Below are 144,179 nucleotides of genomic sequence, written 5' to 3' on the forward strand. Positions count from 1 at the left end.
TCTACATGGCTGTGCCCTTCATAAAATATAGGGCAATGATTCTCTATGCCGTCATGGTATCCTACATCCCTTACAAAGAATAATAATTAAATCATTTGAAAATTAAATAAATAAGAAAAAAAGAACACTGCAGAGTCGCATGGGTCTTGCACCAAACACAGGAACATGCAAAATTACCGTCCAGTCTTGTGAAATAAAAAATCTCATCCATATTGGTACCTTTGAATGTACTCTCATTGGCCCCGTGTTAGTCCAAAAGCTACATGACCAGTCAGTGATCTCTTATCCATAAAAAAAAAGATATTTGTGAAAAGACACTGGAAACCTAGCAGCTTAGAGATAATTTTCCCAGTCACAAACCAAACCCTTGATCAAAATGATCCTCACCACCTAAGGGTATCGGATTTGGAACCATTGTTTCCAATTAGGGGTGTCAAAATTGAGACCGAACTAGGTGAATAGGTCTGAACTGAATCGAAATGGCTTGGACGGAACCGTACAAATGGCCTAGTGTAGACATGTTCCGGATTGGGATATTACAACCCCTAAACCGAAACTGAACGACACCAGAAATTGAAAGATAACAAAGCTGAAACTGACTCAAAACTCAGACCGAAACTGAAACCAAACCAAACTAACCCGATAAGAAACCGATAACAACCCGAAACCCATTAAAAAAGTAGATTTTTTCATATGTTGTATAAACATTTATGTTAAATCGAACCCAAACTTGCCCGAAACCAAAACCCACCTCAACAACAAACCGATACAGGAACCCGAAACCGAACTTTCCTTATAGATTTGGTTTTAGATTCAACATTCCCACACCAAAACCAATTCAACCCAAACCAAAACTGACCTAAACCGACCGACCGATTGACACCCCTAAATTCCAATGCATACCTTGATCTTGTGTTTCATTTGAGGGAGCATGTGCTTATATTGGTTATCTCACATGCCAAATCAAATAAAACCCACAAAGTGATTCTAATTAAGCTCTTAGGTCACTAAATAATCTTAAATTATCCACCAATGGACTGAAATCTAACATGCTACAATGTTGTATTCACCTCGTAATCTTCAACATGGACCTTCAACAAGTGAGAACCAAAGAAGAGACAAAGATATATTTATTACTTTTATAAGTTATTCTTTTACCAAGGGAAATAATTAATTTGTAAGGTTCCTAGACAAGGCATGCCCTTGTTTCATTAATATTATTGTTAATGTTATAAACACGAGGTTTTTGAATTATTCCACAAGTTTATGCAATAAACAAACTCTTCTTTTTGTTTTAATTATTAATTACTTCATGACTAAGGGGGACTCACTAAATCTGGGAGATGTTTCACTCATGCATGAGCAAGTGACTCTGCAATTCAATAGATCTGTCAAACTTGGAAACAAGATTGCAAAATAACAGTCTACTCACAATGCCACAAAAAATATTATTTATACTCTAACTCTTTTATTTTAGAGTTTATTGAGTCACATATTCCAATAAATGTGCATAGCGCACTTGGTAGCTTGTGGTGCGTAAACACCCATTGCTTCAAGCCTCCTGGTACACATTTTCCCTGCCCCTTACCATTATAATGTAAATCATATCTCATGGGTACACTTTAAATATCTTAACAACATAACCAAGACATCTCAGTGTTCCTATCCAAGATTTCTGGTGAATTGTCTAACTTCCCTACGGCAAGGGAATGTCAAGTCTAGTACAATTCATCAAGTGTGGGACCAAACCAATTATTTTAGAATAAGTATTTTGAGAGTTTGGTTCTCCCTCATACTTTTGTAAATGACTTCCAATAATCAAAGGTGTATTTAGTGATTTATCATAAAAAAAAAATAGCTAGATTTTTAAGTAGGCTTTCCACATAATGGATTTGAGACAGAGTAATTTCATTTTGTCTCCTAATGACCTTGGTTCCCAATATTACAGTAGCTTCTCTTATGTCTTTAGTATCAAACTTAGACATGAGAAAAACCTTACTTGATTTAAGCATGTCATCAACATACAATACTACAAACACACTTCTGTTATCATGAAATTTACTTACAAACACCAATCATGATAGTTTACATAAAAACCATTTAAAATTAAAATATTATCAAAATTTTCATGTCAATGTTTTGGTGCTTATTTCAAGTCATATAAAGAATACACAAGCCTACGAACTTTATGATTTTTACCTTGAACAACACATCCTTCTGGTTGTTTGATATAGATTTCCTCCTCTAAGTCTCTATTTAGAAAAATTGTCTTTACATCCATTTGATGTATAACCAGCTTGTATATTGATGCAATAGTAATCAGTAGCCTAATAGTTTCAATTCTAGCAACAGGAGAAAACATATCAATATAATCTATATCCTTTTTCTGCCTGAATCCTTTGACAACTAATCTAGCCTAGAATTTGTCAAGTGATCCATTATGTTTTAGTTTCTTTCTAAAAATCCATTTTGTATCAAAAATCTTAATCCTTAAAAAAAATTAACTAACTCTTATACATGATTATAAATGATGGAGCTTAATTCACTCTTTATTGCTTCTTTCTAGAAAACTATTTTGGAGAAGTAATGACATGGGGTATATCACTAGATCATTGTCAATTAAAAATGTGAACATACCATCACCCATATTATGTTCTTTTCTTTCCTCGTACTCCTCCCTAGCTAGTTCAATTTCACCACTTGATTTTCCATGATTTGAACAATTATTATCATCATTCACTTTTTCAAGTTAGAAAGATTTATTTGGCACAGATATTTGAATTATTAGGTAAATCTTTTCTCATAGGAAATAAATATTCAAAGAAAATATAATTTCTAGATTCAATTATAATATTAACATAAAAAAAAATATCATCTAAAGATTTAATTACCAAAAACTATATGTTGCATTATGATGTGCATGACCAATGAAAACACAATCACAAGTCTTTGGTTCAAGTGTCCTTTTCTTTGGTATTGGAATCCCACTTTAGCTTTTAACAAGAAAAAAAAAATAATCCCACTTTAGCCACAACCCCACACCTTTAATTATTTAAGGTTAGATTTTCGACCATATTGAAGTCTAAAAGGTATAGAATTAGTATTCTAATGAGGTATTCTGTTTAGGACCAAGCATGCAGACAAAATTGCTTTCCCCCCACAAGTTCAAGGGTAATTATGAACTTATGAACATAGAGTTCATTGTATCCTATAAAGAGAGATTCTTCCTTTTGACAATTCCATTCGATTGAGGTTGATACGGGGGAGTAGTTTCATGTATTATCACATTTTCTTCACTGAATTGATATATATGTATATAGTCTATCCCTCTATCATTTCTAAGTCTTTTGATTTTCTTTCCTAATTGATTTTCAATCTAAGTTTTATAAGATATAAATGCATTACTTGCTTTATCCTTAGTCCATGCACTTCCATGGTCCTCCATGGAGGGAAAGGAGTAGACACATACATCCACCACATACATCCACCACTAAGGTACTGTACAATTAGCTCAGCTCTGCTATCCAAAATAAAAAGGTCTCAGGGCTAGAGAGGAAAGGAAGAAGGCAATCCCTCTGTGACCACATCAAATGAATGTCAGTGGCACACACGAAAGAAGGATTTTGAATTGAAGTATGGTGACTGTGCAAATGTTCTCAACCAAACAATAGTGAACGAGCTCTTTTTGGCTCTATGGATGGCTGCTACTCTATTGTATCGCATGGTGGGTGATCCATCCTCCTTGAGTTGATTCCGGTGAGCCCTTAAAAAAAAAGGCATTCGAAGTGTAGTTTGGTCTCGAGTCAGGTTAGGGTAGAGTGTTATACCTTAGTGTATTTGGAAAAGTTGTCAATAAAGTAACAAAGTACCTCGTACCTGCTCTTAATTCATGTGACTTAAAGTCACATACGTCATTAAGGACCAATACCAAGAGTTCATTTTTCTGTTGTATGGATATTTGAAGCTTCTTAGTGAATTTAACCTCTATACAAGTAAGATATTTAACTGAAAAATGTTTTATGTTTCCTTCAATCAAGCCATGCATATAAAGGATTTTAATGTAGGGAGCACTGCAATGTCCTTATATACCATGCCATATATCTTAAGACTACACTAAATAAGAAGAACTAACAGAATTTTCATTAATAGTAGAATCAACATTCAATACAAAGAGATCGTTGGAAATATAACTTTTTCTGACAAAAACATTGTTTTATAGTTACAATCGCCTTGACAATCTAAAACTAGTCTTATACAAAAGAGCCCCGGAGATTAGATTCTTCCTAATGTCAAGAATTGTAGACACTGAATTTTGGCACCTCGGGAATTGTGTTGACGTGTAAAGTGCTAGAGAAGAACATCTTGTATTGATCTATAGTGTGCTTAAATGTTACAATGATTCGGCTTGAAATAAGAAGCCAAATTATCTACAAAAAGAGAAGCCTAAGCAGTTGGTGAAATCCTTGGTCTGTGTGGCTTTAATAGGAAATTCTTTGAGCTTGTGTGGCTTGAGTATTCAACTCATGGTTGAGTGTGTAAGGACTTGATTCTTGTTTAGAAAAAGAATTGGATAGTGAAGAAATTATTGGTATGTAATCAATGTAGTGGACGTAGGAGAAGTTGGTTTGAACCACTTTAAATCTTGTGTACATTGGTGTGGATTGTTTCTCTTCCTCTCTTGCATCTCGACAAGCAAACTGGTAACATCCTTCATGGCTCTACCTTTACTTGTTTCATATTTCTTTATTATCTGTGCTATTGTGTGATGTTCTTAGGATTAGTTTTGATTGTATATTTAATTAGATATATTTTGTTTTATTTGATCACAATTTAATTCACCCCCTCTTGGGTTGCATTCGTCATTCATTCTTACACTAAGCATGCAAACAATCGAATGCATTCAAGGAAAAGGAATACTGCCTGATCACATAGGCCCTGCATTAGCACAGAGGCCAAAGAAGGAGCGCACATAGGCCTCCCACAAAAAAGGTGTGGCAGTCCTTTTACACTCCTTGTATGTTGGTGCAAGTGAACACGACCAGACAACGTTCTTTTTCCCATATATATTCATAAGCATACAAATTATCAAATGTTTATTCCTACACTATATAAACACTCAAAATATCCATTCTTCACCAAAACAAAAATATCCATTCGTAAAACATACACTTCAATTAGTTTAAATATATATATTTAATTATAAACATACAAATAAATTCAAATTTTTACACTTCCAAATCACTAACATCAAGTCTCAAATCTCAAATCATTCTAAGAATCTCGATGAAATCAATCAAATTCGATCCAAGTCAACTATGGTTTTGATTTCATGTAATAGATCGATTTTTTTGTTCAATTCTTCTCAATTCATGGCTGAATCCAGCTGCAGAATCTTCTCGATTCGATTGGAATCAAAGATGACCCGATTCAAGTGTCAATTCTGATTATTCGAACCATGGCACAATTTTGGGTCAGCATCCGGGCAAAGCAAAGATCACCCCACATACAGAGGATGCAACCCACTTTTAATGTCCTAAAACCCGGCCATCCCTGGCTTAACGCACGTGTGGACATTCTAGGGCACGGCAGTGTGTGCACGTGCTGGCAGCAATGCGATTGCAAAGCCCCTTTTTTTCTCGACGAAATAAACGACAAAAGAATGCCACGAGGAAACAAACAAAGAACGAGAGAGAGATATCATGAGTTCATGACATATGGCTTTGGCCTTTGGGTTTCCGGTTTCAAATCACAATTCAAAATCCAAAGTATCGCGAGATATACTTTGGAATACGAGATTTTGGATTCTTTATTGTTAAGCTGACAATCAATGAATGAAGTCATTGAAGTCAGTTTCAATGACTGACTGACTCTATTTAGAAGTACGAAAGAGGGAGAGAGAGAAAGAGAGAGAGAACCTCTATACCACCACCATAGTCCCTACCTCCTACTCCCTACTCCCTACCAACAGCCGATTCTCTCCAGTCCATGGTTTTTCACTTTTTCTCTTCCGGTATCGGTCAACCCCGAAATGGATAAATGGGATTGGATATGGATCAGCATAGTATCAGTCAATCAGATGGTTTTGCATCAGATATTTTTTTTTTTGACATTTTTATCTTTACAATTAGCTCATACCATTGCACTGATATAGGTACAACCGATCCTAACCGATACCGAAAATCATGCTTCAATCACTTGAAATTTGAAAGCATGGTTTGTGATCTCAGTATCAGTGGGATCGGATCGGCCGATATGGATCCGGATCACCCAAACTCTGATAAATAACACTTTTGTCCCATGTTCCCCCATGTTCATACAGTTGGATCAGATTGATTTTAATCGATACCGATCGGATCCGACCAAAATCGACTGATCTGATCCGATACCTCAAACTATGCTTGAAAATTAATAAATGGCGGTGAATTGGAGAAGATGAAAAATTGAGAAGATGAGTTTGTGAAAGATTGAATCCACAAGAGATGATGTTGAAGTGTTATATTTGAAATTATATGAATATCCTTATGAAATTTGTTTTATGGAAAACAGTTTTATGTTGAGGATTGTACCACCCACGCCCTAACACCGAGGGGGCAAAATGACCACCCCGCCTTCCATGATGCTAATGTGTGTGTACTCTCATTGGCCCCAGCATATGCATAGAGGCCACGCTCCCCCCACAGAGAATACGAAACTTTTTTTTTAATTTAAATTTTTGTTTAACTATTTGCAATATATCGTGAATTGATAAGAGTACTTTTGTATTATAAAATGGGGAGAGGGTTCTCTAAGCAAGTGGTATAGGGGAAGCACACCAATGGGTTGCTACAAAACAGCATCAATCATTGGAGGGTAGTGAGATCGTTTCATATGACGAGGAAAGAGATAGACACAAAGGTGCTTGTGTATCTACCCCAACCTTTTCCTATGAAGTATTAAGGAAAAAGAATGTTGCCAGTCTGTGTAGCATACGCTAGCGCCTCCTTGTTTCTATCTCTCTCTTTCATCATATGAAATGACATATCTACCCCCTATTGTGGGAGGAGAGAGACACAGGAGAAACTAGCATACGTTATGCAACTAGACAATGTTTTTTGTTCTTTCTCCTATTATTATGGGAGAATGTTCTCCATTCCGGGGCACAGGCTGCGCCAGACACATGGGGATGGGCACTATGACCACCCTACCCCCTGAGTGGCAGGCCCATGTGTCTAGGCACAACTTGCACTGCAGCATAGAGAACATGAGCCCTAATATTATTTATAAAATTATGGAAAAAAGAACACTATTTGATCGCATGGCTCCTGCACCTGGACACAGAAGCGTATGAAAGTACCATGCTACCCTCATAGAAAGGCAGAAATCCTACTCAAGGCGATGCTAGTGTGTGTGCCACCATTGGCCAGCACATGTGTGCAGACTCTAGAAGCGTAGGCAGAATATCTTTCCTTAAAAGTTAAAACTATTATTTAATCGTATTTTTAAAATCGGATCTAAACTGATAAGATAATATCTGGTCTAAAATTGAAATATTTGTATCGACATTTCATTAACTTTCAAACAAATTCAAATAATTTTCAAAAATCCGAATATAGATTTCTTCAAAAGGTTATGAACATAAAACAAATTGAATATGGATTTTCAATTATAGATTAAAACCCCTAGCTCTTCTCATGCTTTTGTTTCACTAATACTTTTAAGCGAATATCATTTGAGTATAGATTGTTCCTGATGCCCCCAACACCAACTTGGCATAACTCCGTTCTTCTTGGGTTCATAAATACCCTTTTAGGATTTAATATTTTTCAAAATATCCTTCAGGATTCCAAGTCTGTGCCTATGATTGGGGGTAGCAGAAACATGATTGCAACCCGCAAGTTTTGGCCAATAAGATGTGCGGTTCACATAGATTCAGATTCTCTCCAGCACCACACCGCGTATCCCAGCTTGCAGCCTCTGTTGTTGAGTATGCGCTAGGCACTCACGCCGGAGAGGATCTGGTTCTTATTCACATTAATACTTTCTCTGTTATTCAATACCATGTGGATCCCATGTGAATGAGACAATTGTCACCATTCTATATACATTTTCGTGGTGTGGCATGCAGATTCCTCTCCACACTGACATCGTGGGAACCTTTAGCCTTTGTCTCTTCTTTTATCAGTTTTTTCTTTGTTTTGTTTCTACTTTCAAATGTGACTGGAGAGGAACATCTCTCCTGTTCCACCAGTGGTTTGTGCATCCGTCTCTAGAAGCACATTAATACATACAAGAGGCGCATAGTCATTTCTCAATTTTTTTTTGCCTTTTGCAGCATTGCTGAGCAACCCTCGTACAGTGGTAACCCTGAAAAGATCCAACTTTTCTTGTGTCCTTAAGGGAGGCTTCCTTTGCATTTGAGCTCCAAATAACCCAAAGAACCGGAGAAGCTACTCTGTTTTTTTTTTCTTCTTTGTTTTGGGGTCTCTTTGTGGTTTGTTTTGGTTACAGAAAACACATGAATTTGGGTTTATTGCTCTGTCAATGAGTTGGGTTTCTGTTGATGCTATTGGGGGGAATGGGTTGTATGGTCTCATGTCTTGCAGCGAAATTTGCATTCTTTCCACCGAGGCCTTCAACTTATCAGTTGAAAAGGCGAGAAGAGGATGGGAAGGTGGTGGTGGTCTCTTCTTCTGCTTCTTCTTCTTTGTCAATCCCTCAAGATGATGGTTCACTTGACGTTTGGTTACTTGACACCAAACGTGGTAACAAGATCGTAGCTTTCTACCTCAGGAACCCTTATGCGAGGCTTACTCTGCTTTACTCTCATGGCAATGCTGCTGATCTTGGGCAACTCTATGATCTCTTTGTGCAGCTCAAGGTCAATCTCAGGGTTAATCTCATGGGGTCAGTATGACTCTTCACTACCCTTTTCTTCTTTTAGTTAACTGTGATGGAATCTCTAGTGTATCAAGATTTTCTTGCTGGATTTCTTTTGTTCTTGTTCTTGTTTTGTTCTTGGTGTTCTAGCCGCCTAGGTTTGTGTTTCAACTTTTCATGGGTTTAATCATTTTGTTTTAAGATTTAATTGTTGTTTATCTGGAAAATCATGTTTTGGTCAAATAAATTGGGTTTTTTTTAGGTCATTTCATTGAGTGTGAGTGAATAGGATTTTTGTTTTATTTATTCCAATAGAAAAAGGTAGAAAAAAAAATGAAGAAAACAGTTCACCTGGATCTCTCTTTTTTGTCTGATGGGTAAGTTTGCTTTGTTAAATAAAGTGAAGAAAGGCAGTCTTTCTCCTTTCTGTCATCTCAGAAGCGTCTGTGTGTATTTAGGTGTTGGAAATGTACATGTATCTTTTCCCTGTACTTTTCACTACTTGGGGGGTTTTGTGTACACTTTTTCTCTTTCTTTTCTTTCTCGCCTAATTTTGGTTGGCATGTTTCATAGTTCAATGTTTTGTACTCTCTTCTTTTCTTGGATTCCTCTTTTCTTTGTGTCTTTTAAAAAAATTGTAGGCGTGACCACTTTTCAATGCTTTGCTGTTTGTTTGGTGATCCATTTGTCTTGTTTGTGTTTTGTGGTTTTAACTCGGAAGCAATCTTCCCCCTTGGTAGTTTAGGTCAGATCTGAGCCTCCATTTCTGGGGTCAAGAACCTGGATTTATCTGTTTTTCCTTCACAAAACTCACCCCAAATTAAGGGTTTTAAACGCCCGGTTCGGTCGGGCTTTGGTCGGTTATTTGCATCAATTCAGGTCGACATCAAACTGATAAGGATTGTCTTGAAAAACTGCTACCAATAGTTATGGTTCCCATTAGTTTTGGTTCTTTATTGTTTTCTTTGAATGGTCTCATATCAATCTCTTATTGATTTATTATCGGTTTGGTCTCGGTAATTCGTATGTTAAAATAAAAAAAGTATAAAATATTGATTTTTTTGGGTTTTTTTTTTCTTGTTTCAATTCATGCTGTTGATTTTGGTTTTTATCGGTTTATCAAAATCAAAACCAAAGCCGAATTGATAAAGGAGTTCGGTCTGATCGATTTTGGTTTGGGCTCCATTTTGACACCCCTACCTCAAACACTTGCTTGGAATACTACAACTACTACTACTACTACTACTACCTCTTTCTTCCAAGAGAAGGGGGAGGGGGACGGAAATTTTCAGGGCCAAGATGTCTTAATTTGGGAAGTGGATTTCTTTTAGTGTAAGTTTGGATTTTTTATTCATGTTTATGTCTTCCAAATCTCCGCTTCAAATGCCAGTTTTTCTAGCACCAAGAAAAAAAAATTACACCATTGTTTCACCAAGCCTGTAACTATCTATTGACATGTATAAGATGAAAGGATTCTGTATATATAACAAAAGATCATCATTAAACTGACATAATGATCATTACTATTTATGCCCCCATTTTGTACTAATTGACCCGCCGCCGGTGGGCGAAACTATCATAGTTATAGGCTTGGTGTAACCAGCCATTGTTACACCAGCAAACCCACTCCACCAACCCATCCCCCCATCCCCCCCAAAAAAAAAAAAAAAAGAAAAAGAAAAGAGAATGCTACCTGGTTGCGTTGCGGTGTACGGCCTCTGCGCCCAGACACACGGCTGTGGGAAATGACCGCTGCACCCCCAGGATTTTCCACCTTTCTGGGTGCAGTGGTCATTTCACGCGGCCCTGTGACTGGGCGCAGAGGCACATGACCAGGTACCGTTCTTTCTCCAAAAAAAAAAAAGTCTTTTTTTGCCTCCTGTCAGTCATGTTCGGCTAGCTTCATTTTCTTTTTAGGGTTTCTCCTCTGGATGTTTCTGCCTGATTTATACGCTGTAGGCCCTTTATGATGCGATAGTATTATGGGACAGGATATGTGGTGATTTTGACAATTAGAAAGTGTGCTGTCTAGATTGACCACCTGTTAGGTTTTAAATTAAAAAAATGCTCCCATGCATGTTCATGCAACCCATGTATTGACATGCACCACCCTAGTCCTCCTGTAGACCTTGATTTTGAAAGCTTTATTTTTGTCACTTGGCCAACTCCAATTGGGCCAGAACTTGATAGATGGACAACTGACCTTGGGGTCTACCTGGCCATAAAATTTGGGCTCCATCTGATATGCCATGTGGCAGATTTTTTGAGCCAATCAGATGTGGTCTAGCCATTATTGTAATATCCATTAAATTTAAACTTCTCCACAGCTGGTTATCTGTTTGCTTCTGTTTCTCAAGTTGGATTTCACTGCATTTTGTTTTGATCTTCTCTATTATGTTTTACTGCAGATATGACTATTCGGGTTATGGAGCTTCAACTGGTAAGGTAGGCTGTTATTAAACTCTTGTGTTGCCAGCGGAAAAATAAAGAAAATTGCTAGATAATAATCAAGCTCTGTTTACGCACCAATTATTTCCCTCTGCTTTTCAAAGTAACAGAGAAAATGAAATCTGAGGTACTAGCTTTCATGTGAGGTAATCGTACTGGTACAAATGCTGAGGGATGGGCCCCGAATAAAATCACTTGGATGTCTTCCTGTTACTGAATATTTCAAAATGAAGTCTTGGACCATTTGATTATTTTGATATCTCTATTAGGAGATTTCCTATTTATACTTATGAAAACAGTGTATTTAAGGTCCTTTCAATGCGCGGAGTCTTGACCTGAATTGCAGTTACTTCATCATTGATTATTGCTATGGCTGTAAATTCCTCGAGTTTTCAGATATTGGAACAAGTTACACGTCTACTGATTTAGTATTTTGTTTATGTAATGCAGCCTAGTGAAATTGACACTTACGCAGACATTGAAGCAGTGTATGAGTGTCTTGAGAATGAGTATGGAATTAGCCAGGAAGACTTGATTTTATATGGGCAATCAGTTGGAAGTGGGCCTACATTGCACTTGGCAGCTCAGTTGCCAAGGCTGAGAGGTGTTGTTCTTCATAGTGCCATACTTTCTGGACTTCGTGTTCTCTGTCATGTGAAGTTCACACTCTGCTTTGACATTTATAAGGTGAGTAGCTTATCTCTGCCAGTGCAATTTACAGTTTAGAATTTTCAATAATGATAATAGGAATAAAATTAAGAATTGAGAACTCTAGACTACTTCTGGTGCAGGATAGTCTAGTTATTGCTATATCAAGCCAGTAGTGGGATCTGTCATTTGGTGGATCCCAAAAAATCAACATGATAGTTCCATCACAATGATCCATTCAATGGCCTGTTCCCGACATACTAAGGGATTTTACAATACCATTATGCTCCCAAGGATTGCGAACCACCTAGCTGCTTCGCCTAAGTGATCTATCTGTTTTTCAGTCTTATTCCCGCCGGTAAAGGGCGTTTTTCTCTTTTCATAGCAAAAAATCTTGACCCCAAACAACATAAACGCACTGATGGTGAGTGTATGAGCACTAACTCTTCGTTCAACGGATTTGATATATAAAATCTTGGGCAAATTTCACGGACACCCCCTATAACTATTCGAAATGGCAAGTACACCTTAAATTTAGCAAAAATATCATAAATACTCCTTACTTTATGACTTTATTTCAACTTAATTCATTTTTAACGGCCTGCACAGTTAAGTCACTGTTAACTCTTTTATAATGACAAAATTACCCTTACCACATGATGAACTTCCCATAATACCCTTAAGATTAAAACCTCAAATACAAATCAGTCTCTTCATCGTCTTGCCGTTGCCGTTGCCGTTGGTGCTGACTGCTGCCACTGTCGTTGCCGCTAACCGTTGCCGTTGCCGCTGACCGCTGCTGCTGTCGCTGCATCTTCTTCATCTTCTCTTACCCCTTTTATTTCTTCTCCACACTACTGAACCCACTGACCCACTTTCTCTTCCATTTTGTCTATTTGTTTTTCTGTTTCCTGAAATGCAAAATACCATCACCGGTCCCATTTTCTTCTCTAACACCCCATTTAAACCCTTTTATTTCTTTATCTCTCCCACTCAACCAAACCCAAGGGGAAGAAGGACATCTTGGAGTACCATACTGATATGGTAGCCCCTGAATATAGACAGTATGATTACTTTAAATACAGGGAGATGTTGCTCATGGATATTTTGTTTCCACACGATTTCGTAGGCTGAAGATCAACTTGGTTGGGTGATCTAAACTTTACTCTCAACACTTAGCTGATCTCATAGGCATTGATATATCAGATGGCTTAGATATCTTATCTAGTCTGGTTTGTTCTTGCAGTCAACGTATCCTGGTTGGACCCGTGAATTATAGTTTTTTCTATTGAGTACATTGGTTTTCTAACTTTCTGAATTCAATCATATGTTCTAAATTCTAAAAGGAAAAGTTTTGACATATTTAGCCCCATCTTCTCGCAGAGGCTGCAAAAGAGTGTCAAATAATTCTGGATACAGTTGAATCTGCTTTACCCACTGGAATGCCTGAAGGTATTCCAACATCTGAAACCCTTTTCATTTTCTCTTTGATTGACGGCAGAAGAAGCAAGAACAGGGAAGAGGGCCATGGGGCTTCATGGGGCTTCTTCTTCTTCTTCTTTTTCCTCTTGCAACCCCTTTCTTGCAACTCCACCCCACCCTGCTCTTTTAACCTTGTATGAAACGCAAGCTTTGAGTGTAAGATGAATAGTGAGACACAAAGAGAGAGAATAATGCTTGCTTGATGATGCAAAGTTGCAGAGGCTTTTTTTTGGTCGAAAGTTGCAGAGGCTTAAGAAGTGAGGCAAAGAAAAGAAAGAGAGGAGAGGGGGATTAGGGAAATACATGCAAAAGGAGAAAGAAGAAGAAGTTGGTAGCACTTCACGTCCTGCAAAAGCGTCTTATGTTCCTCCACACCTCCGTAACCGGCCACTGTATTCAATGGCTCTTCCGTCAGTAATGATCGACCAAGTTTGATGCTGCTTTAGGTGGAAATCGTTGGGGAGGTCCAAGGTCTGAAATGGGACGGCTTGGCTACGGTGGCATTAACTTTGATGCCTATGAAGATATTCCGATGGAGACCAGTGGGGATAATATGCCACCATGGAGTTCTCTGTTCTTCTTCTTTCTCCGTTATTTATTTCCTCTGTTCTCACTTTCCCTTACTTCCACCCGCTAGATTTTTGGATCCAAAACGAAGTAAGATCCGCTGCAACAACAAAATGGAAGCTGATTTGGTAGCTCAGAAGTTATTTTGTGGATGAGTTGATGCAAGTAATCGTTGCCGGAGAAGAAATCGCCGGAGTTGATTGTTAACAGCTGGAGCTGGAGTTGGAGCAGTGATGGCCGCCCACGGTGGTTGTGCTCTCCTACGGTGGCTCAACGCGCTCCAGTGGGAAGAGAAATGTGGAAGATGATAGATTTCTTAGTAATTTTTAGGAAAATTTACTAAAAGGGTAAAATCGACATTGTCACTTTGGATGGTAACTCTTACTAAGAGGGTAAAATTGTCATTTTATCTTCTGGGGTAATCTTGCTTAACGTCAGGGGGAAGGTTGATATTTTTGCAAAATTTAGGGTGTACTTGCCATTTCGAATAGTTATAGGGGGTGTCCGTGAAATTTGCCCTAAAATCTTTCATGAACATATGATAATTTTGACTATTCAACTTTCAGCTTGGGAATTTTCTGATTTCATGCAAGTGTTTTGCATGTCTTGTGCACTATTATGAAATCTTTAGATTGTCATTGGGTTCCATGTAGTTGGTTTTCTCAAATTTTCAGTTCACAGTTAGTTTTGTGTTCTTTCTGTGATCACACTGCGGTACTGATTATACTTGAAACTGCAGAATGTTAACAAAGTTCAGAAGGTAAAGTGCCCGGTGCTTGTGATTCATGTAAGTGCATCCCTAACATCTCTAGGTTCTACAAATTTTAGTGCATGATTTGTTTTTTGTATGCTCATTGGAATTTCATGTAAATAAAGATTTTTTTTCCCTTTCTTTCCATTTTTCACTTATACCATAAGATTGGCTTCCTGTATGGGAGAAGCTGATAACTGGTCTAAATGTCCAATTAATGGGCATTGGCTATGAGATTGTAGGAAAATAATCAATCTAGTCTGAAGGAAGCCACTTTATTATTAGGGGAAAGGAAGGGAGAAGGTCAAGAAAGATTGGTAAGAAGACAAAAATAATTAAGCATACGTGGAAGAAAACTCTCTGGTTTCAATTGATCCAATTTTTTATATGATTGGCACTGTACCTTCTAAAAAATGAGTGGGTTGATATAGCCACCTGTTTGCCTTCTGTTCTGATAGACTCCATTGACACAATCTAATGAAACACATTGCTCAGGGCGAGGGCGACACCAATTTTCAGAACATTTGGTCTGGCTAGTTGAACTGCTATATTTACTCAACTTAGAAACAGGGCTGATCTTGTGCAACACTTGCACATCAAATGCCACACCTGAATTCTTCTTCTTTCCCTTTTTTAAATGTTAGGCTTTCAGTAAATCTAATTCTATATTCACCTTTAGGCAGCTAACTCTGCAAAATTTTTTTAGTTATTTCTCAATTTTTCTCATCTCACTTTTGCAATGCAAATTTCTTGTCTATTGTAAATCTTTAAAGCATGCTAAATTAACATATTACAGGGTACAGAAGATGATGTAGTGAATTGGTTTCATGGAAATGGTTTGTGGGAATTGGCAAGGGAGCCGTATGATCCATTATGGATCAAGGGAGGTGGACATTGCAATTTGGAACTCTACCCCGATTATATTCGCCATCTGTGCAGATTTATCCAAGAGATGGAGAACATGACTACGGAGATCCGTCTGAAAAAGATACGGCAAAGCCTTCGTCAACAACCGATGAAGTCTAATTCTACAACTTGTAACCCATGTATTACTAACAGGTGCTGTAGAGTAAGACTCTGTTGGCCCAGATGGCCTAGATGCCTCAGATGCCCCAGATGCCCCAGATGCCCCAGATGTCTTGAATGTCCCAGACCAAGGTGCATAAGATTGTCATTCCGGCGATGTTGTGGGGCATAACATTGGCAGGGAGCATTGGATAGTTGATGTTAATGAGGGGGGCAAAACATGGATGGAGTGATTCAATTGGTGAAATAGTTGATGTGTTTGTACAGAAATTGCTGAAGTTGCTAACCCATGTAATATGCACTGTGCTGTGCAGTGCAGTGCAGTGAGTGTGCAATTAGGATATTAGCCTCTAAGTACCAATAAATGGATTGTAATGGGTTTTTTAATTTTCCAGTTCCCATTTTTTTTCCTTGCTTGGATTGAAATTTATTGTGGTTCTTTTGATGAACCCATGATCTACCTCTTTAGGAGTTATTTTGTTCCTTATATATCTCTATTTTAGGGCAATTAGTAAATTCGGATTCGGGAATTATTTAGACAGAATTATTCAGAATAATCCGTTTGGTTAATTTAAGGATTTGATCAAAAAGTTGGGGAAAAATAAAATTAGGATTTAGGAATTATTCATTTATTAAAAAAAAATTCAGTCAAAAAATCCTGATCTTATTTTTAATATGGGAAAATTTCAAGGACATTCCCTAAAAGTATCCAATATCTTAGAAACTTATCATATTTTGTCAAAATGTCACAGACACCCCAAACGTTAAGCACAGTTAGTACCCAAAGGTGAAATATCCATTTTACCTTTTAGTTATTTAAATAAAAGGACAAAATTGTCATTTCATCTTCTTCCCTAAATATTCATTTTACCCCTTAATTATTTAAATAAAAGGACAAAATTGTCATTTCATCTTCTTCCCTCTATGGCTTCGGCTCTGGCGACCATCACCTGCTCCGGCTCCGACGATTATTACCAGAGGCAAGGCAAGGAGAAAGCGAACTGAAGAAGAGCGACAAAACGAGAAGATGACCGGACTTCCATTTTCACCCATGGCTGAAAGCGAACTAAAGAAGGGCGACAAAACGAGGCAAATATATCTTCCATTTCCGAAACCCCATCACCGACCTCTCAAAACCCATCTCTGCTAAAACCGCCATTATCTCCACTAACCCCTATTTCTCCTTGCATCCCTATTCTTTTCTCCTTTTTTTATTTTTTTATTTTTTTTATCATTTTCATTCTAAAAACCCTTACCCCACCATCACCGTTTCTCCTCTCCATTTCTTTTCACCTCTAATCTAACCCACATCCTTGTCTAAACAAAACCCCAATCTGAATTCCAACCATGATCGACCACACCCCATCCTCAACTAATTTATCATTTCTGATCTCTGATCCCATCATGTCTTCGATTTCCTTTTCCATTTTCCCTTCTAATAACCATCGGATCCCTATTTCTTTTCTTTTATTTCTAATTTTCCAAACCCAACACAAAATTAGAATCCATTGGCTGCCATCATTTTTTTTCAAGCTCTTTGGAATCCATTGTCGGCTGTGGTGCAAGGAAATGTGGAGCAGAAAAAATAAAAGAAGATTAGGAAGAAGATGAGGAAACCTGGGCAGAGAAGAAAGAGATGGGGAGGAAATTGTGCGGACATAGAAGGAGGGCTGGAGGGGGTGGTAGTGGTGGTGGTGGCTGCGGCGGAAGAAATAATAGAAGGAGAAGAAGGGGAGAAAAAAGGAATTAAAAAAAAGTATTGAATAAAAATAAGGGTAAAATTGTCTTATTCTAAAAACTAACTTCTAACATCATTAAGGGTATTATAGGGATTTCACTGTGACAAGGGTAATTTCACCATTTAAAAAGAGTTAACAGACACTTAACTATAAAGACTAACGGAGTGGACTAAATTAAAATAAATTCATAAAAATAAGGGGCGTCTATGACATTTTGATCAAATATGATAAGTCTTTGAGATATTGGATACTTTTAGGAGGTGTCTGTAAAATTTTCCCTTTTAATATTAATATTGATACTAAAAGACATGTTTTTCCTCTACGGTTTGCTGATCTGTGCTGTTCCCTAGTTCCTCTCACAAGAGGGGAGTGGATCCCACCGGTGAGAGTGTTGGTCAGTTGCCCGGAACCCACCTCTTGTTAGAGGAACTAAGAAACCGCACCGGTTAGCAAACCGTAGAGGATAATGATTCCCTACCGCATGGGGCTCCTGCCGGATTTTTATCATCTACGGTTCTGACACCGTACGGTTCGCCCGGTTCTTTTAACCGATGAAAGCCACATGGTATATTGAAATCCAACGATACAATTTCAAAATAGCAAAATTCATCGGGTTCCGTGAAACACAGTAACTCTCTTCTCCCTCCTCTCTCCTCTCTCCCTACTCCGGCGACCACCAAGCTTTGCTCTCCATCTTCCGGCAAGGCCTTGGATCGTCGTCTGCAATCTCTGGCATAGGCGGCCTAGTGCGATTCCCAGGGGTTTTTGCAACCTCATGAAGGCGAACGACGGTGTACCGTTTCTGTCTTCTGCAACCTACGATCCAACCAGAGAGATCTGCGACGGCGAAGGCGAACCACGGTGTTTGTCGTTCCTCTCGCACACGAAACCACCTGCTGCAACCTCTCAGTTCCTCTAGAACGCCAAACCACGGTGGGATTTTTTTTCTCAACTCTCTCTCTGTGTAATCCAAGACTTTTCAGAGTCGTTCCTCGGGTTTTAAGATTAGATTCTGTTCAGGGAAAAAAAAAATGTTCAATGCAATTTTTTGTTGTGCACTATGTTCATGCTCAACATCTGCTTTGATCTGTTTATGAAAAAATGTTCATGTACTGTTCATGCCTCCCTATTCTGTGTATTTCTTTGTAAATGTTCCTGCTTCGACTGTTTATGGCTCCCTATTTCTGTGTGTTATTTCTTTAACCCTATATGTTTGATCTTCCTAATAAGCCCTGTCAACTAGAATTTTCTGATGTGATCGGTACTCAAAAGCTTTGTGACAAGTTTCTGTATTTTATATTTTGGATCAGTTTATATAAAAAGATTTTTGAGAAAATTACACTGTCACCCCCTGAGGTTTATAGTAAATACAGAACAACCTCCTGTATTTTTAAATTATACAACCACACCCCCTGAGGTTTGGTTAGTTGTTACAGACTACCCCACTCCGTTATATCATTCCCATTAATTGGTATGGTGTTGGTAATTCATGACTTAAAATGACTAATATACCCCTAATTGTTCAATTTTTTTCCTTTTTCTAATTTTACCCTTGAAATAGAGTTAATGGAACCCATCACCATCCCCCCTTCTTCTTCTTCTTTTTCTCTGCAACCCCACTGGCCTCACCACCTGCTGCAACCCAACCCACCCGCTCCTACCCACCACAACCTAACATCACCACCACCACCACACCCCATCCTCCCCTCCCGCTTGAATTTGCTTGAACAAAAAAGATGAAATTAAACCCTGAGTTATGCATAAGTGCTAGAGCTCAACTCTTGAAGAACAAACACATAGAGAGGTTTCACTATCCACTCTCTTTAAACACTTAGGAATCAGAATCGTCAATCTTTGAACGCTTGCACCTCCCACTTCTCTTCATCAATGCTTGAGATCTTGTGAGTTAGAGTATGATCTGGTGAAGGTTTTGGTCGGATCTGGAAAATTTTGTAAACAAAGACTCTTAGGTTTAGGAGATTGCTTAACTAACACCATTTTTTGTGTTCGATAATGTGCAGTTCGTCATTGCAACTCCATTCACATCCTTTTCATCTAGATACTTGCCAAGGCTACCAACTCTGTTGTTTAAACATAAAACCCACAATGTTAATATTGAATTAGTTAAAGCCACACCTTTTCTGGGTTTCTCTTGAAAATTAGGGTTAGGGATCAAGGGAAAAAATACCTAATTCCATGTCCTGGTCTGCAAGTAAGCTCATTAATGGTGGTATTGATTGGGCCTTGACCGATTGAGATGCAATGATCCCTTGTTCAAATGATGCCTTTGGATATTGTGACAGAATTGGATTTACTGATGTGATTGCCGTCTATGTTTGGGCTAGTTTCAGGGGCGGTGATAGTGAGCTTGCGTGCCCTAAAGTTATGGCAAAAGTGGAAAACTTTCTATTAAGTGAATGGATACACTGAACTGAACCCTCCCATTGTTTACATGATTGAACTTTTGTTCTGCAAAAATCAATAATTTTCTTTGAACCCCCACCCTCCCCCTTCCTGGCCAAGATGCCTCTGTCGGAATTTGAAGATGAAGGTTGAAGAAAAATGTTGAATAAGAAGGGTTTTTGTTTAAGAAGTAAAATGAAAGTCGATAGTTCCTCCCTTGCAGATCGTTGAAGAGGACAGTGGTTTCTGGAGAAGAAAAAGGGTTTTGCACATAAGGGTAAAAGGGTAAAGTTGGAAGCCTGACGAGGTTGTTTCAGCTGCCACCAAAGCCTGCAAAGAGTTCTTGAATGCCCGCGGTAAGACTGTTGTTGCTTTGTTGTCTGACAGAACCACCCTTCCCCAGTCTTGGTCTCCCCCCTCCTCCAGGTAGGGGCAAGATTAATGCTGATGCTTCTTACGATAAGGGGAATGGTAAGAGTGGCATTGGTTATATTCTGCGAGACCACCACGGCAGTTGTATTATTGCAGTCTCTGATCCTTTCCGCTTCACTTAAGTGGCGGTGGGAGAAGCTATTGCTATCAGGCAGGCTTTGCTTGAGGCCATCTCTGAAGGGATGCTCATAGTTTCGATGGAAAGCGATAATTTGAAGGTTATAAAAGGTCTCCTTAAGTGCGGCCAGGGTTCAATTCTCTCTGTTAAGCCCATCTTAGAAGACATTTTACATATTGTGTCATATTTTGATGATGTTTCCTTCCACCATATTTCTAGGGATGCAAATGTTGTTGTAGATTCCCTGGCCAGGAGGGCCTAGTCTGTTACGGAGCGGATTGTTTGGCCAAATTTCGATCCCTGCCTAGCTGCTCCCTTTGTGGTAGACGGTGGGAGTTCTCTCCGGCCTTTGCAATAAATTCCCTTTCAACCAAAAAAAAAATAACTCTCCTTAGAATTAGGAAGAAGTAACAAATTAACCATTCAAATATCTTTGTCAATCGGATCTTCTTCTGTACTCTCCTCCCTCAAATCCAAATCTTCCTCCTCAATTCCTCTATAAGGACAGCAAAATGAAGGATTATCCTCCACCCTCAGAACTCTGTAATTAACCTGCCATTTTTAATTAATTAGAGTTCTCGAACCTCCTTTCATTAAAGACTGCTGCTTGCTTATAGTTATAGGTGCCAATCAATAATTCCTTTGAGAAATAAAGGATGCATGAGATGGGAGAGGAGGGTTCAAGTTCAGAAAATCTTTTCACGTTGTCATTTTTATGTATGTGCTCTTCTTTCCGCTACCAAATTAGCAGAATCAAGCTGACCGGTTCAACAGGGAACCGGTCTGCTTGACCTTGCTAATTTTGTAATGGCTCTAATCTCATCCACAATTTCAACCAAGAGTTGCAGCGACGAAACCATTGCGTACAACTTTGTGACGATAAAAATCCATCCTCAAAAGGTAAGTAGGTTCATTAGTTTTGATGATGAGCTTAGTTATTATGTGTGTGTTATTATTCAATTTGGCTCTCCTCCAGCCCAGGCGGGAGCTGGAGGATCCAACCCAGCAAAACAAGCGGTGATTGGGTCATTTCACAGGCGGTCTCCCCCTATAAAATGACCAAAATTTCCCTGCCAGGACTGCGATATGACCTTCAAAAAATCTTCGTGATCCATCCAAAATTTGTGGAAGCGGAACGGGCAGTTCTTAGGCTTTGGAATGCCTTTAGATCTGATCAATAGAGGTACATGATCTGATGCAATTCGGGGCAGAACATGTTGGCCACACTCTTGAAAGAAAGAAAGCCATGTGGCACTACAAGAACTTCTTTCAAGCACCACCGCAATATTCCCCCCACCTTCTGTTATTCGACCAAGTAAAGAATCTTCCTTGAGAGGAGGCTTTAATCAAGGAGCACGAGCCAATCATTGCCTGAAAGTCTGCTGCTGAGCTCAGATTAAAATGACCTAGACCTCTCTTCTCATCTGACGTTAGAGTAGCATTAAAATTTCCTACCACACACCATGATAACGGATTGGTAGAGGGACCAACAAGGTCAAGCCAAATCTCCCACCTCATAGCTCGAAAGCAGTAGGTGTGAACAAAAGAAATCTGAACTTGCTGCCCCAACCAATCAACACTGATAGTTAACTATTGATCAGAGTAAGAAACCATTATTGTGGGATGCCGGAGATGAAGCTTCCGAATGACCCATAGGTTAGAAGTTTTATCACTTCTAGAGTTAGCGATTGCATTCGGTGCAAAGCCTCTCTTGTTGAAAAAAAAAGAGACGGAAACTTACTAACATCCACTTTCGGCTCAGCCAAACACACCAAGTCCGAAGAATGATTCTTCAAAAGAAGACTCAAGGCTATTCTACCAGCTGCCTTCCTCTCACCCCAAATATTCTAGAAGAGGAGCTTCATAACCACTTATGAGATTTAATACCTTTGTCAGCCTTTTTGAACTGACCACCCTTATTCTTCTTTTTCTCTGGACGAGTGACCTCGTCCTCCTTCTAAATGGAAATCCCTCTTGTTGTAGCATCAATTTCCTAGATTTCCTTGTAAGAACTTCTAGTCGTTGATGGGCGGGTTGACTCGGCAGCGTATGAGATCCCACCACGTGTGACTCTACCCCTGCGTCCATGGCCTGAGCAAACAACACCTTTGCCCCCTCCACGACCCCCATCCATGTTAGGGCCAAGCACATCACCAGAGACCAAACCATCCCCCTCAGAGATCCTCTCCTCCTCTTTAGCCAAGACCGAATCCGAACCAGAAATCGATCCATTAATATCTGGGCTAAGAGCATATGCGCCCCCCAGATTCACTACTAGATCAATGTTATCTAAGATTTTTGCGGATCATCTCAGAAGTTCCTTGCAAGGTGTTATCTCTCCATACCAATAGCCTTCGTCCTTGATCGTTTCAATTACATTTTTATTGCCCATGAAATGTTTCATTAGATTAAACATCGAAGGAAACAAAGAAAAAAATTTCTGGGACTTAAACTAGATATACCGAAAGCATATGATAGATTGGAATGACCATTTATTCAGGATACATTGCTTACTTTGGGCTTCTGTAACCGGTGGGTCGAGCATATTATGGAATGTAGTTCATTTGTTTCGTTTACTATGCTCATTAATGATGCGGACAGGGGTTCTTTCACCCCAACTCGGGCATCTATCAAGGTGATCCTTTGTCTCCCTTCATTTTCATCTTATGTTCCCAGGTACTGACCTCTATTTTAGGTGAAGTGGAGAGAGGTAACCGTTTTAAAGGCATCAGAACCAGAAACCGTGCTCCTCCTATTTCATATATACTTTTTGAGGACGACTGTCTTTTATTCTCGGAATTCAAATTGCATGAGGTGACTTTTTTTTTTTTTTAAACCCGAATATTCTCTGGGACCCAGGCCGGCCCTTGGAATTTTATTAAAACATATTAAAGAAATTTAAGTACACCGGGGGGGGGGGGGGGACTTACCCACTTTACCCCAAAACCCATCTTTACAAGAAATTCACTCACTCTCCAACCCAACCCCAAAGCAACCAGCCTATACACGCTGGACTGGAAAGCCAATGGCGTCTTCTCTAATAATCCGCCTTAACACAAGTGGAATATCCTTGTCACCCATACAGTTTGTGTCACACAAAGTATTGCAAGCTTGGTTTGTGAGCCAGTACGCCGCTCTGTTTTTCTCCCTGTACTTGAAAGTTAACACTGGGAGGAGCTCCTCCATCAATCTCAAGACTTCTTGGAACCAGTACCAAGCCTGCCAAATCCTGCACTGCTTATTAACCACACTGTGAATGGTAGAGGCCGAATCTGCATCAACATAGATCCCCCTGAGATCCAGATTGCAACAAAGACATAGCCCATCCTGAAGCGCCCTTAACTCAGCCGTAGAGTTCGTACTTTCACCATAAAATCTGGCACAAGTAGCTACCACCTTTCCTTCACCGTCTCGAATGATGCACCCTCTCCCACCCACCCCCAAGTTACTCCTGCAAGCCCCATCAACATTGAGTTTAAAAGAGTTAATGGGTGGGCTCCAAGCAACCGGCCTTGGAGGTTTACACTTGGGAGGATGATGCGAAATTCCATAGAATTGTAGGACTAGCGCCTCCTGCATGGATGGGGTCTTAGCACCAGAAAACACAATTGGAATTTCATGTATCCACCCCCTTATGACTTCCACAATCATTCTAGCTGATTGGGGTTTCTCTCCATGTTTCCTGGAATTTCGCTCTTTCCATAGTTCTCATACAACAAAGGAAGGAATCAAACCTGTAATGATAGCGCAGAGGCTTCGTCTGCTAGCATGGCCTTGCAAAAAACACACTCTGGACCTCACCTCTTGCCATGGAATAACTTCCACATGTAGCAAACGAGCATACAATTCCCAAACCTTGGCTGCTGTCCCCCCCCCCCCACACCAAGTAGTGTGACGCCGTTTCAGCCTTAGGTGAGCCACAACAAAGGCACTTCGACGCCAGCGGTATTCCAATCCTTTGAATTGAGTCATCAGTTGGTATCCCTTTGCATAAAATCTTCTAGGAGAAGAAACCAATTTTGGTGGGGATCATGCGATTCCAAATCCAACTAGCAAAGGACGTATCTGGAGCCGTGCTTCTGATGGTCTTCCAAATTGACTTCGAAGAAAGAATACCTCTTTTGTCTGGTGTCCAAATCAGAACGTCATCCTTCTCAGAAAGGCTAAACCTTCCATTCAATCTTGAGCAGCTCCTCTTGTTCCCAACTGCCATCCATATTCAGGACGTCTTTGACCCGGATTGATAGATCAATATTCAGCGCCCCATCCATCTGATCAATGAGTGCCCCCCATCCAGACCAATTATCAGTCCAAAAATGAACATTTCCTCTCCCAAGTAGCCACCTTGAGTTAGAGAGGAGGAGATCCTTAAGCGGCAGTGCCCTATGCCATGAGATGGATCCCATTGAAGGGGGAGCTGCCTGAACCATGTGAAAGTATTTTAGAAATTTAGCTTTAAAGAATGCTAACTCCATAGTGAGGACGCGCCACAACCCCTTTAGTCTAAGGGCAGTTCCAGTGTCTTCCAAGCGCCTAACTCCAAGCCCTCCCTTTGAAAAAGATCGACAAACCTTCTCCCAACTAACCGAATGATGTCAGTTGCCCCACTCCGATGCTCCCCATAAGAAATTCGCACATATACTATTAAATCTTCGAATCACTGCTTTGGGGATGTCCAATGTGGAAATGATGTGTATTGGCATAGAAGAGAGCACGTGATTAAAGAGAATCAACCTCCCCCCTGCGGACAACATTTTACCCTTCCAACCTGCTACTTTCCTACGTGTTTTAGATAAGAAATCCTCGAAGAAATTCACTCACAGTCGGCCCGCATAGAGAGGGGCACCAAGATAAGTAAGGGGCAACTTCTTTCGAGAGAACCCTATAGTTGCTTCAATCATGCGACACCGCCGATCGGGGGCCTTCTTCCCCACGACAAAACAACTTTTGTTTTTATTTACCAACTGTCCGGATGCCCCTTCATAGCGAGCAATATAACCAATAATTTGTTTTAAAGAGGTTTTCAAGCCTTGCGAGAAGATAATGGTATCGTCTACAAACAAACTGTGAGTAACACCTGGGCACCCCCTTGATAGTTTATAATATTGAGCCCTTCGTTCGCTGAATAAAGATCGCAAGCCCCTACTCAACACTTCCTCCGTCAGTATGAACAGAGCTGGAGAAAGAGGATTGCCTTGTCGCACCCCCTAGTGGATTTAAAAAAACCAGACGGTCTTCCATTAAGCACTACAGAGAACCAACAATTCTCCACCACTTTTTTAATTAGGCTAATCCACTCTTCACCAAAGCCAAACCTGCTCAACACTTCAAACAAGAAACCCCACTCCAACCTATCAGATGCCTTTGTCATATCCAGCTTGAGAACCATGTTCCCACCTCTAGCAGCCTTATTGATATCATGAACAACCTCTTGAACCAGAGCAATGTTGTCATGGATGCACCTGTCCTGTACAAAAGCTCCTTATTTCTCGGAGATAATATTAGGCAACACAATAGCTAAACGAATCGAAATGATTTTAGCAATTATCTTATATGCAAAGTTGCATAGACTGATAGGGCGAAAGTTAGACATTACCTTAGGATTCTCCTTTTTCGGAATGAGCACCAAGTTAGCCGACGTGTATCCTCTCAGCAACCAAGAAGAAATCTTCAACCGCTCGTTAGACATCCTCCCCCACAATCTCCCAGCATGTCATGAAAAAGTAGCCAGTGAACCCGTCAAGGCTTGGAGCACTGTCCTTAGAAAGGCCGAAAACCGCCTTCCTAACCTCTTCCAAACTAGGCATCCTCATGAGCATCTCATTATCTGCTTCTGTGACCAGTCCTAGGATGATTGCCAAGAGGTCCTCATCATGTCTACACTCCTGGGCCGAGAAAACATCAGCAAAGAACCGGGCTACTTCAATTGCAACACCCTCGATCTTACCCATGGATCCAAACACCATTAGCATCCTTGATTTTTTTTACCCCTCCATGGCGCCTGCGAACATTAACCATGGTGTGAAAGAATTTGGTGTTTCTTTCCCCCTCTTTGAGCCACTTTTCACTTAACTTTTAACGTCAAAAAATTTCCTCTTGTAACAACACATGCTGCAGCATTTTCTTGGCTTCCATGAGTTTTCGCTTTGAATCTTTGCTAGGGAATTGCTCCGCTCCAATTTCAGCTTTGCAAACCCTATCTTCAGTATTCCTTGAATTCTGATGTATATTTCTAAACACTGTCTTGTTCCACACCCTAAGCCGTGTGCGAAGATTTTTTAGGTTCAAATACAGGATCTGGAGAGGTGTGCCCAACACAGGAATCCCCCAACATTGCCTAACACACTCCAAAAAATCAGGGTGTGACGTCCACATATGCTGAAATTTAAAGGAAGAGCCTTTTCCATTGGTCTGGGTATCAAAATGCAAGAGGATAGGGGCATGATCTGAACACTCCCTATTAAGGTGTGCAACTGAGTTGAAACCAAAGCAGTTTATCCAAGCACCATTAAAAATATACCAATCCAGCCGAGCCAAAATTTCCCCCCCTTCTTGATTGTTTGACCAAATGAATGCATTCCCCTGGAAGCCCCCATCTACTAGGCCTGCATGATCCACGATACTGTCGAATTCCTCCATCGATGTGGCACAAATTTGTCTCCCCCACACCCTTTCCACTGGGTCCAGAATCCCATTGAAGTCACCACAGACCGTTCAGGGGGTTGCCGGATCCACCTCCAACCTAACCAACTCCGCCCACAGGGCACAACGCTCACTAGCCACAAAGAGAGCATGCACAAAAGAAATCACCATTGATTTATCATTGTCAACCTACAGCTTAACGAGATAGCTTGTTCATGGCATCTAATCACCTCCACTTCTAAACTCTGCCACCAAAAAACCCAAATCCTATTACCATTGTCATCGCCATTAGAGGTTACTCTAGTCATTCCTAGCCTCCTCCCAATCCGACCGTGTAAACACTGAATTTTGTCACCCCCCGGCGATGATGACAATAGGACACGGACAGATATCGGTATCTCTCTCAAGAAGGACTCTTGTCCCTACATCTGAACCAAATCACCCTAACATTCCTAAAATAACTTATCAGACCCTTTTACTAAACGCTAAAGGAGGTACTGCTCACCCTCCCCCACCACGGTGGTCCCGTTAGCAGGTTAGCGGGCCGTGGGGGTCTAGCGGGGGGCAGGCAGCCCCCTTATGGGGGGTATAGGGGGCGGAGTCCCCCGATAGAAAATTTTTTGAATAGTCAGAAGGGAGCCAAAAACCTAAAAAATAAGGAAAAGTGGTACTGCGCCCCCATGGCGCCGTGGGGACGTGTACTTGATTTCTATGGCGCCATGAAGGGATGTGACATCAGCCTGCTGATGTCACCCACGATGCCATGGAAAAGTCCCCCACGGCGCCGTGGAGGGCTTATCAGGCCAAGGGTGAGGGTCCCCCTCCCTATAAATAGGAGGGTCCCCCACCCTCATTTCTCAAGCTTTTCTCGGGTAAGGAGACCCTCCAGGGCTTGTTTTGCCCCCTTTTCACCATCTTTTCCTCCTTCTTTCCCTCATGAGTCTGTGAGTGAGTGGAGTTCTTCGACGTGGGTAGATCCTTCGGTTACCCATCCAAACATAGAGCGATTATGCTCTTAGATAATGTTATCCCATCAGTATACGGATAACGAAAAACCCCCTTCACAGCCGTTATTCTGTCTGTATACAAATAACGAGAATCTCTTATATAGCTGTTACTCTGCCCGAAGTCTGAGTGACAAAACTCATCTCATATTGCCTCATTCTATCCGACAAGAGAGAGACAAGCAATCGTCCATCTCCACCTGAGCCGTGGGACATCACATATTTCACCCTCGGTGCGCTTTCATTTATTTCTTGCATTTCTAGACAGGTATCTGTCTCTTTCCCTCTCATTATTTTTGGCATAATGTAGACAATTAAAGCAACTCATTTAGTGTACATAATAAATGATTTTTTCTTTCTTTATCAAGATTAGTGCATCATAACTTAGCCTTACATGTTAGTATATGATATATTATCAAGGGAGAATATTTAAAAACCAGCATCTAGTAGAAAGATTTATCTGGGCGAGGTGGGTGCCTAACACCTTCCCACCCTCGTAACCTGACTACTTACCCTGAATCTCTGACCAGACCATATGGAATCACGTAGCCCTTTTCGCTAATCCCGAATGGGGCTACACCCATTGGGTCCTAGGCCCTAATCCTAGGTGGCGACTCTATTTCTTTATAAAGTATGATCCTAATCCCCATGATGATATATCGGAACAATATACCGTTATTCATCGAAGCCAATCCTTGTAGCCAAAAGGCTGAGGAACCCTTGTCCCGAGGACCACGGTACTTACAGTGGCGACTTCACTGGGGATCATGTCAAGCTTTCAACACTAGGTGCTCTCGTTAAATGTAAGAATATTCTCCCTTATGCATTGTTTGTATGATAACAAGTTTGGCTAACCCTTTTGTTTGTATTAGTTGCATCATGCATAGTGCTCGAAGTGAAATCAAACGACGAGGGTACTCCTTGTCGTACCTCTACCCCCGGGGAGGTGAGGTATGTCATACCAAGTACTCTAAGATCGGATGATAGCCGCTTTCTGTACCACTTTTGTGCACACACGCACTGCATGGGAACACTCTTATCCCCGTAGTTAGTCGTTGGACCCCATGAGTAGTCATGGGTAATTCACGGCGAAGCTACAGCCTTTGATATTTACTATACGAGTTTAGAATCACCAGCGAGGGTATTCACTAGTGTGCTGTGGGATGCTTTAGCCATTAAAAAAAGGCACTAGCATACTCTGAGATTGAGTGACCTACTCTCCAGGTATATTAAAAGAACCACGTACCTGCAATTCGCAACCACGAGCGATAGGTATATCGGTTCTGTCAAGGGTGACCTTTTTCGGTCCTATCAAGCCTACCCCTTATATGCATCATGTAGGAAAATAGACCATATATGATTAGGGTGCGACACAAACTAACCCTTGTTAGCTGTAAGAAAGACCGAGTTTAAGGTCGCTTGATGATTAATCTGGCCTCAATACGAGACGCCGCCCAAAGTAAGAAATTCCATGGTCCCGCGATAGTCTCTCGAAGAAAGATGGGAGCCCACTCCAGTATAATGGATTCCTACATGTCCCTCAAAAATGGGGCACCTCGTATAGATTCAAGATATAATCATCAGGAACCTGAAACTCGGCTTTTCTTCTTTGTTTGTTTATTTTTCTTTTTTAAGAAATGTTTGGGGCGACGATGGCATTTGAAGTATGGTCATAGAGAACTTCTACAATATCAGAAGCTCCAATGATGACTTTGATTACTTGAGCCAAATAAAATACAAAAAAAAAAATGATAAAAATAAAATACCAAAAAAATGATAAAAATAAAATACAAAAAAATGTTCAAAATAAAAAAAATATTTTACATACTCAAGTAAATTCCTTGTGACTTTAAATAATTCTCTCTGACTTATGTAAAGCACAATTCACATCAAAAGACTTCCTATTACCCGCGTGAGCCCGTTATGACAATAGGCTAACCCAAATTGGTCCGATCCAATCCTGAGGTGTTCAAAACTTCCCCTTTTCCACTCAACATCGTGAGGCAGAGTTCGATCAGGCTTTTCCCGGACAGAATCACCATGGATTAGAAGTACGGTTAGGTCGACAAATGGACCAATTATAGGCTGAGGTGGCAGAGATGAAGCGACTTATGGTGCAAGTTTTGCAAACAGTACAAGACATCTCCCAAGGAGGCATAGTACCTACTCTTAGGGAGCCGGAGTGTGCTCAACCAATGACCCCGAAGGTAACCCCGACAGTATCTAGGTTACCCGCCAGGATTGTGATGGAAGAAGAAGATGCCATGATCAACGCAACTTAGGAGTATCCCGAGACTGAAAGGGAGCATATGATGGGAGAGAAAGTTGAAAAACTTGAAATTGCTGTCAAGGACACGGTTCGCAAGGAGCCTGAAGATGACTTAGTGTTCTTCCCTGAAGGAAAGATACCCAAAGACTTTAAATGAAAATTGGATAAATTTGATGGTTCAGGTGATCCTAAAGCTCACCTCAAAATCTTTGCTATAGTGGCTAAATCTTGGGGTCTCACGAAAAATCAAATGGGGCAGGCTTTTCTCTACTCACTTGCTGGACCTGCTTTGCGATGGTTAACACAGTTGGATCAGGCACAGTCTCAGACTTGGTCAACGATGGTGAGAGCCTTTACAAAGCAGTACTCATACAACACTGAAGTGGATGTCACACGGAGAGAGTTAGAGACACTAAGGTAAGGCCCTATTGAAGGGTTCTACAATTTCATTATAAGGTTTAGAGAGAAGGCTGTAAATATGTGGAATCGCCCGACAGAAGCAGAACAGGTGGAGATGATCCTGGAGAATCTGTACGGAGAATATCACGATTGCCTTTACTACCAACACCTCAAGACTTTTGAAGAACTAATGGCCGTAGGGAAAAGTATTGAAGACAAATTGTTCAGAAAGGCATATGGCCAGTATAGCCACACAATGCAATGTCAGAGCCAAAATTCAGAGGCAAATATGGCAAACTCAAGACAACGTGAGTTCACCGATTTGGGTGTGGCTAGGTCTCTTGCATATACTGAATTGAAGAAACTAAGACTTCTGGGCACGGTTCCTCCACGACCGGTCAGGGATCCTCTACCATCTTGGTATGACCCAGATCAATACTGTGACTATCACACCTAAGAGGGGCATCCCACTGATGAATGCATTGCACTCGGGCATGCTATCCAAGACCTGCTGGAAGCAGGAAAATTCAAGCCAGGGGCAAAACAATAGTCTGTTAATCAGACCATCAATGCCCTCGAAGAAGATTTAGAAGGGTTTGATCCCACCTCCTTGATCCAAGCTTTTTCAGTTCCTTTAGAAGAGATAGTGACAGGTCAAAAGTCTCCATCAATGATGTTCGCCAAAGATGTTCATGAATCATCTCTTCCTTCAACAACTGATATGACCAAGCGGAATGGGTTTGAAGGCCATGAAGAGATCAAGGAAAAAGAGGTTTTGGCAGGATTACAATCTCGGATTGACCTTTTACCTCTCCATCTCCAAGAACAGATCATGTATCAGGTCTTACAATCAAGGAGTGAAGATTGCCTGGATTTGTTTCATGAAATTACTCTCCTCAACTGTGGGAATGACGACCTCCGAGGACTTCCTGTCCATCCAGATTATCATTTCTTTAATATCTTCGGGATAAGAGACCTCTACCAGTTGTCTACTGAAGCCCTTTGTTTTCTTTTGTACCTTTGCGAAAGGTATGTGGTAACATTTAGCTTTCATGTTCCAGAATTGTTGACATATATGAACCAAGTCGAATTGCACCCAGAATTTGTTCCTCCTCGGTCAAACACAATAAAATTTCTTCTTCGGTTTCAGACACAGACTCAATGGCTCGAGCAATTATTCAGTTGTGCAAAATGGAATGTCCTCTATACCCTCCATAACCCTTATTGGATACTGGAGTCGCGAGAAGAACCAAATGCAAATTTGATCATGCGTCGACCTCACTGCACCTTTCATTTTGGTACAACATTCAATTTGGTGGATTTCTTTAATAAAGGATACATAAAGGATGATTGGGAGAAGATAAGGAATCATTTGTGTGAGATTAACGGATTCCCTAAGGAGCAAATTCCCCTAGGATTATGGGAAAATCCTTTTGATGCTACCACCAATTTTAAAAGAGAATACTTCTTTTACATTGCCAGCCTGCAAAGTGGTAGAATTGCCGAAGAAAGTTTTCTGTATTCCTTCGATGGAACAGGGGCATACACTGATTGAGGGCATAACTATTGCCCGAAGGCGTTAAACTACGGTCATTAACTTGATGAGTATTAGTTTTGTTGGCTGACCTAGAATGGATTCAACACTCAGCTTTAGTTAGAAGGGCATTTTTCATGGTACAAACTGCATAATCCCATGACAAAGCAGTAACAGTACTTCATTCTTGTGTAGACAGGATCGCACTAATGACATCATCGGGTCTGCATCCCTTAGTTCTTTAGGTCTTTTCATTCAGTCAAATTTCCTTCTGTAAACTCATCCACCGTGTATTTTCCATTAGCCGTCAATGAATATGTTCTCTTGTCCATCTACTGGTTCTCTTTCTTTTTCTCTTTCATCCAAATAATAGTTTATGATGATTTCATGACTGTTGGTATAAAAAAAAATAAAAAAAAAACTACTACCTATTTTTCCAATGTCAAAGTCTTGACGGTCAATGATCTGGAGCTTTCCATACATCTGATTCCCTTCCAGCGAGCCGGAAGCCTGAATGAAGATTTCATCTCATAAAGCCTGTTAAGGGAGGCCCCCTTTGGCCGCTAGTCATCTCAAATAAACCCTGAGATAATAAAATCCGCTAGTCCCCCAGTTGTGCCTTAACCGTTCTCTTAAAAAAAAAAAAAAAAAAAAAAAAAAAAAAAACTCACCGGCCTTGGCCCACCCACACCTCATTATCCATGTCCTCTTGCTCATCAAAATGTCCCATTGGCTTCTAGGGTCTAACCGGAAGAGGTCTCTCGGTGAAGTAAGATGTCACAAGGGCAATACGTTTTCGAAGGATGCAAAAAAAAAAAAAAAGATAGTAGCTCTGTCTCCACAATCAAAATCGGGCCAATCTCAAAAAGAAAAAAATGAGAGTTCACAATCAAAATCGGGCCAATCTCAAAAAGAAAAAAATGAGAGTTCAAAATAAAAGAGCAAAAAAAAAGAGAAAAAGGTAAAAAAAAAAAAAAAAAATGACAGCAAAAAAAAAAAAGAAAAGAAAAAAAGGAGAGAGCAAAAAAAAAAAAAAAAAAAAGAAGAGAAGAGAGGATGCATTGGCTCAAGGCATTGCAAATAATTGGGAGCACTTAGACCATGGGGCAAAAATAGCCACTTTTCCTTCGGAGACAATATTCTCAAAATTATCAGGGTTAAAATTATCAAAGTCTTCAATTGAGACACGAGAGGGATTGTCAAACTTCTTGATTATATTATTAAAAAAGAAGAAATTTCCCAACAAGTTTAGTTATCAGAATCTTGGTAAAGTTTTTGGGGCAGAAGTGTCGAGTCATGGTTAGGCCCTAGGGGCACATTTGAGTCTTTATCATCCTTTGGAACCCAGTCCTAAGCCCCATTACAACCTAGTAAAGCCCTCCCGGGCCAAATGGTGATGAGACTCTCGTCCACAGCTTCGAGCTCACCCGGCTATGATGGAACTTAATCATCAAGCCTTTGACATTAAGGCATCTTTGTCCTGAACTACGTTCGACCTGATCCCTATTTGGGGTACATAGGCAACTTGATGAAGTAATGATCAAGTTCAGTCCTCCCACATGTACAGTTTTCCATTCATCCATGTAACTTTTCACTTTTGCTCACTTGCATCATATCCATCGTATTTCTACTTTTCCCCTTTTCCACTGGTAACCCATAACTCTTTGATGCGATCCGATGGTGTATAGAAAAAGAAGCACGTCTACCAAGATCATGAAGATTTCTAAAGAGATGATTAGGGAATTAAATGCCAGCAGTATTGTACTCACCCTCCCAACCAGTAAGACGACCAGAAGAATTAACTTGTCACTGGGGCAATCCCTATCCAAGATGAGAAGGACAAAGGAGCATAAGGAAAAATATTTTTTTGGGGCAACCCACCAGGCAAGAGCATGTGAAATTAAAGGGGCATGTTGTCCATGAGGATCGACTCCCAATCATGAAGAGTCTCAGCCTAAGACAAAATGATTGTACAAGCAAAGAATGATGATACTGTCTGGGATAAACTGCCATGACTCTCCATGAATGGAGAGAAGAATGACCTATCCATCCATCTTATTCATACACATTCTCTCAATTTACCCCTTTGATTCGCTTTGTCAAAAATTCACCCCACACCCGTTTGATGTTGGACAAGCAATGTTTGACGAGTCTACGTGTGTAACGGGACGAGAATAATATGTCTATGTGTAATTGTGCATTACTAGGGCAGAATGTGAATAACCATAAGTTTTCAAAATAAATTTCTCTCACAAATAAAATTGTTTCTCCATTTTTGTGTTCTGCAACACAAAAATGGAGAATATCTGGTAAGTATCTATGGTTGTATGTGATTACTTTTCATTTGCTTGTATTTGTGTCATAAACATTTGCATCGAATTGATTACTTGCATAGGATTATGTTTTCCTGTTTGCATGACATAGTTTGCATTAGGATTGTGATTCCCTTTGAATACTAAAAAAAAAATGATATATATAAAAATATGAAAAATTGCTTGCATAAGATTGTTTTTTTTTTTTTTTGTTGCATTTTGGATCATAATGCAACTACTTGAGTTTTAATGGTAGACTTCTTTTCCATTGTCATCATGGATCCACATGCATAGGATTGCATTTTCCTTTAAGCATTCCAGTACTCTGATTATGACAGCACTCATGTACTATCTGATTTTCGTCATCATAGTACCCATGCACTACCTGACATCTAATGGTATACATGTTGGATTGCTTTTCCATTTTTATGCATAGGATTGCATTTTCCTGACTAATGCCTTGATCATATACCATCTGAATTCTTAGTTTCATTGTACTGGTGTGTAACCCACTCATCCGATCATGGCAGAATTCATATATAGTCTGGTCTCTGATCATTTAAGTTCCATCAGACCTTCGTACGGTTTGACCAAGCATTCAATCATTCCTGCACTCACGTGCGATTGGACTATCTGATCACTGTTGAATTCATATACAGTCTGATCTCTGATCATTTGGCTCCATTGGACTCGTATACAGTTTGACCAAGTCCTTAACCACTTATGCACTCATGTGCATTTGGCTTTTTGGATCACTGTTGGTTTGATCTTTCGGTTATACCAGATTCGCGTATGGTTCCACAATCTCGTGCAATTTGATCCTTTTGACCCTTGCTATACTCGTGTATAGCTTAAATCCCCATTGATTCTTTTGATTGCAACTACACTCGTGTAAAGTTCGATTACCAGTTGAACCTCCTGATCCCCTTTGTACTCGCGTACAAGTTAATCATCGAATTTTCAGACCCTCACTATGCTCGCCTACAGTTCGATCATCCCATGAATCTTTGGATCTTTGACTGACCTATCGTCATGATCCCCCTTGTACTCGTGTACAAGTTAATCATTGAACTTTCTGATCCTCACTATACTCGCGTGTAGTTCGATCATCTCATGAATCTTCAGTCTCTATTGTACTCATGTACAGATTGATCCATCATTTGATCCTCATCGTACTCGTGTACAAGATTGATCCATTATCTGATCTTTCTTGTACTCATGTACAAATTAATCATTCAACTTTCTGATCCTCACTATACTCGCGTGTAGTTCGATCATCTCATGAATCTTCAGTCTCTATTGTACTTGTGTGCAAATTGACCCATCATTTGATCCTCATTGTACTCATGTACAAGATTGATCTATTATCTGATCCTCTTTGTACTGAGGTACAAATTAATCATTGAACTTTCTGATCCTCCCTATACTCGCGTGTAGTTCAATCAATCTATAAATCTTTCGATCTCCATTGTACTCGAGTACAGATTGACCCATCATCCTGATCCTCTTTGTACTCGTGTACAAGATTGATCCATTATCTGAATTTCCTTGTACTCGTGTACAAGTTAATCATTAACATTTTTTATCTTCACTATACTTGTGTGTAATTCGATCATCCAGTGTATCTTTGGTCTCCATTGTACTCATGTACAGATTGACTCATCATCCTGATCCTCTTTGTACTCATGTACAAGATTGATCCATTATCCGATTTTCCTTGTACTCGTGTATAAGTTAATCATTAACATTTTTTTATCTTCACTATACTCGTGTGTAGATCGATCATCCCGTGAATCTTCAGTCTCCATTGTACTCATGTACAGATTGATCCATCATTTGATCCTCATTGTACTCGTGTACAAGATTGATCCATTATATGATCCTTCTTGTACTCATGTACAAATTAATCATTGAACTTTTTGATCCTCTCTATACTCGCGTGTAGTTCGACCATCCCATGAATCTTTCAGGCTCCATTGTACTCATGTACAAATCGATCATTTTTAGTCTAAACCATGGACAATTTATCATCCAAATCATTATTTTATCTGGCCACTACCGGACTCATGTATGGTCTGATCATCGTGATCTCTTGACCACTTCTGTACTTGCACATAATTTTGTCGTCCAACCATTGTCAAAACTCGTAAATGGCTCATTCCCCAGTAAGCATTTCAGATGAGACCCATCCCTCATTGAAACCATATCTTTCCCTCGGAACGACTAGAGTGTGTCGTTCCACAGGTCAGCCAGATTGACTATAAGTACGTCATACCATTGTCTTAGATTGACTGAAGAGTGGCTTTCCACATGCCATCATCGACAGAATGATGTCTATACCATGCAAGTAGCTTCTCTGCACCACAATACTTCTTTGGCATCAGGAGGGTCATACCCTGTAGAACCAAAAAAAAAAAAAAAACCTAAAAGAAAAATATGTTCAAGAAAGGCCCTGAAAAGGGGATAAGCCCTAAATGTTGAGGAAAAGTCCTCATACATAAACTCCAATCATCTATCATGAATCATACTAACTCTTGTTCAAGATGTTAGCGCCAAGACCAATCTAGTCCTCTTGCTCTTAATCAAGATCAATCGAGTACTCTTGCTCCCAACCAAGATTAGTCGACTCCTCTTTCTCCTAACCAAGATCAATCGAGTCCTCTTGCTCCCAACCAAGATCAGTCGAGTCCTCTCACTCTCAATCAATCAATCGAGTCCTCTTGCTTTCAAGATCAATTGAATTCTCTCAAATCAAGATTGAACGGTCCAATTCTTGGAATCGATCAAGTCCTCTTAGAGTTCTCTTGCTTTCAAGATCAATCAATTGAGTCCTCTTGCTTTCAAGATCAATTGAATTCTCTCAAATCAAGATTGAACGGTCCAATTCTTGGAATCGATCAAGTCCTCTTAGAGTCCTCTTGCTTTCAAGATCAATCGATCAAGTCCTCTTGCTCCCAACCAAGCTCAGTCGAGTTCTCTTGCTCCCAATCAAGATCAATCAATCGAGTCCTCTTGCTTTCAAGGCCAATTGAATTCTCTCAAATCAAGATTGAACGGTCCAATTCTTGGAATCGATCAAGTTCTCTTAGAGTCCTCTTGCTTTCAAGATCAATTGAATTCTCTCAAATCAAGATTGAACGGTCCAATTCTTGGAATCGATCAAGTCCTTTTAGAGTCCTCTTACTTTCAAGATCAATTGATCGAGTCCTCTTGCTCCCAACCAAAATCAGTCGAATCCTCTTGCTCCCAACCAAGATCAGTCGAGTCATCTTGCTCCCAACCAAGATCAATCGAGTCCTCTTGCTCCCAACCAAGATCAGTCGAGTCCTCTTGCTCCTAACCAAGATCAATCGAGTCCTCTTGCTTCCAACCAAGATCAGTCGAGTCCTCTTGCTCTCAATCAAGATCAGTCGAGTCCTCTTGCTCTCAATTAAGACTAATCTAATCTTCTTGCTCTCAATCAGGACCAATCTAATCCTCTTGCTCTCAATCAAGATCAATCGAGTCCTCTTGCTCCCAACCAAGATCATTCGAGTCCTTTTGCTCCTAACCAAGATCAATCGAGTCCACTTGCTCCCAACCAAGACCAGTCGAGTCCTCTCACTCTCAATCAAGATCAATTGAGTCCTCTTCCTCCCAATCAAGATCAATCGAGTCCTCTTGCTTCCAACCAAGATCAATCGAGTCCTCTAAATCAAGATCAGTCGAGTCCTCTTGCTCCCAATCAAGATCAACTGGTTTATCGAAGGATTTCATCGTGATTAGCCGCCTATTTGCCAACTCTAGTTGAGTTGTACCATATTACCCTCAAATTTGGTTTTTCTCGAATTTTTCTTTTGAGGCTTATCGAAGGATTTCATCGTGATTAACCACCTGTTTTGGTAACTCTGCCGCCTTTGAGCAAAGCGTCAACAGTACATGCTCTTGGTGATAAAATTTGTTGGTCTTTTATCTTTACCCTTCGGCTATTGGCACAAGCCTCGGCCAAAGAGGGGCAAACTATAGACACTGAATTTTGTCACCCCCCGACGATGATGACAACAGGACACGGATAGACATCGGTATCTGCCTCAAGAAGGACGCTTGTCCCTACATCTGAACCAAATCACCCTAACATCTGTAAAATGACTTATCTGACCCTTTTATTAAACACTAAAGGAGGTACTACTCACCCTCCCCCACCACGGCGGTCTCGCTAGCTGGTTAGTGGGCCATGGGGGTCTAGGGGGGGCAGGTAACCCCCTGCGGGGGGTGTAGGGGGGCGGAGGCCCCCAACAGAAAATTTTCTGAAGAGTTAGAAGGGAGCCAAAAACCCAAAAAATAAGAAAAAGTGGTACTGCGCCCCCACGGCGCCGTGGGCTCCTTCCCACGGTACCGTGGGGACGTGTACTTGATTTCTATGACGCCATGAAGGAGTGTGACATTAGCCTGCTAATGTCACCCACGGCGCTGTAGAAAAGTCCCCCATGGCGCCGCAGAGGGCTTATCCGGCCAAGGGTGAGGGTCCCCCCTCCCTATAAATAGGAGGGTCCCCCTCCCTATAAATAGGAGGGTCCCCCTCCCTCATTTCTCAAGCTTTTCTCGGGTAAGGAGACCCTCCAGGGCTTGTTTTGCCCCCTTTTCACCCTCTTTTGCTTCGTCTTTCCCTCATGAGTATGTGAGTGAGTGGAGTTCTTTGACGTGGGTAGATCCTTCGGTTACCCATCCAAACATAGAGTGATTCTGCTCTTAGATAGTGTTATCCCGTTAGTGTACGAATAACGAAAAACCCCCTTCACAGCCGTTATTCTGTTTGTATACAGATAACGAGAATCTCTTATATAGTCGTTACTCTGCCCGAAGTCTGAGTGACAAAACTCATCTCATATAGCCTCATTCTGTCCGACAAGAGAGAGACAAGCCGATCGTCCGTCTCCACCTGAGCTGTGGGACATCACATATTTCACCCTTGGTGTGTTTTCATTTATTTCTTGCATTTTTAGACAGGTATCTGTCTCTTTCCCTCTCATTATTTTTGGCATAATGTAGACAATTAAAGCAACTCATTTAGTGTACATAATAAATGATTTTTTCTTTCATTGTCAAGATTAGTGCATCATAACTTAGCCTTACATGTTAGTATAGGATATACTATCAAGGGAGAATATTCAAAAACCAGCATCTACTAGAAAGACCGATTTATCCGAGCGAGGTGGGTGCCTAATACCTTCCTACCCTTGTAACCTGACTACTTACCCTGAATCTCTGACCAGACCATATGGAATCACGTAGCCCTTTCCGCTAATCCCGAATGGGGCTACACCCATTGGGTCCTAAGCCCTAATCCTAGGTGGCGACTCCATTTCTTTATAAAGCATGATCCTAATCCCCATGATGATATATCAGAACGATACACCGTTATTCATTAAAGCCAATCCTTATCGTCAAAAGGCTGAGGAACCCTCGTCCTGAGGATCACGGTACTTACAGACCGGCTTTGGAAAAATTGACTTTTGGTTCAGCAATACCAATGATATCCACCTTAGAGGATGTCATAATGGACCGCAGTCTTCTCATGGAGGGCTTATTTCCCAATCCTCTAATGTTTCAGAACAGCAAAATCATATCACAGATTGGGTGATATTCGCATCGGGTCCCATGGACCTGGTTATACACCTGCTATAGGATGTAATCAACGTTCCCCTTTTCTTGTATTTTCTTTTGTTAAGTTGTTATGTCCCTTCCCCTCCCCTCTGAGAACCCATCTCCTCGTCAACTCTAGCCAAAAGTGACTATAACCTACCATCAAAGCGCTTACTGGCTTTGCGAAACTTTTCAATGGGAATGCTTCGTTGTCTATCCAAACGGAGCCTCTCCACAACTAATTCATCTATGGTGTTTTTGATCATCCAAGGATTAACCCCACGTTCCTGCACCACTATAGCTGAGAGTAATTTCTTTGGAGAGTCATTCCAATTTTTGAATATTTCCCCCTCTTTTAAGTCTGCTAAGGCTCTTACACTATTCACCGAATTGTTATCTGAGTCCCCCAAGAGGCTTTTCTCTTCCATGTCCTCAGCAATAGGTTGTATCATCCTCCCTGATGGTCTCCAAGATTGTACCAAACCTTCTACATGAACCTCCCCCCTACGTAACCCTTCTTCAATAGGCGCACCCTGCGCTTTCTCGGTTTCCTTCGCCCCCTCTACCTAGATTGTTTCCATGATTTCTCTCTCAACCAACATGCCCCCCTCCTCAACGTCAATAATAGGAGCCGTAGCCTTCTTATGTCTCTCCTGTGGCACAACATCTTCCCCACCATCAATGATCGCTTTACCTGTATCCCCCACTGCGTCCTTCCTTGCCCGGTGGGCCTGAAGGCCTTCTCCTTCTCTTCCTTCACATGAAATAACACCATGTTTCTTCCTGCAGGCTTCAACACAGTGTCGTAGTGTGGAGCACCCTAAGCAAACCTCTAGCAGCCTTTCATAAATTACGTTCTGGAAAAAACCGGGGCCACCACCACAGCCTATCCAAATCTTCTTAGGCAATTCTGAGAGCAGGTCCACCTCCACGCAGGCCCTTGCCCAAAAGTGCGCAAACATGCCGTAGTTGCACCATCTATTTTCAAAACCTTCCACATAGCACCTATGATCTACACAAAGTAATTGCTGTGATATAGATTGATCGGTAAGTTGGGGAAGGAGACCCAGACTGGTACAATAGATGGCTCAACACCTGGCTTAAAGAAACGCATCCACTTAAAAAACTGGAATGGAAAGCCTTTAATCGATGTCTGTTCCTTGAGCCAAACTCTGGTGTAATCCACTTGGTTTGAAAATCTGAGAAGCAGATGCCTTGGGTCCAGCGTGGAAACCTGAACATCTGTAGAGAGATGGAAGCCTGAAAGAATCACCCATCTAACCTCGAACAAAGAGGGCCTCCCATATGAGCACTTCGCCACCAGTGCCAATCGGAGAGGCTCTTCAGACTTATTGATCTCCTCATCCATGAAAAAGATTGCCGGTGCTCCCAAGTGATGGGAAGTGGGCTTCACTGCGATCGGGGGTGCTCCCAATTGAGTATCCTTTGCCACTATCGAAGTAAAAGAGAGAGCAGGGGCGGATTGGCCATGAAACCTAAGAGAAAACCCTAGAGAATTGGGTGCTAACGTGCACCTGCAGAGTCCTCCAAATTCCCCAGAAGTGAAGTTTCTGAGTTATCTGCATGAGGTCACTTATTTGAAGGCATGCATGGAAGTTTATTGCAAAACCAGTGGTTAAGAGATTAATTTGAAGAATTCATGTCTCACTTTCAATCCTAATACTCTAGAAAGGTTCAAAAGGTGGTTTTCCAGTATTCTGAAGATCCTGCACAACAATAGCCCTTCCAAATACATGGGTTTGCCATCGATTTTTGGAGTTTCAAAGGCCTTTAAAGGATGTGAGTGTGAAAACCAATAAAAGAGTTCAAGGTGGGAGCACCTTTTACTCTCATAGGCTGGTAGAGAAGTTCTCATCAAATCTGTAGCGCGCTCCATGTCCACTTATGCCGCATCTCATTTTTCTCTACCCTCTTCTCACCATAATGCCATTAGGGAGACGGTTTCGAACTTCTTTTGGGCTCAACAGAATGAAGAACATAAGTTGCATTGGATCTTTTGGATCCACCTTTGTCATTCCAAAGAGAAAGGATGTTTAGGATATCAGGATCCTCTACTTCATAATAAGGCTCTTCTTGCCAAGGTGGCGTGGAGACTTTGGGAGAACCAAGATTCCTTTTGGGCTAAGATCATCAAGGCTATCTACTTTCCCTGGCATGATTTTCTAATTGCAAAGGTTGGAAACAAATTCTCTTAGGCTTGGAGGAGTGTGTTTGTGGGTAAAAGTGTCCTTACTAGTGGTCTCATTTGGCAAGTGGGTATAGGCTTGGACGTCGACATTTAGAATCACCAATGGATTCCCTCTCTCCCAGATTTCAAGATTCAGGGGCCCAAGCTTACAAATTATAGAGTTAATAGGGTCGCTGAGTTAATTGATCATGGGAATCGTGTGTGGAGGATGGAGGTTTTAGACCAACTTTTCTCTCAAGAAGAGAAGGACGCTATTACGGGGATCAAACTCAGCCTCTTTCCTAGGAAAGACCGTTTATTATGGGGAGGATCTAGAAATGATGTATTTTCTGTCAAGAGCGCCTATCATCTTCTGTCCAATCTGAGAGATCAGCAGGTATCCCTTCATGCTTCCACATCTCACAAACATGCCTGGGAAGATATCCAATCTTTTGTTTAGAAGCGTATCTGGCACTATAAAACACTCCCAAAGATCAAGTCTTTTTTATGGAAGTTATGTGCTCAAGGCTTGGCTTCGGGGGAAAATATTCTTAAATGTTGGTTGCCGATTGACCCAAGCTGCAAATGATGTGGTAAAGCAATGGAATCAAGTGATCACTTTCTATTGGAATGACCCTTCGCAAAGGCTACATGGTTCAACCACGATTTATTCTTCATTGTTCCTTCTGTTGACTCTCCCAGCGTGTCTCATCTCCTCTCCATATGGGATCAATTTAATTTCCCTTCTAAGAGGAAAGGTTCCTTTGTCTGCTGGCAACTTTGGCTTGCAAGAAATGACCTTATATTCAACCAAAAGAACTAGACTTTCGTTGAAGTGTTTTCCAAGTCTCAACATCTGTTTCAAGAATTCAGGTCAGGATTTGCCTTATCTACCCAAAGGGATGTGCCGGGTTTCTCTTTACATATGGGTTGTGGGGTCTTATATGGTTCTGGGATTTGCCTTATCTACCCAAAGGGATGTGCCGGGCTTCTCTTTACCCCCCAAATAAATAAATAAAAAAAAAAAAAAAACTCTTTTCATGGACAACCCTTGGATCTTGCTTTTTCTTTACATACAAGGTAGGTAGAAGTACTCGATTACATGTCAAGAAAGTCAGCATTTGATATGATTCATTGAGTGTAGACCTCCTAAGTCATCAAGGATTGGTGTTGTATGGTTGGATTACATTGGAATGGTTATAGATAGAAATTACTAAAGTTATATTAAATAGCTTCATGGACCACACACTATAGCATTCAACCTCTGCAACACTAAGGTCAGATACCAAGAGTGAATTCAGCAAGATGGTCTTATGTATTTTTGTTAGATGGTAAGTTTGCTTTGCTTGCTACAGGGAGTTTTAATTTGTCTTGTCATATGGAACCAGAATTAGTTAGTATCCAGATAGGTCTCCAGCATGCGTCTAGTCTAGGGGTGAAGGTGACAGAAGTGTGGTGCTCCAATCAACGGGTTGTCGAGTCTCTTCCAACTCCGACACATACTCCTTGGCCTTGGCCACTTCTCAAGGAATTTGTGTATATAAATACCATAGGGCAAGACATTACATTTAGTACTAAGGGGGAATATATATATATATATATATATATTTATTTGTTTATTTATAGAGAGCTGCGGTTTTTATTAACTATGGCTAAATATTGGTATACGACCACGGTTTTTATTAACGCAGAATGAGTGGTTAATTGACCAATCATATGCAAACACGTATATATGTATATAGGGCCACGGTCATAGAAGCCGCAGCTAGTAGTGAAATTTCAAGATTCAAAATTCCAGTCGGAGTTTTTTATTGCCGCTCTCATCCCCCGCCTCTTCTCCTTACTTTATTATTAAAGGGAAAAAGTTCTCTGTCCGGGAGTATGGCCTATGCCAGCACTCCCATGAGTCTATCTCTCTCCTCCCCATGTGAAAAGATAACTCTGTCCCCTTGTTTTAATGAGGAGAGAGATAGACACATGGGAATGCTGGCGCAGGCCACACTCCTGTACAGAAAATTGCTTCCCATTATTAAATTAGACTTTAACAAACGCATGAAAAAAAAAAAGAAGAAGCAAACAAAGGAACAAGTAGAAGAAGAAGAAAAAGAAGACACAATAAGGTAAATTTGAGTTTTTTGTGTTTTAAAGTTCCTAACCTTTGTCTCTTTCAACCTCTGTTACTTTTTTTGTTTTCCCACTTTCTAACCTTATGTCTCTTTCTCATTGTAGAGACAAGATGGGCGGTGGTGGGTGGGCATGGGTACAGGAGAAGGTGTGGGGAGGTGGTGGTTTGCAGAGGTGGTAAAAGGAAAAAGTAACAGAGTTGGTGGATCAAATGAGGGTACCAGTGGTTCTTGGATGCAGCAGGGCGATGGTGTGAAGGGGCAACGGTGGAGTAACGATGGTTTGAGGATGCAGCAGAGCGGTGGTGTGAAGGGGTAAAGGTGGGCTATTGGTGGTTTGAGGATGCAGCAGGGCGGTGATGTGAAGGGGTAGGGGTGGGCTACCAGTGGTTTGAGGATACAGCAGGGCAAGGGTGTTATACAGGGTCAGGGTAGTAGCAGGGGCGTGGGTGGGGTTGGAGGCAGGGGAGTAGTGTAAAGGGGTGGGGGTACAGCAGGATCGTGGTGGGGGTAGGGGCAGGGGAGTATTGTGGTGTTGCAATTGGATTTGTATTCATAAGATTCAATAAGTTACAGGAGTGATATATATATTGTACAAGGTAACCCATTAGGGTTAGAATTCTATGGAAGATACACATGTGATAATAAAGGAAGGTGATATATTCCACATATGATAATGATGGAAGGTTCTTATTATCGCATGTGGTGAATATTGTGAAGAGATATATTCACATATGGAAATCGGAGATACCCAATATAGCGCATTACTGGAATGGTAACGACTATATTGGTCAATACACCCCCTCAAGATGAAGATTTCGAGCAGTGGATCTTTAGCTTGTCTCTCATGAACTGGAACCGTGCTTTGGGTAGCACCTTAGTCAAACCGTCGGCTATTTGGTTTGTTGTTGAGATGAACTGGACCTGGAGTTGTTCACGAACAAAGTGGAAATTTATCTCCACATGCTTTGTGCGAGCATGGAAGACAAGGTTTGCCGACAAATAGGTTGCTCCTATATTGTCACACTAGAGGATGGGCGTGGCCTTTTGGGGAAGACCAAGTTCTCTAAATAATGACTGGAGCTAGATCAGTTCGGCTGCAGCATCTGCAAGAACCTTGTATTCTGACTCGGTTGAGGATCGAGACCCTATTTGGGCCAAGAAAAATCGTATAAGCCCCTGTGGAGCATCTATAACTGGTGCTACCAGTCTAGTCAGCATTGGAAAAGGCCTGTAGTGTCAATGAGGATGACCGCTCAAAGTAAAGACCTGACTTGGATGTGCCCTTGAGATACTGTAGAATCCGTTTGACTAGACTCCAATCATCATCGGTGGGAGCATGCATTGTCTGACAAGCCTTATTAACCACGAAGGTCACATTCGGACGGGTTAATGTAATGTACTGAAGGGCTCCCACAATCAAACGATAATGACTGGGGTTGGCAAACGCTGCACCCCCTGACTGGGATGGCTTTGAGCTTGTTCCAATTGGTGTTAAAACTGGTTTATAATCTGACATCCCAGCTCGCTGTAACAGATCATTGATGTACCTGGATTGAGTAAGGAGTAAGCCATTACGGTGAGCTGTGGCTTTGACGCCTAGGAAAAAATGCAACGGCTCGAGATCCTTGATGGAAAATTCGACAGCCAGGCTTGAGAGTAATTCCTGAACCTGTGAAGTAGAGTTCCCTTTGACCAAAATATCATCCACATAGATTAGTACATACATCACAGACCGACCCCGATGAAAGGTAAACAGTGGCGTATCAGTTTTGGAAGCAGTGAACCCAAGACCCAACAGAAAAGTGCTCAATCATTGAAACCAAGCCCTTAGGGCTTGTTTAAGGCCATACAAAGAGCGATGAAGCGGATAAACATGATTGGATTTGGTTTTATCTTCAAATCCAGGTGGTTGCACCATATAAACTTCCTCAATCAGTTCACCATGGAAAAACGCATTCTGTACATCCAACTGTCGGATAGGCCACCCATTGGACACAACAAAGCCAATGAACATCCTGATTGTGGGTTGTTTGATGACAGGACTAAAGGTCTCACTATAGTCAACACCCTCTTGCTGATGGAATCCTTTTGGAACCAAACACACTTTATAGCGTTCCAAGGATCTGTCTGCCTTACGCTTCACATGATACACCCATTTGCACCCTACAAGATTCATGGTTGGTGTATAAGGGACCAAGGACCATGTGTCATTGTGAATAAGCACATTAAATTCATCCGCCATCGTTGTCTACCATTCTTGAAATTTCACAGCTTGAGAAAACCAAGTAGGGTCAGTGGGGGGGGGGGGGAGATGGGGAGAAGCAGCCAATGCAGTGGCACGATGGTTGGGTATCGGTTGGGTGGTCCTAGAGAGGTCCTCAAGGGTATGGGTGCATGGTGGAGGAGATGAATGGGACCCGGATGGAGCAGGCTGTAGCGGTGATGGGGACGAGGATAATGGTGGTGAAGGGGAGGGGGGTAGTGATGGCAGCCCCGCAGGTGGTGGTGTAACGGGTAAATGGTTTAATTGGGTAGGAATGGGCACTATAACAGGTTGGGAAGCCACGGTAGGAGCACTAGCCCAAGGGGTGGTCAAGAGAGGAAGGCATGGTGGTGAAGGAGGAGACGAGGTCGTAAATGGGAAGGCATCTTCAGAGAATCGGACATGGCGAACATACCTGATCTGATTTGTGGATCGATCAAGACAACGATATGCTAAGTGATTTGGACTGTAGCCCAAAAATACACAGGGGGCAGACTGAAAGTCCATTTTGTGGGTGTTGTATGGCCGGATATAGGAGAAACACAGGCACCCAAACACCCTCAAGAATGAATAGTTTGGTTGGCGATGGAAATGGAGCTGATAAGGTGACACATCATTGGAAACGTGTGAAGGCAACTTGTTGATTAAAAAGACAGCAGACTCAAAAGCATAATGCCAATAAGTACGAGGAATAGAACAATGAGCAAGCAAAGAGAGTCCAGTCTCAACAATGTGATAATGGCGACATTCCACCGACGTTCCACCGCGCCTTGCTGCTAATGGGTATGAGCGGCAGAGACAGGGTGGGAAATCCCAATGTTTGTAAAATAAGAGGAAAGAGAGCGAAATTCCCCTCCCCAATCAGTTTGGACCGATTTAATTTTCCTTGAAAACTACCTTTCAACCAATTTTTACAAATCCTTAAACAAAGAAAAGACATCAGACTTTCGAATCATAGGATAGAACCATATAAACTTAGAATAATCGTCCACAAAGATTACAAAGTAACGATGACCAGTAGGGGAAGGGGAGGGGGATGGACCCCAAACATCACTATGAACTAGTTCTAAAAGAAATAAAATACGAGAAAAAGTCTCTGGTAAAGACTGACAACAAGATTTTCCAAGCTGACAGGCAGAACACAACAAACTCAGCTTGGTTAATTGACATGGTAGATTAAATTCACGAACAAGATGACGCAGTAATTAAGAATGAGGGTGTCCAAGGCGACAATGCTAGCCATCAAGGGATGTGTGTGTGGCCATCAATGCAGCAGGAGAGGAAGACAAGGGTAGAGGCATTGTGTAGAGACCTCCACTACTCGGACCTCATAGAATGGTGGACTTGGTTCTCCGATCCTTCACAAAGAAACAAGAAGGGTGAAACTCAAAATAAACGTCATTATCAGTAGCAAAAAGATGAATAGAAAGTAATGGTTTAGTGATGGAAGGAACATGAAGAACGTCAGATAAAAGTAATTGATGATGGGAAGAAGGAGAAGTGATAGTACCATAACCAACATGGGAAATAGGAATGCCCTTACCGTTCCCAACCTATAAAGTATCCAAACCTGTATATGGGTCATATGAAGACATCGATTGTAGGTCTGGGGTCACATGGTGAGTTGCTCCGATATCCTGGTACCAAGTGAGATGGGATGCAAGTGGGTAAGATGGAGTGGGAAGTAATGGCGGTTGGGAAGGGGATGGGTATTGCATGTAATTGGCTGATGGGGTAGATGGTGGTTGGTACTGGAAGGGGGGTTGGGGACGGTAGGCTTGCTGATTGGGGTTTCTAGGCTTGGAATAGTACTGGGCCGTGTCATGTGTGTCACGGTTACACTAGTGACACCACTGCCAATTGCCATAAGACCTCGTGCCACCACGGCTGAAGCTCCCGCGACCCCCACGACCATGGTTTTGTGACCCACCCCCACGATTGGAACGTGAGTCCTGGGTGGGTGAAGTGCGTTGAACATTGTTGGCAGACGACAAAGATGCAGACTTTGGAGAGTCAGTGATGGACAGATTGGTCAGCCTTGATCCTTGGAGAAACTCGTGACTTAATAACATGGCGTGTAAATCATCATATGTGATTGGTGTGGTACGGGCAAGAAGCGAAGAAACAATATCAGAAAATTTTGTCTTCAGACCACGAAAGACATCCATGTTGAATGCACTGGGTCAAAGGGGCTGCCCAGCCACACTCAACTCTTCAGAGATGGATTTGGCATGACTGAGAAAGGCCGAGATAGATTCATCTGCCTGCTGTTGTAGATCCTGCATAGCCATGGTCAGGGACATGAGCCGACTCTCAGAACGTGAAGAGTAGGCGGTGTGAAGGGAGTCCTAGATTTCCTTACTGGTGCGCTTGTCTAGAACTTGTGGAAACACCTCTTCAGAGAGAGATGCGATGAGAAGACTGCGTATCAAGGAATCTTGGCAGCACCATTGAAGAGCACCATCAGAGTCCGTTGGACATGCGTGAGATCCATCCACATAGTCAAATAGTCCTTGGCCATCAAGGAATGGTTCAAGTTGGGTGCGCCAGAAGAGATAATTCTTCGAAGTTAATTTCGTAGAGATGTAGTGATGCACATGATGAAGAGAGGGCGCACCAATGTTGGTGGGAGAAATAACAGGTAAAGTGTTGGCAGAGGAGGTCTCATCAATGGTGCCATTGTCTGGCATGGTTGAAGAAATGTACAGAGCAAAGAACGATCAGAGGAGAAAAAAAAAAGGAACGCTCGTGTGAGCTTATTTGGCTTTGATTACTATATTGTGGTGTTGCAATTGGATTTGTATTCATAAGATTCAATAAGTTACAAGAGTGATATATGTATATATATATATATATTGTACAAGGTAACCCATTAGGGTTGGAATTCTATGGAAGATACACATGTGATAATAAAGGAAGGTGATATATTCCACATACGATAATGATGGACGGTTCTTATTATCGCATGTGGTGAATATTGTGAAGAGATATATTCACATATGGAAACCGGAGATACCCAATATGGCACATTACCGGAATGGTAACGGTTATATTAGTCAATAGGGAGTAGTGTTCTGACAATGCCGGGAATTACCTCCACCATCGGAGCCGGTAGGGGTGGGTTATTCCAGGTTTTTTTTTTAATTAAAACACTTACATTTAGCTGCATGCGCGGATTTTTAACCGCGGTCAAAGACAGTTTTTCAAATACCACGGTACATTTCACCGCGGATTTGCCGCAGTTTTAAAACCGTGGTTATTTGACCTTCACCCATAGTTTTAGGACCTATTGCCATGGAAAAACCACAGCTAAAAAGTCAATATTTTGTTGTGTTGCACCCAGATGCGATCAAAGAGAACATGCGCCCTTCGTTTATTAAGTTACGTAATGGCCACTTCTTCCAGTGCACTGATCCATTACAGCTTTAATCATTGATTTAAGTGTGGATCCCATGCATACTCGTCGGTCTAGCAGAGGCTAGGGCAGTCCTCCGATTCAGATTATTGGAATCCTTATAGCCTTTTCATGCGTACAACACGTTGTGAGTATCTTTCAAAGATATTAATTTTTTTTTCTCTTCCCTACCCTACCCTACCCTACCATTATCCATAGGGTAGGTCTACCTAAGTTTTCTTTTGTGTCTTTCTTAGAAAGACTTGGGGAGAGTTGATGATTGACAACATGAGAATAATCTTTCTCTCAGTTACTTTCCTGGAAGATATGAAGAATTATTGGATTTGGATCCTTTGTGCCTTTCTTAGAGAGACTTGGGGAGAGTTGACGATTGACTACGTGAGAATAATCTTTCTCTCAGTTATTTTCCCGTAAAATATGAAGAATTATTGGATTTGGACCCTCTATGGCCTAGTTGCCCGTCTTGCCTGTGGCCGTCCTGTCTGTGCTGTGCAGACACAGGGCCGCTGATAAAGACCACCTTATCTTTGCCCGAGTGGGGGAATTGAGAATTATTCTCCTATGAGAAACGAACCAGAAAATATGGGTAAAAATGTTATATTTGCTGGAGTTTTTGGCCGATCTCAACCCATCCGATTTAATCCAGCCGATACCGAGATGACGGACCTTTACTCAATAGACACACAGGTTCTCCACGAAAAAGTCAAAAAGTAGAAAGTAAAATAATGATTCCATGTCTTCCACTCAGCCTACAAAGCCATGCGTTTTCACATGGGATTGAATTATAAGGTATTTCTAGATTTTCTTTTAGGGTTTTTGTGAAATGCCCCCCTTGAAATTATCCATTTGTCCAAATGCCCCCTTGAAATTTTTTTAATCCTAAATTCCTCCTTATTTTCAACAAATTATAGCATTTTGGTCCAGTCCGTTGATTCGGGATGTTGGATGTTAGTTTTAGAGAGTGTAATGATCAAAATGCCCTTGTGACCAAAACCAACAAAAATTAAAAAATAAAGTGATCAAATTGCCCTCATCTTCCCCAAATGGTTGATGGTTTAAAACTGAAAATCAAACCCTAAACCATTTAGAGAAGATGAATCCTAAAATCAAACCCTACCCATCAATCCAATCGTAATTTCTTCTGCAAATGGAAAGATTGAAAAGAGATGGGATCGAATCCAACATCTATTTTTCCAATTGTAATTTCTTCATTTTCGTCTTGGCTGGGGAATGCTCGGTCCTTGCTCCTGGTATCTCTCTCTCTCTCTGGTCCCCTGTATTCATATATGCACGTACCCCTTAATTAAATCCCTAACTCTTTTTTGGGTGCAGGTAAGCTCTACAGGGACTCAGAGATTACGGCCTCTGGTCAGGTAGCTGTGGCCGTGGCCCATGCGTTGGCTTTATTTGTGGCCGTAGCAGTTGGATTCAACATTTCAGGAGGACATGTTAACCCAGCTGTTACATTCAGTGCATTCGTGGGTGGTCGAATCACTTTGATCCGAGCTTTCTTTTACTGGATAGCTCAACTATTGGGTTGTATTGTGGCATCTCTCTTGCTCAGGGTCTGCACAAATGGCATGGTAAGAAAGTGAAGAAATTGTTAAATTTGCTCACTCAGGCAATTGATCGATCATTTAACTAATGTCAATCTAATGGTGGGTTTTTGTAGAGACCGGTTGGGTTTTCTGTGGCGTATGGGGTTAGCGAAGTGAGTGCACTTTTGCTGGAGATAGTGATGACATTTAGATTGGTCTACACAGTGTGTGCAACTGCTTTGGATCCAAAGAGAGGTAGCCTTGGGACAACCGCACCACTGGCTATAGGGCTTATCGTGGGTGCAAATATCCTTGCCGGAGGACCCTTTGATGGTGCATCGATGAACCCAGCTCGAGCTTTTGGGCGGTCTCTGGTTGGGTGGAGATGGAAGAACCAGTGGATCTATTGGGTGGGACCTTTCATTGGGGCAGGAATTGCAGGTCTAATCTATGAGTACTTGGTAATTCCAACAGAAACGCCACATACTCACCAAACCTTGGCCCCAGAAGATTACTAGCTTAAGGATCTCTTCCCTATGTTTGCATGTCTCTGTTTTTCATCTGCATATTGTATGAACCCTAAAATCAAACCGTATAATCACCCATCAAAAATAGATGTTGGATTCAATCCCATCTTTCTTCGATTTTTCGATTTGGATTGATGGGTGACTATAGGTTTTGATTTTAGGGTTCATCTTCCCAAATGGTTTAGGGTTTCAGTTTCAGTTTCAAACCCTAAATCATTTGGGGAAGATGAGGGCAATTTGGTCATTTTATTTTTTAATTTTTGTTGGTTTTCGTCACAAGGGCATTTTGATCATTACACTCCCTAAAACTAACGTATAACGTCTCAAATTAACGGATTGGATCAAAATACTACAATTTATTGAAAATAAAGGGGAGTTTAGGATTAAAAAAGTTTCAAGAGGGCATTTGGACAAACGGGCATTTTCAGGGGGGCATTTGATAAAAACCCTTTTTGGATCAAAATACTACAATTTGTTGAAAATAAAGGGGATTTTAAGATTAAAAAAGTTTCAAGGGGGCATTTGGACAAACGGGCATTTTCAGGGGGGCATTTGACAAAAGCCCTTTTTTGTAAGCGGAAGCATCATCCACTTGGACTTGGTAATGAGGAGGCATCACAATTCTCATTATTCAGAATTCCCGAAGTGGACCTCTCCTATTGATCTCCTTTTTACCATCTCCGACTGTTTACTTACTTATTGTTTTGCTCTCTCTCTCCGTCGGTAATAGAAAATCATATCATTCATCTGATCTTGTGCTTAATTTGTCCATGGCCGCCAAGATGACCTATGGAGTTGCTTCTTCTTTTTCTTCTTCCTCCCGTCAGTGGAAGTATGATGTCTTTTTGAGTTTTTGCGGTCAGGACACTCGCACCCACTTCATCGATTACCTCTTTAACTGGTTGCATCGGGATGGGATTCACACCTTCAGAGACGACAAAAAGCTAAACAGAGGAGAGAATATATCTTCAGAACTGATGGAAGCAATAGAAGGTTCTAGGATTGCAATTATCGTCTTCTCTAAGAATTATGCTTCTTCCACCTGGTGCCTTGATGAGCTCATGAAGATAATCGAATGCAAAAAAGATGGGCGATTAGAAAAGGTTCTGCTTGTTTTCTTCTAGGTGGAACCATCGGATGTCAGGCATCAGCGCAACACTTATGAGAAGGCATTTAAGGAACACGAAGAGAGTTTCAAGAATGAGATGGAGAAGGTGAACAGGTGGAGGGTTGCTCTCAAAGAAGCAGTGGATTTGTCAGGGTGGGATCAAGAAAAGATTGCAAATGGGTAAGTGCTGATCTTATTAATCAAATACTTAAATGGGCAGAATTCTTGATTCGGTAATTAAAGTTTTTTTCTTTTTTTTTTTTGTTGGTCTTTGGTTGTTTGTATTAAATGGTCAGGCATGAGGCCGAGCTTATAAAAGAAATCGGTGAAGAAGTGTTGGCAATTGTGAAGCCCAAATACTTGGAAGTTGAAGAGCATCCAATTGCGTTAAAGTCCCACATTAACTGCATAGTTTGTTTGCTAAATGATTGCGAATAGGGTGTTGGTCGCATCATTGGGATATATGGACTTGGTGGAATAGGTAAGACAACTATAGCGAATGCCGTTTTTAATGTCATGCTTAGAAATTTTGAAGGTAGTGTCTTTCTTGCTAATGTTAGAGAGGGCTCAAAACACAAAGGGTTTAACTTTCTTACAAGAACAGCTTCTCTCTGGTGTCTTGAAGAGAAATGAAGAGAGAAGAATTTACCATGAGGACGAAGGCATCATTATTATCAAAGAACGTCTATCATGTAAAAGAGTTCTTGTTGTTCTTGACGATGTGGAAGAAACGAATCAATTCTATAAATTAGTGGGAGGGCATAATTGTTTTGGTCCGGGAAGTCGAATCATCCTAACAACTAGAAATAAACCTTTGCTAGATAGCCTGGATGTGAATGAAAAACATCAATATAGAGTGGAGACAATGAATCAAAATGAATCCCTTCAACTTTTCAGTCTCCATGCCTTTCGTCAAAATCATCCATTAGAAGATTATCAGCAGCTCTCAAATGAGGTAATACATTATGCTGAGGGCCTTCCATTAGCTCTTGTGGTTTTGGGTTCTCTTTTATGCAACAGAAAAAAAGTAATGTGGGAAAGGGAATTGAAGAATTTAAGAAAGATACCCAATAACTAGATTTTTGATATACTTGAAATAAGTTATAATGCATTACATGAAGATGATCGGACCATATTTCTTGATATATCATGCTTTTTCACTGGATGGAACAAAAATGATGTAATTAAAATTTTCGATGTTTGTGATCTGGGCGGAGAAGCTGGAATTGAAATTCTCAAATAGATGTCTTTGGTAACATTTGATAAATACAATTGCTTATGTATGCATGATCTCATTCGAGACATGGGAAGAGAAATTGTTTGCAAACAGTCTCCTAGGAAGTGTGGAGGTCGTAGTAGATTGTGGGATAACGCCGATGCCATTGATGTATTCATAAACTTCAATGTAAGTATAATTAGTATCACGAGTTAATCAACAATACAATATTGTCCTTTTGTTTAGCATTTTCCTTTTCTTATTAATTTCTCTCTTTTATCAGGGAACTGATGTAGTTGAAGTCCTTCGATTAGACTTGACTCGATATAATGTGAAAGAGTCGGGCATGTTGAACACTTTAGGATTTTTGAAAATGCCTAATCTAAGATTACTTGATGTTCAATGTCTTCTAGGAATACATAGTGCAACATTTTCCATTGATTCAGACTGGAAACATTCTTTTCAGGAGGGGAATTTTTGTTTTAGAAACTTACTTTGGGTGAGTTGGAAGGGGAATCCCTTCCAATTTATACCAAATTATTTTCATTTGGGGAAGCTTGTTATTCTTCACATGCCAGAGAGCAACCTCTAAGAAGTTTGGAAGGGAACTAAGGTATGCCATAATTATTTTGAGTTTTCCAATATTTGTTTCAATTTTTATGATACGTAATTTGTGAAAACTAATTTTCCCCTTTCTTCTAGCATCTCTCAAAGTTGAAAGAAATCGATCTCAGTGCTTCTCCCTACTTAACCCATACACCGCACTTCTCAGGGCTCCCGAATCTTGACAAACTGATTCTCAGTAATTGTCGAAGATTGGTTAAAGTCGATGAAAGTATCGGCTGTCTTACTAAACTTGTTAACTTGAATCTAAGTTACTGTGACAATCTCAGGAATCTTCCGAGCGGTAGTAGTAAATTGGCATCACTTGAAATGCTTGATCTTGTTCTTAGCTCAAAATTTGAAAAATTGCCAACGGGAATCGGGAACTTGAAAAGTTTAACAAAGCTTGATGTGAGTTGCACGGCCATAGAAAAACTACCTAATGAGTTTTGGATGTTTTCACAACTCCAAACTCTGAACGTGCCTTATTGTGGGAGACTCAAATCAATCCCAATGCTTCCATCATGTTTGTGTACTCTTGATGCAGGTGGTTGCAGCGAGTTGATAAGGTTACCAAATCTGGCAAACTTGGAACACCTAAGATTACTAAATGTTACAAAGTGTGAAAAGCTGACTAAAATTGAGGGCTTGAAGTCTGCAGAAATCATTTTACTAATGGGGTGCGTCAATTTGAAAAGTTTTGTCAAGATGAGAATCTTTCAAGGTTCCTCCTCTCTCTCTCTCTCTCTCTCTCTCTCTCTCTCTCTCTCTCTCAAATTGGAATTGAATTGGTCAATTGGATCTAAATCGACCTAAGCTGATCCACATCCATACTATTGGGATTAGAGCAGCATCGAGTTGATTTCAATGGATTTTTTATCTACTCCCGTCGAGACTGACTAGATTCTGATTCGGCTTTTTTAATACCTTGTCACACTCAAGTTTGGTGGTATTGATATTGGTATTGGTCTCTGTCGATATCGATTCGATACCGATCCAGATCAATCGTATCGATCATGTTTTCTTGAAAAAAAAAAAAAAAAAAAATACTGTGTATGTTTTTTACATTTTTATCACCGATTCACCGATATGGGACCGGTGAATCGAGTGATCCAACTACTCCGATACCGATTCTCCACCAAACCAAGAAAGAAAAAAGTTATTTATATAAATAACATGATTTGATGATTGGTTCCATGGACAGGAGATATCTAAAGACCTTGAAAATCATAACGCTGTCTGTAACATCTTATTTGATTGGGAGGAGTTTCCGGAGTCGTTTGACTTTGAAAAGAAGTCATTTACTCATCCATAACATGGAGATTCAAGGGTTGATTTTATACATTGATTTGGTCACCTGGACATTTGGGGAGGAGTTTTTAGCTTTGCAAGCAACGGTTGAAGTTGTTAATGAAACAAGAAATAATAGATTCTGCTACCGAGAGAGTATTCGAGGTGTCCGGACCCAAAAAAAATACCACTTGGGTGGTGAAGATACCGAATTGTGAGTGGAAATCAATTGCTGCTGAATATGAATATGAAGATGGGGATACCATTGCTATCCAAGTTTCAGTCGAAGGCACTCTGTTCCTTTGGAACCATACGTGGGTGACCAAAATTGGGATCCATTTCTTTTGTGCGTCAACGTTAGACACAGCATGAAAGTTATTATTTCTGATCATTGGAAGGAGGAAAATTCCGAAATTGGGATCCATTTCTTGTTTTATTTCTATCGACTACTAGGTTAGACCGATTATGCACCTATTGCCAGTTAAAGTTACGGAAAAATATTAATATATAAAAAAAAAAATTGTGGGCATTACACCACATCTTGGTATTATATTTCTACGGGAAGTACCAAAAATTAGAATACCATAAGTTAGAGAAAGACCATAATGAGACATGACATAACCATCTTGACCCAATGCAAAGTGAATCTCAATTTCAATGACATAAGATCGATGAAGCCCAAGAAGAATTAGCTTTGAGTAATTAAGTTTCTTTGGACGAGGTTTGTAAATGTTGATGGTTCTTTGAAGTCTGGTTATAAATCCTCTTTGGTTTGGTTAAGCATCAAGAAATTGTGGGATTTTGTTAAATCCAACGAGCAGTGGACAATTGGTGATGGGGAGAAAATTCTGTTTTGGCATGACAGGTGGTTAATTTGGACATTCTTCCATTGCAGATTTGTCGCCTTTTCATCCTTAATTTTTTTTTTCAAGATCGTCTGGATCAGGGTCTCAACAATCCAGTTTCATGAGCTTTACAATCATTCTTTCGGATTTATTGTCCATGCAATCTAGGAAAACATCCAATAACACAACTCAATCTAAGAAAGTTTCCAATTAATAATATATAACTCTAGCTGCAACCCATTTCCTCACAAATTAAAGAAAGTAGAAACAGATAGAAAATGTATTTATTATAAAAAATAAAAAAAAAGAATATTTGAAAAATCTCCCAAGCGATTGAAGGAATCCACAAAACATTAATAAATGCTTATTGCTAATTTATTAGTGAAATGCTTTGATTTAATATTGATGATTTACGTTCAAATAACTTGTGATTCAAGTATATTCAAATAGAATATAATTGTACTAACAGAGTAATGGATTATCGCAGTATTAATGCAAGTCTTTGTCATTTTCGACTCACTTTGGGTCTATGACCCTATAAAAAGTAAACCAAATTAGAATGCTTTTGCACTTAATCGTAATTGAGAATCGAATGACTTCAAGTGGGTCTTAGGGATACAACAAGTATGGACTCGTAATCCATTGGACCCACAAGTAGGCCCATGCCCTCCTTAAATGTCTAATGATACAAAATTGGGCCAACTAGGCCCACTTTACCTGCTTATAAAATGTGGCTCATGGGCCAACATCATTGTTTTTGAAGCCTCTAAATTTTAGCCTAAGGTAAATAGGCAAAGTCCCACGATATGTAGATATCCTCGCATCATTTATGCAAAGGAGAACAGTACTAATAAATATAGTCCAAATCTCTACCGGGCTCTCCATTCCAAACAAAGAGAATATCGAAGCTCTTTCCTAACAAGAGATTATAAGGATATGTGAGAACAATGCATGTTCCCCAAAGGAAACATCTTCTTCTTTGGAGAGAATGAATGATGGGAGAGAATAAGTCGGCACCTATATTAGAGTTTAGGATTCATGAATACGACTTCAATGGTGACTAGTCAAACCATGAGATGTGCATGTGTCAAGTTGCTGACTAGCTAGGGAAGGTGTTTGACTCCTTGGTCCACCTGATTAAACTGATCTTCCTAGTTATTTGGTATTTTTGTAAAATAATGATAAATATTCTTACCTAAATACATGCATCACATCAAGAAAGACGAAAGCGTCTCATTCAACTCCCGTTGCTACAAAACAAAGTTAGTAGACACAATATATATGTTAGTGGAAACATAAGTTATAACGGTTGAGAAATTGAAATTTAATAGGACCCTAAACATTTTTGAAAGCCACTAGCTTTGAATTAGATCTTTCGTTATAAAGGACACGCGTAAATATTAGTTAAAAATTACTTCTATATGCACACGATAAAACCCTAGTCCTAATATGGACTAACGCAATATGAATATGCAAAACATAATGAGAGGTGAAAATAATATAACAATTATAGAGAAAAAAAATCATATACAGGAATGGGATTTCAAAGTTGAGCTTGAAGAGATTCTGAGCAAGATGAAGACATATCATGGTGAATGTAATAAACAATTGCATATTAAAGACTTGCTGGATTTTATTAGATCATGCCAAGGAAGAAATTTTTGTTTTTTTTTAATAAAACCAAATTAATCTAAGATGAGTAACATATTCTAATATAACGAAATCATGGTAAAAAAAACTTGAGCAGAAATCAAAATGGAAACATAGAAGGAACACACCGCCAGTACTGCCTTGTGAGGCAATGACAGTATGTGCAGATGATCCATTCTCCATTTCTTTTGGGTTAGGTTTGAACGGGTCCGATTTGATTTAATTCTGAATAATTATTTAGAATTCATTTAAATGTTTTGAAAAGCATAACATTCAATCAATAGATCCAAATTGGATGACTCAAAAAAGTCATTGAAAAATTACCGACAAATAAAAAAGTCATTTAAAATCTTATTTCGAAAATGAAATTTGGAAACTATTTGCCAGAATAAACAATTTGGACAAGAACTCTTCAGAACGCCCCACCCCCTCCAACCCCTTAAAAAAAATAAAAACTTTTCTTACAGGTTGTTCAAATAAATTTAGTTTCAAACATTCTTCAAGTGTAAGAACTTTAATTATGAAAAAAACCCTCAATTTTGGAAATTTAGATTGATTCCAAAGCTATTTGACCATTTTTACTTGGTCAGTCCTCTAAGGGTACTTTGGTCATTGTCTCATGATTGATTCCACACACTACTCTAACTCTAAGATTACTTGGAGTTTCCTAGGCTAATAATTGGATCGGACTTCTTCCACTGCTCCATTACAACTTTTCATCATTGCCAAATAATGTCAATCGGTTCAGTTCAGTTCGGTTCCAAAAAGTGTTGTTGTGATTCAAAATCGAATCGAGAACCAAATCGATTCTGAAATTCGATACTCAAACCGAACCTGCTCGGTTTCGATTCGATGATCCATTCTGAAATTTAGTTATATGAAGTTTTTACATGGTTTGGTTTCGATACCTCTACTCAGTCCATATACTATAATATACATATTATAATATTATAATATAATATAATAGTATTATAAAATCTATATTAACATTAGTAATATATATTATAATATATTAGTATAATAATATATTAAAATATTATAATATGATAGTATTATAATAAAATAACATACTATAATATACTACTATCTAAATTCAGTTCGATTCTGGTTCTCAAATTCAATTCTTACACTTGATCTGAAATCAAACCAATAACCGAATAGATTTTAAAATCTAATACTCAAATTCAGTTTAGTTTCTCCGGTCTGATTTCGGTTTCGATTTTCTGTTACTGTTCTAAATTGACACTCTTACCACTCTTACCACCTAGTTTGACAAGGAACAATAATTGCACACCTGATTTGATAAGAAGCAATAATTGCACTGCAGGATGCACGTCTTTAATTATGCTCACTGTAAAGTGGGAAAAAAAGAAAAAGCATGAAAAAGATTATTCTTGTTGCCTTCTCTTTACTCTCCACATGGGGTCAGTTGGGTTTCTTTACGTGACCCTCCCTCACTATCAAATTCAAAACCCAAAAGCTTTTGTTTTTATTATTTGGGAAGTAGTTTTCTGTACGGGAGTGTGGCCTATACTAGCATTTTCTTGTGTCTACTTCTCTCCTCCTTAAAACAAGGGGATAGAGGTGTCTTTTCATATGAGGAGGAGAGAGATAGACTCATGGGAGTGTTGGCATAAGTCACACTCCCGGACAGAGAACTTTTTTCTTTTTTATTTTTTTGGAATTAAGAGTCTTATATATATATAATAAAAAGTCACAGCGCGAGTGGGAAAGTAGGATAAATGCACAGTTAAAACACGATGCTTAAATCAAAGCCATTGATTAAATAACCTTAAATCTAAACCATTGAAAATATAACCTGCAACCGGTTCCCACCGTCTTCTTCTTCGCCTACCAACCTCACCCCATCTTTCTTGAAAAAGATCGATGAACTTCTGCCGCTGAAACCCTAGTTTTGTTTAGAAGACAGGGTGAAAGAAGCGATAAGAGGTTGACTTGTCAGTCACTTTCTGTGAACGATAAATATATATTGGTAAAAAAAATCTAAAGACATTGTCCCTGAACCTAGACGTAGAGGGGATTGGTTGCAAATGATCATTTCGTTTCCATTATAGGTAGAAATCATGCCCAGTCTATTGATGTTTCTGTGCTAGCTAGCGACGTAATGCAGAGCCACACTGTCTTTCAAGGAACCCATACATATGGTTTGATCATTGATGCATTGGTATCACGATACGTATCCATTGTGCAAGTGATCGATTTTGATACTGTATTGAAAAGGGTAAACAGTACCCAACCTCTTATTGCTTCTTGCACCCTTGTTCTAAACAAAACTAGGGTTTCAGTGGCGGAAGTTCATCGGTCTTTTTAAAGAAAGATGGGGTGAGATCGATAGGCGAAAAAGAAGAAGGTGGGAACCAGTTGCAGGTTATATTTTCAATGGTTTAGATTTAAGGTTATTTAATCAATAGCTTTGATTTAAGGGTCGCGTTTTAACGCTGCGTTTATCTTACTTTCCTACTCCCGCTATGACTTTTTATCCAAAAGGAAAAAGCATATTTTTTTTTCATATTTCAATGTCATATGGTCGCATCGTGCCAGTGATTTTGGTGATTTTGCTGAGTTGGTTGGAATGGCTGTACTTTTCGCCCTTTAACTGATATGATCTTTCACCTATTTTCGTCCACTGAATTCCACTAAAAAATATTCGCAGAAGGAAAAGATACGAGGGGATAAATACGACTCCCTCCCTGAACATGAACTAAATAAAGCATCCAAGAAAACTCACATGCATCTCTTGATATATGTAACTAGATTTACAATTTCCTGCTTAATTGCTCTCTCGTTCGTTCTTACTTACATTCCTTATTTGTGTCACTAGTACAACTACTTTGGATCATTAATTACCAAAGAAAGGCGGTAACAATGGTTGATGCTATTGTTTCCAGTGTCATCCAGCAATTGGGAGTGATCATCCAAAAAGAGATGGAACAAGAGGTACGATTGGTCATCGGTGTGGAAAAGGACATTGAAGACATCTCCACTACTTTTACAACAATCCGTGCTGCGCTGAAGGATGCTGAAGATAGGCAATTCAAGGATGCATCGGTGCAGGTTTGGTTGCAAAATCTGAAAGACGTAGCCTATGATATTGATGATGTGTTGGATGAGTGGAGCACAACAATTCTCAAATCATCCTCCTCCTCACAAATGATAAATTATGATGGAGGAGTACTTGATGATGATGATGATCATCATCATCATCTTGCCAGTAGTAGTAGTAGTAGTAGTAGAAGTGGTTTCAAAAAGGTATGCCCCCGCAACTTGTTTTCTCCTTGTTATTGTTTCAAGCAAATTGGTTTGCGCCGTGACATTGGTCATAAGATAAAGGAGATAAAAGAAAGACTAGATAAGATTGCAAGTGACAAACATAAGTTTGGGTTTATTCATGAAATTCATACTAGAAATATTGATAACATAGATGATGAGTCTAGGAGGAGGAGGAGACTAGAAACTAGTTCCATCGCTGATGTCAATGAGATATTTGGTCGTGACATGGATAGGGAAATCATAATAAGCAAGTTGTTAATCAGTGAGGGCAATCAACAACAGCAACAAGTAGTAGCCGTCTCCAATAAGGAAGAAGTCCCCATAATCTCCATTGTGGGTATGGGAGGTATGGGCAAAACGACCCTTGCCCAACTTGTTTTTAATGATGATAGGGTAAAGAACCATTTTAACAACAGAATGTGGATACATGTGTCTGAAACTTTTGATAAAATGAAGATTGCCATGCATATTATTAAATAAATTGGTGGTGCTGGGAACAACATTAATAATGTTACCCAGCAAGGTGGTGGTAGTGGTGGTGGTGTTATCTCATGGGAAGATGTGCATCTTCAATTGACTAGTTCTGTTGAGGGAAAGCATTTTCTACTAGTGTTAGACGATGTGTGGAATGAGGATCCTTCACAGTGGGACCCATTGAGGTTATCTCTCAAACATGGTTCTTCCCAAGGAAATAGAATTATTCTCACAACACGCAACGAGAGGGTTGCAGGCATGATGGGTACAAGGTATGTCCATAGATTAGGAATATTGTCTGATGAAACCTGTTGGACACTGTTGAGACATTATGCCTTTGTTGGATTAAGGCAAGAAGGAGAAGGAGAAGGAGAAGAAGAAGAAAAGTGTGAGAGATTGAAAGAAATTGGCATGAAACTCGCAAAGAAGTGTAATGGATTACCTCTTTCGGTGAAGACTTTAGGAAGTCTTTTGCGGTTCAAAGAGTCAAAACGGGATTGGCAATATGTGTTGGACAGTGATTTATGGAGGGTTGTATCAACCGATGATAAACCAGTCTTGCCGGCTCTATTACTAAGTTATAATGATTTACCCTCCTCTAATTTAAAGCAATGCTTTGCATGTTGTTCTCTCACCCCAAGAGGTAATTATATTAACAAATCGGGCATAATCTCAGAATGGATGGCACAAGGCTTTCTTGATGGCAGCTTGACCACAGCAGACGGTGAAGAAGATTTGATCAAAATAGGTGATGATTACTTTAATAATTTAGCCATGCGCTCATTTTTTCAAAAAGACATTACAAAATCAAGAGGACCAAAACAATACCGAATGCATGATGTTGTCCATGATTTTGCCAAATACCTTGCGGAGGACGAATGCTTTACTCTCAGGATTAATTCTGCTGCTGCTGCTGCTCAGGAATTAATTAACTTTAGGAAAACCCGTCATGTATGTCTATCAATAGCAGAAGAGATACGCATGATTCCTTCTTTCATTTACAAGGCAAAGAAACTGCGCACTCTTACAATCTATGGAGGAGGAGGACATATACCTTCAGTTTCTTCTGATTTATTTCGTCACTTAACATGTCTGAGGACATTAAATTTGGGTGGTACTTACCTGGAAGAGCTTCCAAATGAGATAGAGAAGTTAATACATCTAAGGTACCTTAATTTGGACGGTGCAAGGTTCAAAGAACTACCTAAAACGGTGACTACTCTGTACAATTTGAGAGTATTAAGTCTTTACGGATGCATAAATCTTTGTAAACTACCTGAAGGGATTTGGAGATTGGTCAATTTGATAGTTCTTGATTTGAAAGAATGCCGCCAACTAAGCTACTTTCCAGAAGGAATTGGGAGATTATGCAAACTGCGTATATTGTCATACTTCACTATCGGTGGTGGGGTGGAGCAGAGAGGAGGATGTAAGATTGGAGAACTAAAAGATCTCAATTTCCTCCAATATACTCTAAAGATAATAGGTTTGGGGAGAGTGGAAAATGGAATTGAGGCTAAGTTGGCATGCTTGAATAATAAGCAACATCTTCGTGCTTTGTATTTCTATTTTAATCAATTTACTGGTCTTTCACTAGTTGATGAGGGAGGTATTGTTGATGAGGAAGGTATTGTTGATGAAGAAGCAGATTACAAAGAAAAAGAAGAAGAAGAAGTAGTCGATGGAGAAGATAAAATAGAAGAAGTCGATGGAGAAGATAAAACAGAAGAAGTAGAAGAAGAAGAAGAAGAAGATGTTTTTGATGGAGGAGATATGTTGTGGAGGAAGAGGATGGAGGATGTTCTAGAAAGCCTCCGACCACATCCAAACCTTGAGAAACTTTCAATTGTTGATTACCCTGGTGTTGTGTTCCCCAATTGGATGGGTAGTCATACAGAGCCCATGATTTTCTCCAATCTAGTTTTCTTGGAACTGCGTGGGTGGAGGAAGTGTAAGCAATTGCCTCCGACTCTAGGGAAACTACCATCCCTTGAAACCCTTGTAATAAGTGGAATGGATAAGGTGAAATTCATGGGTTTTGAATTTTTTGGAATCGATGATGATGATGATTATGATTATGATGGTGGTACAAGAAGAAGAAGAAGAAGAAGAAGAAGTGACACAATTATATTCCCCAAGTTGAAAGTATTTATGTTGGGTCCGATGCAGAAGTTGGAGGAGTGGAATATGAGAGTACAAGAAGAAGAAGAAGAAGATGGGAATAATAAAGAGTTCATGTTTATGCCGTGTCTACAGCATCTTGTTCTTGCTGTATTGCCCAAGTTAAGGTCGTTTCCACAACACCTTACCCGGGGGGCTACATCCCTGAGGAAATTGCTCATATGGAACTGTCCAAAATTGAATTGGATGATGATGCCATCATCTCCATCTTCTACCTCCCAATCCCATGATCTTCCCTACCTACATGTTGAGGAGTTGATTTTAAAATGGGATGCAGGTTCATTCTCAAAATCATTATCATTACAACTACCAAACAACAACAACCACATGTTGTGGTTGTTTCTCCCTAAGCTCAAGTTGCTGCGTGTGAGACAATCACCTTACTCCTCGTTACCTCAAGGCTTAGGGAAACTCACATCCCTTGAGATTCTGGATATCCGAACATGTTCTAAGATCAAGTCAATACCTGAGGGTGAATTACAGCATCTCACCGCACTCCAAGAGTTGAGGATCATGAGATGTCCTGCCTTGAGACGACGTTGCCGAAAGGAGATAGGAGAAGATTGGAGCAAGATATCCTATATCCCAAATATCTTCATCGACGGCGAGAAGATCAAATGATCAGTAGAAGCAAAACTTCCACAAAATTTCACATGAAAGGTAACAATAGTATAATGCTAAAAGTTTATTCTTTAATAAGCAATTATGTTGCAGAATTCATGGTGCTTTCTTATTCTATTCTATTATATAATTTATTTTTTTTTTATTTACCATTTTTTAGATGATAAAGAAAATCCAACAACTATTTCAACTTCTCCTCTATGGGGTATCTCATCTCACACTCAGAAAGAACTGGGGGATAGGCGACAAACGAATGAGAAACTCCACAGCAATTTCGCTTCCAGATATGTCAGTACATCTCTTCCCAGGTCCATTCATTACTTGATTTTGTTGTTAAATTCTTTTGTTTTTTTTTTTTTTTTTTCGTTTTATTTAATTTATTTGTTTTGAATTTTGTTTCTGATTGATTAATAGTGGTTGTTTATTGAGGATTCAAATTCTCAAAAGTAATATTGAACGAAACCAACTTGGCCTCTTCCTTCACCACCGTGCTCCTCAAGGTATGTCTAAAATAAAAATACTTTTTTCTTTTTCTTTTTCTTTTGGTTTGGTGTTTTTTTTACCCTAATTTTTTTTTTTTTTATTCTTTCTTCTTTTATTGATAGATCAGATCAGAGCTTACTCTGCGTGTGTTAAAGTCTTGCCGTTTTGATTCTAAAATTCTATGATTGAAAGAGAAGTTCACTGGAATACATATGAACGGATACACGGTTAGGATGGTCTGATAATCTGATTTTTTAGTGTAATTTATTTCATTTGTGGTTCTCATCTAATGGTGCTTCTGTACTGGTCACTTATCAACTCTTTTTTTTTTTTTGGGTATGGTTTTCTTTTATGTTTCAGGCATCAATTTTTTGAAAGCCCATGGTAAAAGTGCATAAGACAGCTACTTGATGTGCTGCCCACGGAGTGCACCTTAGAGGAGTTGCCCTGCAAAGATTGCTTACCTTGATTTTAATCTTCGAAAGACAGAAAATGCAAATGGGTGTCCAAGTCCTTGCCACTGATCCCAGGGAACTTGAAATATATTCATCAAAGGTAATTTGATGAACATTGGATCTTTTGAAATAGGGTGTTACAGTGCAAAATAATAAGATGAATTGTTAGGGGCTATAAACCAAATTTAAACCTTTGAGAGGTTCTGGACGGAACTTTCACTTCTGGAAGTACAATGGATGTGGATTCTGGAGATTGGGGTAGGCCACTAGGGTTTGAGTATTAATTGAAATTGTTATTATGGTTACAAGGGTTTATACATTGCAATTTATTGCACAACTTTCTTTTGCTTCTTATTGATTCAATCATTATGTCTATGATCAGATGTCAAAGGTGGAGCTGAACAAAACCTAGTGACAAACATGATTTTGACTTCGGCTGCAACTCAGTATTTTGAATTTGATATATTGGTTATCAGGTATGGATGGAATAATTTGTTGTTGGATTTATGTTCAGTCCGGATTCAAATGTCTCTTTGTCTTCTAATATAATAAGAATGCCATTGCATGTTATGGAACAACACCATGAGCTGGTTTCTTGTGTATAGAGTCAATGTTTGGGTATTCTACATTTCTACTTACTGAAACAGTTGCACATTTGATATGTTAGATGATCCTGATGAAAATTGTTTTCTTCTATTTGTTTTTCAGTACTTCTTAGAGCCTGGGATGGGATTGTGGCACTCCACTTGCTGCCAATGAGAAAGGATGCTGCCGAAAAGAATGAAGGCTGCTTCGCTCTTCTAGACGCATCGGATCCCCTATAACAAGCGAGCTCTTTACCCACAAATTCAAACATGTGGGCGGAAAATGCTATCCTGCTCTATTGTTGCATAGCAATAGAATCCTGTTGATCCTATCCTGGTTAGTTGGCGCAAAATGCTATTCTGCTCTATTGTCACTGTCTGACCCTTTTTTTCCCTTCGCCATTTTCAGCTACTAATCCTTGTTTATACCTTTGATTGTCATATTTAAATGTTCAGAAAGGAAAGCAAATAGAAAATTGACACCAATTCATTCAATTGATCGCCACAGGTTGCTGTTTTTGTCTTGGAACTCCTTTTTTTTAATTGGGTAACTCTTTGCTTTCAGACGTTGCTAATTCAACTAGCTTGGTAGTCGTCATGATCAACATTCATATCTTTCATTTTTTTAGTTTTATTTTTTGTGTGGGGGAGGAGGGAGTCGCAAATTCAATTCCCTATTTTCTCGTCTTCAAATTTTACAATCCAGCATAATTTGCTTTTAACCTGAAATAGTTTTAATTTTCTATGTAGCCATTTAAAAAATTAAAAAACTAAAGTATCCTTATAATAGGAACCCTTTCTAGTATCTAGAGCTTATTGTTGTCACAGTATGTTTGACTAGTGGGAATTCTATGCCATAACATTCATTTCTATGGTTACAAAGGAATGGAAAAATAAAATTCACTTTAAAATTGTCATGGGAAATGTCAAACAACTCGGATGTAGTAAATTTATTGGATCCATTTCTTTGCATGTCGGTAAAATGTCTTTTATTAGTTCTGAAAAATTATAACATTATCTGTTCTTTGATTCAATTTTTATCTTCAATATGCACCTGTAGGTTTCAACCTTGCTGATAGGGAAAAAGAGGAAACATTTGATTCTTTGCTTCTTTGGCTTGAAGATGTAGTTATGGAGGAGCGCGTTACTGATGATGATGTGATCCTGCTAAAGGGGACCAAAACCCCAAGTGCGGTATGTGAATTATTGTATTTAATTATGTTTTTAGTCTGCAGAACCTGGGTAACCAGGATCCCTTTGTTTGCATGGAATTCAACTTGGACAGGCCAGAGTTCAGGTCTAGTCTACAAACAATAAAAGGTCTGAAGCCCATGCTGAGCCATATGGGGCATATACAATTGCTTTATTCTTCAGTCACAAAAATATCTTTAGACTGAAAATCAGGTTCACTGTGATTGAATTTAGTTTTGTTCTTGTAAGCTCTGTCTTTACTCTGTAGGTCTAGTCATTGGCCTATTCCATTTTCATGCCTGTTCCTGCAAACTTGATTACATGATCTTTTACTCAAAGAAAGACAATTCGACTAGTTTGATTTTTCTTGGCTTCCTTAGTTAATTTATATATTCTTTCCAGGTCTCCTTGATTCTCAGAGGTGAGAATGACTACATGCTCGATGAGATGGTGTGAGCTTTGGGTGATTCTTTAGCATCTTTAAGAGAACACTTGGTTCCAATATGGTAAAGACCTACACTTGTTGATCTTTGTTTTGTTGTTTTAATTTTTCAAGATCCTTATTTTGCTGATTATTCTTCATTTCCTCTTATATTCTGACTTTGATTTAATTTCTAAAGTTGTTCATAACACGAGGTTCCTGGAAAGGCAGACTAGAAACAAGTCTTTTTATTCTTATTTCTTATTTTTCTTTTTGACATAAATTTGGACAATAGAGGTGGTTGCTGGTGGCAGTGCAGTTGAGGCTGTTTTGTCTGTGTACTTGTAGTGTCTTGCAACAACTTTAGATTCTTGAGAGTGGTTTGCAACTGCAGAGTTCTCTGAATCACTTCTGATTATACCAAAGGTTTTCACTCTTTACATGGCATCTGTTTTTTATTTATTTATTTATTTTTTTTGGGGGGGGGGATAAAATAAATGATAAATTCAATTCAACCTGTGAGATGTGTGACTCCTGTATTGAATGCAGGTTCTTGGAGTGAACGCTGCAAAGGATGTGACTGTGAGTCATTTTGCTTGAATTTTGACTTCAAGTAGGACTCTGGTTGGAAGGGAAATGGTTTTAACACAAAAGAAAAATGGAAAATTTTCTAATAAGGGAAGGGTTTGCTGTCAGGCTGTGTGACCCCGGTGCCAGTGTGTGGGGGGGGGGGGGAGGGGCAAAGGGATCGTGCGCACAGGCATCTAAGGGGAGGGACGGCGTAGTCATGGATGCTACCGGGGCAGCGTTATTTTTCCCTTATTGTAATAATTACCAGTAATGATTCGGCAACTCACTCAAAATATTCCAAATCTGGTTATTAAAAAAAATTTACATTTATGAGGTTAAACTTTTCCAGGGGAACTAACTGCAACAACTTAGAAGGTGAGGTTATTGAGCCTGCAATGAGCAAAGTGAAGAGATTTAACAGGTAAAGACAGAAAGACTTGGTAGGATGTCAATTTGGCTGAAATTATAGTTTGGATATTCATTTCGTGAATTCTGTATTCCAGTTTCGTTACCAAAACTTCTACTACAATTTTGCGTATAGACAACGTGATCAAGGTTGTTGATCAAAGATGAGCGTGAAAATGAAGAGTAGGACTCCCAAGTCGTAAACCCCAAGACATAATACAAGCTACAGTTTTGCTCAGTTCGTGTATGCATTGATGCTGTGAAACTGAATGGGTGTATTGTTATGTTTCTGATTTCTGATGTTGTGTGTGGGAAGCCATTGCATCAGTTATGCGAGACTTGCCAACTGGGTTCTCCAAAGTTATCAATTAGATCTTGGGATCGAGCTCCAAAAATGATGGGGCATGTCCGAAGTGATACTAATACCTTGATTCATGGATTCAACTATTACTCATATCAATGGCTGCTTAAAAACTGATACGTAGGGCCTATACATTCTAATGCAGGTGCTCACAAACATGATTTCTTGCCATTTTTTTTATGGGAGAAAGTTCTCTGTCTGGGAGTGTGGCCTATGCCAACACTCCCATGAGTCTATCTCTCTCCTCCCTATTTGGAAAGACACCTCTACCCCTTTGTTTTAAGGAGGAGAGAGATAGACACATGGGAGTGCTGGTGTAGGCCACACTCCCAGACAGAAAACAACTTCCCTTTTTTTATTTACCCAATGCAAAGACAAGTTGACATTGTTTGATTTTTGTGGTCCATTAATTAGTTTATGTGAAAAAGATTGTCACATCGCGAATTGCGAGTGTGTAGATTTCTGCACACGCCTTCTCACATCTCTCTACTGGATCCCACACAATCTCTCTCCTCATTAATACCCCCTATAGGAGTGATCATGAGTAAGTTAACCTTGCTACAGACCTAAATGCTAATGTGTACACGATGTATACTCCCATTCTTTTCAAAATCTGTCATTTTTGACACTCTCCCGAGTCTGTGACCCTTATATGTAAACCAAATCAGAAGGCCTTTGCTCTTAATCCTAATGGAAAATCAAATGACTAGTCCTCATCACAAAAAAACAAAAAAAAAAAAAAACCCTTGGCTTCAAGTGAGTCTTAGACTCCTATGGGATACCACATGTATGGACTCCTAATCATTGGACCCATAAGTAAGCCCATGCCTAATGATACAAATTTAGGCCCACCAGGTCCACTTTACCTGCTTATAAAATGGGGCTCATGGGCCAACAGCATTATTGTTTTGGGAAAAAGTTCTCTGTCCGGGAGTGTGGCCTATGCCAACACTCTCATGAGTCTATCTCTCTCTTCCCCATTTGAAATGACAGCTCTACCCCTTTGTTTTAAGGAGGAGAGAGATAGACACATGGGAGTGTTGGCGTAGGCCACACTCCGGGACAGAAAACTGCTTCCCGTTTGTTTTTTAGGCCTCTTTCTCCCCAAGGTAAACTGGGTGGCTCCCACAAGATATATGTAGAGACTATGAATATTCCCTCGTCACTTTGTTCAAAGGAGAGCAGTACTTTACATACTCCAAAGCTCTTCCGGACTCTCCATTCCAAATAAAGAATATTCTAAAGCTCTTTCTTAACAAAGAAAATATATCTTCAATGCTCTCCTTTAAAAGATAGCGAACCCAATGTACAAAATTGTGAATCATTGGGTTTTCTTCTTCTTTTTCTAATCTTGAGCTTCAATAACTCCCATGACCATGAATGAGACCTCAACCCTTCTGTTGTGGAGTACTTTGATTTCCATTGAGAGACGAGAGAGGTTGGCTACTGTGATGGGAAACTAATCTCATGGCAATTGTATTATAAACCAACTTCAATTTGAAATAAATGAATTCTTGGTTTTGGTAGATAGATTCCAACTACCAGAGATATTCAAGATGAGGTCCAAAAGTCTAAAATCTAAATAGCTTGAAACTTAAATTATGGTAATTTTTTTTTTTTCAGATCAGATTAAAATCTCTGTTCTTCTTTTATTTTATCTACTTTATGCCAAAAAACCAAAAAAAAAAAAAAAAAAAACCTTAAAAGGATAAAAAAGTGTAAGAAAGAAAGATTATTCTTATTGTCTTCACTTACTCCACCAAATGGGTCACTTGGGTTTCTTTACGTGATCCTATCAGAATGTCAAAAATCAAAAGGTATAAATTAATTTCAAACTCAAGTTTCTTGTGGTAATCACTTTTTTTTGGTATCAGGTTTAACTCATATTATCTAACCCACGACAGTATGATTTGTTCAAAAGAAGAAAAGGAAAGCAAACCCAATCAACCCCACCACACAAAAAAATGCCCCAACGACCCTATGCCAAACAAGGGATCGATACTTATGTTCAACATGAACGAGAAGCCAAAGATGAATTCTTATTTTGTTGCGAAAGCAGAGATGTAAGGGATCAATACTTATGTTTAATATGAAGGAGAGAGCAAGAGATCAATACTTATTTTTATCATCATGACTGGAAAGCAAGAGATGAATAAATAGCTCTACTATAGTAAAATGATGCTTTCTCATGGCATTAATTAAAGAAAGACGTTCCATGGAAGAATTAAAGAGCAAAAGTAAACAACTTCAATTAGAAATATTATTCTAGCTTGTTGCAAAGGATCCAACAGGTAGTACTTAAATTAAGTAACTTGGGTTTCTCATTACCTCAACCTTCTAACCCAAAATCCCTCTCTAGCTGCCTCGATCCATTCAACAATATTCATTCCCCTGCTGCTACTTGATCATTACCATCAGCAATGGCTCAAGCTATTGTTTCCAGTGTCTTACAACAATTGACCTCCATCATCCAAAAGGAGATGAAAGCAGAGGTACAACTTGTCATCGGTGTGAAAAAGGACATCAACGATCTCTCCACTACTTTAGCAACAATTCGGGCTGCGCTTAAGGATGCTGAAGATAGGCAATTCAAGGATGCATCGGTGCGGATTTGGTTGCAAGATCTGAAAGACGTGGCCTATGATATCGATGATGTGTTGGACGAGTGGAGCACAACAATTCTGAAATCATCCTCCTCACAAATACATGGAGTTGATGATGATGATGCTGATCATCGTGTGAGTAGTAGTTGTAGTCCTTTCAAGAAGGTATGCCCCCGCAACTTGTTTTCTCTTTGCTGTTGTTTCTAGCAAATTGGTTTGCGCCATGACATTGGTCATAAGATAAAGGAGATAAAAGAAAGACTAGATAAGATTGAAAGTGACAAAAATAAGTTTGGTTTTATTCATGAAACTCATACTGGAAATATTGAAAACATAGATTATGAGTTGAGGAGGAGACTAGAAACTAGCTCCTCTGTTGATGTCACTGAGGTATATGGTCGTGACATGGATAGAGAAATCATAATTAACAAGTTGCTAAGCGAGGGCAGTCATCAACAAGCTGTAGTGGTTTCTGGAGTCCCCATCATCTTGATTGTGGGTATGGGAGTGTTGGACAAGTGTGTGTCCATCAAATCCGGTTCAGTCCGGTTCAACCCGGTTCACCTTTGTATTGAACATTTATACATTTTAGTTTAATATTGTCACATGCGATATAAACTTTTTGAGCATTATGTTTCCGTAAGTTATACTTAAAATGGTAGTCACGACTAGGGTTTCGACTGGGCACCCTTATCATATGGTCGTCGCATTGGGTATGCCTAGACATGTGATGTCAGGGTACAAATGCGAGTGCTCACATGTTTGATGTGTGCATTGGCGAAGAATCTACTTTGTCGATTCCCTCATGTATTACTGCCAGATATTGGAAGGGATAGACATGTGTCATCGACACCCTGTACCTGAGGGAACCCTGTCACTGCAAAGTGTGATCGCATTCTTTGGTTCATCAATGACTGAGACTCATGCGAGTCAAAGTCGGTGTTCTGGGAATGCGTGAACACTTTGTGAGTGAAGGAGTTATCCAACACGGTCACCACTGCCCGATTGGGGAACACCAAGATAGAGACTATCTGTGCATGGTCGGATCAGAATCTGGATCCAGTACCATTTTGGAAATGGTTTTGCAAAATTTATTTTACATAAAATGATACATTATTTATAGTTATTTCAAATAAAGTGTTTTATCGAGTTTTGCGGGACCCAATCGGATGCACAGACGCTCTTATATGGACATGTACTATGGATTGGGGTTTGGCAGTACATGTGTACATACCCTAGATTCCATAATGATGGTGTTGATTAGTGGGGGGGTTGTATATGATAAATTGTTATCATATAGGGAGTTATTTGGAATTTGCTAATTTAATTGGCTCTTTATTTAATTAATGGATTTGGTGCTAATTGTAATTATCCATTAATAATTAAATAAAGAATCTAATTAATACTTTCCCTATTAGATTCTGGTTCTTCACCTGTGTAGCACTTTGAGTTTAAACAGAACTGTCAGACTGAGAGAGAGAGAGAGTCAGACTCTCACTAGGGCTCTATTAAATCTATCTAGGATTTAATTAAACCCTATTATTATAAATAGGTGACCATAAAACGCAGAAGGGAGAAGCTCTCCACGTTTGTGGAGCAGACACTCTCTCTCTTGCATTTTTGGTTTCTCTCTCTCCCTCTTGTGATCTCTCTTCTTCTTCTTGCTTCTCTCACCTGTGTTTGAGAGTTAGGGTTTGTGAAACCCTAGATCTATGCTGAGGAGTTTGAGGGCATCTGGGATTGGCATGTAGAACCTTGGTAGCACCATTGGAGGTTCAGATCTGTTTGCTTGGAACGCTCATTGGAGGAAGAACCATTGTCTATTGGAGGAGCAACACTTGAGGCTCACCAGGTTAGCAGTTCTTTATTCATTCTTTCTGTTCATTGATTATTAATATTTATGGGATGCGAAAGAAATTCGAATCGACTAATTTCCGCTGCGCATTCGAGTATGGGATGGATCCCTCTTGCCATGTGATGGACTAGAGACGAATTTCTCCATCCCTATTGTGATAATTAATTTTATGGAATGCAATAGGGAAGGAGAAACCCTAATAGGGATACACCAGGGTTCCCATGGGCGACCATAGGAAACCCTAAAATTAAAATGGGGCATCCATGGGACACCATGGGCTAACCCAAGGCGTGCAAAACCCTAAAGATAAATATCTTGGTCTCCCTAGGGAACCATGGTTTGATCCCTGGACCGCTATTTGGCCAAAAGTGTGGTATCAGAGCCACCTTTCCCACCCATGAATATTAGATAATTAATGGTTAATATGATTATCATGAGTGGGATGCAAGTTGGCACACGGGTGGTTAGGATATGGTTATTGTAACAACCTTCCCATGTGCACATGGGTAGTTACAAGGTTGTTAGTGTAACAACCTACCCATGTGATAATGGATTTGGTTTGTTTTGTTTATTCCAATTATTGAAGTATGTATCCAATTAGGTTGTGACTAATTTTTATTTTAAAATTTTTTAATCATGTTCTATATGTGGGGGGGGGGGGGGAGCGCACGCTGCCAAGCCTCTGCGCACGCCCTTCCCCATGAACCTACCCTTGTGCGCATCCCCTTACGGGCTGCGGGCCTGCAGGCTGCTATCCGTGGGCCCTATGCCTATGGGCTGCGCAGGGAGTGCCTGCAGCCTGCGCAAGTGGGCTGCATGCACCCCCCTTGTTTTCCCTCCAGTTTAAAAATAAAAAATAATAAAAAAAAATAGATTTTTCAAAACAGAATTTTATTATTTTGTTTTGTTTTTGGAGCATGTGATGTGGTGGTTCAGTAATTGAAGGAATCCATGTTTTAATTTTTGGTTCACTTGCTTTAATGCCCATGCATGAAATTATATTATGATATAATTATGGGAATGGCATTCTAATAATTGGATGGATTGTTTATGTATGTGATACATGGGGTTATGGGTGGATGTGATGCTTCTCTCTCTTTCTCTCTCTCCCCCTTTCTTTTTTATAAACAAATGTACTCCACCCCATGGGCAGCCCAAATGGTGGGTTGGTTTCTCCATGCGGGGTTTCTTTATTATTATGGAAAGGAAAGTGTATAGAATTTTTCTTAGGTTTCCATTGTAAGTTTAGAGGAGTTAGGACTCTCAGGGCATGTTGATGGTGATCCATATGTGGTGCTCAAAGCTTATGGAGATGCAAGTCATCTGCTTTGAAGACGTAATCGGGCGGAGGAGATGATCGAGGCGTGGCATCCATGGCATGAAAAATGCACCCAAAGTTATTAGTTTTATTTTTATTGGGAGGGTTCTTTAATTGCTTCTGATAAAAATGCCGCCATCCCATAATCACTTTTAATTAATGTTGATTAATTATGTTGTTTAAATCTATCCATGTATGTAAGAGTTAATTAATCCCTCTTTATTCACAATACATGTATGATATGGACTAGTCTTAATCGGTAGACATGTCCATGGCCTCCTATTGAAGATAAATGTAGAAAGTGTGTGACATGACCCCGCATAAGACGACAGGACATTACCAGGACCTCTATCACACATTTATCTATATTTATCTCTATCTAGATATGTTAGGGTATGGATAGTGAGAGGGCATTGCGACAGTGGGCCATCTTTCATGATTTCATGATTTCATGATTCTAATTAATGCAATAGGTAAGTACATGACTTGGGTGTATGTCAGTCGACAGGATCTGGACATGACACCCAGGTGGCCAAAAATATTGGAAGCCCATGAGGCGGACAGCTTAGTCCACACTACCATGGTGTGTATAATGACTCCCGATAGGGTAAGTTATGCATGCAAGGGTTGTAGGTATCCAATTCATCTTTTGGGTTATGAGGGAAACCCAAATCATGAAAGACCATTGATGTGTGTGTGCTCAATTTATTATTTTCAATGGTCATTAATTAGCACGTGGTTATTTACTTGTGCATGTGTAGATTAATATACGATGGTTGCTGTTGATTCCAACCTGTTAACACTCATTAGCGAATACAAACTTAATGGTACAATCTATGTCGATTGGTACCGAAGCATTAAGTTGCTCTCGATGCTTGAAGGATGTACACGTTCTAGATGAACAAGTTCCTCCTCAACCCGACCCGAACGATTTTAAGGCAAATGAAGAGATGCAAGAGTTCCTCATGAGAGATTCCAAGGCATCACTCTATATCCTAGGATCGTTGAAAAAGTCAGTTGTAGACTCAGTCAAGGATATATGCACTGCTAGGGGTAAAATGGATAAGCTTGCTGAATTATTCAATAGGCAGTTGACACACGCACATTCTGATGCGGTGAGTCAAATCCATAACTCCAAGATGTCCCAGGGGACTCCAGTGATGGATCATGTAATGAAAATGATCAATTTGTTTGAAAAATTGGAATCCATGGGGACTGGTTTCAGCCTGTGATACAAGACTGATGTGATCTTAGCGTCACTCACTTCTGCCTACGCAGCTTTTAGGATGTCCTACAAGATGTCCGAGAAGGAGATGGAGCTCACCGAGCTTGCTAATGCACTGGTAGAGGCTGAAGCATCCTTGAAAAAGGACAAGGCTGAGGTCAATGCAACTGGGGCAAAGCCTTCTTCAAATGGGAAGAAGAAGAAAAAGGGAAGTAAGGGTAAGACCCTGAAAGCCAAGGGTGGGAAGTCTGGCAATAAAGGTAAAGGCAAGTGCTTCTATTGCAAGAAGGAGGGTCACTGGAAAAGAAACTGTCGTGCTTACCTGACAACTTTGAAAGACAAGAAGCCGGATGAAACAAAGGCTGCTAAAGAAGGTACATGTGATGTTCACGTTCTTTATGAGTCTAATTTGTCTTTTGAACCGACCAATTCTTGGTTGGTGGATAGTGGATCCACTGTTCACATTTGCAATGATTTGCAGGGGTTCAAGGAGACAAGGAACCTGGAAAGAAGTGAAGTGCGTCTTCGGATGGGCACTGGAGCTGAGACCATAGCGTTGGCTGTGGGAACTTTTATTTAAATTTTAGTTCTGCTAGTTTAGTTTTAAAGGATTGCTATTATGTACCCTCTTTCAAGAGGAAGATAATTTCAGTTTCAAAACTTGTTTTGGACGGATATAGTTTTTCCTTTAATTCTAAATTGATTATTCGTTTTAATAATTCCTTTATGGCATCCGGATATATGCAAAGTGGTTTGTATTTTCTAGATTGCCCTATTAGAACGAATGTTATTTCAAATGTTGATTTGAAAGAAAGCGACTCAGTGAACTCAACATATCTGTGGCATCTAAGATTGGGTCACATTAATGTGGGACCGAATCAGTAGATTGGTGAGGGATGGGCCCTTAGAGAGTCTGAGGGTGGAACCATTCCCCACCTGTGAGTCATGCCTTCAGGGCAAAATGACCAAGAAACCCTTTAGCAATAAAGGTACTAGAGCCACAGATCTGTTGGAGTTGATACACACTGACGTGTGTGGACCCATAAACATACAAGCAAGATATGGGTATGAGTACTTTATCACGTTCACCGATGATTACTTTAGATATGGTTACATGTACTTGATGCGGAGGAAATTGAAAGACTTTGATAAATTCAAAGAATTCCAAGCCGAGGTCGAAAGACAGCTCGATAAACGCGTCAAATCCTTACGATCAGATCGTGGAGGGGAGTATCTATCGGATGAGTTTAAAGAACATCTCATATCCCAAGGGATAGTTAGTCAGCTAACTAATCCAAGCACACCACAACAAAATGGTGTATCCGAACGACGCAATCATACCCTATTGGATATGATCAGGACGATGCTCACTTATAGTGAGCTGTCTCTTTCTTTCTGGGGGTACGCTTTAGAGACGGCGATATATATCTTGAATAGGGTTCCATCTAAGTCTGTAGCCAAGACACCCTTTGAGTTGTGGAAAGGGTGAAAGCCCAGTATTCAATAGCTTAGGGTATGGGGTTGCATAGCACATGTGCGAAAGCAACAGACAGACAAGTTAGAATCCAGGACTTCGAGATGCTATTGCTTAGGCTACCCCAAAGGCACGATAGGCTATTATTTCTATGACCCAGTTGACCAAAAGGTCATTGTAAGTAAACATGTCACATTTTTGGAGGAAGAAATGATGACCCAGAGATCCGAACCAGTAGTCATAAAAGAGCTATCAGATGGCTCAGAAATGTCACTTCCAGAAGTGAGACCAACTGACATACCCGCTGAAATACCAACACCTGAGGAACCTCGATGCAGTGGGAGGACTATTAGACCACCCACCAGGCTAACTCTTCTAACCGAAGAGGAAACAGTGGAAGAGTTCCACATGGTATCGGTTGAATCGGAAGATGATCCGATGACATTCTCTGAGGCTCTAAAGGATGTTGATTCCACTAGGTGGCTGGAAGCAATGCGCTCTGAAATCGATTCGATGCATTTCAACAAGGTCTGGACTCTAGTCGATCCACCACTTGGTGTCAAGCCGATTGGATGTAAATGGATCTTCAAGAGGAAGAAGGGCGCAGATGGAAAGGTCGAGAGATTCAAAGCGAGACTGGTGGCAAAGGGTTATACCCAGAAAGAGGGTATAGACTAAGAGGAAACCTTTTCACCAGTAGCGATGATGAAATCCATCAGGATTTTATTGGCTATCGCAGCACACTTTGATTATGAGATCTGGCAGATGGATGTGCAGACTGCATTTCTAAATGGGTTCCTTTAAGAGGAAATCTACATGGAACAGACAGAGGGGTTCTCTTCCTTGGAGGAAGAAAGAAAGGTGTGCAAATTGCAGAGGTCCATTTATGGGCTGAAGCAGGCTTCCAGGAGCTGGAACATCAGGTTTGATCAATCAATCAAATCGTTTGGTTTTGATCAAAACTTGGATGAACCATGCATTTACAAGAAGATCAATGGGAGGGCAGTATGTTTTCTTATTTTATACGTAGATGACATATTGCTGATTGATAACGATGTAGGTTTTCTTTAATCGGTAAAACAGTGGTTATCCACAACGTTTTTGATGAAAGACCTTGGTGAAGCTAGCTATATCCTTGGGATCAAACTCGTAAGAGATCGCCAGAAAAGGATGCTAGGCTTGTCACAGGCTACCTATATAGACAAAGTCCTGGTCAGATTTAGTATGGAGAACTCCAAGAGGGGAAGTGTTCCCTTCAGACATGGAGTCAGTCTTTCCAGATCTCAATATCCTCAGTCTCAGACAGACATTGAAGAGATAACGAGGATTCCCTATGCCTCAGCAGTAGGGAGTCTTATGTACGCCATGTTGTGTACGAGGTCGGATATTTGCTATGCAGTAGGCATGGTAAGTCGTTATCAATCTAACCCTGGACGCGAGCATTGGAGTGCTGTCAAGAATATCCTCAAGTACCTAAGAAGGACTAAGGAATATTTCTTGGTTTTCGGATCTGATCAGTTGTCAGTATTGGGATACACAGATTCGGATTTTCAAACTGACCAGGATGACAGAAAATCCATGTCTAGGATGGTATATCTAATGGGTGGAGGTGCCATTGTGTGGCGGAGTGTGAAACAAAAGTCTACAGCCGATTCTACTACCGAAACAGAATACCTTGCAGCTTGTGATGCAGCAAAAGAAGGTGTTTGGCTGAGGAAATTCCTATCAGATTTGGAGGTAGTCCCTGATCTTTTCAGGGGCCCTATTCCCCTGTTATGTGACAACAGAGGGGCCATTGCACAAGCTAAGGAGCCTAGGGCTCATCAGAGGAACAAGCACGTGCAGCGGAAGTATCACCTCATCAGATAGATTACCCAGCAGGGTGACGTGAGTATCTCCAAAGTGGACACAACTGAAAATGTGTCTGATGCCATGACAAAGGGTTTGTCACCAGGAGTGTTTGAGAAACACATGGAGGGCATGGGTTTAAAATGTATGGGGAATTGGCTTTGATGTACAAGTGGGAGATTGTTGGACAAGTGTGTGTCCATCAAACCCGATTCGGTCCGGTTCAACCCGGTTCACCTTTGTATTGAACATTTATACATTTTAGTTTAATATTGTCACATGCGATATAAACTTTTTGAGCATTATGTGTCCGTAAGTTATACTTAAAATGGTAGTCACGACTAGGGTTTGGGCTGGGCACCCTTATCATATGGTCGTCGCATTGGGTATGCCTAGACATGTGATGTCAGGGTACAAATGCGAGTGCTCACATGTTTGATGTGTGCATTGGCGAAGAATCTACTTTGTCGATTCCCTCATGTATTACTGCCAGATGTAGGAAGGGATAGACATGTGTCACCGACACCCTGTAACTGAGGGAACCCTGTCACTGCAAAGTGTGATCGCATTCTTTGGTTCATCAATGACTGAGACTCAAGCGAGTCAAAGTCGGTGTTCTGGGAATGCGTGAACACTTTGTGAGTGAAGGAGTTATCCAACACGGTCACCACTGCCCGATTGGGGAACACCAAGATAGAGACTGTTTGTGCATGGTCGGATCAGAATCTGGATCCAGTACCATTTTGGAAATGGTTTTGCAAAATTTATTTTACATAAAATGATACATTATTTATAGTTATTTCAAATAAAGTGTTTTATCGAGTTTTGCGGGACCCGATCGGATGCACAGACGCTCTTATATGGACATGTACTATGGATTGGGGTTTGGCAGTACATGTGTACATGCCCTAGATTCCATAATGATGGTGTTGATTAGTGGGGGGGTTGTATATGATAAATTGTTATCATATAGGGAGTTATTTAGAATTTGCTAATTTAATTGGCTCTTTATTTAATTAATGGATTTGGTGCTAATTGTAATTATCCATTAATAATTAAATAAAGAATCTAATTAATACTTTCCCTATTAGATTCTGCTTCTTCACCTGTGTAGCACTTTGAGTTTAAACAGAACTGTCAGACTGAGAGAGAGAGAGAGTCAGACTCTCACTAGGGCTCTATTAAATCTATCTAGGATTTAATTAAACCCTATTATTATAAATAGGGGACCATAAAACGCAGAAGGGAGAAGCTCTCCACGTTTTTGGAGCAGACACTCTCTCTCTTGCATTTTTGGTTTCTCTCTCTCCCTCTTGTGATCTCTCTTCTTCTTCTTGCTTCTCTCACCTGTGTTTGAGAGTTAGGGTTTGTGAAACCCTAGATCTGTGCTGAGGAGTTTGAGGGCATCTGGGATTGGCGTGTAGAACCTTGGTAGCACTATTGGAGGTTCAGATCTGTTTGCTTGGAGCGCTCATTGGAGGAAGAACCACTGTCTATTGGAGGAGCAACACTTGAGGCTCACCAGGTTAGCAGTTCTTTATTAATTCATTCTGGTCATTGATTATTAATATTTATGGGATGCGAAAGAAACTCGAATCGATTAATTTCTGCTACGCATTCGAGTATGGGATGGATCCCTCTTGCCATGTGATGGACTAGAGACGAATTTCTCCGTCCCTATTATGATAATTAATTTTATGGAATGCAATAGAGAAGGAGAAACCCTAATAGGGATGCACCAGGGTTCCCATGGGCGATCATTGGAAATCCTAAAATTAAAATGGGGCACCCATGGGACACCATTGGCTAACCCAGGGCGTGCAAAACCCTAAAGATAAATATCTTGGTCTCCCTAGGGAACCATGGTTTGATCCCTGGACCGTTGTTTGGCCAACAGGGAGGTATGGGCAAAACGACCCTTGCCCAACTATGGGTCTATGTGTCTAAATCTTTTGATAAAGTGAAGGTTGGCATGGATATTATTAGAGAAATTGTTGGCGGTGGTGGTGGTGGTGAGATCACATGGGAATATGTGAATCGTCAATTGACTAGTTTGGTTGATGGAAAACATTTCTTACTCGTGCTAGACGATGTTTGGAGTGAAGATCCTATTCAGTGGGACCCATTGAGGTTATCTCTCAAACATGGCTCTCAAGGTAGTAGAATTATTGTCACGACTCGTAATGAGAGAGTTGCAGGCATGATGGGTACAACATATGTCCATAAATTAGAAATATTGTCTGACGAAGCCTGTTGGTCATTGTTGAGACAGTATGCCTTTGTTGGAAGGCAAGAAGAAGAAGAAGAGTGTGAGAAATTGAAAGCAATTGGCATGGAACTAGCAAAGAAGTGTAATGGATTGCCTTTGTCAGCAAAGACTTTAGGAAGTCTTTTGCGGTTCAAAGAGTCAAAACAGGATTGGCAATATGTGTTGGAGAGTGATATATGGAGGGTTGTATCAACCGTTGATAAACCAGTGTTGCCGGCTTTGTTACTAAGCTATAATGATTTACCCTCTCATTTAAAACAATGCTTTGCATATTGTTCTCTCTTCCCCAGAGGGAATTATCCTTTTACCAAATTGTCCGTAATCATTGAATGGATGGCACAAGGCTTTCTTAGTGACAGTATGGCAGCAGCAAGCAGCAGCGATGAAGATTTGATTAGAGTATCTGATGAGTACTTCAATAATTTGGTCATGCGCTCATTTTTTCAAAAAGATGTTATAAATTCAAGAAGAATCATACAACTTTATCAAATGCATGATGTTATCCATGATTTTGCAAAATCCCTTGTAGAGAAGGAATGCTTTACTTTGATGATTGATGCTACTGCTGTTGCTGCTGCTGCTCAGGAGGAATTTATTAACTTTAGCAAAGCCCGTCATTTATGTGTATCAATAGCAGAAGAGATACGTAGGATTCCTGCTTTCATTTACAAGGCAAAGAAACTGCGCACTCTTAAAAACATTGGAGCACCGGTTCCTTCAATTTCTTTTTCTGAGTTATTTCGTCACTTAACATGTCTGACGACACTAGATTTGGGTGGTACTTACCTTGAAGAGCTTCCAAAAGAGATAGAGAAGTTGATACATCTAAGGTACCTTAACTTGTCTGGGGCAAGGTTTAAAGAACTACCTAAAACATTGACTAGTCTGTACAATTTGCAAGTATTAATTCTTTACGGATGCATGAATCTTTGTAAACTATCTGAAGAGATTGGGAGATTGGTTAATTTGATAGTTCTTGAGCTGACAGAATGCCGCCAACTAAGTTATTTACCGAAAGGAATTGGGAGATTAAGCAGACTGCGTAGTTTATCAGATTTCATTGTCAGTGGTGGGGTGGAGATCAATGGAGGATGTAAGATTCGAGAATTACAAGATCTCAACTTCCTCAAAGATACTCTAAGGATAATTGGTTTGGGGAGAGTGGAAAACGGAAATGAGTCTGAAATGGCATGCTTGAAGAATAAGCAACAGCTTCGTGCTCTGTATTTTTATTTTAATCAATTTACCAGTGCTTCACTAGTTGATGAGGAGGTCGTTAATGAAGAAGCAGAAAACCAAGAAGAAGAAGAAGAAGAAGAAGAAGAAGAAGAAGTTGATGAAGACGTTGTCGATGAAGAAGATAAAACAGAGCTGGAAGGAGCAGAAGAAGAAGAAGAAGAAGAAGAAGAAGAAGAAGAAGAAGAAGAAGTTGATGGAGGAGATATGTTGTCGAGGAGGAGGATGGAGGATGTTCTGGAAAGCCTCCGACCACATCCAAACCTTGAGAAACTAATAATTCGGGACTACCCTGGTGCTGTGTACCCGAATTGGATGATGGGTAGTGACTTCATGATGTTCTCCAATCTGGTTTTCTTGGAACTCAGTAATTGCAGGAAGTGTAAGCATCTGCCTCCGAGGAGGAAAACTACAATCCCTTGAAACCCTTGTAATAATTGGAATGAATAAGGTGAAATTCATGGGTGTTGAGTTTTTTGGAATCGATGATGATGTTGAAAGTATTTTTGTTGGGTGCGATGCAGAATTTAAAGGAGTGGGATGTAAGAAGAGTGCAAGAAGAAGAAGAAGATGCTGGAATAAATAATAAAGAGTTCATCTTTATGCCACGTCTACAACATCTTGTTCTTATTGGTTTGCCCAAGTTAAGGTCGTTTCCACAACACCTTAACAGGGGGGCTACATCCCTGAGGAAATTGTTCATATGGGACTGTCCAAAATTGAATTCGATGATGCCATCATCTCCATCTTCTACCTCCCATGATCTTCTTCCTTATCTACATGTTGAGGAGTTGATTTTGAAGGAAGACACAGGTTCATTTTCAAAATCATTGTTAGCACCAAACAACAACAATAACAACCAAATGTTGGTTCTCCCTAAGCTCAAGTTGCTGCGTGTGAGACAATCACCTTACTCCTCGTTACCTCAAGGCTTAGAGAAACTCACGTCACTTGAGATTCTGGATATCCGAACCTGTTCTAAGATCAAGTCCATACCTGAGGGGGAGTTGCAACATCTCACCGCACTCCAAGAGTTGAGGATCATGAGGTGTCTTGCCTTGAGACGACGTTGCAGAAAAGAGATAGGAGAAGATTGGAGCAAGATATCCCATATTCCAAATATCTTCATTGACGGTGAGAAGATCAAATGATCAGTAGAAGCAGAACCTCCACAAAATTCCACTTCAGGTACTTCAATTGAAAGGTATGCACAGTCTGCTAAGTTAATTCATGGTGCTTTCTCATTCTATTCTATCATATAATTTTTTTTTATTTACCATTTTTAGATGATCGAGAGAATCCAACAAATATTTCAACTCCTCCATGGGGAATAATGTCAACGTATCCCATCTGCAAAGCTCAAACACAGAATACACCATCTCCCATTTGATGAAAAGAGAGAGAGAGAGAGAGGATTCAGAAAGATCTCTTCCAGATATGTCAGTACATCTCTTCCCAGGTCCATTCATTACTTGTTTTGTTGTTTAGTTCTTTTATTAATTTTTTTTTTGTTTTATTAATTTATTTGTTTTGGATAATAGTGGTTAATTGGGGATTTGAGGTTCAAGATACCATAGAACTCGAATTCTCAGAGCCAATATTGAATGGAAACAAACTTGGCATCTTCCTTCACCATCGAGCTCCAGGCATGTCTCTAATAAAAGTACCTTTTCTTTTTCTTTTGGTTTGGTGTTTTTTTTTTCTCTAATTTTTTATTCTTTCTTCTTTTTATTGATAGATCAGATGAGAGCCTCCTCTGCATGTTAAGGTCTTGCCATTTTGATTCTAAAAATCTATGATTGAAAAATAAGTTCGCTGGATAAGCTGATAATAGTGGTTAATTGGGGATTTGAGGTTCTTGCCGTCATTTTGAGTGTTCTTGAGAGATATCCATTGTATCTTCTTCCATTACATAGTGAATCATCTTCAGCTTCACCAGTGGACGTAGCACATCATATTGGTGTGTGAACCACATTAAATCCGTGTGTCATCTTTGCTCTGTTTTGTTTCTATTTGTGTGTTCGTGGTGTTTGTTTTAACTTCGTTTCTATCAACTGTTTTTTTAATCTGTTTTCTTTCATGTTTCAGGGCATCAATATTTTGAAAGCACATGGTAAAAGTGCAAAAGACAGCTACTTGCTGTGCTGCCCAAAGAATGCACCTAAGAGGAGTTGCCCTGCAAGGATTGCTTGCCTTGATTTTAACCTTCAGAAGACAGAAAATGCAAATAGGTGTCCAAGTCCTTCTCACTGCCAAGGAGCTTGAAAAATTCATCAAAGGTAATTTGATGAACATTGGATCTTTTGAATTAGAGTGTCACAGTGCAAAATAATAAGTTGAATTCTGAGTGGCTATAAACTAAATTTAAACCTCCAAGAGGTTCTGGAAGGAATTGTCACTTCTGGGAGTATAATGGAAGTTGATTGTGGAGATCGGGGTAGGCCACTAGGGTTTGAGTATTAATTGAAATTGTTATGGTTACAGGAACTTATACATAGCAGTTTATTGTACACCTTTTGCTTCTTTTTTATTCAATCCTTATGTCTATGATCAGATTTCAAAAGTGGACCTAAAACATGATTCTGACTTCAGCTGCAACTCAGTATTTGGCATTTGATGTATTGGGTATCAGTCCAAATTCAAATGTCTCTTTGTCTTCTATTATAATTGGAATACCATTGCATGTTATGGGACAACACCATGAGGTGGTTTCTTGTGTATAGAGTCAATGTTTGGGTATTCTACATACTGAAGTTTATCTTTTGTCATTTCTAGTACTTCTCCCCCCACCCTGACCTTACAGAGGCTGATACATGTCCTGTGTATCACCCTTTTTTCCGATACATGTCCTCTGCCTAAGTTATGGTTGTAAAGAATAACTGAATCTCGACTCATACTTGCACCCAGTCCTGTGCCCAAAACTATTTGACAGAGCCCAGTACATATAGTCTCAACATTTGTTTATTTCAATGTAACCTACCCTCTTAAGTAAATTGTTTGCGTATCCCTGCATACAAGTTTCTTAGTTGAAAATTTAATATGTTAGATGCTCCTAATGAAAATTGTTTTCTCAATTAGTATTTCAGTACTTCATAGAGGCTGGGGCTATTGTATCAACAGTGGTATGTTTCATTTTCCTGAAATATCCTGTAAATGAAAAATATATTAGTGGTTGTGAATTGGTTCTCTAGTTATGCTGTGCTAAAAGATAATTTGGGAGTTGCTCTGTTCGTAGCACATCTTGTAGGATGGAAATCGGGCATATTTTACTTTCCAGTTGTTTCTGTGTTTGCTCTGTGACAGATGAATGGTCCAAACTTTCTGTGTTATGTTTGCCTTTCTTGCTTTTGTTTCTTCTTTTTTTTCCCCACTATTCTGCCTGTCTAGGCCCCCGTTTTTTTACTCTGCCATTTTCATCTGCTGATCCTTATTGATAACCTTGTCATAGTTAAATGTTCAGAAACGAAATAAAATAGAAAGTTTTTGTCTTGGAAATATTTTTTTTTTTTTCTTTTATGATAGGTAACTCTTTTCTTTTAGAACCTGCTAATTCAAGTTGGTGGTTGTCGTGCTCAACCTTGACATCTTTCCTTTTCTTTTTTTTTGTGTGAGGGCATGGAGTATATCCCTATTTCTTATCTTCAAATTTAACAATCCAACGTACTTTGCTTTTAGCTTAAATTTCTATGTAGTCATTACCACACTTCAACTCCCCCCCCCCCCCCCCCCGATAAGCGGAATATCCGAAGCTTATAGCTGTCACATTGTGTGTTCTATGCCATAACATTCATTTCTTTGGATACAAAGAAAAATGGAAAAATAAAATTCACTTTAAAAGTGTCATGGGAAATGTAAAACAACTCAAGCATGGTAACTTTATTGAATCCATCTGCTTCTCTGCATGTTAATAAAATGTATTTTATTAGTTCTGAAAGATTTATAACATTATCTGTCCTTCGATTGAATTTTCAACATTTGCTGATAGGGAAGGAGAGAAAACATTTGATTTGTCTCTTCTTCATCTTGCAGATGGACGAGCGCGTTGTTTATGATGATGTGATCCTGATAAATGGGACCAAAACCACAAGTGTGGTATGTCGGTTATTGTATTTAAGAATGTTTTTAGTCTGCAGAACCAGGGTAACCAGGATCCTGTTTGCATGGAATTCAACTTGGACAGGCCGGAGCTCAGTGTGTAGTCTACAAACAATAAAAGTTTGGAAGCCCATGCTCAGCCATATGGGGGATATCCAATTGCTTTATGCTTCAGTCACTAAAATATCTTTAAACTGAAAATCATGTTCACTGTGATTGGATTTAACTCTATAGTTCTGTTCTTGTAAGTTGTCTTTGCTCTTTATGACTAGTCATTGGCCTATTCCATTCTCATGCCTGCGCTTGCAAACTTGATTACATGTTCTTTTACTCAAAGCAAGACAATTCGACTAGTTTGATTCTTCTTGGCTTCCTTAGTAAATTCATACACTTCTTTCCAGGTCTCCTTGATTCTCAGAGGTGTGAATGACTACATGCTTGATGAGATGGATCGAGCTTTGGGAGATGCTTTAGCATCTTTAAGAGAACACTTGAGTCCAATGTGGTATAGACCCCCACTTGTTGATCTTTGTTTTGTTGCTTTAACTTTTCAAGATCCTCATTTTGCTGATTATTCTTCATTTGCACTTATATTCTGGGTTTGAATTTAATTTTCGAAGTTATTCATAACACAGGCAGACTAGACACAAGTTTCTTTTAGTCTTGAGGTGGTTGCTGGTGGTGCTAGAGTTGGCTGCTTTGTCTGTGTACTTGGACTGTCTTGCAACAACTTTAGATTCTGGAGAACAGTTTGCAACTGCAGAATTCTCTGAATCACTTCTGATTATACAAAAGCTCTTCGCTCTTCACATGACATTTTTTTTTTGGGGGGGAGGTGGGGGGGGGGGGTTTGATAAAAGATAAATTCAATTCAGCTGCCTCAGTGTGGTGAGTATGTGATGTTCCATAATGTAAGGGTATTTATGTAATATCCCTTTATATGTTCTAATATAATCCTACTTGTATTAATGCCCAGGCTGTGAGGGGCAATCTAGTAATTAGCCCATTTGACCTAAACCCTAGTTTTCCTATATATACTAGCTGGAGGCAGCAGTCTGGGTATTCCAAACTAGATACTCAGGGTGTAATGCTTTAAGTAACCTTGTGCTTAAAACCCTAACCCTAACAATCTTAAAGCATTAGAGTTTGTGTGATCGACCTTGGAGATTGGAATCACCGTGGCGGTTCTTATACGATCAACTTTGGAGATCAGATTTGGCGCCGCTCATCGTTCAAGTCTGCAGGATTTATTCCTCTTTATCCAGAAGCTTTGGTAACCAAAAGCTTTCTGGTTGTTCGTTTGTTTTTTGTTTTGAAAAAAAAAAAACAACTAAAGTGTGGCGGGCTCCACCCACAAAGAAGAACTTCTCACCTCTGATAGCAATCGTCGTTGCCAACTACGGCGGCTCTATAGCGCTGTCATCAGCCGTGGTGGGTAGAGGGTTATTCCTATTTCAACCGAATACAAGCAGTGACTTATTCGGGGTTTTGGTCTTGGTAGCGTTGGAATTCCTTAACTTTAAAGTTTCTGTTTCAGTTGTAGAGAGGAATCCCTCTTTTGGCCGAAAACCTTCTTTGTCCAAACCTTTGTCAAGAGAAATTACTCTTTTGACCGTAAGGTTTTTTCAAACCTTCTCTTGATTTGACAGTTTGATTGAAAAAAAAAAAAGAAAAAGTATTGTTGATTTGATCAAAAAAGAAGAGAGAGAAAGGGATTTGACAGTTTGATTGAAAAAAAAAAAGAAAAAGTATTGTTGATTTGATCAAAAAGAAGAGAGAGAAAGGGACTTTTGCAGAATACGAATTTTGCAAAAATTCGTTGGCAGAAAGTTTGCTATTTTCTATTTCCTTTGATTTGACGATTGAAAAAAAAAAAAAAAAAAAAAAAAACAAAGGAAAGGTAGAAAAAGACAAAACAAAAGTCAGAAGTTAAAAGAACTTGTGAGAATCTTATTTCCTCTTGATTTCGGCTGTACAAAATCAAATCGGATCTACACCATTAGAGTCAGCACCAACGCCGACGTCGTCGCACTATCGCGATCTTTTCTTTCGCCGTCTGAATCCAGGGTTCTCCATCTCAGGTGTGACTGTTCCTTGAGCATTTATTTTTTTTATTTGAACTTTTGCTTGGGCATATAAACAAATCACTTAACAATGGAGAAACATGCTGTTCCAATTGAGATGATCAAATTGGAAAGCTTTAGTGGCTCTGAGTTCAGTTCTTGGGAAAGGAGGACTCAGTTTGGACTGAAGTACTTCAATATTTTCTACATTGTAGTAAATAAATTTTCTGATTGTATGGACCTAACTGAAGCCCAATGGATAAGTGACGAAGACTTTTGCAAAGACTACCTATTGAACTGCCTGTCAGATAGGCTGGCAGAGACCTATAGTAAATATGAGACTGCAAAAGAGATTTGGGAAAACCTAGAAGCCCAATTCAAAAAGGAGGAGGACCTATCAAAAACTCACTTGGTTGACAAGTTTATGGACTTCAAGTTTCAAGAAGATAAGGAGATACTTCCACAAGTAACAGACTTTGAGAACTTGAGAACAAAATTGAACCAAGAAAACATCCCCGTTGTTGATGCATTCTTAGTGGGTGCAATTATCTTTAAGTTACCCTCTACCTGGCATTCCTTTAAAAGCGAGATGCACAGAAAAGAAAACACAAGTGGGGCTGGATGATCTCAAACGGTTCATTAGAATCGAAGATGAGAACAGAGCCGGAATAACTTGGAGATGGTGAAACAACAACAGCATCTCGCCAATTTGGTTTCACAACCCAAGAAATATCCTAGGCAGTCCAAGCCACCTAAAAAGAATCCCAACAGCTTGAAGGCCAAAAAGACTAATTTTAAAAAGAGGGGCAAGTGCCGCAATCGTGGAAAGTGGGGTCACTATGCATCTGAGTGTAGGGGTCCTAAGAAAGGGAACACTGACACACCACAGAAGGAAGTTCACATGCTGGTGGACAAGACTGAGCCTACTAACTTTGTTGCCATGGTTGGCAAGGGTAAGGGGTTGGCCAGTACATCTTCGGATTGGTGGTTAGACTCTGGAGCGACTTGTCATGTTTGCAATAGCAAGGACTCGCTCACCGATGTTGTTCAAGTAGCGTAGATCCTGTTGCAAATGGAGACGTCGTGGAAGTGGCTCAACAAGGGACAACGAACCTGGTTCTATCATCGGTAAAATATTAACTTTGAAAAATGTTAAAATCTTTCCTGATTTTGAAAAGAATTTAATTTCCATTGGAATTTTGCTTGATGCTGGCATGTCTATTACTTTTAGTAGTGGTAGAGTAACATTGTCTGTTAACTCCTTTTATTTTGGATGTGCTTATAATTTGAATGGTATGTTTAGGTTGAGTTTAGCTAATGAGACAATAAACCAGGTTAACCATAATTCACTTGATCCCAAAATACTACATTGTAGGTTAGGGCATGTGAACTATAGGAAAATGCTCAAACTAGCTAAAACTCATAATTTACCATTAGACACTTCAATTAGATTTAACAGATGTGAAGTGTGTGCTCAAACTAAAATAACTAGAAAACCGTTCAGACCGATTTCTAGGAGCACTCAACTTCTTGAACTTATACATTCTGACATTTGTGACTTTAAAAGCTACACAACTAGAGGAGGTCGGAAGTATTTGATAACATTTATAGATGATTTTTCTAGATACTGTCATTTATACCTGTTAAAATCTAAAGATGAAGCTTTTGAAAAATTTAAAATTTTCAAGAATAGGGTCGAATATCTGTTGAACTTGAAAATTAAAAGATTTAGAAGTGATAGGGGAGGAGAATACAAATTGACAGAGTTCAAGGAATTCTGTGCCTCTGCAGACATAATCCTTGAAACTACTGCTCCTTACTCACCTCAATCAAATGGCATAGCTGAAAGAAAGAACAGGACATTAACAGAGATGTTAAACTCCATGTTATTGACAGCTGGTATGCCCTCTTGCTATTGGGGAGAAGCAGTGTTGATTGCAAATCACATTCTAAATAGACTACCACATTCAAAACTGACTTCTACACCTTATGAACTATGGCATAATCATCCCTGTAGATATGACACTCTTAAGGTTTGGGACTGTATAGCTTATGTTAGGATACAAGACCCTAGGAGACCTAAGGTGGGAACTAGAACAAACACTTGTGTATATCTAGGTTGTGCGAAGAAGACGATCAAGACCGATTTTTGGATCTATCAACCAATGTGGTGATAGAATCTAGGGATGCTATATTCTTTGAGGATAAATTCCTTAGAGATAAAGACCGACCTTGCCTGGTTTGACTGAAGTGGTTACAGAATCACCTTTGGAATCTGAACCAATTGTTTCTGACACTACTCCCACAATGCTCCTTGAATCAGAATCTAGAAGAGTATCTATTAGAGATCGAGTACCCAAGAATTTTGGTGAGGATTTTGTGACCTACCATTTAGAGGCTGATCCATCCACCTATAAGGAAGCGATGAGATCTAGGGACTCCCTGTTATGGAAAGAAGCCATTGATGAGGAAATGAGCTCTTTAATGCAGAATGAGACCTGGCACCTTGTTGATCTGCCTAGAGGGGCCAAGACAATAGGGTGTAAGTGGGTACTGAAGAAGAAACTTAATCCGGATGGGTCTATAGCCAGGTATAAAGCATGATTAGTAGCTAAAGGCTATAAACAGGTGAGAGGGATAGATTATTTTGACATCTACTCCCCGGTCTGCCATTTGGCAACAATAAGGATTCTTCTTGCCATAGCATCTATTGAGCACTATGTTGTGCATCAAATGGATGTAAAAATGGCTTTCCTTAATGGAGATCTAACAGAAGAAATCTACATGAACCAACCTGAAGGGTTTGTCATGGAAGGTTCTGAAAAAAGAGTTTGTAAATTAAACAAATCTCTCTATGGTCTTAAACAAGCACCTAAATTGTGGCATGAGAAGTTTGACAAGACAGTAAAGAGCCTTGGTTTTCAAACCAGCAACTCGGATAAGTGCCTTTATTTTTTGTCTGAGTCAAACAAGGTCGCGATTATTTGCTTGTATGTAGACGACATGTTGATTCTAGGTTCTGATCTCTCTGTAGTGAGTGACATTAAAGAAACCTTGTCCAAAGAATTAGACATGAAAGATCTTGGTGTGGTAGACACCATTCTTGGAATGAGAGTAAGCTTCAGTGAGCAAGGGATCACCCTTAGTCAGACTCATTACATTGAGAAGCTACTTTCTAGTTGGGGATACAGTGATTGTAAACCGATTGAGACACCCTATGACTACAACAAACGGTTGAAACCTAACACAGGTGACACCATGAATCAGTTAGATTATTCTAAACTGATTGGTAGTCTCATGTATGCAATGAGTTGCACTAGGCCAGACATAGCCTTTACGGTAGGCATGCTGAGTCGTTTCACTAGTAATCCTGGAAAAGGGCATTGGGATGCCCTATCGAGGCTGATGAGATACCTTAAGGGTACTCAAGGTTATGCTTTATGTTATAATGGACATCCTCCAACTTTGGAAGGATATTCTGATGCATCTTGGTGCTCAGATTTGGGAGACAGCAGATCCACCAGAGGTTATGTATTTACACTAGGAGGAGCAGCTGTAGCATGGAAATCCAAAAGACAGACTAGTATTGCTCTGTCATCTATGGAATCGAAACTTTATGCTCTAGCTTCGGGAGATGAAGCAGAGTGGATAAAGGATCTGATCATGGATATTCCATTGAGGAGTTTTAAGTTAAACTCTATATCTATATTCTGTGATAATCAAGCAACCAAGACGATTGTGAATAACTCACTCTTTAATGGTAAGAGGAGACACATCAAGCTGAAACAGGCTATGCTGAATTATAGAACAGAACAAGGGATTATCACTTTGATTGATGTGAGATCGAAGGATAATACGGCAGATGCCCTTACAAAGGGATTGAACAAAGATCGAACATTCAAAACTACAGGGGAGATGGGGTTAAAGACCATTTAGTCAGTTCTTAACCTAACCCAATATTATTTTGAATTATTCGAATCTCATCTAGCCTTGGTAAGCATTCGGGACAGTTTACATGTTTCAGATAACTTAGTTAGGTTACTAAGTATGGGGGTTTGTGAAACCATTCCAAACTTGATGGTGTAGCAAATTTTCATGTGAAGTCTCCTTACTTTGTTATTCCACAAAGGAATATGAAAAAATGTCTGATATGTTTCAATGATATTGTGCTAGTCTTTATGTCATTCCAAATTTGATGACATGTCTTTCATAGTATGGTGTACCATTCCAAATTTGATGATACAACATAAATCTATGACTGATATGACGAATACAGTATTCCAAATGGAAACATGGTATGGTCCTTATGATAGAGACTATATAGGATCGAGTTCTTGTAAAGAAACTTGATGATGATACTTATTGTTTTTTGATTTACCTTCAGCCATATATGAAATGTACTAAGTTCTTATTGTTGAACTAGATACTATTGTGCAAATGATTGAATTCATAATATCTTATGAAATTCATATTTGACAAATTACAGAGAATGGCGAAGATGGAGGAGAACGGTTGAATCTGGATCTCGATGAGGATGACTTACTTGATGAGTAAAGTCACATGGATTGCAAGGACTTTTTCTTTTGATTATTTCTTTTGGTTTAGCCACTTGCATGTGGAACTTCGGATTTATTGTTGGGTTTAGTTTTGATCTAAAACCCTAGTTTTCTTGAAGTTTACTTATTTCTTATTTGATTTATTGGATTATTGATATTCAATTTATATTGATTCAATTACTGATTGAACAATGGTTCCTATACATGTGTAATGGATATATGTAGAACATAGGAGGAGATTGTAAGGGTATTTATGTAATATCCCTTTATATGTTCTAATATAATCCTACTTGTATTAATGCCCAGGCTGTGAGGGGCAATCTAGTAATTAGCCCATCTGACCTAAACCCTAGTTTTCCTATATATACTAGCTGGAGGCAGCAGTCTGGGTATTCCAAAACTAGATACTCAGGGTGTAATGCTTTAAGCAACCTTGTGCTTAAAACCCTAACCCTAACAATGCCTATCATGCATGATTGCCCATTACTGTATAGAAATCACCAGCCTACCACACATAGGAGCCATCTCATGCAGTCAAACTGTATTTCCTTAATTTGGAAAGAATGATAACTAACTACTTCCATCAGCTTTCTAAAAATTATATGGCTTTGAGTTACATACTTGTGACTACAGTTGACAGTTGCGGCATGAAAAGAAAACCATGAAATTACACAACACCACATACATAATGAGAGAGTTTATCTGAGGAGGAAAATTCCAAAGCATTTCACTAATAAGCTAGCAATAAGCATTTATTAATTAATGTTTTGTGGATTCCTTCAATCGCTTGGGAGATTTTTCAAATATTCAATTTTTTTTATAATAAATACATTTTCTATCTGTTTCTTCTTATTTTGGTTGTGTTTTTTCGGTTATCTTCTTTCTTTAATTTGTGAGGAAATGGGTTGCAGAGTTATATATTATTAATTGGAAACTTTCTTAGATTGAGTTGTGTTATTGGATGTTTTCCTAGATTGCATGGACAATAAATCCGAGAGAATGATTGTAAAGCTCATGAAACTGGATTGTTGAGACCCTGATCTGACGATCTTGAAAAAAAGAATTAAGGATGAAAAGGCGACAAATCTGCAATGGAAGAATGTCCAAATTAACCACCTGTCATGCCAAAACAGAATTTTCTCCCCATCACCAATTGTCCACTGCTCGTTGGATTTAACAAAATCCCACAATTTCTTGATGCTTAACCAAACCAAAGAGGATTTATAACCAGACTTCAATGAACCATCAACATTTACAAACCTTGTCCGAAGAAACTTAATTACTCAAAGCTAATTCTTCTTAGGCTTCATCGATCCTACGTTATTGAAATTGAGATTCAGTTTGCATTGGGTCAAGATGGTTATGCCATGTCTCACTAAGGTCTCTCTCTAGCTTATGGTATTCTAATTTTTGGTACTTCTCGTGGAAATATAATACCAACACGTGGTGTAATGCCCACATTTTTTTTTATTTTTATATATTAGTATTTTTCCATAACTTTGACTGGCAATAGATGCATAATCGGTCTAACCTCGTAGTCGATAGAAATAAAACAAGAAAAGGGACATAAAGATAATTTTATATACGAATATTCAAAAATTAATCTTTAGAACATCGATCTGAGAATTTATTGTATGATATAGGTTCAAGTATAAGATATGAACCATATGAAGATAATGCTTGCTCGAACCCTAAAATACTTAAATTTGTAACATAAGGGCATTGTGATAATTACACTAATTCGAGATACATGAGTGGTGATGACAATGTGAAATAATTCATATAATCAATAAATTATTGAGAAAATCTTAAAACGAAGCCTATAAAACTAACGGAAGTCGATTCTGATTTTCTTTCGTAATATTTTACCTAAAACAATGAAAAAACGACAAAACAATAATTTCAAAATTTAGACATGATAATGGTTAAATAATAATAGGATATCAAGTGTTAGAAACTCAATAAAACAATACATTTTAGTTAAAAATATTTTACAATAAGTTATCAAAACCTTCTAGCTTTCTCTATTTGTATTGGATTTGTTCGGCTTTAGACGAATTTTTATCACCTACGGTTCCCTTGCCCGGTATGGTTCCTTAGTGCCTCTAATAAAAGGAGGTGGATCCCACCCAGGTAGTGTGTTCAATCAGGGGGTGGAATAATCATTTCAGCCCCTCTATGAGAGGAACCGCACAATCGTACCGATCAGCAAACCTCAAGGGATAAAGATCCGCTTTAGACATACCTTTTCTCCGGGAACTCAAGGTCCATTAATGATTTAGTAAACCCGCTTAGCTAAACATCTTCACATTAATTAGCTCCTTAATTTGAATAGTCCAATATTCTATTCAGAAATATAATGAATCAACATTCACATAAGTTACCAATTTAATTTTCTGTATTTATAATATGAGTAAATTACTCTCTCCTCCCCTCGATTATGCTCTAATGACAAACCCCTCTCCTGGGTTTTGAGTAATGGCTCTCCCCTCCCCTACATTCCCAAGATTCTATCAATTGTACCCATTCCGTTAAAAATAGCTGTCAAGTGGTGACATCATCCTAAATATATTCAGTACAACCCCAAAATACCCATATATTTGTGATATCCCAATAATACCCTCTAACAATATCAAAACCCTACAAACATCTCTAGAAAATGCCGCCGCCACCACGGCTGTATCCACCACCGCCACCACCACTTTCACTTTCGTAGCTACCGCCGCCACCATGAAAGAACCTTGCATATGGTTAGGAAACGTCGACGTTGTTAATGAGAATGCCAACATCCAGACCTTCAATGGCTTCCCGAATCTGATGTATCTCCTCGGAAAGGTCACCGGAGAAATAAACCACCACATTCTTGATCTGGGTGTTCCCAACGAAGAAGAATTATGGTGAATTTGGTCTAACAGAAGAGACCCAGAAAAGATAAGAAAGAAGAAGGGATTAAGATCGTCTGAGTTGAGGTGAAGTGAAGTGAGGAAGATGGGTTTCGTTTTTGGGAGTCTTGGAAAGGGAGTGGGTCACGGTGATGAGGTGAAGTGAGGAAGATAGTTTAGGTCACTCCAATCACAACTGGAAGCTAAGCCCTACTTTAGGTTAGTCCAATATCATAACACACACTCTCTCTCTTCCTTCGCAACCAGCAATTGAATTGCCTCTTTAATCAAGGATTCCGCTTCTGTATAATCTTCAGGTTTCTGTTTGATACTACTCCACAAGTCTACTTCAAGGCTACTTCTTCAATTCTGACTTTTCTGAATCTGGTTTCAGTTATTGCTTTAATTGCACATATTATTGTTTAATCACTAGGTCATACCATTATTAGTTCATTGTTTTGAGCCCTTAAATCACTGCTACCAATTTCCGTTTTCCATCTGGGTTTTCAAGTTTCCTAACCCCAACAAGAAACCTCAATATGTCTCAAATCAGCCACTGTATTGTAATCAAATCTTACTCTCTTATTATCCCTGTTAATTAGACCGTATCGATCAGGTTCAGCCCCAACCAGATTTGTTCCGACTATCAACTTTCTCTAATCTGGTTCTAATTCCTAACCCTGTGGTTCTGGAATTCTTCTATGCTGCACTATGAAAGAGAATTCCATCTATAAAGACTACAGAGTGATCTGCAATTGAGGAATAAATAAGAAAAAAAAGAAGGCCCTATAAAGAATCTAATCTGGGTTTGTTCGAATTAGCTAGGATTTGTTGAGATTAGTAAAGATTTGACAAGAAACAGAGACTGATAACATAAAATCCTCAATGGACATCTCTGAAAGTAGGAAGAGGAGAGACGATGAGTTATGGATCAGTAGCATTCCTTTTAAATGGATAGGGGTGATCAATTTATAATGAAAAGTAATTTTATATTTTCTATTTTTGAATCAACCGATTAGGGGTAGAGTTGCAGGCAGAGTTGCAAGAGGAAGAAGAAGAAGGAGGTCAGAGGCTAATATAGTCTTTTTATAACACTTAACAGCCCTTTTCAACGGAATGGGTACAGTTGATAGAATCTAAGGAATGCAGGGGAGGGGAGAGTCATTATCCAAAATCCAGGGGAGGGGTTTGTCATTAGAGCATAATCGAAGGGAGGGGGGAGTAATTTACTCTTATAATATTCAAACATAGGAGCTTTCCAATCTCACTTCTCTCATGTTTTCTGAGGAAAGAATTATCAGGGAAGAGGTTCAGGAAGGTATGACTGACTATTAATGTATTAATTGGATCCATACATGGGGAATTATTAATTATAGGGGTTTAGATTTATTTGTCGATCTCGTTAGGAATGGAGGAGATAAATTTTCGTTTCAAGTATTTGGTTCATATCATTTGATTATTTCTCTACATGCTTAGGAGTAGATATTTAGTTTTTTGAATGTTTAGGAATGAATATTGGGTTAATACAAGTTTAGATTGGTTTGTTTTTGGGTTTGAGCCACAATGAAATCTTAAATTCATAATTTATAGTAAAGAAAGACTCCATAAAAACACTTCAATTCAGCTTCCCAAGTAAAAAAAACACAAGTATACAACCTAAGAAAATTGATTTGATATGTTCATGTTGTAATCCAAACAAAGAAGAATCAATTATATGGGAAACAATAGAAGATAATTAATATTCAAATCAATGGATAAATAGAGTTTGTAGCAAAATAATTGTTACAAATCATATAGTTATTTATCATTAATTGTAAGGGGAAGATAATTAAAATTTAAATCAATGAATAGTCATGAGAAGATAATTAATATTGAAATCACAAAAAGAACCCTGCTATTAAATCATTTTTTGATAACCAAATAATTTTGTATAGTAAACAAGGAGATCAATAGAAGAAGCATAGTTACAAAACAATTTTTTTTTCTTTCATAATCTCATACTCATTGATTTGTAACAATTCCCCTTATAACCAGAAAATTGCTCACTAATATTGAAATCAGTGGATAAACAATCCACCTATTCATAACCTTATACTCAACGATTTTTTTTATCGATTTCCTCGGTTCGGTTTGTTATCGATCGGTCCAGTGCGGTCCGATCTTTAGCTGGTCTTGCAATACCCCAGTCCAAAACCAATCCAATAAGAATCAGTTTGGTTTGGTCCAGGTTTTTTCGGTCGGTCTTAAGGGTTCGGGCTAGGTTTTGACACCCTTACTCACGGTGTTAGTGAATTGTTAGTTTTGAAAATAAAAAGATAGTTTTACCCTTTTACTTAAGTGATTTATTTTAAGATTTTATCCTTTTACTTAATTGACTTATTTTAAGTAGGGATGTAAATGGATATTCGTAAATCCGTATTCGATTCGCGTTCGTATCCGTTTAGGAGAATTCGAATCCGTCCGAAACTAATCAGATACGAATATGATAATCCCCGTATCCGACCGATTATTATCCGATTTGTTAAGCAGTTTGACGGTAATAAAATATTTGAAATATAACTCTGTGTTTGTCTATCCTTTTAAGTTACCTTATTGGATTTTGTTATCTTATGTTTATAAATTTATAAGTTAAGACAATGTGATTCTTTTTCTAGATTTGCTATTGGTTTATATATATTGTTTTATGCAATGTGATACATGGAATTACATATCTATTAAAAAATCAAAAGTAAAAAGAGAATAAAAGACTAAGAAGAGTAGAAGAAAGGGCAGTTACTGAACTCTCAAGTCTCAACCCTAACCCTCATCATAAAAACGGTAAATATGTCAATGGATAATCGAAAAATCTTATTCGATCCTTATTCATATCCATTTAGGAGAACCAGTATTCAAAAAATCACTATCCGAAAATTATCCGAATCCGTCCGAATATAATCGGATACCAATATGATAATGCCACTATCCGACCGAATTCGATCCATTTACATCCCTAATTTTAAGTACCATTTTACCCTTTTACCCTTATTTATCTTCTACCCCAAACTATAAATCCTTCAATCGATTTAGGGTTTTGCCCTTGTGAAGCTCCATCTCCAACTCCGGCAAAGGTTGTAGAAGACCAACCCATCTTTGGTGGACATTCCCTGGCCCAGCCACCCTTCGACGAAGATTTATCTCTCCGCCAGCCATCTTTCTCTCTATTTTTTGTGAGTTTTTAACACATACACTTCCGAATACAACTTAACACACTCACTAACCCTAACAACCAAGAGAATATCTGAGATAATATCTTTTCTCCTAAGCATGAGTTGGTCGTGCACCAACATGGAATCTTGAAGGATTACCTATCAAATCTACCATATCAGTCTTCTACAGGATCTTAAGGATTGCATTGTAGTTTTCTATCTTAACCATTTCGTAATTTGCTATGATCACTTGTGATATACCTTAACCATTTCCTAATTTGTTATCATCACACGTGATATAATATAACTTTCTATCTTAACCAGTGATCAACTAGGATAGTTTCCATTTCTAAGTGGATCCTTAAAGAAGCTGGTATTGAACTTCTCCATCCAACTCACAAGCATCTAAAATTGTAATTACAGATTTTTTGTCGCATCCAATGAAAAAAAATGATATATCAAGGAATATGGTCTGGTCATCCTCATGTAATGCATTATAACTTATTTCAAGTATATAAAAAATCTGGGCATGCATTGGGTATCTTTCTTAAATTCTTCAATTCCCTTTCCCACATAACTTTAATTCTTTTGTATAGAGGAGAACCCAAAACCACAAGAGCTAATGGAAACCCCCCTGCATAATGTATTACCTCATTTGAGTTTTGTAGATAGTCTTCAAATGGATGATTTTGACGAAAGGCATGGAGCTAGACTAAAAAGTTGAAGAGATTCATTTTGATTCATAGTCTCGACTCTATATTTATATTTTTCGTCCACATCCAAACTATCTAGCAAATGTTCATTTCCAGTTGTTAGGATGATTCGACTTCCCGAACCAAAACAATTATGCCCTCCAACCAATTTATAGAATTGATTCGTTTCTTCCACATCTTCAAGAACAATAAGAACTCTTTTACAGGATAGACATCCATTGATAATATTGATTCCTTTGTCCTCATTGTAAAATGTTCTCTTTTCTCTATTCAAGACACCAGAGATAGGCTGTTCTTGTAATTAAGAAAGCTAAACCCTTTTGTTTTGAGCCGTCCCTAACATTAGCAAGAAAGATGCTACCTTCAAAATTTCTAAACATGATGTTAAAAATGGCCATTGCTATATAGGGATGTAAAAGAATGGTCGAAATCCGTTTTCGTATCCGTATCCGTGTTCATATCCATTTAGCACTATCCGAATCCGTCCGAAAGCTAAACGGATACGGATACAGATAGATTATAGCTATCCGAAAAATTATATTTACATGTAAACAGATAAAATACCCGATCCGTATCCGTTTAGTGTTATCTGAATCCATCTGAAAGCTAATCGGATGCGGATACGAATATAGCACTATCCGAGCCGAATCCAATCCATTTACATCCCTATTGTTATAGTTGTCTTAACTATTCCACCGAGGCCATATATCCCTATGATGCGAACAACATCCGATTCGCCATCATTTAGCAAACAACATATGCGGTTAATATGGGACTCTAACCCAATTGGATGCTCTGCAACTTCCAAGCATTTGGGCTTCAATATGGTCAACACTTCTTCACCGATTTCCTTTATAAGTTCTGCCTCATGCTTGACCATTTGATACAAACAACGAAAAAAAAAAGCACAATAAAACTTTAATTACCAAATCAAGAAGGCTGCCACTATAAAAATTTGATTAATAAGATCCACTTACCCATTTGCAGCATTTCCTTGATCCCAACCTGACAAATTCGCAGCTTCTGTGGGAGCAGACCTTCACATCTCCACCTTCTTGATCTCATCCTTGAAACGTTCTTCATGTTTCTTAAATGCCTCTGCATAATTGTTACTCTGTTTTCTGACATCAGATGGATCTTCCTTGTAGAAAACAGGAAGAACCTTTTCTGTTTGTTTTGTTGTATGGCAATCGAGGATCTTCACCAGCTCATCACGGCAGCAGGTGGAAGAAGCATAATTCTCAGAGAAGACGATAATTGCAATCCTAGAACTTTCTATGGCTTCCATCAGTTCTGAAGAGATATTTTCTTCTCTGTTTAGCTCTTTGTCGTCTCTAAAGGTGTGAATCCCATCCTGGTCCAACCTGTTAAAGAGGAAATTAATAGAAGAAGAGGGGTTTGTGGGTTTGTGGGTTTGTGATGTGGGTCTGTTAAGTTTTTAAGTTAACATAATAAAATAAGAGAAAAAGTTTTTTGTCCGGGAGTGTGGCCGACGCCAGCACTCCCATGAGTCTATCTCTCTCCTCCTTATCTGAAAAGACACCTCTAACCCCTTGTTTTAAGGAGGAGAGAGATAGACACATGGGAGTGCTGGTGTAGGCCACACTCCTGGACAGAGAACTGCTTCCCATAAAATAATTAGGGGAAAGGTTTCGTACATGGTCGTGTAAACCATGTATGTGATAGGGTCTCTCACACAAGTTGGAAAAGTCATAAATACTCACCCATTAATTAATACATTAAAACTCCCATCCTCTCACATACACGGTTTACACGACCGTGTATGAAACCTTTCCCCAAATAATTATACAGGGGTAAAATTGAAATTAAAGAACAAAATTAGGTATTCGATTAATTATAATCTAGTTTAGGTATTCCAAATGTAATATATGAAACGTCAGGTATCTAACTAATAATTTGTCAAAACGTTAGGTATCTTAGGTATCATTTACCCTTATTTAAAAAACTAATGGGGTTAAAATAGACATTTTAACTTTAGACGCTAACTGTGCTTAACATCAGGGGAAAGATTGATATTTTGACAATTTGGGATGTCCGTGATATTTGATATACTTATAGGAGAAGTCTGTAAAATTTCTCTAATAAATATTAGTAATAATCCTCTAGGTACATCCATACATTAATGCACTTTCGAAATGTTCAAAGGTCTTCCACATTCTCGATGGACCAGATTATAAATTAATGCATGTATTCACTATTTAAAATTAATAATAATTTGATTATTTTAATCTAATGATATATTTAATGCTTCTCAACCATCTTTTTAATTGGGAAGGAGTTCAAAGGTCTTGCTGATTCTTGGTATTATGTATATTAATTACTAAATATATTTAAAAAAAAAAAAAAAAAAACATGACTAGTTTTGACCAGATTTGATTCGTCGGAGACCCACCAGGTTTTCCAACTGTGCTTGTGACAACATTCTTTTGGAATGGCATTCTTAGCTGGTCCCATTATCATAGTTGAGCATAGAGAGAAGTGGATTTAAATTCTGAAGATTAAAACACTTGGGAATTAGAATAATTGATTCTTAGCATTCGAGAAGCCTTGAAAGTTATATTGAGAAGAACATGAATATTTGGCTTATTGCCAACAAATTAAGAAACCTGTATTAATGTTTTTTGTGTTTCTGAATGGAGTTCTTTTATACATATTTATACAGATAAAGAAAGAGTTGTCCCAATTATCACATAACCAGAAAACAAAGACGAATTAATATATGGAAGGTAAATTACATCTGAGGTGCCCTGAGTTTTCAAGAAGGACAATTAAGGTGCCTTAAGTTTAAAAAATGATGTTTGGGGCGCCTTACTGATTTCCAAGACTTGAAGATTTATAGCTGCTTTCAATACCATGAGCAGACTAACAACTGACTCTCTTCTTCTTCCATTGTGAAATCCATATTACTTAATTTCTCCTCTTTCTGGTGTGATGACGTCTGATGAGGTTTTATATCAAATACCCAGTTAACAAAGCAATTGAAAAACGAGAGGATTAGTTGGAAATGACATTTATTATTGGGGCCACTGATGGGATTCTCTCGAGTTTGCCCTTCCAGTTTCTCTAATATTTAATTCCTAAATGCAACTAATCCTTATAGAGGAGTATTAAATTTGATTGCCCACTTTAGCTCTTTAATTTGATTGCGATGGAAATGTTAGGTCTGATGGACTACTTGGTGGTGAAGGTGGAGTCGGTGAGCAAAGATCTGCAGGCTCAGGTGATTCAGGATGAATTGCAGGCAGCGGCGAAACCAAGACGACAAGCAGTAGAATCGGAATATCAGAGCGTCTTGGAGGGCAGTTTGCAGGAAACAATGGACGGAGTTGTAGGAGATGGTTGGCCAACGGTGTAGTTGTAATGGTGGGAGGTCGCAGACAGCGGGAACAGAGGTAGGTGTGATGACAGTTTCAGATGGGCTGCAATAGAAGGACGATTGCAGCGGGTAATGAAGCAAATTCTGTCTTTGTCCCCCGTCAATGACGCAAATTCTGTCTTTGTCTGCCCATGTATTTGGGTGCACCCTACACCCAGATGCGCTCACAGAGAACATGCGTCCTTCATTTATTAAGTTACGTAAAGGCCACTTCTTCCAGTGCATTGATCCATTACGGCTTTAATCATTGATATACGTGTGGATCCCACACAAACTCGTTGGTCAAGCAGAGCCTAGAGCAGTCTTCAAATTCAGATTATTGGAATCCTTATAGCCTTTTCATGCGTGCAACACATTCTGAGTATCTTTTAAAGATATAACTTTTCTTTCTCTTCCCTACCCTACCCTACCCTACTGTACCCTACCCTACCATTTCTCATAGGGTTGGTCTTCGTCATTTTTCTTTTTCTTCTGTGCCTTTCTTAAAGAGACTTGGGGAGAGTTGACGATTGACTACATGAGAATAATCTTTCTCTCAGGTACTGTCTCGGAAGATATGAAGAATTATTGGATTTGGATACTTTACGATACAACTGCCCATCCTGCCTGTGTGTTGTGCAGATACAGGGCCATGAATAAAGATCAACTTACGTTTGCCCGAGTGCCTTATCTGAGTGGGGGAATTGAGAATTATTCTCCTATGAAAAACATACCAGAAAATAGGGGTAAAAGTATTATATTTGCTGGAGTTTGACCGATCCCGAGCCATGTGATTCGATCCAGCCGATACCGAGATTATGAACCTTGGTCAATAAACACTTGGTCAATAAACACACAGGTTCTCCACGAAGAAGTCAAAAAATAGAAAGTAAAATAATGATTCCACGTCTTCCACTCAGCCTACAAAGCCACGCGTTTCACGTGGGATCGAATTATAAGGTTTTTCTAGAATTTTTTTTAAGTGTAAAAATCCACTTGGGAATGAGGAGGCATCACAATTCTCATTATTAGTGGAGCTCTCCTATCGATCTCCCTTTTATCTTCTCCAAATGTTTACTTACTTATTGTTTTGATCTCTCTCTCTCTCTCCATCGTTAATAGAAAATCATATCATTCATCTGATCTTGTACTTAATTTGTCCATGGCTGCCGAGATGACCTACGGAGCTGCTTCTTCTTCCTCTAGTCAGTGGAAGTATGATGTCTTTTTGAATTTTTACGGTAAGGACACTCGCACCCACTTCATCGATTACCTCTTTGTTGAGTTGAAATCTAATGCCATATTTCATCTAATAGTGAATATATAGTGTGTACATTGGTTGAGATATCTCACTAAACAAAAATGGAAATAAATATTACAATACAATTCTAATGCATAACTTCTATGTAGAACCGATCTTGGAGATCTTGAAATTACTTGGGCACCACTCCATATCACATGTGATCCCAGTTACCATGTAGAATAGAATCCAAAGATATTGAGAATACTTGGGCAGCACTCCATATAACATGTGGCAGAAAAAGAGGGAGAGAGTGTATAGTGTACCGTCCTGTTACACCCCCTCAAGGTGGAGAGTCGGGAACCCGAATCTTCAGCTTATCTCGTAGAAACTGGAACCGGGCAGAGCCGAGTGGTTTAGTGAAAGTGTCAGCCAATTGATCCTTAGTGGATATAAACTAAACCTGAAGTTGTTTCTTTGCGACCCGGTCCTGAACGAAGTGGAAATCTATTTCAACGTGCTTCATGCGGGGGTGGAACACCGGGTTTGCCGAGAGATAGGTTGCCCCAATGTTGTCACACCACAGAATAGGAGCACCAGATAAAGAGCAGCCAAGTTCACCAAGCAACGACTCGATGCAAATTAATTCAGCGGAGGCATCTGCCAGTGCCTTGTATTCAGCCTCAGTTGAGGATCGAGCCATTGTTTTCTACTTACGAGAAGTCCAGGACACCAGATTAGGGCCAAGAAAAATGGCATAACCACCTGTAGATTTACGATCACCAGCGTCCCCTGCTCAATCTGCATCCAAAAAAGCCTGCAACGATCGGGAAGGAGACCGTTCAATAGTAGCCCATGACTACTAGTGTGCTTCAGATAGCGTAGGATATGCTTGACTAGTTGCCAATGGTCTGAAGTGGGTACATGCATGAATTGGTAGGCCTGATTCACTGCGAAGAGACACCTGGTCTGGTGAGGGTCACATATTGTAGAGCACCAACCACCGACCTATATTTGGTAGGATCGGGCTGAGGAACACCCCCTACAGCCGACGCCACCTTAGTGGTAGCCATAGGAGTGTGCACAGGTTTGCAGTTTGCCATATTCATGCGCTCCAACAGATCAGATATATATCGAGACTGTGAGAGGTGCAGCCCCTTGGAATGTGGGGTAGCCTGAACCCCGAGGAAAAAGTGGAGAGCCCCAAGGTCCTTAATGGAGAATTCACCTGCCAGCCGCTGTAATAAAGAAGATATCATGGAAGGGCTGCTACCTGTAAGCAAAATATCGTCAGCATATATAAGGATGTAACAAACATGGGTACGCTCATTCCAAATAAAAAGAGATGTGTCTGTCTTAGAACTGCGAAATCCAAGAAGGATCAAAAAGTCAGGCAATTTGCGAAACCAGGCTCTGGATGTTAAGACCATAAATGGAGCGATGGAGCTGGCACACATATCTTGGATGATTAGAGTCAGTGAACCCTAGAGGTTGTGACATATACACTTCTTCGTCCAAACGGCCATGAAGGAATGCATTACTAACATCCAACTGCTGTACGGACCACCCTTGAGATACGACAATGGATAGAACACAATGAATGGTAGTTGGTTTAACAACTAGACAAAAAGTTTCATCGTAGTCGATGCCATGCTACTGGTGAAAACCCTTAGCAACAAGGCACGCTTTGTAGCGCTCTAGAGAGCCATCCGCCTTGCGTTTGATGCGATAAACCCATTTGCACCCTATAAGGTTCATATAAAGACCAGGTACCATTCCAAATTAAGGCATTAAATTCTTCAGCGATAGCTTTGCGCCATTCGGGCACCCTCGAAGCCTGCGAAAAACGACTAGGCTCAACAATATCAGTAGTAACAGCGAGACCAATAGGGCGCCGAGTGGGAAGCCTGGCAGGTGGATCTGGCAGTGGGGAGGTGGCAACAGTGGTAGTAGCATAGAGATCACTAAGCAGGTGAGTACGCTTGGGCGGTGAAAGTGTTTGTGCCGTGGGTGAAGGGGATGGGGAGGCCAAGGGTGTGGGGGAGATAACCGCAGGGTGAATGGGAGTAGATGCGGGACTTCCCACACGTGGCACGGGAGCAGTAGGCATTGGCAAGGGTGAGGCCACACCCGTGGGAGCTGGATGGCTCATTGGAGAGAGCCTCAGTGGGGCCGAACCCCAGGGTCCTGATGAGATAGACTGGGAACCAAGGGGAGGTCCCAAAATGGAAGGAGAAAAAGGGAACAACTGCTCATCAAAGCGAACATGTCGCGCAATATATATCCTATTGGAAGGAATGTGAAGGCAACAATACCTAGTATGAGAAGGGCTATAGCTGAGAAAGACACGACAAAGAGCGAAAATCCATCTTGTGCTTATTATATGGGCGTAAATATGGAAAACATAAACAACCAAAAACTTTTAAAAATTTGTAATCTAGTTCTTTGTGATAAACAAGCTAAAAGGGGGAAACCTCATGAGAGACCGAAGAGGGCATCCTATTGATCAAATACACCGCTGTTTCAAAAGCAAAATTCCAATAATGGGGAGGTACAGACCCTTGAGCAAGAAGGGACAATCCCGTCTCAATAATATGTCTATGATGGCGCTCGATAGCCCCTTGTTGCTCATGGGTATGCGGTGAAGAAAGTCTATGGTTAATGCCAAGTCTATTAAAAAAGGTAGGGAGAGTACAAAACTCACCACCCCAATCGGTTTGAACAGCCTTAATTTTCCTTTCAAAGTGACGTTCAACTAATGCTTTAAATTGGGTAAAAATGTGAAAAACATCAGATTTATGAACTAGGGAATAAAACCAAATAAACTTAGTCGCATCATTCACAAAAATAACATAAAACCTATGTCCAGAAAAAGAGGGTGTGGGAGAGGGCCCCCACACATCACTGTAAATCAAGTCCAATGGAAATAAACTATGACTGCTAGTAACATGCAAAGAAAATCTACTGGCCTTGCCTAATTGGCAAGCCGTACAAATACTATTTTTACGAGAACAAAAATATGGTAAGTTATTCTATTTAAGCATTTGATGGAGTAGGCGCTCATGCTGGTGTCCTAAATGGCGATGCCAGACATCAACTGAAGATTGAACAGCAGAAGAAGCAGAAGGTGGTCTAGTAGGAAGGAGTTCATAAAGTACTCCCTTACTCGGTCCGGACAACAGAGTTGACCTGGTGACCTGATCCTTCACAAGAAAATGAGATGGGTAAAATTCAAAATAAGCGTTATTATCACTAAAGAATTTTTGAATAGAGAAAAGACGTTTAGAGATAGAAGGAACATGAAGAACATTATTTAAATGGAGAACAATTAGAAAAAGAGGGAATAGATGAATAACCAATGTGTGAGATAGGTATGCCCTTACCATTGCCAATGTGAAGTTGATCCTGGCCAGTGTAGTCAACATACTGAGATAAAGATTGGATATCAGGAGTCACATGATGCGAAGCCCTAGTGTCAGGGTACCATGGTAGAGAGTTGGAAGGGTGGGGCGTGGGTAATATGGGTGGGTTGGGGTGATGTAAGTAAGAAGGCGATTGGTTTGGATATGTGTAGTGAACCATGGGTTATGGGTTAGGTGGTTGGTAAGGAAGAGATGGATTGAAGGGACCATTTTGTGGGCGAAAGTAGCAACGATCTGTAGAATGGTTCATGTGGCAACAAATAGCACACCAAAAATGCCCAGTGGAATAACCACCAGAAGTAGCACCACGACCACGGCCACGACCCCAATGACCACCACCATGACCCCCATGTTGAGCAGTGGGAGTACCAGACTCGGAACTAGTGCTAGATCGCTGGACATTGTTGGCAGTAGGAGCGCCATTTGGAGCAGGAGTATCTGCAACAGTAAGTTTCTTCATAGATGAGCCATGGAGGAACTCATGGCTAAGTAGCATGGCATGAAGGTCATCGTAGAGAATCGCATCAATGCGAGTAAGGAGGGATGAGACCATGGCTTCAAACTCCGGTCTCAATCCCCTAAAAATATGTAAATTAAAAGCAGTTGGACGAAGCATATGGCCAGCTGCGGCAAGTTCCTCTGCAATTGTCTTTGCACGTTTCAAGAAATCTGAAACACATTCATCTGGTTTTCGGGTGAGATCTTGCATGGCCATCGTGAGAGACATTTTACGGCTTTCAGAAGGAGAGGAGAAAGCACTATTTAATGTATCCCAGATGGTACAACTGGTCTTCTTTCCAAGAACAAGTGGGAAAACTTCTTCAGATAGTGAGGCCAAAAGTAAGCTACGAATCATGGAGTCTTGACGATGCCATTGAGCACTTGCAGTAGGATCAGTGGGACATGGAGTCGACCCATTAAGGTAGCCAAACAGATCTTGGCCAGCAAGGAATGGTTCAACCTGACTTTGCCAAAACAAATAGTTCTTTGAAGTAAGCTTTATGGAGATATAATGGTGGGCATTAGGGAAGGGGGGAAAGATGAAGAAGCAAGACCAATGGCTGTAGAAGGAGCCACGGTTCAGGAATCAGAAATTTCATCCCCCATTAGAGAGAAGAAAAAAAAAAAGAAAGAGAAGGCCTAGGAAGAAAACTCTTTGGAGTGTCTTAGGCTTTGATTACCATGTTGAGTTGAAATCTTATGTAATATTTCATTGATTCTCTAATAGTGAATATATAGTGTGTACATTGGTTGAGACATCTCACTAAACAGAAATGGAAATAAATATTACAATACAATTGTAATGCATAACTTCTATGTAGAACCGATCCTAGAGATCTTGAAATTACTTGGGCACCACTCTATATCACATGTGATCCCAGTTACCATGTAGAATAGAATCCAAAGATATTGAGAATACTTGGGCAGCACTCCATATCACATGTGTCAGAAAAAGAGGGAGGGAGTGCATAGTGTACCATCCTATTACTCTTTAACTGGTTGCATCGGGATGGGATTCACACCTTTAGAGACGACAAATGGCTAACTAGAGGAGAGAATATATCTTCAGAACTGATGGAAGCAATAGAAGGTTCTAGGATTGCAATTTTCGTCTTATCTAAGAATTATGCTTCTTCCACCTGGTACCTTGATGAGCTGGTGAAGATAATCGAATGCAAGAAAGATGGGTGATTAGAAAAGGTTCTGATTGTTTTCTTCAAGGATGTCAAGCATCAGCACAACACTTATGAGAAGGCATTTAAGGAACATGAAGAGAGTTTCAAGAATGAGATGGCGAAGGTGGAGACATGGAGGGCTGTTCTCAAAGAAGCTGCAGATTTGTCAGGGTGGGATCAAGAAAAGATTGCAAATGGGTAAGTGGTGGTCTTATTAATCAAATCCTTTCAGTTCTTGTAGTGTTTAGCGAAAAAGATCCGGACCCTGATCCTCTATGGCCTGCTGCCCGTATCAGCCATAGCAGTGCACTAATGAGGCGCAGAGCAATGACCGCCTTACTCCCGCTAGGGCAAGGCAATGGGCAGGGGTAAGGCGGTCATTGCACCGCACCCCGCTATGGGTAGGCAGGCCATAGACGATCAGGATTGAAAAGATCTTGTGCAGCGCCTTGAGTCTGGCATTGCACATGCAACCCGGCTGGTTGGATGCACAGGAGCCAGGTCCAGTGTTTAGTACTTTCTTATTTGGATAGAATATTAGTTGTTGAGTCCTCATATTGGTAAACCTTAACTAAGCATTCTTGATTTGGAAATTAAAGTTTTTTTTTTTTTTTTTTTTTTTTTTTTTGGGGGGGGTCTTTGGTTGTTTGTATCAAATGGTCAGACATGAGGCGGAGCTTATAAAAGAAATCGGTGAAGAAGTGTTGACAATAGTGAAGCCCAAATGCTTGGAAGTTGCACAGCATCCAATTGGGTTAGAGTCCCACATTAACTGCATAGTTTGTTTGCTAAATGATGATGGCGAATCGGATGTTGGTCGCATCATTGGGATATATGGACTTGGTGGAATAGGTAAGACAACTATAGCGAAGGCCGTTTTTAACGTCATGTTTAGAAATTTTGAAGGTAGTGTCTTTCTTGCTAATGTTAGAGAGGGCTCAAAACAAAAGGGTTTAGCTTTCTTACAAGAACAACTTCTCTCTGGTGTCTTTATGAGAGAAGAAGAGAGAACAATTTACAATGAGGACGAAGGAATCAATATTATCAAAGGACGTCTATCATGTAAAAGACTTCTTATTGTTCTTGACAATGTGGAAAAAATGAATCAATTCTATAAATTGATTGGAGGGTATAATTGTTTTGGTTCGGGAAGTCGAATCATCCTAACAACTAGAAATGAACATTTGCTAGATAGCCTGGATGTGGATGAAAAACATAAATATAGAGTGGAGGCAATGAATCAAAATGAATCCCTTCAACTTTTCACTCTCCATGCCTTTCGTCAAAATCATCCATCAGAAGACTATCTGAAGCTCTCAAATGAGGTAATACGCTATGCTGGGGGGGGGGGGCTTCCATTAGTTCTTGTGGTTTTGGGTTCTCTTCTATACAACAGAAATAAAGTTCTATGGGAAAGGGAATTGAAAAATTTAAGAAAGATACCCAATAACCAGATTTTTGATATACTTGAAATAAGTTATAATGCATTACATGAGGATGACCGGACCATATTCCTTGATATATCATGCTTTTTCATTGGATGGAAAAAAAAATATGTAATTACAATTGTAGATGCTTGTGATCTGGGTGGAGAAGCTGGGATTGAAATTCTCAAAGAGATGTCTTTGGTAACATTTGATAAATTCAATTTGTTACATATGCATGATCTCATTCGAGACATGGGAAGAGAAATTGTTCGCAAACAGTCTCCTAGGAAGCGTGGAGGTCGTAGTAGATTGTGGGATAACGCCGATGCCATTGATGTATTCATAAACTTCAATGTAAGTATAATTAGTATCACAAGTTAATCTACAATACAATATTGTCCTTTTATGTAGCATTTTCCTTTTCTTATTAATTTCTCTCTTTTATCAAGGAACTGATACAGTTGAAGTCCTTCAATTAGACTTGACTCGATATAATGTGAAAGAGTCCGGCATGTTGAACACTTTAGGATTTTTTTAAATGCTTAATCTAAGATTACTTGATGTTCAATGTTTTCCTGGAATACATAGTGCAACATTTTCCATTGATTCAGACTGGGAACATTATTTTCAGGAGGGGAATTTTTGTTTTAGAAAGTTACTTTGGGTTAATTGGAACGGATTCCCCTTCGAATTTATACCAAATTATTTTCATTTGGGGAAGCTTGTTATTCTTCACATGCCAGAGAGCAACCTCAAAGAAGTTTGGAAGGGAACTAAGGTATGCCACAATTTTTTTTGAGTTTTTCAATATTTGTTTCAATTTTTTTTTATGATATGTAACTTGTGGAAACTAATTTTCCCCCTTTCTTCTAGCATCTAACAAAGTTGAAGGAACTCGATCTCAGTGGTTCTCCCTACTTAACTCGTGCACCGCACTTCTCAGGGCTCCCAAATCTTGAGAAACTGATTCTCGATCAGTGTGGAAGTTTGGTTGAAGTCCATGAAAGTATCGGCTGTCTTACTAAACTTGTTAACTTGAATCTAAGTTATTGTGACAATCTCAAGAATCTTCCAAAGGGTATTAGTAAATTGGCATCGCGTGAAACACTTGATATTTCTCTTTGCTTAAAATTTGAAAAATTGCCAGAGGGAATCAGGAACTTGAAAAGTTTAACAGTGCTTTGTGTGAGTTACATTGCCATAGAAGACCTACCTCATGATTTTTGGACGCTTTCACAACTCCAAACTCTGATCGTATCTAATTGTCGAAGACTCAAATCAATCCCAATGCTTCCATCAAGTTTGTGTTCTCTTTGTGCAGCTGGTAGCAGCGAGTTGATAAGGTTACCAAATCTGTCAAACTTGAAGCACCTAACCATGCTAAATCTTCATGAGTGTGAAAAGAGGACTGACATTAGGGGCTTAGAGGGTTTGAAGTCTGTAGAAACCATATTATTAAGGTGGTGCGCCAATTTAAAAAGATTTTTCAAGAAGAAATTCTTTCAGGTTCGTCTCTTTCTCTCTCAAATTGGAACTGAATTGGCCAGTTGAATCTAAATCGATCTAAGCTGATCCACATCCATTATTCTGGGATTAGAGCAAAATTGAGTTGATTTCAATGGATTTTTTATCTTTTCCTGTCGAGACTGACTGGATTCTGATTCGGCTTTTTTAAAACCTTGCCACACTCAAGTTTGGTATTGGTATTGGTCTATGTCGATATCAATCCGATATCGATCTGGATTGACCGTATCGATCATGTTTTCTTCAAAAAAAGTTTTTTTTTACATTAGTATCACCGATTCAACGATACAGGATCATTTAGAAATCAGTATTGATCTCCATTGATACTAATACGAATCGATTGACCCAACCAATCCAATACCGATTCTCCACTAGACCAAGAAAAAGTCAGTTCTATAAATAACATGATTTGATTGGTTCCATGGAAAAGACATAATTAAAGACCTTGGAAATCATAAAGTCACTTGCAACATTGAATTTGATTGGAAGGAGTTTCCAGAGTGGTTTGATGGCGATTGGGCAGGGGTAAGGCGATCAAAACGTAGCTCCTTGAGTCTGGCGTTGGACATGCAGCCCAGCTGCCCGGATGCACAGGAGCCAGGTCTATCATTTACTCATCAACATCGTAACATGGAGATTCAAGCTAGGGTTGATTTTATGCATTGTTTTTTGCACCCTGATATCTAAGTGGTTCGTCCATTTGGAAGCAATGGTTGAAGTTGTTAATAAAACAAGAAATCATAATGCTGCTACCGAAGGAATATTCTAATTGGCAAGATCAACAGTTGCACTTGGGTGGTGAAGATACCGAATTGCGTTTGGAAAATAATTGGAGCTGAATATGAAGATGGGGAAATCAAAGTTTCAGTCAAAGACTTTATGTTCGACGTAACTAGGGTCGATTTGAAATATAGGGGGCTGACGAAAATGTTGGGAATAAACCCGATGTGTAATAGAATTTGGATTGGGTCAATACTTGTAGTTCATGATCAAAAGTACGGAAGAAACAATTTCAAAATAGCATTCATGGTTACCTTAGAATCGCAAATGAAACTCCTCCTATAAATAATAGGTCTTTCAACTTGTGCAAACTTGGAGATTGAAAAATTGTTCAACACTTTGAAGTTTGATCAATCCTTGCAACCTTTAGAAGAACACAAAAATCACTAAAACCTCTTGAGTTCTCTAACTCAAGTCTCACACATACTACTACAAGAGAGGGGACAGAGAGAAATCGTGGGAGGGGGAGAGAGCATTGCCAAAATCGTGGAGAAGCTCCTCCCTTTCCCTCTTTTATAATTTTAGAGATCCTTGGATCTCAAGTAATCCCCTTCCATCTTGGCCTTGGCTTCTTTTTTGTTTTTGGTAAACATCTTGGCCTTGGCTCAATCTTCCATTTTGGTGTTTTGTGAATCTTCTAATTTTTGCAACTCTAATTTGCTACTAAAGTGAAGACATAGAATCTCAAAAGGGATACAATCTTTCCAAAATATGGTTCATGAGATATTCTCATAATCTCTTGCCATAATATAAAAAGATATTCAACCATAAATATTTTATTCTCCCATATAATGCCATGTGTCCAATAAACGTTTTATTATACATAAGCCCTTCCACTTTCCTAATATCCCATAATAAATTATAGGGTATGTACTTTATTGCTAGTAATCCCCAATCATCATGTTCGTTGATGGAGAGAATATGTGATTGCGATCGGACGGCCGTAAAACTTTGAAATAAAAAATTTAATATATTATATATTAATTTTATATTAAAAATAAATTTATAAAACATTTCGAATAAACACTAGATCCAGATTTCTGTCTGACCAATCACCAACTTTCTCTTTCTTGGATATTCCCCGTAAACAGGCAACGGATTCCATGTTGAGAAACCCTTTGGTTACAATGCAGGATCACGAATCCAGTGTACCGGTTTATAGTCCAATTGGACATCAACCATTGGCTTACCAAAATCTCTAATGCCACACTGCAACAAATGGAATCTCTCAGGTTAAAGGTCCATTGAGTGGCGGGTAAGTATATCACACGCACAATCAGTAGCAATACATAAGATATATGTACTAGATTCTCTTCTATACACGTTATCGACGTGTACCCACATCCATGCACCAAAATCTCCATTTCTCATGACATGTGATATGGAAACCATATAAACAGGATGTTCAGACCCGTTCCTAGTTCAGACAAGTTTTAGGTAAAGACCTATGGAACATTCTTATAAGCCCAAATAAAATAATAAAATATAACAATTACATTCAATAATTTAATAATTCAGGTTTGATGGACACACAATTCCAATAATCTCCCACTTGTACATCAAAGCCAATTGCCAACAAAAGTTATAGCCATGCTCTCAATATGTTTTTCAAATACTATTGGAGCTAATCCTTTTGTCATTGCATCTGACACATTGTCAGTAGTGCCAACTTTGGAAACAGCTACATCACCTTGCTAGATTATCTCTCTAATCAGGTGATACTTCCGCTACACATGTTTGTTCCTCTGATGAGCCCTAGGCTCTTGGACTGTGCAATCGTCCTCGTGTTATCACACAATAAAGGTATGGGGTTCTTGACTAACTCTGGAATAACCTCCAAGTCGGTAAGAAATTTCTTGAGCCAAACACCTTCCTTGGCTGCATCACCAGCTGCTAGGTACTTTGCCTCGGTAGTAGAATCAACTGTAGATTTCTGTTTGGCGCTTCTCCATATAATCGCTCCACCACCCATAAGATAAATCATACCGGATGTGGACTTTCTATCATCCTTGTCAGTTTGGAAATCTGAATCCATATATCCAACTACTGACAACCCATCACGCCCATACACTAGAAAATAATCTTTGGTCTTTCTCAAATACTTGAGAATATTATTGACCATAGCTCAATGCTCTTTTATTGGATTGGATTGAAACCAAATCACTATCCCTACAGCATAGCAGATATCTGGCCTTGTACACAACATAGCGTACATCAGACTTTCCACTGCAGAAGCATAGGGAACTCTCTTCATCTCTTCAATGTCCTCTGGAGTCCTGAGGCATTGAGATTTGGAAAGTAAAATTCCATGGCAAAAAGGAACATTTTTTTTCTTGGAATTTTCCATGTCAAACCTTGCCAGTACCTTTTCTATGTAGGTGGATTGTGACAAGCCTAGCATCCCTTTATGGCGATCTCTAAGAAACTTGATCCTAAGGATATAGCTAGCTTCACCCAAGTCCTTCATAAAAAAAAGTGGTGGACAACCACACCTTTACGGATGAAAGAAACTCAACATCGTTCCTTATTAGTAAAATGTCATCTACGTACAATATGAGAAAACAAACCACACTCCCACTGAACTTCGTGTAAACGCAGGGTTCATCCATGTTTTGTTCCAAGCTAAACCATTTGAATGCTTGATCAAAATGGATGTTCCAACTCTTGGAAGCTTGCTGGAGTCCATAAATGGATCTCAATAAGTTGCACACTTTGTTCTCTTCATCTTTTGAAGTAAACCCCTCTGGCTGTTGCATATAGATTCCTTCATCAAGAAATTCATTTAGAAATGCAGTTTGCACATCCATCTATCAGATTTCATAATTATAGTGTGCGGCTATTGCCAACAAAATCCTAATGGATTTCATCATAGCTACTGGCAAAAAAGTCTCCTCATAGTCTATATCTTCTTGTTTAGTATAACCTTTTGCTACCAATCTTGCCTTGAATCTCTCAACCTTTCCATCTACTCCTCCCTTCCTCTTGAAGATTCACTTACATCCAATGGGCTTGACGCCTTCTGGTGGATCCTTCAGAGTCCAGACGTTATTGGAATACATTGAGTCAATTTCAAAGCGTATGGCTTCCTCCCATTTGGGTGCATCTACATCTTGAAGAGCTTGTTTATATGTATACGATCCGATTCAATCGTAACCATGTAGAATTCTTCAACGGTCTTAGCTTCTTCAGTAAGAAGTGTATAACGTGTGGGTCATCTTATGGTCTTCCCACTATATCACAGCTCCTGAACTATATTAGGTTCGATGGGGTCGATAGCTGGTTCAATTGATGGATTAGACATTTTAGGTATAGAAGACATCTCTTTTATAACAACAAGGTCGCTTTTCTCGGCAATCAAATCTTCTTCAATGAAAGTAACATGCTTACTAACAATGACTTTCTAATTTGCGGGGTCATAGAAATTGTAACCTATTGTGCATTTTGGGTACCCCAAGAATAAGCATCTAAAAGAACGTGGCTCCAACTTACTATCTGTTTGTTGCTTGCGTACATACGCAGGATAACCCCAAACCCTGAAGTGTTTTACGATGGGCTTGTGCCCATACCATAATTCAGATGGAGTTTTGCGTTCATTTTTTGTAGGGCCTATTCAATATATAGATTACAGTCTCTAGGGCATACCCCCAGAAGAATAAGGGTAACTCACTAAAGGTGAGTATGGTTCGAACCATGTCTAACAAAGTTCGGTTGCATCTCTCAGATACACCATTTTGTTGAGGTGATACCAAGATTTGATAGTTGTGACACAATCCCCTTGGTTGTGAGATATGCTTTAAATTCATTTGATAAATATGCCCCTCCTCAATCTGATTGAATGGACTTGATGCGTTTATCTAACTGTTTTTCAACCTCAGCTTGAAACTCCTTAAATTTTTCAAAAGTCTCTGACTTCTTACGCATTAAGTAGATACTACCGTATCTAGAATAGTCATCGGTGAATGTCACAAAGTACTCATAACCATACCTAGCTTCGATGCTAATGGGCCCACACACGTTTGTGTGATTTAGTTCCAACAAACTATTGGTTCTCCTACCTTTATTGGGAAAGGGCTTCTTGGTCATCTTTTCTTGTAGGCATGACTCACAGGTTGGGAATGGTTTGACCTTTAGACTTTTTAACGACCTGTCCTTCATCAGCCTGTTAATCCTGTCTACAGTGATGTGACCTAATCTGAGATACCATAGGTAAGTAGGACTCACTGGAGTTCTCTTTCTTTTCAAATCGATATTTGAAACCTTATTCGTTATCAAAGGTTATTCTAGAAAATACAAACCATTTTGTAAAAATCCAAAAGCAACAAAAATATTATTATAACGACTTGAAAGTCTAGTACCAAAAGTAAATGCATAACTGTTTAAAACTAACTTTAAAATGGAAATAATATTTGTTTTAAAAGAAGGAACATAGTAGCAATTCTTTAAATCTAAAGATGCAGAATCAAATTCTTTACTATAGGTTCCAACTACCAACGCCTTGGCCTCTGCTCTGATGCCCATCTTGAGACACACTTCATTCTTGTCTAGTCTTTTTGTCTCCTTGAACCCCTGCAACATATTGCAGACATGGACCGTAGATCCAGTATCCACAAGCCATGAGTTAGATGGTCCAATAGACATATTAGTTTTGAAAAGGACAAAAACATTTAAATTACCTTCTGAAGAGGTATCCTTATCATTTGATTTCTTTTTCAAGGAAGCCAGGTATGCACAACAGTTACATTTCTAATGCCTCTCTTTCCCATAAAAGAAACATTTTCCTTCCTTAGGAGATTTCTTCTTTTGAATTTTCTTGCTTTTTCCTTTATGGGTCTTACCCTTCTTTTTCTTTCCTTTGTTCTTGGAAGAACTTTGTTTCACCTCGGTGAGGTGCATTTCTGCCTTTTTCTTTTTAATCGCTCTCTCGACTTCTTATAACATATTACCCAGCTCGATCAACTGAACACCTAACTTGTTCATGTTGAAGTTGAAAATAAAGGAACTGAATGAGCCGGGGAGAGATTTAAAAATGACATTCCTCTTATACTTTAAGGAGAACTTTTCAAAATCTAAACCCTCCAATTGTTCGAACAAGTTTTGAATTTTTATCACGTGGTCTAAGACCGGAGTTCCAAGTTCCATCTCGAGACTTTGGATCTTATCCACTAGCTCGTACTCTATGTGGGTGTCTTGTTGGCTATACAACTCCTTGATTTTAGCCATCATGTCACCCGCAAAAGATATTCCCTTGACAGACTCGACAATCGATTTGTCAATGGAATTCAAAATATATAGTTGAGTCTCTGAATCCCTTTGATGGTAGGATTTCAAGATGCCCACCTTTTCCTTTAGATGTTTTGCAGTAAATTCAATGGGAAACAATTGTATATTGTGGATTTTTTTAAGCCTGTGGCTAGAGGAGATGCTGTTGTGAAGAGGGCTGGGGAGATCGTCTCAGGTGGAGCTCTAGGCCATTCCAGACCTGTTGGAACTAAGTCTTATGCGAGGGCTGTAGGTGGCACTCTGCCGGCCATTGATGAATTGCCGGATCCGATAAAAACAGGAAATTCTACTAAGGTGGTCATCCCCCAAGAGGCATACAAAAAAGAGCTTCTTGGCTTCAAGACTGCATTGGTTGGGAGAACAAACTTTCGATTCATCACCTTGGATGGGATTAGGGCAGCAAGTAGGTCTTCTTGGAGATTGGAGGTAGGTGAGGTTCTTTCGCCGCTAGGGAAGGGTTTCTTTCTCTCCAGGTTCGAGAAGGAGGAAGACATGGCTGCTATTTGGAAGAGGGGGACTGTGAGAGTGGGATCTCAAACGATAACTTTCCAACGGTGGAAGCAAAGGTTCACTGTTAATGATAGATCAAAGTCGTCCAAATTAGTCTGGATTAGATTTCCAGACCTCCTGCTTGAATATTGGAATGAAAAACTTCTTTTGTCGCCAAGGCGGCAGGGAGACCGGTGGCGATTGACCGTCGCACACAACGGGTGATGTTTGGAAATTATGCGAGAATTCTCGTGGAGGTCGATATTGAGGGAGAGAGGATTGGTGAAATCCAGGTCGAGCACTTGCAGTCGGGTTCGCATGATCGTTTTTGGTTTCAACAATCCATTGTATATGAGGATGAGCTAGAGTGGTGCAAGTTTTGTAAAATTCTGGGACACTCTTGGGAGAAGTGCTGGTCGAATGTGGGGAATGGGGATGCCGATGCCGGCAGGGATGTTAGTCGAAATTCCAATCTCAGCTCTGAGTGGGTTGATGACCGGAGACGGTGCCAGCGCAGGAGGAGCAGCCAAGGGCTGGTTGATGTGGCACCAGAGAATCGTGGAGAGGTTGGAAACCAGATCCAAGGTGGAGAGTCCAATCTCAACTCTCCTTTTTTGGAGAGAAATAAAAGGCAGGAGGACATAGTGTGTGGGGAACGTGATTTGCCTTCCTCGTTTAGGCGTGTGCATGATGTGGAGGAGGGTAGGAATTGTGAGATTCTAGGGGATGTTGAGGTGTTTGGCGAGGGTGGTTCACTGGAGGTGGCTTTACCCGTTGTATCTGGGTTGAAGGATGGAGCGTTGGGTGCCGATGGGTCGGGTTCGGATTCAGGTTCTGAATCTGAATCTTTTCTTGGATCCCATGCTGGTCTTCGTAATTCAACAACGGAGATCAGCATGGAAGGCAATGAAACTGTGCCTAAAACCTCTGAGAATGAGACGACTTTTCTAGACACTAATCAGGTTGCTTCTGTTCAGCATGTGGTGCAACACTACAACGTGGAAAAGGTGGATAAAGCGCTAAAGGCTGTAGAGCTTGGTGAGGCTGCGAAGCTCTAAGCGGGGAAAGGGAAATAGGTTGTGGAAGTGGCGACTAGGAAATTGGGTCGTACGATTAAAAAAAACATTTTTAATGAGGGTTCTCTACTGGAATATTGGAGGCGTTCAGAAGGCTGCTGCAAAGTTAGCCTTGAGAATTTTAATTAAAGAGAAGGTACCGGATGGGGTGTGCATTGCGGAACCGATGGTGGAGGTTTATAGATTCCCTGCTTTGTTTTTTAACAAGCTGGGTTTTGATTGTGACTTCATTCATAATAATCAAAGTGATAAGGTGCCAAACCTTTGGGTGAGTTGGAAACGAGGTTTATTGAAGCCATCCGTGGTTATGGAATCGGAGCAACAGATCACGGTTAAGGTGGATTGGGGTCAGCGTAGTTCCCTTTTGACTTTTGTTTATGCTAAGTGTACGAGAGCTCTACGTAGAGATCTCTGGACCGAGCTGGGGTCCTTGGCTCCGCTGGACTCTTCTCCTTAGCTCCTCGCAGGGGATTTTAATGCCACTTTAGCTTCATTTGAGAAAAAAGGTCCTGGTTCTTTTAATCAGGGGTCGGCAGCTGAGTTTGGTGCTATGGTGGACGCCTGTTCGCTATTGGTGATTCCTTCTAGGGGGCAAAAATTCACGTGGTCTAATAATAGAAAGGTTGGGCAGGTTGGGCATGTGGCTGCAGTGTTGGATAGGAGTTTTTGTAACGATGCTTGGCTCTCTGCATTTGGGATAGCTTGCAAATGGTGCTCACAAGCACATTTTCAGATCATGCTCCAATCCAGGTGGTGGCTGAAGCTATTAAGAGGCTTGATAATGCCCCATTCCGGCTGCAACGATTTTGGTTGGATCACCCAAGCTTCCTGGCTGTTGTGGAGGATTCCTGGAAGGAATGGATTTCGGGTTCTTCTTCTTATGTTTTGACTCAAAAATTGAAAAGATTAAAACCTGTCCTTAAAGCTTGGGCTAAGGAGAAGTTTCCAAACTTTGAGGAGCAGATTTAATCGACAAAATGTGAGCTGCAAGCCATCCAGGCTGAGATTGATAGAGTTGGGATGACTGACCAACTGTTTGATCGTGAGGTTGAGGTGAAGAAGGCTTACAATGCTGCTGCAGACAATTATGAAAAGCTGTGGGCTGAAAAATCCAGATTGAAAAGGAAAGCTTTTGGCGACAGATGCTTAAAGTTTTTTCATCTTGCTACAAAATTAAGAAGGGCAAAAAATTCTATTCGATCCTCGGTTACAACTGATGGTCATGTGCTTTTGGATCAAGTGCAGATAAAAAATTATGTGGAGGAGTTCTATAAAAATTTCCATAGGGCTGTGGAGGTTGTCGAGCATGAGGATCTTCTTGATTGCATCCCTCGGGTTTTGGAGGAGGTGGATATCTTCAGGTTGGATTCGGTTCCTTGTGACTCAGAAATTAGAGCAGTGGTGTGGCAGCTGGACCCTGATAGTGCTCCGGGGCTGAACGGGCTCCCTGGGGCTATCTTCAGAAGGTGTTGGGATGTAATAGGGGCGGATGTTAGTAAGGCTGTTCGGCATTTTTTCTCTTCTGGTCGGCTTCCTGCAGGTATTAATAACTGTTTTATTGCCCTTATTCCAAAGGTGGATGGTGCAACGTCTTTAGATAAATTCAGGCCTTTATGTATGGGAAATTTCTTTTGTAAGATCTTGTCAAAGGTAATGGCGTGCAGGTTGGAGTTGGTTCTTCCTAAGCAGATCTCTGAAGAACAGGGTGCTTTTCAGAAGGGGAAAGTTATCCATGACAATATTGTGATAGCATCAGAGCTGGCTAATATGATGTCGGGTGCAGCTAGGGGAGGTGGTTTGGGTTTGAAAATTGACATTCAAAAGGCTTACGATACGATCTCGTGGGGTTTTATCTTCTAGGTGCTATTTAAATTTGGGTTCTCGGAGAGGTGGATTACCTGGCTTAGCAGCCTTTTCTCTTCTACGAGAATCTCGGTGCTTGTGAATGGTGGCCCTGTTGGCTTCTTTGGCATGGAACGGGGGCTGCGACAGGGAGACCTTATATCCCCTATGCTTTTTATCCTTGCAGAGGAGGTGCTTTGTAGGGGTCTGGCCAAGCTGCTTGAGGAAAAGAAAATCTCTTCTCTTCACGGGCCGCGGGGTGTGCCCACCCCTGGGCACTGCTTGTTTGCTGACGATATTTTTATCTTCACTAATGCTTCTATTCATTATGTCAGGAACCTCAAGTCTTTCCTTGGAAAATATCAAGAATTCTCGGGCCAAAAGATAAATCTAGAAAAAAGCAAGTTGTTCCTGGGTGCCATACCCCCTAACAGGCGTCAGGCAATTGTGGAGGACCTGCAGGTTTCGGTGTGTAAATTCTCTACTAGGTATCTTGGCATTGAGATCTCTAAGGGTCGTGTCATGAAGGATATGCTTTTCCCGGTGATGGATAGAGTTAGAAATAAGCTGGCAGGCTGGAAAGGAAAACTCTCTCGTTGGCTAGTCGTGTGGAACTGGTGAAGTCCGTGGTGTCCAGTATGCCGATCCATAGCTTCTCGGTGTATTGGTGGCCCTCCTCCTTGATTGCTACCCTTGAGCGCTGGATGAGAAACTTCATTTGGACAGGTGATGTGGTGTCCTCTAAGGCTGTTAGCGTGGGATGGGATAAACTCTGCAAACTTAAGGAGGAAGGGGGTTTGGGAATTAGAAGATTAAGAGATATGAACAAGGCTATGCTTTGTAAGCTTACCTGGAAGATCAGGAATGAGAATTCAATGTCTTCCTCTTTTTTAAGACACAGGTTTGTTAATAAATGGGGAAATGTGAGGCCTGGTTATAGAGCTTCTTTAATTTGGCCAGGTGTTAGGAAAATGTGGAGCTTTGTGGCGGAGAAGGAACACTGGATCCTTGGGAATGGACAAAAAATCAATTTTTGGAAAAATAAATGGTGGGGTCCTCTCTCTATTCAAGAAAAATATGGGTTGGATGAGGAGCTCTTCAGCAATGATGCAACCAAGGTGAGTGATTTCATCATGGAGGCGGAGTGGAATCTGCCGCCCGTCTCTTCGGCTTCTTTGATCCAAGCCTTCCAGGCTATTAAACAAGTGCATATTCCGAATTACCCTGTGGAGGACTCGGTGAGAAGGAGCTTGTGAAGGTCAGGAGACTTCTCTGTGGCAGCTGCTTGGGATGGTATTAGAAGGAAGGCGCCCATTGTTCCTTGGGCGAATCTGGTGTGGTATAGGAATATTCAGCCTCGGCATTCTACTTTTGGGTGGAGACTGGCTCATGGTAAGATCCCCACAGACGAGGAGGTTCAAAGAAGGGGAATTTGTCTTGCTGCTAGATGCTTCCTGTGCTTGAAAGAATGTGAGTCGATCCCTCATCTTTTCCTCTCTTGCGATTTCAGCACTGAGATCTGGACCACTTTCTCAGCCTGGTTCGATTTTGTGTGGGGTAAACCTCCAACCATTCCTGAGTTTTTTGAGTGGTGGAAAGGGAAGCTCAAGTGGACGAATTTGAAGGAGCCTTGGGCAATAGGTGCTATTATTATTAGTGCAAACTTGTGGGAAGAAAGAAATAGAAGGAGGCAGAAGGGTGTTCGTTGAAGTGTGCAATAGCTCCTCACTTGCATTCAAGGGGATATAAGGGATTGCAATCATGTGATTAAAGGTGAAAAACTTTCAGAACTTAAGTTGCGTCAGATTTCTAGGGTTGGAGGTCTCTAATGTCAAAACACCTGACATTCTGGAGGTATTTTGGTGTAAGCCAGATAGGCAGTGGACCAAATTGAATATTGATGGAAATTCCCTAGGGAACCCAGGTAGGGCGGGTTCTGGGGGTGTGTTTAGAAATCACCAAGCCCAAGTTATCCATTCGTTCTATAGACACCTGGGGGTTACTAGCAGCTTTGTGGCTGAGTTTGAGGCCTTGTTAGACGGTCTTTTTATTGCTAGGGAGAGAGGCGTCAGGGACCTTTGGATAGAATCTGACTCGGCTGCCTTGGTTATGTCTATTCAACACTCAAATGTCCCATGGTTTGCGCTCTAAAGATGGCAGGTCCTCAAATCTTTCCTTAAATCTTGCAATTGGAAAATCTCGCATTGCTACAGGGAAGTGAATCCTATTGCTGATTATTTGGCTAAACATGCGGCGATTACAGGAGAGTCGGTGGAAAACTTTACTTTTCCTAGTCATATTGAAGACCAGCTGGCTCGAGATGCGATGAGCATGCCTCGATACAGATTTTCTTAATTTTTTTGAGTGTGATGGATTGTTGTTTCAGTTTGTAGCTGTGCTCGGTTTATCCATCTTTGTTTTCTGTTTCTTGTTTTAATGCATTGATCTTTTAGCAAAAAAAAAGTAGTACCCTCAGCTCCATCCGTATCAGCAGATGGTATAGTGGGAGACTCTTCTGTTAGGACAGAGTCAAGTTCCTCAGCCTTGAGAAGGAGCATAATGTTACGATGTCAATCCTCATAATTTGGTCCTGCCAATTTTGATTGGGTGATAAGTGACATAAGGGTGTTGTTGATTGGGGCAACCATGTCAAAAAGATCTACACATGTACAAGTAAAAACACAATAAATATAATGACCATTGAATTTTGATTTTGAGCTAATTAAAACAATGATCCTTCATCTTTTTCATATCCCTCCATAATGAAAAAAATGTATTGAAACTCACCAATCCTCACATGTAAAACTTACCCTATCGATGATTATCCCACATACGGTGATTGGGTGGACTATAATGTCTGTCTCCTAGGCTTTCAATGTAATTGGTCACTTGAGTGTCATATCCATATTCTATCGGCTGATGCACACTCAAGTTATGTGTATTCCTAATGATTCGGAATGAATCATGGCATCATGAGAGATGACACACTAATGCAGTGCCCTCCAAATATCCATGTCCATTTCCTATCTAATGGGAGAAGGTGTAGACCGTATGGTAGTGAGATCCTTATAATGTCCTATCGGCTCTATTGTGGGGACTTCATTACCTACCTCTACACCCATCATCAAAAGGGGGCCATGAACAATGATCTAACGGTTAAGATCTATCCATATCACACATGCTTTCAAAATTGGAGGGTAAACACTCGCGCACAATATATCGCCATATATAGAAAATGCAATGTACAAGGTAACATATATATAAATTGTGGTTATGGGATAGTAGGTTTAGTGAGAATAATAATTCCCATTAAATCAATAATTATTTAATTAAATTTAATGTAAAAACAACCATACATCCAATGCATCAAGTGATGTACAAAAATAGTGCTTGCTCCATCCTTTGGCATCTACATGCTTTGTTTCCATCTCCTTCCATCATCATATGTTGGCCTCCATCTTTCTTTAAGATCTTCAATTCTCCATCGGTTGAACTTACATAAAATAAATAAAATTATAACCTAATTCTCTATACACTTTCCTTGGGGAAGAAATCCCTTTGGTAAATACACCCACCATTGGATTGCCCAAGGGATGGATTACATAATTTTATCAAAAAGAAAGGGGGGAGAGAGATAGAGGGGAAAGAGAGTACAATGCATATCACATTCCACATTCCATAATTAAATGCTACCATCCACATAGATTTACAAATTAAATTAATTCCCATAACCACCAAGATAAAATAAAAATAAAGAAAGATTCTCCATGATCTTTTTTTTGCTAAAGGCCAGCAAATTGTGTATTAACTATCAAATGTCAATGTTACAAGTTCTGAAAATTCCGCCATTGGGGCAATACCAACATAAAAAACATCTCTCATAGCCCCTTTTAGCATGATGCCAAAAGGGAAATAACAACAGCAAATAAACTCCCAATTATCATTGGAACCAAAACCTGCTCCTTTCAAATAGGTCCCACTCTAATTCGTTGTGAACAAAGCTTGGTGCTTCTCCCTACCTTTGGGATTCTTGTGTTGAAGTACTCCATGATCTAGTCCAATAAGATAATGATACATGTGACCCCACATCAACATGTGGTAAAAGTGGGTAAATGCAAATCACCGAATTAACCATTAAGTGTGAGTGTATTACCAAAAAAAAAAAAAACTTGAACTAAAATAAGTCCAATAAAATACCCATAAAAAAATTTCCCAATTTTATAAAAACTAAAAAAACATTATTTAAATATAAAAAAAAAAATAACTATTTTATTTTTTCTTCTCTTTTCATATCAGTCATATTGTGATCAAATCAAAACATGCATCATCTTATTGGAAAAATAACAACTTTATTCTAAGAACATGGAGAACCCTATTCTATCAAAATAATACTTTAACCATGAACGTACAAGCAACGCTCTAATACCAATTATTGGGAATAAACCCGATGCGCAACGAAATTTGGATCGGGTCAATACTTGTAGTTCATGATCAAGAGTAGGAAAGAAACAATTTCAAAATAACATTCATAATTACCTTAAAGTCACAAGTGAAACTCCTCCTATAGATAATAGGTCTTCCAATTTGTGCAAACTTGGAGATTGAAAAATTGTTCAACACTTTGAAGCTTGATCAATCCTTGCAAACTTTTAGAAAAATACAAAAATCACCAAAGCCTCTTGAGTTCTCTAACTCAAGTCTCACACACACCACTACAAGAGAGGGGAGAGAGAGAAATCATGGGAGGGGGAGAGAGCACTGCCAAAATCGTGGAGAAGCTCTTCCCTTCTCCCTCTTTTATAATTTTAGAGATCCTTGGATCTCAAGTAATCCCCTTTTATCTTGGCCTTGGCTCAATCTTCCATTTTGGTGTTTTGTGAATCTTCTAATTTTTGCAACTCTAATTTGCTATTAAAGTGAAGATATAGAATCTCAAAAGGGATACAATCTTTCCAAACTATAGTTCATGAGATATTCTCATAATCTCTTACCATAATATAAAAAGATATTCAACCATAAATATTTTATTCTCCCATATAATACCATGTGTCCGATAAACTCTTTTATTACACATAAACTCTTCCACTTTCCTAATATCCTATAATCAATTATAGGGTATGTACTTTAATGCTACTAATCCTCAATTTATTATGTACGTTGATCGAGAAAATATGTGATTGTGATCGGACAACCGTAAAACTTCAAAATAAAATTCAATATATTATATATTAATTTTATATTAAAAATAAATTTATAAAACATTTCAAATAAACATTGGATCCAGATTTCTGTCTGACCAACCACCGACTTTCTCTCTCCTAGACATTCCTTGTAAACAGGCAATGGACTCCATGTTGAGAAATCCTTTGCTTACAATGCAGGATCACGAATCCACTGTACCGGTTTATAGTCCAATTGGACATCAACCATTGGCTTACCAAAATCCATAGTGCCACACTGCAATAAATGGAATCTCTCAGGTCAAAGGGCCATCGAGTGGCGGGTAAGTATATCACACGCACAACCAGTAACAATACATAAGATATACGTACCAGATTCTCATCCATGCATCGAAATCTCCATTTCTCGTGACATGTGATATGGAAACCATATAAACAGGATGTCCAGTCCTGTTCCCAGTTCAAAAAAGTTTTAGGTAAAGACCTATGGAACATTCTTATAAGCCTAAATAAAATAATAAAATATAAAAATTAAATTCAATAATTTAATAATTTGGGTTTGATTGACACACAATTCCAACAGAAAATTAGGGTCCATTTCATCTATGCGTCGACGTCAGACACAACATGAAAGTTATTATTTGTCATCATCGGAAGAGGAAAATTCTAAAATCTTGGGGATTGAAGAAATTTGGGACCCATTTCTTCTATGCAATGCATCACACAACATACATGAGAGAGTTTATTGGAGGAGGAAAATTCCAAAGCATCACTCATAAGCTAGCAAGCATTTATTAGTATTGTGGATTCCTTCAATCGCTTGGGAGATTTTTTTGCAAGATGGTGATCAGGTAGGTGAACATCCACATCCATCTTAAACTCCTCGATCCCCAAATAATGCATATACATTGTTTCCTGACTTGCCTAATCAAATATTCATTTTCTTTGATAGCAAATACATTTTGTATCTCTTTCTTCTTAATTTAGTTGTGTTTTCTTGGTTATCTTTCTTTCTTTCTTTCTTTCTTTAATTTGCGAGGAAATGGGTTGTAGATTTATATTATTGGATGCTTTCTTAGATTGACTTATGTTATTGGATGTTTTCCTAGATTGCGTGCACAATAAATCCGATAGAATGATTGTAAAGCTCATGAAACGGGATTGTTGAGACCCTATTTTGACGATCTTGAAAAAGAGAGGGATGAAAAGGCCAAAACAGAATTTTCTCCCCATCACTAATTGCCCGCTGCTCATTGGATTTAAAAAAATCCCACAACTTCTAGATGCCCAACCAAACCAAAGAGAATTTATAACCAGACTTTAAAGAACCATCAACATTTACAAGCGTTGCGTGAAGAAACTTACTCAAACCCGATTCTTCATGGGGTTTCATCAAACCTATGTTATTGAAATTGGGATTCAGTTTGCATTGGGTCAAGATGGTTATGACATGCCTCACCACGGTCTCTAGCTTATGGTATTCTAATTTATGGTGCTTCCCGTGGAAATGCTCGTCTTGAGGCGGTTGGACAAGGGTCGGCTTCCCTCAGATCATGAGGCTTTGCAGGTTATGACCGACTCTGAGTTATTGAGATCCCTTTATGTGGTTACTGCTTCTGTATGTCTACGCTTCTCTATATGTTAATTTTTCCTTTCTTTGTGTTAATATGTTGGTGTTTTGCTAACTGTGATTCGATTTGCAGGTCCAGTATTGCACTATCGAGGCAGTGCTTTGCTTTGAGAAGTACGCCTTCCAGAGGGTTCAGCATGCCTGGAAGGTGCGGGGTTTGGAGAGGGACCTCTTGGAGCAAAAGGTCTCCTGCAAGGAGGGCGCTATCCGGGAGAGGAGGATGTCGGAGGAGATTGGTGCCTTATCTTCTCAGAGGGTGGCACTGGAGGTCCAGAGCTCGAAATTGGCGGCCAGGGTCCGGGGACTTGAGGAGGAGATGCTCGTCTTGAGGCGAGAGCACGAGGCTAATCTGATCCATGTTTGTGAGCAGGCCGTAGCGGAGTTCCAAAAATCTTGAGCCTTGTTGGACATGTTCTACGAGTACAACGATAAGGTTTATGATATGGGCATAAACGACGAAGTGGCGTATGTCCTTAGGGAGACTCCTGGGGCTATGACTTCTCTAGGTTTTTGAGCTATGTGCCGCTGGTCACCACAGACGAGGTTGCTATCATTCCTTCTGCTGTTGCTCCTCTGGAGGAGGTCATGGCTCCCCCTGAGGAAGTGATTGTTCCCTCTGAGGTGGGTGCGGCTCCTCCCCCTAAGGAGGGCGTGGTTCCCCTTTGACTTCTTGCATTGTACTCCTTTCCTTCTTTTTATTTTTCTGAACATTGGATATTGAACTTGTAATTATTTTTGACATCTTCTTGGATATTGAACTTGAATTTTTGGCCTCTTCTTGTTATCTCCTTCTTTTTGAAATTCTGTGGTTGGATCCTCGTCCCTTTGTACGTTGCTTTTCATTGTTTGGCCAGTAGGTCTTGGTGGCATATCGGTTTGTGGCCAACGGGCCTTGGTGGCATTCCACCTCATGGCCAACAGGCCTTGGTGGCATTCCACCTCGTGGCCAATAGGCCTTGGTGGTATTTCACCTCATGGCCAATAGGCCTTGGTGGCATAGAGGCTTATGGCTAATGGCCTTGGTGGCATTTTGCCTCGTGGCCAATAGGCCTTGTTGGCATAGAGTCTCATGGTTGATGGCCTTGGTTGTGTTGGTGGAAAAAGTATCCAATGCTCACAGGATGACGTGGATTATGATAAATGTAGGGCGTGCCAGAACCTTTGACGCAGGTTCAAACGGACTAGGGCTAGTGGCCTACCTGACTACCAACCAGGGATACAAGGTTCCCTCGTGCCTGAGTTATCTCCAAGGACTTTTGGGTTAGACTGGACAGATTACGAGCTCAATGAGAAAGCTTATAACGATTGATTGAGAAAAGCAGCTGACTTTTGCTTAGAATAAAAATTACTAAATTGATTAACAAGAGAAATACACTAACCAATTCCAACCAAATCCAAATCCACAAGAGCAGAACTCCTCCAATGATTGGCTAGACGAGACGGCAAGTACACTCTTCCAGGAACTAAGAGAGCTAAGAAAGCTAAAGTAAACTGATAAACAAGGAAAATAGTATGGATAATGCCAAAGAGTGTTGTCTGCTCTTTTTATTCGCAGCAGCCATTCTCCCTTTTATAATGACCCCTTTTGAGTAGTGGCGGCGGATCCCTCTTGGCTTCAAACTCTATCTCTCCATCTCCATGTTGCAAAAGCTGTTGCGCTCTTCCTAGGTCCCCCTCGTTGAGGTGAACATGGCCTGCTTCCCTTCCCCCTTAGGAGTAGGGGTCTCCTCCCTCGTGGGAGTAATTCTCTCAACCATATTTGGCAAGGTCCACCTTTTCCCTTGGGCTATTGATGTGGCTTACCCCACAATGGCTTTCTTCAATGATCGTATGATGTTGTGGGACCCACCCAAAAAATGGCTCCAACAGGTTGGCATAGAGCCTTGTGGCCGATGTCCTTGGTTGGCATATGGCCTCATGGTCGATGGGCCCTGGTGTTTGAGGAAGCTCGACCGATGATGGAGAGATACACAGATGCAACCTTGAGTGAACTTTTATTACTTCGAAATCTTCAAAACATTAAAAAAGTTACTTCAAATCCAAAAAGAAACTTTAAACAACTACTATAACTGTGGCTGAAAGCCAACTGTAACTGTGGCTAAAAACCATATGTTCTACTAGTAGTACTTCTTCAGGTGCTCTGAGTTCCAAGCTTGATCTATCTTCTTGCCCCCCAGGGTTTTCAAGCGGTATGTCCCTGACCGTATCTGCTTGGAAACTACGTAGGGTTCTTCCCAGTTTGCCGACAACTTTCCTTCCTTCCTATGTTATGACGCTCGAGCTCTCCTTAGAACTAGGTCTCCCTGGTGGAATAGCCTTTCCTTGACCCTTGCATTGTAGTACTTGGCTGTTCACTGTTGGTATGCCATGTTCCCAAGTAGTACCTTCTCACGAACCTCATCTAAGAAATCCAAGTTTGCCCTGAGTCCATCATCATATGTGCTTTCATTGAAGTGCAAGACTCTATGGGACATGGCTAAGACTTCCATTGGTGCCAGGGCCTCGATACCATATGCAAGCCGAAATAGGCTCTCCCCTGTGGGGGTCCTTACTGTTGTTCGGTATGCCCACAGGACACTAGGAAGCTCTTCGACCCACTTCCCTTTTGTTCCCTTTAACCTTTTCTTGATTCCCTGGATTAGTGTTCTGTTTGTCACCTCTACCTGACCATTGGCCTGTGGGAAGGCCATGGAGACAGACCAATAGTCAATATTATATAACTGGCAGAAAGCTTTGAACTTGGGATTAGCTGTGCCGATGATCTTTGGTACCCTGAACCTGTAGATTACCTTGTCTCAAACGAATTTCTCCACCTCTTTTTCCATTATCTTTGCTAATGGCTCAGCTTTGACCCACTTGGTGAGTAATCGATGGCGACCACCATGTACTTTTGGTTCCCGAACACTGGGGTGAAGTCGCTAAGGATGTCCATGCCCCACATGGCAAACGGTATGCGGTTAAGGATGGAGGTCAAATTGGTGGCTGGCTAGTGTGGCATCAGGGCGAACAACTGACATTGCTCGCAGGCTCTGACGTACTCTATGGCCTCTTCCTGCATCCAGGGCCAATAGAATCCTTGGTGGAGGACTTTATAGGCTAGCACTCGTCTGCCTATGTAACTTCCACATATTCCTTCATGAACCTCCGCTAAGGCGTATTTGGCTCCCTTGGGTCCTAGGCACCTGAGCAGTGGTGCTATGACCACCCTCTTGTATAGTATGCTATTGATGATAGTGTACTTAACTGCCCGCATCCTTACTTTCTTGGCCTCGACCTTGTCTTCTGGCAGTATGTCATTTTGTAGGTAATTGGCGATGGGGTCCATCCAGCTTAGTCCCTCTTCGATCTTGTTGACTTGTTTCTCCCGGTACATTGGTTCATGAAGTATCTCAATGTATACGGTGCTAGCCAAGTTTCGAAGCTCATCATTTGCTAGCCTTGATAAGGCGTTTGCTGTGGCATTCTTGATCCTTGAGACTCAAACCATCTTAAACTTCATGAACTCCTCGCTCAACTGTCGAGCACGCATTAAGTATGCTACCATACATTCATCCTTTGCCTCGTACTCCCCATTTACCTGATTTACGATGAGTTGGGAGTTACTTCGGATGGCTAGGTGAGTGACCTGGATTGCTCTGGTTACTCGCAGTCCGACAAGTAGTGCCTTGTATTCTACCTCATTGTTAGAGGCCTGGAAGATAAATCAGAGGGCGTACTGAATCTAAAAGCCTTCAGGGTTGGTGAGTATGAACCCAGCCCCTCTCCTTATTGTGTTACTCGAACCATCCACGAACATCTCCCACGATTGTCGATCATGCTCCTCAGTTTCCGTTTCTTCTGGCTCGACCTCCGATAGGGTGCACTTGACAATAAAGTCCGCTAGGGCTTTGATGGCCATCCGAGGTTGGAACTTGATGTTGTGCTCAATCACGAGTGCATAGGCTACCTTCTCGATCTAGATGTACTTGGTCTCTACATCAATCAACACGTGACTGACGTAGTAGATAGGTCTCTACTGTTTACCTTCCTCGTTTAGTAACACTGTGGTTACCGCGACTGGGGTAGCGGCCAAGTAGAGTTGTAACTCCTCGTTAACTTTTGGTTGTCCCAGTAGTGGTGGACTTTCCAGATACCTTTTCAGTTTCTCGAAGGCTCTTTGGCACTCCTCCGTCCACGTGAGTCTTTAGGATTTTAGAGGTTCTTCAACATCTTGAAGAATGGCAGACACTTGTCCCCAGCCTGCGATATGAACCTTGAAAGGGCCGCGATCCTTCCATTCAGCCTTTGTAACCGTTCGGGGCTCCATCTCCTGGATGGCCCTGATCTTTGATGGATTGGCCTCTATTCCACGTATTGAGACCATGAAGCTTAGGAACTTCCCTGACATCACGCCGAAGGTGCACTTGGTGGGGTTCAACCTCATCTGGTTCTTCCTCTATTCCCTGAACACTTCCTCTAGGTCAATTAGGTGTTGTTTAGCCTTGACACTTTTCACAAGCATGTCATCCATATACACACCTCCATGTTGCGCCGAATCTGCTCTTCTAACATTTGGTTGACCATTCTCTGATAGGTCACCCCCGTGTTCTTTAGCCCAAACGGCATGACTCGGTAATAGTAGTTCTCCTTATCTGTCTGGAATGCAGTGTAGGACTCATCTTCCTTATTTATGAGGATCTAGTTGTGGCCAGAGTATGCGTCCATGAAGCTCAGCATCTCATGGCCTGCGGTTGCATCGATTAACAAGTCGATCCTTGGTGGGGGGTATTCATCTTTTGGGCATGCCTTGTTCAGATCAGTGTAATCGACGCACATCCTCCATTTTTATTTGGTTTTGGTACCATCACCACATTTGTGTGCCAGGTCCGGAACTTCTCCTCTCTGATGAACCTGAAAGGGTCAACTTCTCAACTTCCTCTATGATTGCAGCCTATCAGTCAAGGGTAAAATTTCTCCGCTTCTTCTATACTGGCTTCTTGGTTGGATCCACATGTAGCCTATGTTCGGCTATATGCCAAGGTATGCCTGGCATGTCCGAGACCGACCATGCAAAGACATCCGGGTTCTCCTTGAGGAATCACCCAAGCTTGTTTCTTTGTTCTTCACTTAGCAGTGATCCAACCTGCACTACCTTGGTGGGGTCATCCTTGCTAAGGGGGTATAGGATGAGGTCCTCCACCGGCTTTCCCCTTTGTTCCATTAGCTCGTCTCTTTGGTCGCTGATGAGGTTCTCTACACACAGTGCCATCCCCCAAGTGTTGCCATTATTCTTTTTGATGAACATCGTATAGCACTCCCTGGCCTTCTTCTGGTCTCCTTTGATCTCACCTACTCCGTTCTTTATTGGAAACTTCACTTTCAGGTGAATTGCTGAGATTATTCCTTTGAGAGCGGTTAGGGATGGTCGTCCTAGTATGCCATTGAAGGATACCACCTATCTCACTACCATGAAGTTAACCATGTTTGTGGTTTACCAAGGGTACTCTCTGACTGTTGACGGGTAGTTCCATTATTCCTCTGATGGAGGCGGTAGCACCCGAGAACCCGTGGAGATGGGTTAGTTCTGGTTTGAGTTAGTCATCATTGAATCCGAACTGCCTATTTTTAGTGAGAGCACGTCCATCGATGCTCCGATGTCCACCAGCATCCTATGCACAGCTAGATTAGCTATGTCCCCCAATCAATAGCCTCCCTCTGGCCCTTCAAGCTATTAATGACAAATAGGAGCACACAAAGCTGAAAGCCAACAAATGAGAGAAACTCCGGTTGATAGCCACAGAGATACGAGGGCTTTAGGCGGTCGAGAAAGATCTAGTGGCCAAATTGGTTGAGCTAGAAGCCTGGAGAAAAGCCATTTCTGAAAAGCTAGCCATGACCAAGGAGGCGTTTGCTAAAGCGGTTGCGCTTGGAGCGTCTGAGAAGGAGATTTACAGCACGGTCTTGGGCACGGAGGGGAAACTGTCCCGACAGGTTGTGGTTGCTCGGATGGAGATTGGTAAGGTCAAAAAGAATTTGACACAGTGAGGGATGACCTGAGGGGGAACTCATGTGAACTTGAAAAACATTTGCTTCAGTCGTCCTTTATTAGAATTCGGCCTTCTGTAATTTGTGGCCGACATGTTTCGGCTAGGATGATTTTCTTTTTCTCTCTTTTTTTTTGCTTAGTCGTGTAGACAACCATTTGCTTGGCTTAATGAACCGCTTTTGATTCAAGCTAGATCATTCTGGCGGTATGCTCCCCCCTTAATGAAAATTGATTAAGCAAATTGAAAAGTGAGATAATATTGCTTTAAGTACTTCCCATTCAGTGGTTTCAATTGAACCTGACCATCGAAGGTCTATAGGCGGTATGCTCCCCCCTTTAATACTTGATGAACCACAAATGGCCCTTCCCAAGTGGGCGACTATTTCCCATACTTAGGATCCTTGTGACCGATTGGTAGTACGGTCTTAAGCACTAGGTCATAATTCCTTGAATGCTTTTGGCTTTACTTTCTTGTTATATGCTTTTGCCACTTTGGCCTTTTGGGCTTGGATGCGGTCAAGAGCTAACAACCTCTCATCATTAAAACCCTCCAACTCGGGCACCATGGCTTTGGTATACTCCTGAGGGGTCACCTTGTATTACCCTGATATTCTCAGAGACTTCATGGTCACCTCTATTGGAATAACTGTGTCGTGACAAAAAGTTAAGGCATAAGGGGTGGTCCATGTTGCTATCCTCTTAGAGGTCCTAAATGCCCATAATACTTCAGTCAACATCTCTGTCCAATTCCTTGGATTATCATCAATGATCTTAGATAAGTTTGCTTCAATCACTTTGTTGCTAGCCTCTGCCTGGCCATTGCCTTAGGCATAGTAGGAAGTTAAAAAGGTTACGATTATACCGTACTCTTACGCGAACCGAGCTACATCCCCTCCTCAAAACACGGTTCCATTGTCGTAAGTAGGAGTCTCAGGTAGACCAAACCGATGTATTATCTTGCATTTAAGGAACCTAATAACATTGATTTGACTAACCGACTTCATGGGTACAGCTTCCACCCATCTTGTAAAATAATCTATTGCGACAACCACAAACCCATGCCCCTGGGTTGAGAGAAGGGTTATTTTCCCTATCAGATCCAAAGTCCAACCTTGGAATGGCCATGGTTTTACTATAGAATGGAACTGAGTTGCTGGAACTCCCTGTATCGGCACATGTCTCTAACAAGCCTGACACCCTTTAGCATACCTGATGCAATCCTGGAGGATAGTAGGCCAATAATACCCATGTCGCCTTATTAGCCACCTCATTTTAACCATGCTTGATGGGCTCCACAAATGCCTTCATGCATTTCAGCCATGACAAGCATCACTTCATTCAAACCCAGGCACTTGAGTAGCAGATCATCCTGCCCATATTTAAACAAATCTTCTCCTAGCAAAATATAATTCAAAGCTTGGAATTTTATCTTTTGATCAAACTTCACGCTAGGATTCTATAAGAATTGAATGACTGGGGATCTCCAATCTAGCTGTACCTCGTCCAAATTATTGACCTCTAATGCCTCTTCATTCAAATTAACGTGAGCGCTTTCTATTAATCCCCCATCTATTATAGATGAGAAACTTTTCTGCTGAATGGTGATAATCTTCTCCATCACTCCCTCCGGTATCATAGCATTTAAGGCTGCTTGGGCCAGACAGTTGGCCAAGCTGTTCTCAACCCGTGGGATGTGTTTGACTGATGAATCGTCAAATCGGTCTAAATACCGTTGGGCCATAGAAAAGTAAGGGAACATTACTTTGCTCTCACAGTGTTACTCTTTAGCTAACTGCTTGATTACCAATTGAAAGTCACCGATGATTTCAACAATCCTGGCACCCATCGAGCTAAGTGTTTTTAGACCGATCAACAAGGCCTAATACTCGACTTGGTTGTTTGAGCAAAGGAAACAGAGCTGGAAAGTAAGATGGGTACCCATACCACATAGAGACACCAACACTAGCCCTGCTCCAGCTGAGGCACTGGTCCGGGAACCATCTAACCATAGACTCCAAGGTGATCGAGCAACATTCCATATTGTATTTTCTTCGTCCAACTCCAGCGGAGGGAGAGCGACGAGGAAATCAGCCAAAATTTGCCCCTTAACTGACTTCTGCGGCACATATAGCAATGCAAATTTGGTTAAAGCCATCATCCATTTTCCTATGCGCCCCCTCATGATCGGCCTGCTGAGCATGTACTTAATAACATCAGTCTAACACAGGACATGTACCGTCATGGGTAGAAGATAATACCTGAGCTTGGTACATGCAAAATATAGTGCCAGGTAAAGCTTTTCAATGGGCAAATACTTCCTTTCAACATCAGTTAAAGTGTGGCTCAGGTAATAAATTACCTGCTCGAAGCCAACCTTATTATCCTGGGTGAGTAGACTTCCAATTGAATCAATGGCCGCCGAGATGTACAACTTGAGAGGTGGATCTTTTTGGGGTGGAATCAAAACTGGTGGCTTGGTCAGATACCTCTTTGTCTTGTCAAAAGCCTACTGATGTTTGGCTTCCCAACGAAACTTCACTTGGTCGAAGGTGCAACAACGGGGAAAATACCCTAACTCGGCCAGTGAACTTTGAGATGAACCTTCTAAGAAAGTTAACTTGCCCCAAAAATCTCTGGAGCTTCTTATTTCTAAGGGCCGGCGTATGTATGATTGCCATGGTCTTATTTTTATCTACTTTGATCCCTTTCTGATGAACAAGGAAACCAAGGAAATTCCCTGCAGACACTCCAAAGGCACACCTGAGGGGATTCATTTTCAAACCATGTTTCCTCATTCTCTCAAAGGATCTGGGAGGTGGTGGTGATGCTCAGTTTGGCTCTTGGATTTAACCTCCACGTTGTCTATGTATACCTCCATAAATTTTCCTATCATATCGTGAAAAATAAGGTTCATGGCTCTCTGGTACATGGCTCCCGTGTTCTTCAAGCCAAAAGGCATGAAAATCCATTCAAATGTCCCTAAAGCTCTTGGACATCTAAAGGTTGTCTTGGGCACGCCATCCTCCTCGATGAAAATCTGGTTATAACTAGAGTGCCCGTCCATAGAAGACAAAATTTGGTATTTTGAGGCCGAGTCAATTAGCAAGTCGGCCATTGGCATTGGGTACTCATCTTTTGGGGTGGCCATGTTCAGATCTCTGAAATCAACAGAAACCCTTAATTTTCCATTCTTTTTCAAGACAGGTACCACATTCTCTAGCCACCAGACATACCGGGCCGGCCTCATAAAGCCTGCCTGCAAGAGTCTCTCCACTTCATCCTTAATTTTGGTCATAACCTCAGGCGCCACACGCCTTGGGAGTTGTTTGACAGGTTTATACCCGTCCATTATGGGTAACTGGTGTTCTACAATATCCCAGTCTAAGCCAGGCAATTCAGAATAGTCCCAAGCGAAGTAATCCTTGTATTCATATAATAAACTTACAATTGCACCTCAAAAATCAAGGTCCAAAAGGCCACTAACAAATGTTGGCCGTTTTGTGTTTCCACAGCCTAAATCGACCTCCTCTAAAGGTTTCTTAAACTCGGCCAACATTTCTTCCATCTTGAGTGGTGTCGGTCGTAGGTCTTTCAATCCTATGTACTTGCCAGTGGCATCTTTGTTGTCTGCAGAACTTTCAACCACGTGAGCCGATACTGGGGACATTCGCTGCTCTAGGCTATATAAGGATAGCTTTTTTATTATCTCTACTACTACGCCTTTGCCTCTGGTTACTTTATCCATTAAACCTTTGATTGTTCAGTGCAGGCTCGTCAATGTACGATGGCCTGAAAAGCTCAGTTAGGGCTATTCCAAACTGATCAGAATCCTCTGCTACTGTTGAAGCAGTCGCCATAGCTGTTGGTCTGCCATTCTTGTCCTGATCGACAAACGTGATGGGAGTGATTCCCGCACCATAAAACTTTGCTTCTGCATGGCTTGCATTTACCAAGAATGGCCTATTATCAGCACTTATCCATTCAATCTTCCCTTTCTCGTTCCAGAAAATTAAGGCTTACTGTAAAGATGATGGGATACATCTGTTGGCGTGAATCCAATCCCGCCCGAGCAACGCATTATAATTTGCATCGGCGTCCATAACAAAGAATGCAGTTAGAGACTCTTTGCCCCTGATCCTAAGATCAATAGGAAGAATGCCCTTGGGCTTGGACACTCCTCCCAAGAAATTTGTGACCGAGACATCCGTTGCTAACAGCTTAGCCTCGTCTCGGTCCAGACGCTTCAACATTCTTGACAGTAGTATGTTAACTACAGCCCCGTTGTCCACTAGAACTTGAGAAATAAATTTGTCGTTCATCTGAGCGTTGATATAGAGTGGCTTCAAGTGTTGGGTCATCTCCCTACTTGGTTTTCCAAAGACTATACTCGACCGACTGGGTTGTTGTTGTTGATGCCCCTGGAACGGTGAAATCGTCTTAGATATATCAACCGATGATAGTTCATGGGTATGAGCACCCTCAGATGTACGATCTGGATCCAATCCCATAATTATGGGGCCACCCTCTTTGTCTTCAAAGTCCTCGTCAACATGCATCACCTCCTCACATTCTGCCTAGAAAATTTGATGGAGCACATAACCATGTTCACTGGTGCCTTCATTCAGATTGGGACTTTGTCCGGGATCGTGCCAAACAGCGTTTGGATGTATTGATGGAATTCTGAGTCATCAGTATACTCTTGTTCTGAGTAGTTGGACATTCCCTTTTAGGGGACAACATCTCAGACTCGGTCAAAACTCTCTCTTTTGACTCGGGCGATCCCGCAGCTACCTGTTGTTCAATCTTGAAACTTCCTTCTAGTTATTTCCTCTGCTTAGAAGATGAGTACCCGCCTTGGGTGAACTCTTCTCTTTCCCTTTTGAAGAAAACAGTCTTTTTACCGTGTCAACAATGCTCGTCCTATCAGCGTCACTCCGGGGAACTACTCTTCATCTTCTGCTGCCTTATTGGCGAGTCCAATTTGGGCTTCAGCCTTTGCACTCCGATTGGCCGGTCTTGACTTCTTTTGGGTGAAGAGACCCTTCTGTGACCAAGTACCTCTTCACGCTGGTGGCGAGTAGCCGCCTGCTATCTTTGCCACCTTCGTTTCTGCGTCTTGGTCATCCCAATTTCCTGATCGAAAGGAAACTTCGGATGTCTAGCGACATTCCAACAATGGTTTCTCCCTCCTTCGGCTTTGGGTATCACCATCCTGGTTTGTCCTTGGGCCCACGACTTTCTTGATGCGCCTACTTGCTCCTTATCCTCAAGGACAACAACAGCAGAGTGCTAGGGCAAACACGAACGGCCGTGCCAAATGGTCTTTCACTAAAGGGTGTGATTCGCCCCTTCCTTCTAGCCGGCTCATTGGACTAAGACTCCGTTGCCTTCCTGCTGACCGTCCAGTCTCTTGTTCTCCTAACTGACGTTCTAGTCTCACTGGATCGCCACTCCGGTCTCGTGATCAAGAACGTCGCATCGGACTGCCCTGCCTTGATGGCCTTGCAATGGCCTGCACTATCTTTGCATCTCTCCCCTTTAGCTGAAAGTCCGTTGGTGAAGCAACACCTTTTGCTAGGAGCTTGTTTTCATGTAACTTTCTACAGTGTACGCACACTCCCCACTGGAATTGCTGGCCTGGCAATGGTTTAATGGAATCTAAGTTGGCAACTCCTTTTTTCTTCTCTTCATTTAATCGTTGCAAGTGCCTTACTGTGTCCACCAACTCCTTCCTCATGAGTAGGTGCAGTTTTGACAAATCTGTGTCTACCATGTGGCAGGCGGAAATGGATTCTTATCAACAAGTATAACACCCTTTCCTTTGTTCGAGAATTTTAAGAAACCATCATTGATAGCATTCTGGAATGCCATTCGAAGAACAATGCATCCGTTAGTGTTGTGAGTATAAGAGTTATGCCACTTACAATACCTTTTGTCTTCGACCTCCTCAGCGGATGGCATGTGATGACCCACAAATAACTTAATCTGTTTATCTTTTAAGAGATGATCAAAGATCAACTCGGCTTTCGATGTATCATATGAGTATCGATTCCTGACATCAAAATTTCTGGCCAGCATAGGCCTTAGTGGTGGGTTGCCCTCTGACCGCTCATTGGCCGGGGCCAAAGCTTCGCAAAGATAGGGTTTGCTAGAGATGATCTTAGTGATGCTAATCTCATACTCTTCATCGGCCTCTATATCCAAAAAGTTGATCGGTTTGCTCCCATTACTGCCAAGGCCTGCTGCTTATAGTAGGTACCTAAGGATGACGCTTTCCGCTCATCCTCTTCTTTAAGCAGTACTTCATAACTAGTGGCCTGGGCGACCTAACTAGCCAAGGTCAGGGAATTCTTGGCCAGCAAAACGTTTCTGTAATTCAAAAGAAAGTCCACCCAAGGCCACTTTTGCAGACTCTACCTCTTGTAGGACGGTCAGGCATTTATACTGGGCCATCTTAAACCTATTCACAAACTTAGCAACCAATTCATCTGGTAGTTGGCACATGTGTGCCGAATCAGCTATGGATACCGTTTTTTCGGTTCAATAAAATTGGACGTGGAATTGATCCTCCATCTCTCGCCAAGTTTGGATAGAATTGGCCGGTAAGTTTATGTATCATGTGAAAGCCGACCCAGTCAGGGAATTTGGGAACAACTGAAGCTTCATAACCTCGTTGGCCCCCAAATTCCCACACCGAATGATAAATCGTGTTATGTGCTCCACAGCGGATATGTTGTCCTACCCAGAGAACTTCACAAATTCAAGAATCTTTATGTTCTGGCCGAAATCAACTGCGTTGTAATGCTTGGGGTACGATTTCCTATACACTAATAGAGTGACAGGCCAAAATAAAGGATTTATTTGTTCCTGAATTAAGCGAGTTAAATCTATTTGGTTAACGAGTACCTGATTAGCCTGATCTGCAATGATCGACTGTCTTTGTCTGGCTTCCTCCTACCCATCATTGGGTGGTGGAAGATGTTGACCGATGTACGGCCACTCCGGTTCTAGCAAGTTTATTCTGGGGATTGCTGGCCTTTGGAAAAAGCTTGTGGTTGCCCGTCCCCCTAGTTCTCCTCCTACAGCCTGATGCCCTATCATGGGCCCTGACACGGTTGTGGGGACGGTCGAGTTACCAGCCTGTGCCATAGATGTTGTAGCTCCATTCTGGGGCTGTGCATTCCACGCCGAGCCGCTGTGATTTTTTGGTTGGCCGAGCGACCCGATGGTCCCGGCCTGGGCAAAGGTTGAACCACTTCCAACCCCAGCCACTGGGGTTTGACCGATATGCAATTGAGTAGCTGGTATCGGCTGCTATTGAGTCAAAACCACAGAAAGCAACTGCTCGAAACAGGCCTGAGTACCGTTGTAGGTTTGGACCATTGTAGCAGTAAGTTTTCGCATATTGTCCATACTCATTTTCACAAAGGCCTGAGTTTCAATGGCCACGCGGGCCTACTCCTGTAGGATCATGGTTACATAAGAAGGAATGCTACCTTCATGTTGCTCCTCCCTACGCACTACCAACTGATCCTCGTTTCCACCGTCAGATTTGACTTCCTTATCCTTGTTGCATTGACTCTCTCTCGTGTTTGGCATCATGGTCCGAGGACTTCACAAAGATAACTAGTATAACGAAGATGATGGAAACGTATATTCACTGTAACCTTGTCCGAGATGAACAATCTACAGTGTAAAGCATAAAGATACTAGAAACGAAATTCCTTAAGTTCACACCATTGCTGAAATTAAAACTAAGAAAAGTAAAAATAAGTAAAGTGCAAGTTTTTGGGTGTTTGATTGATTCCTTCTTTACATCCTTCCCTTGCTAT

The 144,179-nt window shown here is 40.3% G+C and overlaps 7 protein-coding genes across 8 annotated transcripts; 6 read left to right on the top strand and 1 right to left on the bottom strand.

Moving 5' to 3' along the window:
- Positions 1–8,286: 8,286 nt before the first annotated feature.
- Positions 8,287–16,294, top strand: LOC122646861 (alpha/beta hydrolase domain-containing protein 17B). 2 transcript variants are annotated; one of them, XM_043840480.1, is made up of 5 exons: positions 8,287–8,883; positions 11,265–11,301; positions 11,755–11,991; positions 14,741–14,788; positions 15,549–16,294. In XM_043840480.1, the coding sequence occupies exons 1-5, from the start codon at positions 8,540–8,542 to the stop codon at positions 15,948–15,950; spliced, it is 1,068 nt and encodes a 355-aa protein (XP_043696415.1). In that variant the 5' UTR covers positions 8,287–8,539; the 3' UTR covers positions 15,951–16,294. The 2 variants fall into 2 exon arrangements, with proteins under 2 accessions (XP_043696415.1, XP_043696416.1); XM_043840481.1 differs by lacking the exon at positions 14,741–14,788.
- A 29,479-nt stretch (positions 16,295–45,773) lies between these two features.
- LOC122645018 (uncharacterized mitochondrial protein AtMg00810-like) lies at positions 45,774–46,292 on the bottom strand. The gene has a single exon (XM_043838372.1). The coding sequence runs from the start codon at positions 46,290–46,292 to the stop codon at positions 45,774–45,776; it is 519 nt and encodes a 172-aa protein (XP_043694307.1).
- A 5,099-nt stretch (positions 46,293–51,391) lies between these two features.
- Positions 51,392–52,307, top strand: LOC122645019 (probable aquaporin TIP3-2). Its single transcript, XM_043838373.1, has 3 exons — positions 51,392–51,494; positions 51,577–51,827; positions 51,917–52,307. The coding sequence occupies exons 1-3, from the start codon at positions 51,392–51,394 to the stop codon at positions 52,298–52,300; spliced, it is 738 nt and encodes a 245-aa protein (XP_043694308.1). The 3' UTR covers positions 52,301–52,307.
- Positions 52,308–53,091: 784 nt separating this feature from the next.
- LOC122645020 (disease resistance protein RUN1-like) lies at positions 53,092–54,495 on the top strand. The gene is made up of 4 exons (XM_043838374.1): positions 53,092–53,354; positions 53,454–53,597; positions 53,714–53,828; positions 53,953–54,495. The coding sequence occupies exons 1-4, from the start codon at positions 53,092–53,094 to the stop codon at positions 54,493–54,495; spliced, it is 1,065 nt and encodes a 354-aa protein (XP_043694309.1).
- A 7,412-nt stretch (positions 54,496–61,907) lies between these two features.
- LOC122645021 (putative disease resistance protein RGA3) lies at positions 61,908–86,151 on the top strand. Its single transcript, XM_043838375.1, has 6 exons — positions 61,908–62,213; positions 62,334–62,705; positions 62,832–64,808; positions 84,338–84,428; positions 85,428–85,549; positions 85,975–86,151. The coding sequence occupies exons 1-6, from the start codon at positions 61,908–61,910 to the stop codon at positions 86,149–86,151; spliced, it is 3,045 nt and encodes a 1,014-aa protein (XP_043694310.1).
- LOC122646325 (putative disease resistance protein RGA3) lies at positions 82,320–84,325 on the top strand. Its single transcript, XM_043839861.1, has 2 exons — positions 82,320–83,938; positions 84,047–84,325. Exons 1-2 carry the CDS (start codon positions 82,354–82,356, stop codon positions 84,307–84,309), a joined length of 1,848 nt encoding a protein of 615 aa, XP_043695796.1. The 5' UTR covers positions 82,320–82,353; the 3' UTR covers positions 84,310–84,325.
- A 25,599-nt stretch (positions 86,152–111,750) lies between the features above and the next one.
- Positions 111,751–120,819, top strand: LOC122645022 (TMV resistance protein N-like). Its single transcript, XM_043838376.1, has 5 exons — positions 111,751–112,897; positions 113,133–113,299; positions 113,395–114,027; positions 119,408–119,547; positions 120,186–120,819. The coding sequence occupies exons 1-5, from the start codon at positions 111,751–111,753 to the stop codon at positions 120,817–120,819; spliced, it is 2,721 nt and encodes a 906-aa protein (XP_043694311.1).
- Positions 120,820–144,179: the final 23,360 nt, after the last annotated feature.

This window comes from Telopea speciosissima, chromosome 11 (assembly GCF_018873765.1).
Source record: "Telopea speciosissima isolate NSW1024214 ecotype Mountain lineage chromosome 11, Tspe_v1, whole genome shotgun sequence".
Taxonomy (NCBI): domain Eukaryota; kingdom Viridiplantae; phylum Streptophyta; class Magnoliopsida; order Proteales; family Proteaceae; genus Telopea; species Telopea speciosissima.

Coding starts and splice junctions, on each gene's coding strand:
- LOC122646861 (XM_043840480.1), top strand. CDS start 8,540: ATGCTATTGGGGGGAATGGGTTGTATGGTCTCATGTCTTGCAGCGAAA. Junction 11,992..14,740: donor TCTGCTTTGACATTTATAAG/GTGAGTAGCTTA, acceptor TTGAAACTGCAG/AATGTTAACAAAGTTCAGAA. Junction 14,789..15,548: donor GCCCGGTGCTTGTGATTCAT/GTAAGTGCATCC, acceptor AACATATTACAG/GGTACAGAAGATGATGTAGT.
- LOC122645018 (XM_043838372.1), bottom strand. CDS start 46,292: ATGTATGTACTAATCTATGTGGATGATATTTTGGTCAAAGGGAACTCT.
- LOC122645019 (XM_043838373.1), top strand. CDS start 51,392: ATGGAAAGATTGAAAAGAGATGGGATCGAATCCAACATCTATTTTTCC. Junction 51,495..51,576: donor ATGCTCGGTCCTTGCTCCTG/GTATCTCTCTCT, acceptor TTTTGGGTGCAG/GTAAGCTCTACAGGGACTCA. Junction 51,828..51,916: donor GGGTCTGCACAAATGGCATG/GTAAGAAAGTGA, acceptor GGGTTTTTGTAG/AGACCGGTTGGGTTTTCTGT.
- LOC122645020 (XM_043838374.1), top strand. CDS start 53,092: ATGACCTATGGAGTTGCTTCTTCTTTTTCTTCTTCCTCCCGTCAGTGG. Junction 53,355..53,453: donor AATTATGCTTCTTCCACCTG/GTGCCTTGATGA, acceptor ATCGGATGTCAG/GCATCAGCGCAACACTTATG. Junction 53,598..53,713: donor CAAGAAAAGATTGCAAATGG/GTAAGTGCTGAT, acceptor TTAAATGGTCAG/GCATGAGGCCGAGCTTATAA.
- LOC122645021 (XM_043838375.1), top strand. CDS start 61,908: ATGGTTGATGCTATTGTTTCCAGTGTCATCCAGCAATTGGGAGTGATC. Junction 62,706..62,831: donor TTGTTTTTAATGATGATAGG/GTAAAGAACCAT, acceptor AATGTTACCCAG/CAAGGTGGTGGTAGTGGTGG. Junction 64,809..84,337: donor TAATAAGTGGAATGGATAAG/GTGAAATTCATG, acceptor GGAATGAATAAG/GTGAAATTCATGGGTGTTGA.
- LOC122646325 (XM_043839861.1), top strand. CDS start 82,354: ATGGATATTATTAGAGAAATTGTTGGCGGTGGTGGTGGTGGTGAGATC. Junction 83,939..84,046: donor GGAGGTCGTTAATGAAGAAG/CAGAAAACCAAG, acceptor AAGAAGAAGAAG/AAGAAGAAGAAGAAGAAGAA.
- LOC122645022 (XM_043838376.1), top strand. CDS start 111,751: ATGGTCAGACATGAGGCGGAGCTTATAAAAGAAATCGGTGAAGAAGTG. Junction 113,300..113,394: donor AAGTTTGGAAGGGAACTAAG/GTATGCCACAAT, acceptor CCTTTCTTCTAG/CATCTAACAAAGTTGAAGGA. Junction 114,028..119,407: donor TCAAGAAGAAATTCTTTCAG/GTTCGTCTCTTT, acceptor AACATATTGCAG/ACATGGACCGTAGATCCAGT.